The sequence below is a fragment of the Erigeron canadensis genome, chromosome 4, assembly GCF_010389155.1.
Source record: "Erigeron canadensis isolate Cc75 chromosome 4, C_canadensis_v1, whole genome shotgun sequence".
In the NCBI taxonomy this organism is placed as follows: domain Eukaryota; kingdom Viridiplantae; phylum Streptophyta; class Magnoliopsida; order Asterales; family Asteraceae; genus Erigeron; species Erigeron canadensis.
Window position 1 is genome coordinate 3,393,644 of NC_057764.1, and position 103,384 is coordinate 3,497,027.

General features: G+C 34.3%; 11 protein-coding genes across 11 annotated transcripts; 6 read left to right on the top strand and 5 right to left on the bottom strand.

Annotated features, from left to right (window-relative positions):
* Nucleotides 1-1,579: 1,579 nt before the first annotated feature.
* LOC122596823 (interleukin-1 receptor-associated kinase-like 2) lies at nucleotides 1,580-7,223 on the bottom strand. Its single transcript, XM_043769473.1, is given in 6 exon segments — nucleotides 1,580-1,820; nucleotides 3,965-4,193; nucleotides 4,972-5,185; nucleotides 5,290-5,402; nucleotides 5,941-6,572; nucleotides 6,574-7,223. Coding segments are annotated over 6 exon segments (2,079 nt in total).
* Nucleotides 7,224-16,075: 8,852 nt separating this feature from the next.
* Nucleotides 16,076-16,960, bottom strand: LOC122596824 (ATP-dependent DNA helicase PIF1-like). The gene has a single exon (XM_043769474.1). It carries the CDS (start codon nucleotides 16,958-16,960, stop codon nucleotides 16,076-16,078), a length of 885 nt encoding a protein of 294 aa, XP_043625409.1.
* Nucleotides 16,961-19,898: 2,938 nt separating this feature from the next.
* Nucleotides 19,899-25,387, top strand: LOC122596120 (F-box protein CPR1-like). The gene is made up of 2 exons (XM_043768641.1): nucleotides 19,899-21,326; nucleotides 25,045-25,387. Exon 1 carries the CDS (start codon nucleotides 20,131-20,133, stop codon nucleotides 21,316-21,318), a length of 1,188 nt encoding a protein of 395 aa, XP_043624576.1. The 5' UTR covers nucleotides 19,899-20,130; the 3' UTR covers nucleotides 21,319-21,326; nucleotides 25,045-25,387.
* Nucleotides 25,388-52,603: 27,216 nt separating this feature from the next.
* Nucleotides 52,604-53,395, bottom strand: LOC122596825 (protein FAR1-RELATED SEQUENCE 5-like). Its single transcript, XM_043769475.1, has one exon. The coding sequence runs from the start codon at nucleotides 53,393-53,395 to the stop codon at nucleotides 52,604-52,606; it is 792 nt and encodes a 263-aa protein (XP_043625410.1).
* Nucleotides 53,396-54,184: 789 nt separating this feature from the next.
* Nucleotides 54,185-60,038, top strand: LOC122595850 (F-actin-capping protein subunit alpha). Its single transcript, XM_043768308.1, has 9 exons — nucleotides 54,185-54,456; nucleotides 54,543-54,658; nucleotides 54,862-54,951; nucleotides 56,168-56,232; nucleotides 56,505-56,666; nucleotides 56,794-56,950; nucleotides 59,254-59,328; nucleotides 59,430-59,465; nucleotides 59,738-60,038. Exons 1-9 carry the CDS (start codon nucleotides 54,300-54,302, stop codon nucleotides 59,843-59,845), a joined length of 966 nt encoding a protein of 321 aa, XP_043624243.1. The 5' UTR covers nucleotides 54,185-54,299; the 3' UTR covers nucleotides 59,846-60,038.
* Nucleotides 60,039-61,275: 1,237 nt separating this feature from the next.
* Nucleotides 61,276-66,352, top strand: LOC122595007. Its single transcript, XM_043767285.1, has 3 exons — nucleotides 61,276-61,765; nucleotides 62,684-64,205; nucleotides 65,211-66,352. Exons 1-3 carry the CDS (start codon nucleotides 61,387-61,389, stop codon nucleotides 66,121-66,123), a joined length of 2,814 nt encoding a protein of 937 aa, XP_043623220.1. The 5' UTR covers nucleotides 61,276-61,386; the 3' UTR covers nucleotides 66,124-66,352.
* Nucleotides 66,353-66,862: 510 nt separating this feature from the next.
* LOC122596826 lies at nucleotides 66,863-72,814 on the top strand. The gene is made up of 6 exons (XM_043769476.1): nucleotides 66,863-66,919; nucleotides 69,528-69,614; nucleotides 70,834-70,995; nucleotides 71,071-71,124; nucleotides 71,220-71,351; nucleotides 72,382-72,814. The coding sequence occupies exons 1-6, from the start codon at nucleotides 66,863-66,865 to the stop codon at nucleotides 72,763-72,765; spliced, it is 876 nt and encodes a 291-aa protein (XP_043625411.1). The 3' UTR covers nucleotides 72,766-72,814.
* Nucleotides 72,815-74,918: 2,104 nt separating this feature from the next.
* Nucleotides 74,919-79,684, top strand: LOC122595320 (endoglucanase 25-like). The gene is made up of 6 exons (XM_043767664.1): nucleotides 74,919-75,432; nucleotides 76,138-76,451; nucleotides 77,118-77,579; nucleotides 77,687-77,822; nucleotides 78,318-78,490; nucleotides 78,988-79,684. Exons 1-6 carry the CDS (start codon nucleotides 75,051-75,053, stop codon nucleotides 79,387-79,389), a joined length of 1,869 nt encoding a protein of 622 aa, XP_043623599.1. The 5' UTR covers nucleotides 74,919-75,050; the 3' UTR covers nucleotides 79,390-79,684.
* A 1,104-nt stretch (nucleotides 79,685-80,788) lies between these two features.
* On the bottom strand, nucleotides 80,789-81,670 carry LOC122596827. Its single transcript, XM_043769477.1, has one exon. The coding sequence runs from the start codon at nucleotides 81,668-81,670 to the stop codon at nucleotides 80,789-80,791; it is 882 nt and encodes a 293-aa protein (XP_043625412.1).
* Nucleotides 81,671-84,715: 3,045 nt separating this feature from the next.
* LOC122596828 (F-box/FBD/LRR-repeat protein At1g16930-like) lies at nucleotides 84,716-88,135 on the top strand. Its single transcript, XM_043769478.1, has 4 exons — nucleotides 84,716-85,654; nucleotides 86,107-86,298; nucleotides 86,937-87,317; nucleotides 87,986-88,135. The coding sequence occupies exons 1-4, from the start codon at nucleotides 84,716-84,718 to the stop codon at nucleotides 88,133-88,135; spliced, it is 1,662 nt and encodes a 553-aa protein (XP_043625413.1).
* A 5,840-nt stretch (nucleotides 88,136-93,975) lies between these two features.
* LOC122598366 (glutamate receptor 2.8-like) lies at nucleotides 93,976-97,092 on the bottom strand. The gene is made up of 4 exons (XM_043770957.1): nucleotides 95,656-97,092; nucleotides 95,256-95,565; nucleotides 94,774-95,177; nucleotides 93,976-94,691 (listed from the first exon to the last, which is right to left on the bottom strand). Exons 1-4 carry the CDS (start codon nucleotides 97,075-97,077, stop codon nucleotides 94,128-94,130), a joined length of 2,700 nt encoding a protein of 899 aa, XP_043626892.1. The 5' UTR covers nucleotides 97,078-97,092; the 3' UTR covers nucleotides 93,976-94,127.
* Between the last annotated feature and the right edge of the window lie 6,292 nt (nucleotides 97,093-103,384).

Sequence of the window (103,384 nt, forward strand, 5' to 3'; positions counted from 1 at the left end):
TGGTTCTTCAAAGGGTGGGGTATTGATATGATCCCACATCGGCCAAGTATGGGATTGGTTGGTGGTTTACAAGCCTAGGTGTCCCCTCCTCCTTTGAGCTAGCTTTTGGGAGTGAGTTTTACACCTAGGTTATGGCATGATACGAATCTATTATGGGATGGGTTCGTATCAGAATCATCTGTAGTAATACCCTACTAATCCCAAAAATCCCCTGAGTTGTTTGACTATGGCTAATCTTGGATGATTGAAATCTTGGCAGGAACTGTGGAGACTCCTTGTCTTGTAATCACATTTCCCAAATACTCAACTTGTTCCCTAGCAAAAGTACACTTTGACTTCTTCGCTTTGAGAGAATTTTGTCTCATAATTTGCAATGCAACCTCCAAATCTTGTAAATGTTACTCTCCATTGTTGTTGTAAACTAATATGTCATCAAAGAATACAAGTGCACACTTTCTCAAAACTTCTTTAAAGGTAGAATTCATCAAGGGCTGAAAAGTGACAGGTGCATTGGTTAGACCAAATGGAAGCACCAAAAACTCAAATAGACCTTGATGGGTTTTAAATGCAGTTTTATGGACATCTGGCTCAAATATCCTCACTTGATGATAGCCTGATCCAGCTAGGAGAACACTTCTGCCCCTTGTAATTCATCCAAAAGCTCCTCAAAGGTATAGGAAAGACATATTTGACTGTGGCTTCATTCAACCTTCTATAGTCTATACACATTCTTCAAGTTCCATATTTCTTCTTCACAAGAACTACTGGTGCTGCAAATGTCTACCTTATCACTCCAGTGTCTATTAGTTCTTGAGTTAACTGTTCTATAATGTCTTTCTGTGCTCTTGGATATCTATAAGGTTTGAGGTTTAAATCAAAATTCTTATCTTTGAGAACAATCTTGTGATCTACTGCTCTGGTTGGTGGCAGTCCTTTTGGTGTCTCAAACACATCAACATACTTAAGTAGTATCTAATGCTGTATTTTCCACTAAAATTCCTACTTGTGGCTTATACATCTTCCTTTCTTCTCCTACTTCTTGAATGGTAAACAATTGTGCTTGCACAATATTACTCTGATCTTTTCCATTGAACAAGTTGTCAAGGCAGGTTTCCTATTTCCCTTTGATACAAAATCTTACCCATTAACCCTAAATTTCATAGTGAGGTCCTTAAAGTTCCATATGATATCATTCAAAGTTTCTAACCATTGAACCCCAAGCACTATATCATAGTTATTCAAGCTTATGACTAACATATCTGCCTCAAAGTAAACCCCCTGCATCATCCATTGGAAGGCTTTACACATATCAATACAATCCACATTATTGCCATCTGCCACTGTGACTTTCACACTTGGAAGATACATAAGGCATCTAAGTCTGGCAGCCACATTTTTACTAATGAAATTGTGGGTAGAACTGTCCACCAAAATATGCAGACATACCTACAGACCCTCAAAACTTGCATTGTGGAGTATGATGGGATTCCCATCCATCATAGCATTCAAAGATAGTTTAGGCTCACCTTGTATAACAGGCACAAATTCTCTCCCCTCAGGACTATCATTAATCAGTTCTTTATCTCCCCGATGGCCAATCCTCTACTTCAACTACAAATAATTGCATTTTTCCCTTACACACTCTAGTATGCCCAAAGGTAAATTTCTCATCACAGTAAAAGCATTTACCCTTAGCTCTTTTCTCTTCTAAAAATCTATTATTCACTTTCTTAGGAATAGGAACAATAGCATTAGCAAGTGTAGGTAAAAGTGCTGGCTTACCTATGGCAGTGTAGGTACTATTTTTCAAGTTGTTAGACCTGCATCCAGTAGTATTATATCCTTATAGGCTTAGCTAAAGCTTTATTGGCTTGATTTTGCAATTTTGCCAATGAAATAGTCTCTCTTAACAGTCAGGCCTAAACATTCTCAATTTACATTTAATTTCTAGTTTCAAACCTTCAATAAATAAACTGGCAACATATTCTTTGCATATACTAACCTTATTCAGCAGTAAGTCAAACTGATCGCAATAGTCATCAAGTTCATCCAACTAAGTCAATGCTTTCAATGCTCCTATGGCATCCTCCATCGTCGTTCCAATTCTAGCTGTAGCAGATCTAGAATACTCCTTCCATGTGATTTCCTCCATAGTTTTACCACTAGAACTTAAATAAGCTCAATGCCATTGCAGTGCTCTGGTTTCCATATGTAAGGCAGCATATCAGACTTTTGATTCCTCTGGCATATCATCAATCGTGAAATAATGTTCACACTAATAGATACAGGACTCTACATCATCACCGTCAAATTTAGGAAAATGTAATTTCGTTAATCTGCAATGATTTGAGTGATATCCTTCACCACGCGCTTCGCCACGCACCGCCGTTGGTCGTTGTTGCAATTTCTCCATGTCGCGACTCAGCGCTTCCATCGCCGTATTCAATGAAATGATTATTTGATTCTGATCTTGAATCTCCTTCTGTTGAGCCGGCTAATCCTTTTGTAACTTCTTCAATTCTTGAGAGCGAGTAGAGGTTATGGATTAGTATACATTAGGATTCAATCGGAATACTCGCCAGAAGAGATAACCGGAATCGGAGCTTGGCCGGAGGTCGGTTAGCTCTATTACCAATTGATAAAGAAAAAAACTGAATTTAGGAGGAGAAATGATTAACACACACAAACTTATTGTATTATTGATTATTATCCCCCTTTATACAAGCCATAGCTGATAACCGCTCTCAACAACCATTTGAATATATATTACAGACTTGACACAATTGACCCTAGACTTATCACACATTGACACATATGTAACAACAAAACATAGACAAATTAGGAAACCAACTAAAGTGTACCTAATAGTACATGATTGAACCATATTAATAAACAGATTTCTCTAACACCCTACAAGTTGTAGCCTTGTAGGTTCAATCCAATGATGCTTAACTTAACCCTAAATCAACAAGAGAAGCATATCTATATTCTCTCTTTAATCAAGCTTATAAAGACTTCTGTAACTAAAGAAAAAAAAAAGAGAATTGTCATATTTACTAAGGGAAATAGCATAAATTTGATATCCTTCAGGCCTATTGAGTTTTCCCACATAAATTTGTCATCCTCGTTTCAACAGTCGTATTTCTTAAGTTATCTTTAAAGCATTGCCCCCAATTTATTGCAAAGTAATCATTCCCTTTGGTTCCATTAGGCACAAAATGAAACTTTCCATATCTATTTGCTTGGGTCTATTACTAGAACATATATTTGTCCTCCTTTGGGTTGATGCCACACCCCATGTTCATTTCCCCACATCAAACACTTCCACTTTGTTTCAATGGTTGGTCCCAAAAGTACTCGACCACATTGAAATGGCCTAAATGATAAATAAAATAAAATAAAATAAAAATTCCAAATAAGAAACATACATACCTACTACAACAAACATAGTCTCTCAAGAGGCAAATTCTATAACCCCATCTATAAGCTATAATCTATAATATTATAGAACACATTTACCAACCTCATTTCAAAATTCAGCACTAACAATATTCTCCCACATCCAATAACAATGTCACATTCTTTTTCCACCCTATAGCAATGTGGCATATCGTCCTCTTTTCCCCGTCTTACACCACCACTGCGAGAAACCCCAAAAAGACAAAATCCAAGAACCCTCCCTCCCTCCCCCCCCCCCCCCCCCTCTTTCTCTCTCTCTCTCTCTCTTAGATTTTACACCTGGTGATTAAAATGAACTGTTTTTAGCGAACTTCAAGAAAGCACGGACTCATGTAAAAACCTATCCAGAAAATCATTGTTAAATTACGATTTGGTTCTCTCGACTACTGTAAGTGCGATGATAGTTTTAGAATCTAGTGGAAAAGTCATGACGACTTTATTTGAAAATGCAATATGGATAACTAATATAGACATTAGTACCTAGTTGATGTATTGATGGACTTACATGATCTCCTGAATGAGATATGTTTGGGAATCATACGAAGATAAAAGCCCTGCCACAGCCCAGCTTGGTATTTTTGGATTGAAGTGTTCATCTAACAGAATGTTTTCTCTACTAAGATTAAGAGGTACGGTAAGAGGTAATTCGGTTTCAAGGTACAGAAGAGCATGAGCAAGGCCTACTATGATGTTGTAACGAGTGAACCATCCCATCAGAGACTCTCTAAATCCATCTGCGTAGAAATACATACTCGTAAAACTTACAGCTATATGAAAAAGATAAAAAAAAAATTATGATTCAAGTTTTCTGCTCATTCCATACTCAAAAATGAATGATTAATTTAATCTACAGATGCATGTAGTTTGCATAGTAGAATTTTACCTGCTGATTATTTCAGTGCTTACCTGAGAGAAATCATCCAATAATCTATACTAACGTTACAAAAGAGATGGCATATGTCTCACTTTTTGAATTTTGTAACAACTTTCTACATATAGAAATTAATTAATCTAACAACTATTTGTTTGGCAACGTAACTAACATAAAATAAACTAAATTCTTAACAAAAATAATAAAATATTTTTTGAACAATACCAACGACTCTCTATATTACACCACCACCATCTATTGGGTGATCGACTGAGCTGGCTGCCATTTTTAACCGATTATAAAAAATTTGAAATTTATTTCTAAAATTTCAATTTTGACCTAAATTTGAATTTAAATATTCTAGAAACCATCTAAAGTTGCATAAAGCGCAGGTGGATTTCTAGTTAACGATACAGACAGTCTTTCTCTCTCTGATTGAGAGCATATCTTAGCAAGTGATTCAAAGTAAACCAGAATAACTGAGCCGCAACTAATAATCTAGGACTTCAACTAATAATAGATTTCGCCTGATTTGAGGTCAATACGATGACATCTAGCTTTAAAACTGATAAACTCTTCACATCTAACTTCTGAAACATTAAAAATGATATGATGAGTGATGAGATACAAGATTGGCTTACCAAAGACTAGTTCATCCTTCAGAATTCCACGGGGCATGAATTCCTGTATAAGATACATCTTTTTACCCTCCACACAAAAACCCATGAACCGGGTCACATTCCTATGCTGAAGTTTTATCAACCTCCATAGTAACTGGTTTATAGGCCCAATGTCAGTGTATTCACACCGAGTAAGCCTTTTGACAGCTATCTGTTGGCCATTTTGTAGTATGCCCTAAAGATGTCATGTAACATAGACTTAAACTTGAGCCAATCTACATGCTAACCAGCATACAAGCTTAGAATGTCTATTTATGAAATTATGCATATACAATGTACCTTATAGATAGAGATATAATCTCCACTTGTAAGCGCATTAGCATTAGAGAAGTTACCAGTTGCAACCTTTATTGTGTTAAAGGCAAATCTCCAGGCTTCCAAACTTTTACGTCCTGCAACTTCAAGCAACGCTTTTTTTTAAGCTTCATTTACTCTATTTTGCTAAAGGAAAAGAATAGTACAGTTTAAAATCAAGATGAAATCTTATAGGCTTATATTAAGAATTCACAAATAATTATATATAAATTAAGATTTCACACATGATTAAATCACCAATGATGAATGATCCTCGGGCCAAGTGATTGAGGTGAGGCACCGAGTGACTTCAATAATGGGGAGGTCATGGGTTCAACTCCCACACGGAACAAAATATTGGGGTTTTCCATGTTGGGCCAGTGACCCGTCAGTGATCCAAATTTGTCGTTAAAAATAACCCGATTAAATATAAATTAACATGAACTTTTTTCCATTTTGAGAAAAGGGAAGAATTGTATCCTTACAAGTTACAAACACTAATCGAATATTAAGTTATATACTGATATTAGACCTCTTACTTTGTAGGGATGGAGTGGTGAATTTATACTCCGTATTTTGGTATATCAGAATATTGAATGTGATATAAATAGAAACTAACACATTCAAATACGTTACCAGTATTGGCTGGAGTTAGGGTAGAGAACAATGACCATGCTTTCTTAATAAATGGCACTCTTCCACCATGCCTGATAGAAGATGTTGCCGGGCGTTTATCGGCATGAACTTTTATCTGCTCTGTAGAAACAATAACAGCGTCACTCAGAGAACTAACACGGCCTTCATTGATGCTTCCAACATCTTCTTCATCATCTTCTCTGCTAGTGGTGACAAGCTTTGCCTGCAACTTAAGAGTTGATGCTTCTTGTAAACTCAATGCTAACTCGAGCCTCGCTACTACCTCTGCCATTGTAGGACGCTCCTTTGGACGATTCAGAAGGCATTTGTAGGCAATTTCTCTGAATTCCTTTAAGCAATCAGGCACGATTTGCTCTCCTAAACAGGGATCGAGAATTTGATCCAATTTTCCTTTTTTAATGTTTTTGGCCCATCCAGCAAGACTACGTTGCTCCTCGACCAGTCTGAGGTCTACAGCAGGTCTCCCACACAGAACTTCAAATAACACAATACCAAATGCATACACATCAGACCTTCTTGTCAGCCTGTGAGTTAAGAAGTACTCGGCATCCATATAGCCAAATGTGCCTCTAATCCGATTGGTATAAACATTTGTGGTACATGAATGATTTGCTGGACCCATTCCTGGACAAACCAAAGTCAGAAACCTTAGCCTCCCAGTTATCATCCAATAGGATGTTTGAACTTTTGATGTCACGATGGATGACTCTGTGTCGAACACCAGTAACAGTGTGCAGGTAGTCCAAACCACGTGCTGCACCAATGCATATTTTGAGACGTTCAATCCATGTTAACTGAGGACCACTTCTCCCATCTCGTCTTTCACGCAGATGATCCTGAAGGCTTCCATGGGGCATATATTCGTAAACAAGGATCTTTTCTTGACTGGATTCACAATATCCTATTAAAGAGACTATGTGACTATGCCGAAACAATGAAAGCATCTCGATTTCTGCCCAAAACTCAGCAGATCCTTGGTTGGAATCAAAATTTAACCGTTTGATGGCAACAGTTGTTGATCCATGGTCAATGGTACCTTTGTATACTTTTCCAAACCCTCCTTTTCCGATAACCAGTGCCGCATCAAAAATGTGGGTCGCCAGTTTGATTTGCCAAAGTGAAAAGCGACGGCATAGGTGATCAGAGGACAAACAAGATGATGATACCTTCCTCTCACCATGCCCTTCTTCCTGATGTTTCCGCAAGTAATGAACAACGATATTCAAAACAGTTAAGATAAATAAAAGCCCAGTAGATAACATCTTGCACATGAAAATGGTCTTTAGAGATATGCTCCTAAAGATGCCATTATGCATAAAGGGTCAACTGTACTGGGGTTGACTTGACTAGTTGACTCACTAACCAAAAACTATACATCAGGAATGCATTTGGAATAACCAAGAGATTTCCAACAAAGCACTTTTCATACAATTAACTAAGGGAAACAGTCAACACACAACAACCACAGGTTGGACCTTTCCTTGCTTGTTTACAAAATATTGAAATTACATTATAAATAATAGCAAATCAGCTTGTTTTATTTATACACAAATGTTCTGATTGAGCATTCACCCTTCTTTTGTTCAAATTTGGTCATTAAGAGTATGCTTCAAGTTATATCTGGACTTTTGGGCTGCTTCAAGAAAGGAGGTTTGAACTGCGGTTCTTTTGAGACCTTCACGCCCTCTTTTGAATACCACAGCTTCTTAACAATGGCTTCTTTAAATCAGATTTCTAGTCTAAAAGGCCATAAGGCGTTTGAGTAAAGCAGAGATTTTAGCTTATTTTAGGCGTTTATTGGCTTGTCGAATTTTCAAAAAGCTAATAAGTTTACATATAAACGTGTGTCCTTAAGCAAGTAAAGTAAATAATCTCGTTAGCTGAGGACGAAAAAATGAGTACATAGAGGGAGTTTTCTCTGTTCAATCTATCCGGTTAGGTGAATCTTGAACTCGGATGTACACGACCTAACCGGGAATTCCATGACCATTTCCAAAACTATCTTTTGCCACCCCCAACAAGTTTATTTGGGAAGTTTCAAACACTTGTTGTGAGGACATAATATTAGTGGTATTAATGTGGAGGACTTTTCAAGAAAATGGTCATGAGTCCGATTCCGTGCCGCTCGACATGATGGCACAACCAACTATTTGAGTCTGGTCAGAATGTTAGTCCAGAGGACCACGGGGTTAGAGCTTCTTTGTCGTTTTAAACCCTAATCCAAACACCCCCCGACAAAAACCTATCAAATAATGTAAATAAACTCACAACACCCCCTAAATTCCACTAATAATGCAAATGTAGAAGAAAATAAACACAAAAAGCTAACAACGCCATCGGTGGACTCAGTTGAGCGCCAAATGCTTGGAAGAAAAATAACAGGAGGAATCTTTCCAAAACTCAAATGAGAGTATCTATGATCCGGTTAGTTACGTGTTTGTTTGTATATTAGCAGGTCTCTTTTGCGAATTCTTTGGCCCACAAACTCAATTATTAATCTCAGGTTAGCACTGTTTGAACAGGTGATCTCGACATCACCTCATCTCCAATTATTAAAATCCAATTAAAAAATAAAAGATTCACACACATTCCATACTCTCTCTCTCTCTTTACACACATAATCATACAATGGACCCGAGGCCGGTCATCAGATGCTACGATATGCCCGTACTAAAATTTTATAGCTAAAAAAAAGTAAGTAACTGCGTGCCGTCTTTCGTGGGTTTTGAGCCTTAATAACTCGACGGTGTATGGGGAAGGTTAAGATGTAGGCAGACCTTACCTCTACCAAAATAGAGAGGCTGCTTCCAGTTTTTACCTAAATGGTAGAAAAGGCCCTCCAACATTTGCGTGGGATGAGGATCGAACTCATGACCTCTGTCTCCAGAGGCAAGGGTGTATAAAGTTTTGAGCTCATTTAAACAATTCTTATAAAATGAAAAATACAACTTATGTAACATCCGTCAATTTTGACCGTTTGACTTTTCACGAAATTTGACTAATAACTTAAATCATTATTGAAGATGTTTTTGTTTCGAGACATTATGAATAGTGATATGCTTGACGGGTCAAACTATCAACTATTTATGTGACATGATAACTAACGATGATGTAAGGGGTTAGAAATGTAAACGGGTCAACCCGTGGGTCAAACCCACAATCCATGATCCAAGAACTTACCCAAACCCTATCCCCTTTCCCCACCCTATCCATTTATTCCACCATTCATTCACACTCTTAAACACATATCTCTTTCTCTAAATTTCTTCTTCATTAAATGTTGTTTGAATTAAATTAGTGCAAGAAATCTTATCATCATCATTATATCTCAATCATATCAAAATTTGGGTTTCAAAATGCAAGAAAACACCACTTTCGAGTCAAATTTGGGTTTGAGTACTTGGTGAAGATTTTGGTAAGTTAAACTCATCCCATAATCATCATCTATGTTTGTTAACTTGTTTACAATTGATTCAAAGTAAATTCGGGTCATAAATCAGGTCAAAACGCAATTAGGGTTTTCCTAGGGTTTCAAATGGGTCAAAAACGATTTATAGTCTTGATTTGAAGTTATGGGTCGAATTTATGAAGTGGGTTGTATATAAATATGTTTATGTATGTGTATTTATGTTCAAAAACGAGTTGGAAAGGTCCCATGGTCCCATCGAAGGTCAGAGAAAATTTTCGCACCGCGAGATCTGGTCACCGTGCCGCTAGTAACTTGTTCTACTTGTGCCGCGAGCCAAGTCCCTTGTGTCATGAGTTTGTGCATGTTTTCATGATAAACCTTCGAACGCTTTATAACTTTTGATTCGTAAGTCCAATCGAGACATATGACCTATCGTTGGAATCATGAGAGAATCTACCTTCTTGTGGTAACATTCATTTGGGATGAATCCTCTTCCATTTCTAAAAATGTCGAATTAAAGTATCTTGTTCATACTCGGGAAAGTCGTTGAAGCGTTATGGGTTTGTGACTCGACTTAAACTTGTTAGACCGATTTGTTTAGGGTTTTAAAGTTGACATTGATGATATTGTGATAAACTTTGATAGGTTTTGGACACGCAGCGGTTGTTAAACGTTTATAACTCTTTGTTAACTCGTTATTGTTGCTTGGAAGCCGAGGTGAGTTTCGTAGCTCCCTACTCAATTGAGGTCCGGGCTGGAAAGTGCACACATACTTGTTTGATTGATTTGTGTTTTAGTGATTTGCATGCATTATACTTTGACGTTCTCAACACGTATGAAATCTTATTACTCGTATTTCCATTTATAGTGTAATCTTGATTGATGGTTGGCTTATTGATTTCAGTTGACTGCTTACTTGGTTGATTTTGCATTCGATTATGATTGTATCTGGTTTTTAGTTAGTTGTGCGTACATGGAAGTCGATTATGTTTTCAAAGAGTTATAAATGTGGTGGGAAGGCTGTGGGTGACCCTATATATAAGCATCTATGATTCGATGAAATTAGAATCCTCCGAAGTGTATATATGTAACATCCTAAACTTTTTGATCTTTGACCTTGACTTTGTCGTTAGTCAATCGACAACTTCTATCGTTTGACCGTTAGTGATCTTTGACGACGTTAGTCTCTTTAATTGCTAGGTGATTAATTGGTTGTTAAATGATAATTAAGGTTCCTTATATGTGGATATATAATTGAGTTATGTGATGCTAAAATGGTGTGTCGGTTCACATTATGTGCTTAAGACGTTAATTAGTCATCCGTTAGTGTACGTATTAGCTTCGGGCCTTAGTTTTTAGGCTAAAATGACTTTTTGGGCTAGTTTGAGTAGGCTTTAGCTAGGCCCAATCCTCTTGAACGAATTTGGAAGATAAAATCAGGTTTATTAGGGTTTGAAAACCCTTACTAACTTATTGTTAACTCACCATAATCACATATTTAAGCCACCACATCTCATAGCCTCCATTTCCCTTATCTTTTCATTATTTTCTCACTTATTTCTTCATCTTTTCTCTCAAAATTCGTGGGTCCTTTCCTGGAAATCAGTAGGTAACATATTCTTGTTCATTATGTGTTCTTTATAATGATCCTTGCTTATGTCTAGAGATTTTCATACCGAAAATTAACGTTTTCGAGGTTATTTTGGGATCTCAATGATGACGGTTTTACAAGAAGGGTTAAGTACAGTAAAATCATTCTCTTTTGATGTATTTTAATGTTATGTAGTTATTTGAAAGGTATTTTGATTCATACATATGGATTTCAAATCGATTTGTAAACGTGTTTAACGTCTTTTTTCATTAGATCCGAAGAAAGAAACTTTTCAAATGGGATTTTCTTCTGGAATTAGATTCTCTATTGAAAATCATGAGTTTTGCAAAAAGAATCACTTGATTTGGTTGAATAACGAACCGGGAATCTTGTTTTAAAGATTTATAAAGATGTTGTAACGTTTTTGTTGTTTATTATAAAAAAAAAGAAATTAAATTGAATGATTTTCTGGAGTTATATTATTTAATGAAAACCGAAGATTATGCAAAAAGAATCATTTAAATTCATCAAGTAACGAAGTAGAAATTTCGATTTGAAGCTGTTAAAGCACTTAGCAATTATTTGTGAAAGCAAAATAAGGAACAAGAAAAGAGCAGTAGCCCCGTCGATCTCCATTTTCCATCTGCTTGCATCATGATGATGTCGGCATGGTGACATCATGCTTATGTCAAAGTCAACCAGAATTTACACTTTTAGTCTCTGCAGTTTTAGTTTTGTATTTTTTGGTCCCTGTAGTTTCAGACTTGCCGTTTTCAGTCCCTGAAGTTTTTGAATTGACATAAAAGGTCCCTGAAGTTTCTGATTTGACATAAACGGTCCCTGTAGTTTTGAAAATGACAGTTTTGATCCCTGTAGTTTTGAAAGTGACAATTTTGATCCCTATAGTTTGAAAAATGATAGTTTTGATCCCTACAGTTTTAAAATTGACAGTTTTGATCCCTGCAGTTTCGAATTGACATATTTGGTCCTTGCAAGATTGAAATTGTGTTTTGAATCTTGTGAGATTGAAATTGTAACTTTTAATCTTTATGGTTCAAGATTGAAATTGTCATTTTTGAATCTTGTGGTTCGAGATTGAAATTGTCATTATTGAACCAAATGTTATTGAATATTTAACACCTTAAATTAAACGCATGATGTTGAGTCCTCATTAAAAGACAATGATAGTGAGTAATTAGCAATTAACTGGACTCTTTTGTACATCGTAGGTTCTGAAGGTTTGAGCATTCACTGTTGAGTCTTAATTGGTGTGACACTTTGTTATTGCATTCTTATTGAGGTAAGATAACATTTTTCGTCACCTTAGGGTACAACAAAATATAGTTTTTATTAGTTAAAACCCCCAAATGAATATAATTGCATACTAGTATGATTATGGGATTATATGGGAGACTTTATGGGATATGTATGATTATCATTGATGATGTATGGTAAGATATGAATGATTTAAAGGTATGATGTTATGGATGTGAAATGAAATGATGAAATGTTTTTATGAATGTTTGCATAGCTTGAACACCTAGTCACTAGACATATGAATAGGATTGCCATGACACGTGCACGATTAAGGGCCCTAAAGTAAATGATGGTGTATGTGATTAGTTTAGGTGAAAGTGTAGCCTAAGCTAATATAATTAAGAAGTCTCAAGCATATTTAAGATGTTGTGTTAAGCTTAACCCGTGCTAGTTCTCCGGAGCTAGGGCGTACGTGGTCACGTGGTTTGGGAATCATGATACCTCCTGTGGCATAGTTACGTTTGAGTATTCCGGGGTGGAGTAACTAACCACCATTGCGTAAAGGCATAAACGGTTTATTGAGTTGGAAATGACTTTGTCAATTCCTTAACGACGCCGATGGACCACCGAAAGGTTTACCCATCATGTCGGGTGTGAGGACTCCATGTATGGTCTACGACCGCCTGCACACAAACCCCACATCCCTATGTAAGTGGCGTAAGTCACTTAGCCTACGTCTAGGCAAAGAAACAAAGTAAAGAAAGAAAGATAAGAAAGAAATGCTAGGCACATTAGGAATATGATGATCCTATTGTGTTATGTTTTATCTTGTGATGTGATATGTATGTGATATTAACATTTATAACATGTTTTGTTAATATATTATGAATCGGCAAATGTTTTCAAATTATGTTATCTTACTTAGCTAATTTATTAGCTAACACTTGTTCTTTGAAAATGTTGTGCCTTCAGGATAAGCAAGCTTGAGCTAGGAAAGGATTAGCTCGGTGAGATGGGTAGAAGTAATAAAGAAGACTAGCATAGATTGTTGAATGCTTAGACTTCCCTTGGCTAAGTTTTGGCTACTTTCATTTATGATTTATGAACATGTAATAATGATGGCATTTATGTTGGTGCCATAACTTGGATTTCATTTATATTGTTTTGATGATGCACGTTAGTAACACCATTTTATAAAGGTACCATCCGGTTGATGGGGCAGTTTTAAAGTGATCCTTTTCCGCTACTTTTTAAACGCCGTTTGGCAAAGTTTTTTGAAATCCAGATTTTTAAATGACGGGTGTTACAATATACATGTTGATTTGGTTATCGGTTGAATGTTGACTTATGGTTGGACTTGGGGAAACCGATCTATGGGGGACGGTTGGATGTTTGGTTTGGGGAGACCGACTTATGGGAGTCGGTTGGTTGGACAATTTGTGCGGTAAACTCGCAAGCATACTTTATTTGTACGGTAGACTCGCAAGCATACGCTATTTGTGCGGTAGACTCGCAAGCATAACCTTTTTGTGCGGTAGACTCGCAAGCATACCCTATTTTTGTGGTAGACTCGCAAGTATACGCTATTTGTGAGGTAGACTCGCAAGCATACCCTATTTATGCGGTAGACTCGCAAGCATACCTTATTTGTGTGGTAGACTCGCAAGCATACTCTATTTGTGCGGTAGACTCACTAGCATACTCTATTTGTGCGGTAGACTCGCAAGCGTACCCTATTTGCGCGGTAGACTCGCAAGCGTACCCTATTTGTACGGTACACTCGCAAGCATACTCCATTTGTGCGGTTCACTCCCAAGCATACACTATTTGTTGCATTGATGACGTGGTTGACTCACATATGATATACATTATGACGTTTGCATACATTCGGCACATAAGTTAATAATGATATCACTTGTGCTCATATATTACATGTGCTTATTATACATTGTATGCTCTTGTTGTGATTGATATGTGACGCTTAAATGCTATTTGCAAGTTGCGATTCTCCTTTACCTTAAGCTTATATGTTATTTGGCGATGGTTACTTGTGAACCATTATTACGAACTCACCAACCTACTGTTGACTTTGTTTAGTGCACTTTTCAGGTATTCGTGTGAAATTGGAGACTTGAATACTTGATGACTACTTGTTGATCATGCTAGGGCTTTGACTGGGACTTTCATGGATCCGTGATCCGTTGCCCCCTTAGAGTTATGCTTAGAACCTTTCGGGGTTTAGTTGTATTATCTTGTCTTGTTTTCCGTTAATGACTCCTTGTTTACTTGCATCTTGTACCTTAATTTTTGGTTTAGGTTCACTGAATCCTTTTACTTTATGTAGTTTATGTCCTATGATAATTATACTGTGTGCTATATCACTTCCGTGATATTCCGAGCTCTTGCTTTGGGTGTTACTACTTAATAACAAAATCTCCTTACAAGTTTCACCTCACAAGTGACCTAAAATGATGTTTTTGTATTCATTTTAAAATAGGAAAGAAAGAAAGAAACTCCTTAGTGCCGTCTTCTATGTGTTTTGAGTCCCAATATCTAGACGGTGTATGGCGGAGGTTAAGATGTAGGCAGACCTTACATTTACCTATGTAGAGAGGTTGCTTTCATTTTCTACCTAAATTGTAGAAAAGACTCTCTAACATTTGCATGGGATGTGATCAAACCCATAACCTCTGTCTCTAGAGGCCAGGGTGATTACCACTGATCCAATATTTTTTTTAGATAGAGTGTTACCTGGGTTGAAGTATTATCTTGTAATATTCAATAATAGAAAAAAACTCCTCTCAATTTATACGAATCGTAATAATACGGTTTCGCAAGACTCATTATATCTTGTAAATAAGTTCAATGAAAACAAATACATTATCGACCTCTTACAAAAGCTTATTTTATATACAAAATAAAAATCATTATTTTGTATCTCTCCTACAATATATGAATACGAGAAAAAGATTACATAATTTTATGCAAAAATGATTCTTTTTCGGAGGTAGAGCCATCTAGCCTTTAAAATGCAATAAGATCATATAAAATTATATGGATCCTATTATGAGCTTTTACTATAATTGAAGTTATATACTAGATGGGTATGAAAAAACGTTTATAATAACATGAGATAAATATATTATATAAATGGGTCTATTACAAACTTTCATATAGTAAAAAATTGATGCCCACTCATAATTTGGTGTTATGGGTTGTAGCCCTCCTGCCCAGTAGCAGGACCGGGCCTATGGACCCCACCCACAACTCATCGAATTCTTTTTTAGGCTTGACAAGAAATGACAATGACCAAGTAAGGACGAGATGGTGCTTATAGTATCCACTCACGATGACCATGACATACATAAAGACGACATGCATAGAGAATAGAGAGAAATAACGGAATATGTAATTATCATTTCATTTACTTATTTAGTTGTTTTTCAAAATGAAATCAAATAATTAAATAAAATATCTAAAGACCCTTATAACACAAACTAATTTTTACCTAAATATAAATATATAAAACATATGTGTCAAACCTAAATATAATTTATTACTAGTTAATCAATTCGGGTTCAACCCGGGTCTTCTAATTATAATTCTAAAACGGTATATAATATGTACAAATCCTAAAAAGGGTAACATTATTTGATTGTTTAAATCCATAGAAGTAGAAAATAGACAAATGCAAATCTGTTATATATAATAATAGCAAGCGTATTACAGATCCAATGGAAAAGTCAACATTGAATGATTATTAAAGTATGAAAAGTAGAAGACTAAGTTTAAAATGAAGAAATTCAAAGGTAACAAACATTTATGAAAACATTACCAGCCTTGATTTTGTGAAATCGTCAAATCTTTTGTAGCACTTCTTTATAGACGACATTGGTTGTTTTGCTTGAATTTTTTCCACCTTTATTGACAATAAGGATCTTCAAACCAGATTTGATCGTAACCCTTGAAAGTGTGACATATAGTTGACCATGCGTGAAAACCGGACGTTGTAAAAACAATCCCACTTGAGCTAATGACTGTCCTTGGCTTTTATTTATGGTCATGGCAAAGCAAACAACCAAAGGAAATTGACGCCTTTGAAACTTAAATGGTATGCGTTTGTCTGATGGTGTAATCTTCATCCTTGGTATGTAGACTACATCGTTCACATTTGAACCTGAGATGATTTTTGCTTCTATGACATGGGGAGCCATACGCACAACTTGCAATCTTGTTCCAATACACAAACCTTTAGACTGATCTATATTTCGAAGGAGCATAACAGGAACACTTGGTTTTAAAAGCAGCTTATGGTTTGGTGTACCGGAGATCTTAAATCCATTTAGAACATCTGGTGAATATAAAGATTGTTGAAAGGCGTCAAGTGATTCGGTTTCACATGGACGATCTGAACTGAAGTATGTCCTCTCTTCGGCTTTTATCAGGGACAAAACATGGTCATTGATGCGATCAACCTCGTCATTAGTTGGAACTAATATAGCCTTGTCACAAAAATATCCAGGTTCATGGAGGTGATCGTTAATATCGGGATAAATTGCATCAATAATGGCCTTAATATGATCACCATCATATTTGATAAGCACATCATCCAGGAATTGAACATTAGCTTCTCCACCTTTATTGTTATCTCCAATAGTTCCTTCACCAATTTGTATGAGCCAATCTGAAAAAGCCTTGACTTCAGTGAGTGATGATTGTGGGCTCCCTAACTTTAAGCGCATGTTTTCAATTAGCCTCAAAACAGTACAGTGACGCCATATGTCAGAAGAATTTATTGATGCATTAACAATTTGTGCACGAGTGCCTCGTTGAATAACTGGAAGAATCTGACGGAAGTCACCCCCAAAAAGAATTACTTTACCTCCGAAAGGTTTATCACCTAAAGCACGAGATGATGGTTTTCACAGAGCCTTTACCTCCAAAAGGTTTGATATGGTTTTCACAGAGCCTTCTTAAAGCAGCATATCAAACATACTTACGAGATTTCTCTTAATGGTAGCCTGGACCTTATTTGACTCTAGTTGTTGAGAGAAAAAAGGTAACATAAGTTTTTGTAACAATAGTAATTTGGAATTAACCTAAAAGTTGTATAGAACGTATAAAATAAGGCATGCAAACACGCATTTAAACTTGTTCATCCATGAGTAGCATTTCGATGCTCGCAGTATTTAATGGATTGTTTGAATAGGACTGCTTCCAGAGGCGGATGATCTTCACCTTAATTGTGCAGCCTTCTATTTTTGCGTTAATGGTATTGATGAAAGTAATGTCATTATTATTAGCCATTTGGAACTGGTATTGTTTTTTGAGAGAATGTAAATGAAAAAGTGGATGTGTGTGAATACCAATTCTCGTAATGTATTCTTTATATAGGGATGATACATATTTTTTTTTTTGTAAAAAGATCTGTTAAATTGTTAAAGTTTTACACAATATATATTTTTTGATAGCTACGAATCTGTGTTAGAAATAGATATAATAATTTATTGAATTGTTTCCAGAATCCTTTGTATGTATATAGATTGTTTCCAAAAAATAATGTACATATATATACTATATCATATAAGTTAATATATATTGTTTCTAAAATAATGTACATCCCTCATATTATATAAATATAACTTAAGAAAATAAAAGATCTGCTAATGAATTATTTTGGAAGTTCGGAATATTTGATTATGATAGTACGTAAGTAATATAAGATAAAAAGTTCTAGCAATAAATTGCGTCTTACTTGGATCATAAAAGCTGGCCCAAAATTTTGTGATACTCCATGTATGATGTTATTGTGACTGACCTTGCAACCAGGCTGAAAGATGGGCCAAAATGTTTCTGAAGAATGAAGTAGACAAAAGCTCATCATAGGACCTAATATATCAAGTCGATAAAATTTAGATGATGATCCTCTTTTGGCTTATAAAATTTTAAAACAATGTTTTTTCGAGTAAAATAGAAAAATACCCACCTAAAGGCGAGATATGTCACACTATCATCCAGCTTATACAAAAACCTCTGTATCTTTTAAACCTAAATCTGTGTAAATATAAGTCTCTTTAGATGAAAAATATTATGTAAGTAGAATTCAATTGATATTATCAACATTCGGTTAATAGAAACCTTGAACAGAAGCATTTTCTGGAATCGCTGGCTGTACCCCTTCCATTGCCAGCCAATTACAGAAAAGGGGAAGCAACATTTTTTGTATTAAAAAGCTGATGCTTAAGGTTCAAAAATAACCTGCTAATATAATCCCTTATAAGAAAGCTATTGATTCACCTCAACATTTCGCATGCTGACGGCACTATCTATATCATCCGAGGTCAATGTAGTCCTTCTTGAATGGTGCATGCATTTAATCGCCTCCTGCATTTTTAACAAAAAACTAAAAAACTACAACTAATTTTACCAAAGAAAAAGCTGATGCTTAAGGTTCAAAAATAACCTGCTAATATAATATAGAGAAAATTTTATTACATACCCCTGTGGTATACCATATTATTAAGTTTCACCCCTATCGTTTTTTTTATCATTACATATCCTTATGGTGATTTTTTGTATCATTACCTATCCCTTACCCTAACGGACGTTAATCATGCTCAGTTAAATCCCTCATATTCAATGCACATAAGGGTATTTTTGTCCTTATAACTCTAAAACATTATTTTCATCCCTTTCCTTTCTTTTCCAAGATCTAGCAAACCTAAAATCAAGTTATTCTTTTTCAGATCTAAAACCTTAAAACTACAGTAATATAAATACTAAAATCAATAGATACATTCATCTATATCTAACACCATATATCTATATTATTCCCAAAAAGAGACGTATATGCTCTCTGCTCTGTACCACACATAGATACTTTCAATATAATTTATTATTATTTTCATACCTTTTGAGTTTTGACGACACAAATTTTCAAATATTTGGTTTGGAAATTACATACACATATTTATAAAAACAAAAGAAATTAAAATTAAAAATGTTAAACTAATGAAAAGCCACATAAACCCATATGAAAGTGATATTCTTTCCATTGGAGTACAATACCATTGTTTATAAAGTTATGATCATTTAGAAACTAAAATTTTCGTAAAAACTAGAAAATGACAAAAAAAACACTTGATGCATCTGTCGCCACCAACGGCCACCACCGTCATCACCATCCGTCGATGCCACCACATTAGGGATGAGCAAAAGACCCGTTGACCCGCGCCCGACCCGGAACCGACCCGCCCGCAACCATAACGGGCCGGGTCACGGGTCACGTTTTTGGTGCATTCGCGGGTCACGGGTTGGACGGGTCGGGTGAAGGGAAAAACCGAAAAATTATGAAGGAAACCCGCGACCCACCCAAAACCGACCCGAACCTCCACGGGCTGGGTCACGGGTCACATTTCATGCTCTCGCGGGTCGCGGGTCAGGCCGGGTTTCGACCCGTGCACATCCCTACACCACATCACTATCACTTCCATCGTCGCCTCATTTCGCGGATAGCATGCTCCTTATTTCACATGATTAATACATATATCGTCTCAAAACATTACTCAAATTAAATCTAACGGGCTATCATTTTCATTTCTCACCCAAACTTCACGGGTCCATTTGCGAATCCAAATGCAAGTATCATCTTATCCCCACACCAACAAAAGTTAGTTGAGTTTCTATTTACAGTACTTTTTACTCACCACTCACTGTATGACACATTTCCATAAAGTGATTGATCGTCCAAAATCCATATATACCAACCAACCAACTTCAGTCCATACCCTCCGTCCCAAGAAAATTAAATTATTTTTTTTTTTGAAAAGTAAAATTTTATATATCATCAACAACTCCTGCAGAAAATTAAATAAATAAAAAAGTTACCTGTATTGAAATCCATGAAACAAAGATGTCGGATGTACCTATGTTGCCGGATGTACTTTCCCAAATCCTATGTTGGCTGCCAGTGAAATCTTTACTTCGATTAAGGTCTGTTTCCAAAACATTTCGTAACCTAATTGATAGTAATTATCTTATTAATCTTCATCTTAATCTTTCCATTAAAACAAGACAGAATATTAATATCCTTTTCGGTGGTGACAGAACCCTTTGTTATTTTAACTTAGATTCGTCGAATAACGCAGTTAATAAGATAGATAATCCTTTATACTTTGCTATATTTGAAACCGTTGTGTTGGGTAGTTGTAACGGTGTGGTTTGTTTGTGTACTACTGAACCCGATACCGAGATTGCGGTGTGGAACCCCGTGGTTCGTAAGTTTAAGAAGACGAGGTTAGGGCCCGCAAAAAGTTTGAAAGGAGTCGGGAGAGGGTTTTGTATTAAAGGGTTTGGGTATGATTGTGTTGGTGATGATTATAAAGTTGTTAGGTTGGTTCAGTATTTTAGTAGTAATTTGAGGAGTGAAGTTGTGTATTCGACGATTGAGGTTTTTAGTTTGAAAGCCGACGCGTGGAGAGAAGTTGGGGGGTTTCCTTATTTCATATGTTATTTCAAGAATTTTAATGCTTTTGCGAATGGTGCGTTGCATTGGTTGGTTAGTGAGAGTCCTGAGACGAGACTTGATGTTTTGATTGTTGCGTTTGATCTTACGACGGATGAGTTGAGGATGGTTCCTCGGCCTGATATTGGAAACGATAGGGTTAAAGTCAGTTTGGCGATATTGGGCGGGTGTCTTTCGTTGGTTTGTAATTATCCTAAGAAGAATGTTGATATATGGGTTATGGAAAGTTATGGGGTAAAGGATACGTGGAGTAAGTTGATTTCGAGTACAGATGTTAAGCTTGTTATGGATTTGGATTGTTTGAGGCCGGTTGTGTATTCTAAGAGTGGTGATGAAGTCCTTTTGGAGAAGAATTTTGAGAGACTTTATTGGTATAATCTCGAGAATAAGACGGTGAAACGATTTAAGGTTGCTGGTATGCCTAGGTTGTTTGTAACTGAAGTTTTTACAGGAAGCCTTTTTCAGGTGAACATCGGTTGTGCTTCTGAAGCTCGTAAAAAGAAAGAGAAAATCGAGAACCAGAATGAGAAAAAGAAGGATGACTTCTTATCAAAGGGGTTCAGACTTGTGCTTTAAGGAAAAAAGTAAGTTGAATCTTTCTGCAAATGTTTCATATTATTCCTTGAATGCCCTTTGTTTTTTTCATTATTGAGATATCTTACATATTAAAATTACAGCTAATCACATCTAATAAACCATAAGCTCAGTGAGATATTTTGTAAATTATGCGGAGGATGTTCACCCAAAATAAATTTGTGGAACTGGTAAATTTCCAAAAAGTTAAAAAGTTGAATAAAATGAATGGCTTGAAACATGGGTGGGGATTCCCTCAAGTTATCCCAACTTGAGGGGTAAAGTTGGGAGACTTTTGACCATTGGATCAAAATTAATGGTCAAAATTCATTGGTCAATTTTGAATCTTGTCCCTTGATTTTAATCCAACGGCCAACATCGCTTTAACTTTACCCTTCAAGTTAAGGATAACTTGAGGGGATCTCTACCCCCTGAAACATGGGTTTGCATTTGTTCCATAAAGACCTAAAAGCGTAAATCAGTGCATTCATGCTCATGGATGCATAATTTGCTGAAAAAAACTTTGTTTTTGTAGATTTTGTGATAGATTTATCATTTTATTGTCCTACTCTAAGCCTTCAAATACATAAACCCCTAGTTAGCTAGTGCATTTTCAATTTTCAATCTTTCTTGATGCTCTAGGGTATGTTTGGCATGGGGTTTTTAGCTATGTTGTTAATACTCACAAATCAATTTTTATGGCCGAGTACTATATCGGTTATAGCGGTGGTATAACTGTGATATAGAGGTGATTATAATATTATGCAATATATATATATATATATATATATATATAGGGTTGGGTACTGTAAAACAAGTATTAAAGTAAAACAAATAAGACAAGATCCTGACCCTTAGATCATGGTTAAATTGATGCACGGAGATTCATGAACCAATTGATGCATGACGATTTTCATGATGCACGGTGATTTTCAGTAAAAAGAAACCTATTGTTTTATTTTCGACCGGCCAACCCGCCAACCTGAATTTTTTCGACCGGCCAACCCGCCAACCTGAATTTTTTCGGGTTGGGTCTGGGTTGGGTTGTTGGGATGTTAGGTCGACCAGCCAACCTGATATCTTAAAAATATTTGCTTCATATATATAATATCTTATACTCCACAATCTACTTATTCATACGCCCCATTCTCATTTTCTATATATCTAATCTAACCTAACTTCACATCTAAAATAAGAGAATAATTCAAAATTTTGTGTGAGATGTTAACTGATGTTGGGCGAGACATTAAGTTTATTAACTTTGTGCCAAGTTCTAATAATACCCTCGAATTTCGTTTTTTGGTACTTTTTGTTTTTAGCGTGTACACATCAATGATAGACCTTTATATAGGTTGATTTATTCAATTATATATTTATATATATTTGCTTATCAGGTTATATGGGTTGGGTCATGGGTTGGCGGGTTGTGGGTCAGGGTTGAAATTTCTGACCTGAAATTTTTAGTGGCTTGGGTTAGGGTCAGAGTTTTTCAACCCACCAACCTGCCAACCCGAACCCGCCAACCCATGACCCAACCCATTGACAACCCTAGTTATTATCGTATATTTTAAATAAATAAAAAAATCATATAAAAATTATGTTAGGTATTTTATGTTATACTTTTTAGTTTTTTATGGTTATTGCCTTATTTTGTAGAGATATTGTTAATATATATCTTTTAAAAAAGAAATTATTATATAATTTATAATCTTCGTTATAACACACCGATATATCTCCGCGAAGAGATTTATCCTTAAAGGCGGTCGGTCGCCGAGTGACCGCCGACCATTATTGACAACCTTGATCATCATCCTTATAATTAGGGTTGGGTTATTAGAATCAGGTTTAAGGATTGGTGGTTTTTATGAATTTGGGCTTTTATTTAATTAGGGTGGTGTTTTTAGTTTTGGGCCACAAAAAGAAAAGCCGTTATTACCGAGAAGCACAAAATAATATATCGGTAAAGACTGATAACCATTATACCACCGTTATACCGTCGTTATTAACAACCATAGTTGTCAAAGGTGAAAATGTACCCAAAGCGTAATGACCCCAAATTGGGCCTAGGCGAGAGGCGCAAAATAAAACGCGGGCTCGGAAAAAAAAAGCGTAGAAGAGTATATAAAAGTTTAGTGTCTCTAACAAATGATAATGAAGAAAATTTCAGCCAAAAGGGTATATAAAATAGCATAAGTCTTAATAATATAAAAATAAAAGAAAACTTACCTTTTAGTTAAATGAAGAATAGTATGATGAATGGAGATATTAATGATAATGATATATCATATATACCAAGTGATTTTTGGAACAAAGATTCTGTTGTAATATCCCTATACATGTGATTTTTTATGTGGAACAAAGGTTTTGTATATATGGAAAAAGTAGACGGGTGCTTCATACAGTTAGTGAGCCTTGGGCTTATGGTTTCAGGCGTTAAGGTTGGGCCTTGCTTGCCTTTTGTGCCTAGGCGCAAGAGGGGCTCACCTTTGACAACTATGTTAACAACATAGGTTTTTGGAAGCTTAAAGACCCAAGGTTTTAAAAACGAGCTCCTTTTAAAAATAGTCTTGTTGGATATGCTATTGAGAAAAAAGCTTTAGCCCTGAAAAGCTCCTAAAAACCCTTAAAGGTTTATAATAATAGCTTCTGTAAGAAGAGTTGGAAAAAAAAACTCGAGCTCCGATCATCTTTACTAAACCCCACCCAAACTCCCAACCCCCAGAGGTATAGCTCTAGCCTCCAGCCCCAACCCAAGGCCCCAGCTCCAAGCCTCCAATTATCTTCACAAAACACACCCTTAATTTTTTTCAGTGATGAATGTTTGTTTCAGTTCAATATATGATTTGCTGGCCATCTCGCTATGCCTTGTAAAACCTTTTCATAACGGTGCTGCAACCTCTGTTGTAGTAATTGTCCTTCCTCTATCTCTGTTTCAGTTTAGTATATGATTTGCTGGCAATCTCACTATGCCTTGTAAAACCTTTTCATAACAGTGTTGCAACCTCTGTTGTAGTAATTGTCCTTCCTTTAGCTCGAGATATGCAAGAGGCTCTGATCTCGTTTTCGGTTACAATTGTCCATGCACAAACTGTGTTTTCATTTTTTCATTTTTTTCCCCATATTCCAAGGGATGCAACTTGTACCAGGTGACCTCAAAATGCTATTTCCCTTATGCTTTAATCCATATCATTGTATCATTGTATGGACTCAAAATGGCAGTAGGATCCCTGGAGTGTTATTCAAACAACGTCCACATTCCTTTATGTGCTTATTGGTCATTATATTTGTCATACATCATGGCTTGCAATTTATGTTTACATATTGTTGATTTTATAATTGGTCCAAGTTAGTGGATGCATGTGACATAAGCAGGAGAAAGGTTTGGTTTCTGTGCTTTTTCTGTTACATTGTAACCAGTCTCTCGTGTTTAGGGCTATGTTTTTCCCATGTAAAATTCAGTTTTTCTGTTAGCACCTAAATTTCAAAAAATAAACTCTACATTTAAAGTCAAATGTGGACTTTTTTACATGACAATCTTCCATCTTTGTATCTTCATCAATCAAAATCAGTAATACCTGATTTCTAATATCCATTTAGTTTTCAAATGCTTTTGTACTTAATTTTCTATCTGTATTCCCCAATTGTCTTGTTACCGACATAGGCCAACACATATCATTATGTAAGAATGATACATTCTAACCAGTTTTGCGACCTATTCTTTTGTTGCAGGATTCACAACTTAAAGGAAATATTTGAAAGCTTGTCTTCAAAGATATCACTGCTCAAGATCATGTTGTAGGAGTTTAACATAGAATAAAGTTTGAATTAGGTGTCTTCGAATACTGTTAAAAAGTTTGATCGTTGGAACAGGCAAATTTGAGCGATGGTATGGGTTGCTATCCTCTTTTTTTTCGCTTTACTTATTGGCATCAAAGGATCAGCTGCATGACTAAACAACTTCTTAGTGAAGTTCTGCTCGACTACATAATAATACACTTCCAGTTTGTATTATTGTATATATGGAATGGTACAGTTCATATAGCAAATACATAAAGGTGGCAGGTTGGGTACTTATCTGCAAGTCAAAAACTGTCTAGCTGGGTTAACTTGCTTACGCTAGTATAGCGCCCTATGCATCGTCAATAAAGAGGTATAAGACGACAGTGGTGCAGTGGCAGTGCTACGTGTTAGAATATGATTACGTAACATGAGCGTATGTCCGAAAAATATTTAAGCCTACGGGGTCACACGTTCAACACGAATGTAACTATAATTAATTAATATATTAAATGTAATTTATTAATTAATTAGGTCACGAAAAACTAACTATTGTCCGTTAAAAGGTTAATAGTTAACGGTACTTAGTTAACGGACTTAACGAAGGAGAGTTGTAATTAAGAAACAATTAGGAAACCCTCTAGAATATTCTTGGGGGGGGGGGGGGGGTCGAACTAGGAGAAGGAGGGGGTTTCACAAACCCTAAACTTGGTCATCAAGTAAACATAATCCTATAAATAGAGGTCTAAGTTAATTGCATTCAATATACAAATCATAAGGTTTTCTAAAACCCTAAAAATATCTCCTTCTCCCTCTCTCTTGTCTTCGGCCGATTCTACCAAACAAAAGGGTTTTGGGTTTTTGGTTAGTTTGAATAAAAGGGTATTAACAAAGGGTTGTTCGGTTCGTGATCAAGTACTAGCATACATACATTCTAACGTTGTGTGTGCGATCGTAGAGAGGTTTTACTTTAAACCTTTCCATAAAGTTTCTTGCTTTATTCTCTTCAATTTAAGGTACACGTTTCTTATATTGGTCAATTAATTAACTACATAAATTTTATTCCGCTGCGTGCTTTGTGATTTGATTTGATAAACAGTTATATAACCCAACAGTGGTATCAGAGCCTACTATGTATGTTTTTTGATTACTAATAAATCAAAACTTGAAGAGGGGTTAGGGTTCTTGATTTTTAAAATTTTTGGCTATATATACATATTTAAATTGATTTTGTAATTTAATTACATTATTTAAATAAGAAAAATGTTTTATTTAATATATATATATATATGGTTCGAAATTTTTCCAGAAAAAATTTTTAAAAAAATTGTTTTTTTTAGGGTCCTAATCCAAGTTTTGATTAATTGCATGTTTATGTGATAAATTGCATGTATTTATATGGTGTACCTTTATTTTTAATGGTTAAAAAGAAGTAAAAATCATAAATTTTTCATGCAAATCATTCATGATTCTTACTTAGATATATTGATATTAAATCTTGATCATTAAGGTTAATTATGCTAGATAATTGAATAATTAATTGTGTGACTATGTGAATTTTTCGTGTGAATTTTTCTGTTTTGCGACAGTTCACTAAAAAATTCATACATTTTAATCCGTAATGAGTTAGAGGTCGTGCTTTGAACTGTAGATGCTCAACACATAGGGCTAAAACTTCGTAGTTCTGGTCAAAGTCCGAATCGGACCAGAAACAGGTCTAAAAAGGTTGTAAAGCTACTGGAAATTTCCAGTGAACAACTATGTGCTTATGTGATAATTGATTGTTTTATATATGTTTAAGGCTTACGCAATCAAGGCAACTTGATGCATGTGGTCCTCTTCTTTGAAGGGGGAGCTGACTTAGACATAATTAAACCATAGTGACATGTTTAAATAACCTACTATAACTCGTTGCATGCTTCATACTTAATAGTTTATTGTTTTGCACATTTATTGTGATATAAATTGTGATGCAAAATTGTTTTTGAGAAAATATAAACTTGACTAAGCAATATCGAAATAGAGATTTTTTAATAAAATTGGAGTCTTACAACCTTGAGATACACCGGTTCACCCATTTGAACAAACTCTAAGATAGGTATAAGTCGGGGTGCATTAGCCTTCTAAAAGGGCGGGTTTTTAATTGCGTCCATCGCAAACCTTTGCCCTTGCGCTTCTTTGTGCGTTCAAATGGAGCTACCGAGCTCTCTTGTATTTTTAAGACTATAAAAATGATTTTATTAAATATTATGTTTAGAAGATATGCATGAATCTTCGAAACATAACTTTTTGATCATACATCAAATTGAATGACCCAATAAACTTAAGTCATTTGCCATCCAATTTGTTAAGGACACATGTGGCTGTTGTTTTACTCACTGGTACACTATGAAATGACAGTTCCATGGCAAAACCCATTCACTGGTACACAGTGGTGGACAATTTTGCGCGTTCTTAGTTGGACGACTTAAAGCGAGTTAAGCGGTGAGACCTTGACCCGTGGCAAAAGATGAGACAAAACATGACTACAAGGGATCACTTGATGAATCAAGTGTCATACGTAGGTCCCATACTTACTAGGAATTGCACTAGTAATGCAATTACTACTCGTCACTTACCTTTTGAGTGCAATCATTTATAGCAGATCAACTGATGAAATGGTTGCATGTCAATTGGATCCTAGCCTTAATAAAATTAATTGTTTATTTTGTAAACGTTGGGTAATTAATTTCCTTAAGGATTTATTATCGAAAATACCGATAATTGAACTTGAATCTGTTTTGTAAAAGGCAACAAATCCTTCACAAAACATACACCAATCGGCTTTCAGGTCGATGCTAGAAAGAGAAAACTTTCTGCAACCAATTTCAATGACTGTTTTGTCAATAAAGAATTGTTCTAAGAGTTGAAAAGAAAACCGATGTCATTTGAAACTCAGATACCGCTATTCCTGATGCGAATGCCACTGCTTTGTAGTTGGAAGCATAAAATACTCGGTACAATAGACATATTGAGGTTGCTTATTTGATGCTAGAAGCATGTCTCGTGTGCTTCAAAAAGCTATTCGAATTGCAAAATCCGTATGATATGATCAAATAACTCAAGTCTATGTACGGAAAACAAGTTGGAGTTGAATTACTTGAGTTAATTGAGTCACTCCATAACTTGAACACGAGTATGGGAAACCGGTAAGTGCTCATGTACTCAAGATGAAGAGTCACTTTGAGCAATTATGGAAAGGTTAAAACTATGCATTTCTTCTGCAGATTCTTATGGGCATAAGAGACAATTACAAATTTGCATAGCATAGTTGGACTTCATATCAAGTTGATTGAGTATGAAGAAAACCTTTCAAGAAATCTGAGATACCCCAAGTTCTTATGATCAAGGGGGGGAATGGTTTAGAAAACAAAACAACCGTAAAGCTAAAGGCAAGAACTTAGGTAAGAGAAAACAAAGTGTTTAGTCTCAAAACCTTAAAAGACCCTTTGGAAAAAGGAGCATACGGCTAAAGACTAGTCTTGTCATCACTATGCTAAGGTGAGACACTGGAAGAGGAATTGTCCTAAGTATCTAGCTGAGTTGAACAAGAAGAAGAAGCAAGTTGGTTTAACCAGTTCTTCAAGTATCTTCTTAACTGAATTATAAGTGTTGATGAGATTCAAATGATAATTCAATAGCAAAAGAGTCAAGTTAATTTGGACTCTATCTTTGACATTGTCATCTTGTTTAATTTTTGTCAAGAAACGCATTTAAAGACTTCCATGTGAAGATATCTTACAAATCAAATGATGAATCATTTGATAAATGTTTGTCTTCGGCATTATCATTAGCAAGAAACGCATTAAAAGTCTTCAATGTGAAGAGATCTTACAAATCAAATGATGAATCGTTTGATAAATGCGTGTCTTTCGAATTACCGTTAGCAAGAAAAGCATTGAAAAACTTCAACGCGAAGGGATCTTACAATCAAATGATGAATCATTTGACAAATGCATGTCTTGTGTTTTCGGTAAGATGACAAGAATACCCTTTCCGCATAAAACCGGAGAGGGCTAAGGAACTACTTGGACTAATACATATCGATGTATGTAGCCCTTTTAGACATATGTCAAGGAAAAATGCTAGTTACTTCATTATTCTATGAATAATTTCAGTCGTTATGGTTATGTTTACTTGCTTAAACATAAACATGAAGTGTTTGAAACATTCAAAGAGTTTAAAAATGAAGTAGAAAATCAACTCGGCAAAACCATCAAGATTCTTCGTTCGGATCGAGGTGGTGAATACTTAAGCCAAGAGTTTAAGGATTATCTTAAAGCATATGGAATTGTCCAACAACTTACTCCTCCATACACTCCTCAGCATAATAGTGTCTGAAAGGAGAAATCGAACCTTGCTAGACATGGTAAGATCAATGATGACCCGTACAACTCTCCCATTTTCGTTTTGGGATTATGCTCTTGAGACTGCTGTACGCATTCCTAATATGGTTCCAACTAAGAAGGTTGACAAGACGTCGTATGAATTATGGCATGGAGATGTCCCTAATTTGTCTTATGAGTCTGGGGATGTGAGGCACTTGTGAAGCGTGATACGCCTGACAAACTTGAACCCAGAACTACTAAGTGCATCTTTGTCGGATACCCTAAGGAAACGATGGGTTACGACTTCTATGATCCGTCAAAAACACTGTTCGCGTTGCTCGATATGCTGAATTCTTTGAAAAGAAATCAGCTCAAGAGAACAGTGGGAGGGTTGTAAAACTTGATGAGACTCAAGAGGAAGATGTGTCACCTTCTGAAGTTCCTAGCAATCATCAACTTGGGTGGGGGGTGGGATGTTCAAAGTGATGAACCTCAAGTCGATGATGATGAAGCGATTCCACTTCGTAGGTCCGAAAGGACAAGACGTCCTACTGAAAGACTATGTCTGATGGTAGAAGAAGACGTTGTTGGAGATCTCGATGAGCCTCCGAAATTTCAAAGCTGCATTATCAGATCCGGAATCTGACAAATGGCTTGAAGCTACGAAGGTGGAAATGAAATCCATGAAATACAATTAAGTCTGGAGGTTGGTTGATCTTCCACAAAATGCTCAAACTGTTGGGTGTAAGTGGATCTTCAAAAAAAAAAAGGACATTGATGGAAATATACACACCTATAAAGCTCGTCTCGTGGCTAAAGGTTATACTCAACGTTTCAGTGTTGACTATGATGAGACCTTTTCTCCAGTCGCGGACATTAGAGCTATTAGGATTCTCTTAGCTATAGTTGTGTACTATGACTTTGAGATATGGCAAATGGATGTTAAGACTGCCTTCTTAAATGGTTACTTGGATGAAGAAGTCTATATGGATCAACCTGAAGGTTTTATTGATCCTAAACATCCCAACAAAGTATGCGAGCTTCAAAGGTCCATTTATGGACTAAAGCAAGCATCAAGAAGTTGGAATAAGCGATTTAATGAAGAAATCAAAAAGTTTGGTTTCATTCAAAATCCCGATGAGCCATGTGTATATCGCAAAGCTAGTGGGAGTTATGTTACTTTCCTTGTCTTGTATGTTGATGACATATTAATCATAGGAAAACACATTCCAATGTTGCAAGATGTTAAATCCCATATTGGAAAGTGTTTTGCCATGAAAGATTTAGGAGAAGCGACATTTATTCTTGGAATCAAGATCTACCGAGATAGATCAAAGCGGTTGTTTAGATTAAGTCAAAGTGCTTACATTGATAAGATCTTGAAGCATTTCAAGATTGAGAATTCTGAGCGTCGTTTGGTTCCCATGCAAGAAAGACTTAATTTGTCTAGCAAGAACAGTGCTTCTACACCTAATGAGGTGGAGCGTATGCGACAAATCCCATATGCTTCGGTTGTGGAATCTATTATGTATGCGGTAAGATGCACTAGACCTGATATTGCGTTCGCGCGAAATATAGTTAGCCACTATCAGCAAAATCCTGGATAGGATCATTGAATTGCTGTAAAGAATATTCTTAAGTACATGTGTGCTACTAAAGAATTATTCTTGGTGTATGGTTAAAATCCTGATCAAAAATTCAAATGGTAATAGAATTTGTGATGTTGGATTTCAGACTGATAAATATGATTCAAATCATCAGTCGGGATACGTCTTCATTATTTAAATGAAGGCACGGTGGAATGCTATGAGCTATAAACCACAGTTGCCATATCTGCAACAGAGTCTGAGTACATTGCTGCCTCAGAAGCCGCGATGGATGCAATTTGGATAAGGAAGTTCATTAGCGGGCTAAACGTGATCCCCTCAAATGACTTACCCACTGATATGTACTGTGATAATACTGGTGCATTAATCATTGCCAACAAACCCAGAGTTTAGAAAGGTGTCAGACATTATGCTAGACGATATCACTATGTTCGTGAGCAAATCGAACTAAGGGAGATCAGTTTACTCAAAGTTCACACAGATTTTAACTTAGCTGATCCTATCACAAAAGCTTTGTCTAGGCCCAAGCTTGAATGGCATGCCGAGGGCATAGGACTTAAATTAGCTAGTTATTTCATGTAAATCTGTTGTTTCGGTATTTGGATAAGGAATGTTGAACAATTTATATTTTCCATAATGAAATAAAGTACTTGATATGTTTGATTTCATTTAATATTAAATTGTGTCCTATATTTGCATGTTTAATCCTTGAATATTTTATTAAATATTAAATATTTTATTAAATATTCTAAATTGTCCATTGTCGATTAATTATATGGGAATATAATTAAATTAATACAAATCTGAGTGATTGGTTATATTCTTGTAATATATAATGGATGGTCCCACCAAACTCACATGATATCCATAGTTGATGCATATCGGACTACCCCACTAACGAATTATCACTTTATGGATCGACGTCATTAAGTAAAATTCGTAAATGGTTATTTTATTGATCCTTTGACTTGAGATACAAACAGGTTAGCATGTATGAATCGCACTTACTAGATATAATTCTAACTCTCCTGAATAAGGGAGTACATAAAGGGCTATTTTCAGAAAGTGTAGTGAAGTATGATGACTGACACGTGTAGTCAATACAGGATTTGTTCCTTCAACTTAAAAGTTGAAGTATAATACCATTGGCGCCCTCATTAGGACTAATTAAGATGTTTGCATAGCCGTGCCCAAATAAATGTAGATGGTTATCGATTATATTTGGTAATCATTAATTAGTTATTGAATGAGAAACATAATCGTTAAATTATGAAATGACCTTAATCCATATTCATATTTAACAAGGTATCAGAATAAAGGGATAATAAAAGCCTCAACCATTTAAATATACTTTAAGAAACTTTACTTAAATTTTTTAGGGAGCATTGGCGTGTTGCTAGACGCTAACCAATGTTATTACCTTCATTCATTACGAGCCCAAGTGTGAGCTGTTAGAATATGATCACGTAAATGGAGCGTATGTCCGAAAAGTATTTAAGCCTACGGGGTCACACGTTCAACACGAATGTAACTTTAATTAATTAATATATTAAATGTAATTTATTAATTAATTAGATCACGAAAAACTAACGATTGTCCGTTAAAAGGTTAATAGTTGTAGAAGCAATTTCTGATAGGCTTTTGTTGTCCGTTGCAATACAATTCAAAGGGCTGATTATGATGAAAAGAAGACATCATCAAGGTCATGATGACGTCATCATCACTTCGTAACGACGTCAGCACGAGGCAGCAGTTCGTGCGAAGGAGCTCGAAGCCCACGAACATGATAGAAGCCCAGCCCATTCGATAGCCTATATATACACGACTTAGGTTACAATTTACGGTTAATGGTTTTAGACTAGTTAGAAAGCTATTCATAGGATCGGTGTAGAGATCTATACACCGCACCGCCATGTAATTCATTATTATTGTCGTCTCTTTGATTGTAATCCGTAATCAGTGAGATGTTTTCTATACGGATTTATCATTGTATTGTAATCGAGATGACTGATTAATAAAGGAATTCGTTTTATATCTCTTGTTTTTTGTTAAATAGAGGCATAAGTTAATTGTTTTCAATATACAAATCATAAGGATTTCTAAAACCCTAAAAATCTATCCTTCTCCCTCTCTCTTGGCTTCGGCCGATTCTACCAAACAAAAGGGTTTTGGGTTTTTGGTTAGTTCGAATAAAAGGGTATTAACAAAGGGTTGTTCGGTTCGTGATCAAGTACTAGCATACATACATTCTAACGTTGTGTGTGATCATAGAGAGGTTGTACTTTAAACCTTTTCATTAAGTTTCTTGCATTATTCTCTTCAATTTAAGGTACACGTTTCTTATCTTAGTTAATTAATTAACTACATAGATTTTATTCCGCTGCGTGCTTTGTGATTTGATTTGATAAATAGTTATATAACCCAACACTACGTTGGTTCAGCGACGAAGATTATCTAATTTGTTGGCAAGAGAGCTTGTGTGGTTTGTTTAACACGATATGAAGTCTTCTTTTTTTTTTCTTTTCGTTGAAGCTAGAAATTTATGTATTACATATATAATTATATAAATTTAACAACTTTTTCTCTTAATAAAGGGATTTAGGAGGTATGGTGCATGTGATTATGGATGAAATTCGTCATTTTGGTCCATTTGAAATCATACTAAAATTATACGACATAACTATTTGATCGTTTGAAATTAAACAGGGCTCATAGTATTCAATGTATTTATACTTGAGTCGTAATTGCGCACGATGTTCAAATTATCGGACACTAGTCATGAGCTGCGTGATGCGGCAGTTTGGTAGTGGTGACGGTGGTGACAGGCATTGGTGGTGGTGTAGTAGTCATGTGGTTATTAATGTAAAAGTAGTTAATGTAAACGAGGTGATGTAGTTATTTTAACTTTTTAATGGTTGAGGATGTGTTGTAAAAAATTATTAAGGGTATATAGGTTTATTAGGTAGTAATATTTAAATTACTGAATAAATGAGAAGAGTATCTACCAATGTAAGTCCCAAATGGATGGGTAACCCGAGTGACAAGCAATTCTAATCTGGAGACCAGTTCAGAACGACGATCTAGATATGGATTAAAAATATAAGTAAATAACTGAAAGTAAATTGCAAGAAACTAAAAGTGTTGAAACTATATAAATAATATATATAAGTCAAGTATGTGACATTAAGACACGATATACTTTTCAATGTATTTTATTCAATTCATTGATATAAACAAAATACAAAGGTTGTGGAACAAAGATAATCACCCTAGTGAAGTATCTAAACAACCTTGAAATACAAGTGATCTAAATAACTTGGAAATACTCTTAAGAATTATTTAGAGTTTATCTAATAAGTTGCAATGTCAAAGTTTCGAGCATTTTGCAAGTTGTGAGAAGCCTTGTATTTATAGGCAAAGTCCATGATAACGTGGACTAGGCTGTACAATACATAGTTGGGAATATTTAAGGAATCTAAATCTATTCCTTAATATGTGCATTTTAAGGTTAAGTGTGAAAGTCATTTGATGTGACATTTCACCCTTTATTCCCAACCTTTTACTCAACCATATACTTTATCAGAGACAATGTAATTATCCGGGTAAAGGTTGGTATAGTTAGAAAGGCTTTCTCGTAATCAGTGTAAAAGTGTTGTAAGTACTTTTATACTGAGATGCTTAAGTCTTCGATCAAGTAAAATCTTCTCTTTGCTCTGCTTCTGAGATGATTCTCTTTCTTCAGTCTTTAGTCTTTGACTTCAGCTGAATGCTTTAGTTTGGGCTGATCTGAACTGAAGTGAAACTTTCAGTGAAGCATTCTAAAGTGCTTCAGAATCTTGTACAAGTATTCTTCACTGGACTTCAACTATTTCCTGTGCAAATTATACTTGGTCGATTTTTGACCCAACAACCAATGAACTAAAATAGGATTGAGATATTCTGGAAACGACACGTGGCGTAATCTTTGATCGACATGTGTCCTTTTAATTTATCTATCTTGTTAAATTACTTTTTTTAATTGTATATAAATTCAATTACCTTATTATACTTATAATTAAACTCTAACTCTTAACTTATAGTAAACACATTATATAACCTTATTCGATTCATCATTTTCTTATTAATAAAGTTGTCTCTTTTTCTTTCTCAAATTTTCAACTTCTATTACTTATAATAAGTTAATAACATAAAAACTTAAAATAATTGAGTTTAAAATCCTAAATCACAAAGCTATTTACCGTCATCCTCTATGCATACAATTTCCAATTTTGATGTGATTTTAAAATTTTAAGGTAAATCCTAACTTTAACTAAACATATATTATATTTATCATTACTTTTTATTATAACTTAGCTTCAATCATCGGTTTACTTTAACCACAATTTATATCATACTCACAAACATACATGAGAGATATTCGAATTTCTTTATGATACAACCTATATAGTTATCGTACATCGTACGAATATTAATACTAGTTTTGGATATATATATATATACATATATGGTAATTGTTCATTTAAATCCTTAATTTTTCATGAATCCCAAGGACCAAATCCTAGCCATTTGATCATCTCAATCAATGGCTAGGATTGAAACTTATGCCTTAATTAAAAAAAATATGGAGGGGCATATATGTAAATTTGCTTAACAAATTTTTTTTTCCCCTTTCCTCCTCCGGATAGAAACACACACACACTCTCTCCCTCTCTTCTCCTCCTTGGACGGTGACCACCACCACCACCACCACCACCATATCAGACCGCCGCCACCACCACCACAATCTGGATCTTCATCTCAAACACTAGCAACAACAACAACAACAAGTGGAAGATGATGTTTAAGATGTTATTAGAGTGATATTTTATGTAGTTTATGTTTTTTATTTAAAAAATGGATAAACAAACCATTTTTATCTATGATTTGTAGTTTTTTTCTCTTATTTTTGTTTTTTATATGATAAGAAGTTGTATCTTTGGTTGTTGTTGTTTAAAATTTTATAATAAGTTTTGCCCACAAAGTGTTTGATGAAATGTCTAAACCAAAATGTATGTACTAAATCAAATTTGATTATATACGTATTTATTGATTGTACAGCCAATCATACTTGATTGTACATTATTCTAAATTTTGAATTTGTTAAATTTGTGTTTTGTAACTTTGTTTGTGCAATCAAATTTGATTATGTATTGAGTTTTTAGTTACCTGTGTGTTTGTGACTATATTTCTATAATCAAATTTGATTATGTGTTGATATTTTAGTGATTTCTATTTTTGCAACTTAATGTCTAGAATCAAATTTGATTATGTATAAAGATTTTAGAGATTTTGATTTTGTAACTTTGTTTGTACAATCAGATTTGATTTTGTATTGAGTTTATAGTTACTTGTGTGTTTGTGACTATATGCCTACAATCAAATTTGATTATGTATTTGTGTGTTGATATTTTTAGTGATTCCAGTTTTTATAACTTTATGTATAGAATCAAAGTTGATTATGTATAAAGAATTTAGACAAAACAAATGAGTTCCATATCAAAAAACTATTCAAAATCAAATTTGATTTTATGCATATGGTGTCAAACTTATACAAAATCAAATTTGATTTTGTGCACACATTAAATGAGTAAAAATCAATAATGATACACATTGAGACAAAACAAATGAGTAAATACAGTGTAAAAAGTTATACAAAATCAAATTTGATTTTATGCATACATTTTGACAAAACAAATGAGTTTCATACCAAGAAACCTACACAAAATCAAATTTGATTTTACCCATACGGTTTCAAAAACCTATACAAAATCATATTTGATTATGTACAAATTCATTCATTTATGATTTTGTGTAGCACATTAGGTCAAACCAAATGGCTTCCATATAAAGAAATTTATTCAAAATCATTTTTGATTTTACTCATAAAGTATGAAAACCTATTCAAAATCAACTATTCAAAATCAAAAATAATTTTACGCATACATTGGGGAAAAGCTATACAAAATCATATATGATTTTTTATAGCACATTGAGACAAAACCAAATGAAAGAAACCATTTAAAATCAAAAAATGATTTTATGAATATAGGGTAAAAAAGCTATACAAAATCATATATGATTTTATTCTTATATCTAGACAAAAAAAAAGTGAGTTCGATATCTATAAGCCTATTCAAAATCATACATGATTTAATATCAAATCACATTTGATTGAGTATTGCATAAGGTGTTTGATGAAATGTCTAAATCAATGTTTGATAATATGATTTAATCAACTTTATGCTTCTGAATTAAATTTTTTGGTGTATAGGTTTGTGGATATAAACTCCATTTGTTTTGTGGAAATGTATGAGTTACATCAAATTCGATTTGTTATCTGTTATTGTTTACTTTTATGTTCATCATCCCATTTGATTATGTATAGAGATTATAGAGATTTCTATTTTTCAAACTGTATGTGTAAAATCATATTTGATTTGTATATAGATTCTATAAATTTGTGTTTTGTAACTTTGTTTTGTACAATCAAGTTTGATTTTGTATTAAGGTTTTAGTTACTTGTGTTCTTATACCTAGAATCATATTTGATTTTACTCTTACAGTGTGAAAATCCTATATATAATGAAATATTCAAAATCAAAAATGATTTTACGCATACATTGTGAAAAACCTATTCAAAATCAAAAATGATTTTACGCATACATTGTGAAAAACCTATTCAAAATCAAAAATGATTTTACGCATACATTGAGGAAAACCTATATAAAATCATATATGATTTTTTATAACACATTGAGACAAAACCAAATGAGTTCCATACAAAGAAAACCATTTAAAATCAAAAATGATTTTGCATAGATTTTTCGGGGTTTGAAGTTGTAGGGTTAGCCGCCTACGACTTCAAACCCTAAACCCTTAAGCGTACCGTATACATCCATTCCCCCACTGTTCGCTTTAGCATTTTAGGGTTTAGATTTTATGGTTTAGATTTTCCCGGGTTTTTACATGGTAGCTTAGGGTTTAGGGTTTGAAATTGTAGGGTAGGCTAACCCTACGACTTCAAACCCTAAACCCTAAGCGTACCGTATACATCCATCCCCCAACTGTAGGCTTTAGCATTTTAGGGTTTAGCATTTAGGTTTTAGAATGCAACTTTTCTAAAATGTATGCATAAAATCAAAAATGATTTTGCATAGATTTTCCCAGGATTTTACATGGTAGCTTAGGGTTTAGGGTTTGAAGTCATAGGGTTAGCCTAACGGCTAACCCAACAACTTCAAACCCTAAACCCTTAAGCGTACCGTATACATCGGTCCCCCCACTGTAGGCTTTAGCATTTTAGAGTTTAGCATTTAGGGTTTCAGGAATGCAACCTTTCTAAAATGCAACCTCTATGATTTTGAATAAATTTTTCATGGTGTATGCTTAAAATCGATTTTGATTTTGAATAAGTTTATTTGTACGGAAGCATATACAAAATCATATATGATTTTAAATGGTTTACTTTGTATGAAACTCATTTGGTTTTGTCTCAATGTGTTATAAAAAAACATATATAATTTTGTACAGGTTTTCCCCAATATATGCGTAAAATCATTTTTGATTTTGAATAGTTCATTATATATAGGATTTTCACACCGTAAGAGTTAAATCAAATATGATTCTAGGCATAAGAACACAAGTAACTAAAACCTCAATACAAAATCAAATTTGATTGTACAAAACAAAGTTACAAAACACAAATCTATAGAATCTATATACAAAATCAAATATGATTTTACACATACAGTTACAAAAACAGAAATCTCTATAACCTCAATCAGATGTGATTTTACACATACAGTTACAAACAAGTGGGTTTTATATCAATAAACCTATACACCATCAAATTTGATTCAGAATCATAGAGGTTATCAAACTTTGGTTTAGACATTTCATCAAACACCTTATATACAATACTCAATCAGATGTGATTTGATATTAAATCATATATAACAAACTTTGGTTTAGACATTTTATAAAACACCTTGTAGGCAATATTATATCAAACAACAAAGTCAATTGAATAACTAATAAAGTTTAACAAGTTCAAATGTTTGAATAGATCTAATCACATATTATCAAATTACATTTGATTATCACCTGAGAAAATTTGAATTTACATAACAAAAAGTCGTAATATTCATATTCAATACATCCTTCATTGTTATTAACATCTTCAAAATCTATTGATGATGAATGATGGAGATGATGACGAAGACAAAGGCAATATGGCTGTGCCATTGAAGGTGATGGTGGTGGCCGCAGGACGCGAAGGGGAGAGAGAGAGAGAGAGAGAGAGAGAGAGAGAATTGATGTGTGTATTTTATTTTGTGTGTGTGTGTGTATGTGTGTGTGTTTTGGATCTGAGAAGACGAAGAGTGAGAGTGAGGAGTGGTTTCTTTTTATGTGCAATTTTACTAGAATACTCTTCCTTATGTATTTTTTCATATTAATTTTGACCATAGATGATAGTTGATCCAAGGGCTAAGATGTAGCCCTTGGAGTTCACCACTTTTTAAAGATTCTCATGAATACAACTCATACATATATATATCAAGTTCTCTTGAATGAATGAACAGTGAAAAGAAATTCTCCAATGTCCAATATTTACAGAGGTGGGGCTAAGGCCTAGTCCCCCCAGCCCCCACTATTCATGTTTTCCTTTATAAGTTTTAGTCCGGTCGAAGTGAAGCTACGTATATATAGTTGCAGTTTGATATTTTTGAAGAGCAAAAAAGTTGCAGGTTGGTTTTACAAGGAAGAAGATGATAACTATTAAAATCTTTATCTTTAATTCCTTTATATATGTTGAAAGTATCAATTTTACCCCCTGAACTTCTAAAGTTATTGTTTATGTTACTAGAAATATAAACTATTGTCATGAAGGGAGGATTCATCTTTTTGACTTTTATATCTTTGTATTTTTGTTTATTCTATATATTAGTTTTCATATATAATTTACATTATTAACAAGTTAGGATATATATTTAGAACAAATTCAGTCACACTTTACATATAAGTTTACACCCTGATTACAAAAGTTAATGAAATTTAATGTTTTTTAATTCTAACTATTTTATAATAAGTCGACTTTCTATAATCACAAACCAATTTCGTTAAAATTAACATGACAATATCTTTGGTCACTCGGCCCCCGTCAATCTAAAATCCTGGCTCCGCCATTGAAAGTGCACAAGCTTGAGACATACATGCGTTGTTGGAGAGATTCCAAAAACATAAGCCAAGTTCCGTCAGCTCTCCTGAAACTCCGATTGATACCGAGAATTGGATATCTCATATGGAGAAAATTTTTGATTTTCTCGAATGCACTCACAACCATAAGGTGAGACCGACAACATACAAATTGGAAGATGATGCACAAAGATGGCACAATACTATAAAGCAAGCTAGAGGTGGAGATGCTTTTTTTGGATACACTTACTTGGAATGCTTTTCGTGATCTATTCTGCAAGCAATACTTTTCCAAGGCTGAAAAGGATGCTTATGTTCTTGAGTATGCAAACATTGAGCAAAAGGAAGATGAATGCATCACACATTTTCAAACAAGGTTCGTGCTCTTCAGTTGTTCAATTTAAAGCTCTTATGAACCCAACGAGTCTAACAAACCTTGCTAGAAATCTATGATGCTTTCATCTTCCTTTTGCTCAATGTTTGCATACTCCCGAACATAAGCATCCTTTTAAGCCTTGGAAAAGTATTGAATGTAGAATCAATCACAAAAATCATTTCATGTAAGTTTTTCCAAAAAAGCATCTCCACGTGTAGCATGCTTTATAGTTTTCCACCATCTTTGTGCATCATCTTATAATTTGTATAATGCGAGCCTCACCTTATGATTTTCAGTGAATCTAAGCATTTCATGTAAGTTTTTCCAAAAAAGCATCTCCACGTGTAGCATGCTTTATAGTTTTCCACCATCTTTGTGCATCATCTTATAATTTGTATTATGCGAGCCTCACCTTATGATTTTCAGTGAATCTGAGAACATCAAAAATTTTCTCCATGGGAGATATCCAATTCTCAGCAGATGTATGTCTCCATCTTATGCACATCCACCTGTGCGACCGCACCGACACCTGCAACTGCACTGGCACCTGCACCCATACCCACTTGTTGATGAAATGCTTCGGCCGTCTTAACCACAAGAGTAGGCAATAAGGTTGTCAAGGACTGGAAAACGGATACAACATTGGGAGTCACTTCATTATTAGGATGAGGAGGCATCTAAAAGAAAACACAAGCGAATCAGAAACGATTCAAATGAAGGTCAATGGAAACAAATTGGAACTCAGGAAATGATAGAATCATAATCGAGTTTCTACCCCAGGCTCATAGGTTAAAATCTAGATAGGTTTACTACAAGAAGTATCTAGAGTTATAATACTATATTTGTAACACCCCATTACCAAACCAAATTATGGAATATCACCGATCGAATCTAAACACTATCACAAAGGTGGTAACGAAAGATTTGTTATAATATCTATACAACTTCTATTCATAAACAATGTGATCTTAAATCTTGATCTTCAATAAAATTTTTGCGCAAAAGCAAGCCAAAATTTAGTCTCCATTATCTCTTCTAATATATATGTGTCACATAGAAAGAAAATGTGATTGAGCTTAATGTCTACTTCGCAAGTAGAAGAGAAGGAAATGCAAATGTATAAAATATATATGAATAATAAGTTATAAGGTACTAATTAAATAAGTATATGAGATGGATATGTGCAATTTTAGAAGAGTTGAAATGAACTAAAATGCCAAATCCCAACAATTGCATATGAAACATGTTAATTACAACAAGTATTACCTAAAAGGTGTCATAGGACTACAGATCCATATGTACCAAAGGTGAATGATGAGTTGGCACACAATCTTATTAACAATCCATGGACAAAACAAAAAATAGGGTCACCCCTTATGCCCCCTAAATCCCTTATACCGCCAACAAAGAGCAGCCGCCATAGCCGCCATAACTGATCACAATCCTACAAAAGGGTCACGCCATCTATGCCACATTAATGTGCTTATTGTATCACCATAGGTGGTCAATAACCTGTATACCCATAGTAAATAATCAAAGAGATAACCAATGGGGTTGGTGACCTATAGGTAATGTCTTTGACCTTGTGAGTATCCACCTGAGTTCGAGTCTCATTTCTCACATTTGTGAGGGTGGATTAATAGGGGTTTTTTGGGAGTCCTGATTTTCAGGCATACGTGTAATTTAAAAGTAGGTGTAAAATAAAATGTCGTTCAAAAAAAATAATAATAATCAAAAAGATAATTTGAAGTCAATAACAAAAAAAAAACAATTATTTAGTTTATCATACTTATAATCAAAGGCACATAATTGAAATATACTGAATAAGAATCACCATGAAACAATGACAACAAATAAGCAAGGATAATGCTATTCTATGATGAAATAACAAGAAACATATCAAACAGGATTATATCGTAGAATAAAATGATGAATAAAATCTAATAAAGCCAAGCTATGTAAGAAATATTTGTTGACAAAAGTTATGTCAAAGCTATGTAAGAAATATTTGTTGACAAAAGTTATGTCAAAGCTATGTAAGAAATATTTGTTGACAAAAGTTATGTCAAGAATCAAATGAAACTTTAAAAGTAAACTATGAAATTCATACAATTATAAAACATGAGTACAAGGAAATAGAATCATAATTTTAACAATTTTTAATAAAACAAGAATCCGTATTTAAGTTATTAAACTCTTAAAGCCCAAAATATTCCACCAATCCTCAAATCAATCTACATTAAATAATCTAACCATTAAGGCTCTCTTTACTACAATTGTTATCATTTATTCCACTATACGAATACCCGCACAATGCGGCAGTGTGGGTGGCGGCGTGTCGGTGGTGGCGGTGACGACTTGTAGTTGCAACGGCGGCGAGTAAGATAGATAATTGATGTAAAATAACTCATGTGATTTAAGGAGTTAATGTAGATAATTTAGTAAATAAAAATTGTATGCTATAAATGTTTTACGTAATTAAAAGATTCCAAAAATAGAATACTAGTCTGCTTTATAAGTAGTTATAGATAATCCCAAGTCTTAGGATTTCACCTCGGTCTAAGACCTTACCAATGGGCCCAATACTAATTAAGAATTACTGCAAATGAAAAAGGAAGAGTTTTTTTTTCTTTTGTGGAGAGAGTATTTTAAACAAATCTCATGTATAAATTTCAACAGGGGTGTGTTTTTTTTTATTTAGTATCTAATCTTAATACCTGTACGATGTACGGTAACTATTGTAACACCCGAACAAAGGCGAAGTCATGAGGGTTAAATACTAAGCACATGAATATTGGATCCATAAAAAGTAACGGACCATACATATGCATAAGGAGCACAACATCATCGTACGTTCATAAAATATAGTTCAAAAGAAGGCCAACGATCCTAAGCATAACCCATGAGCGGGATCAAATGAATATTGGATCCATAAAAAGTCCAAGTCCAATCCTAACAATGCAATCAATCAACCAACACGTCTCTGATTAACAAGTTCGCCTGGAAAGTGTACTAAAACGTGTCCACATAAAGTTGGTGAGTTCGTAGGTTTAAGTAATGAAAATCAAGTGTCGGGATTTCAACCGTTACCGATAAGCGAGGATTGGAATACCTAATCACGCCAAAGGAACCCTAAAAGGTTCCACGTCAACAAAGGCAATACAATAAACGTCAACGTCTCAATAATCGTCAATATACATATAATAATATCATAATATGGGTTCAACAACCCGTATCCCGAGTATGCTCATGCAGGTGTGGATTCGTCAATCCACTGTCACGTCTTACATAATAATATATAATATACGTCATACGTCATAAGTATAATATCGTAATAAAGTGGCCATAATCATATCGGGTGTGGATTCGTCAATCCGCTGTCACGTCTTACCATAAATATAATATACGCCTTACGTCACAATATATAATAAATGTCTTAATATAATACTGCATAATATGTAAAGTGGATTAAACAATCCATACGTCTTTAGTCAAGCATAAACATAACATGAATACAATGATTTCATAACGTCTTTCGTCCATTTAAACACACGTATAGCATAAAGAAGTCACAATAGTCCATAATCGTCTTTCGTCAAACACAAACGCATGCAAAGACGTAAACACAAGCAAACAAGTAGGCGTCTAAACGTCTCGTTCCATATCATAACAAAGTGTATCAACCGACAACCGTTTAATCACAAGTACACTTTTCACACCAAAATAAAGGAAACGCAGGGGCTACGAAACTCACCTAATGCGATCACGTAATTGTTACCACTTCCGAAGGTAAGAAATGAGTCACAAGGCTCAACGATGATCACAACCTACTTCACAAGTATAAAATCAACACAAAATACCCCCAAACGACAAGGCCTAGCTAGTTTAAGTCATGCCATAACCCCACAATCTCTTTAAAAGCTTCCCCGACCAAGAACAATGATTTTTGCATATGACACCGAATTTGCATATAGGCTTTCTGAAATTTGCATATAAAAATGAAATATGCATGTGAGAATGCAGATATGCATATGAAGCTCAACATATGCATTTATGGCTCCTTGAGTCCTTCACACGAAATTGACCATTTTAGACACCAAATCAAAGCCCGGTTCTTTTACGCAACTTACTACGAGCATAACTAAGCCAAAATATCAACTCGTTAAATAACCCACTTTTAAAATCGCAAAAATCCCTTTTTTTCAAATCCTAAATCCCAACTAGCTCCAACAAAACTCAAGGATTTGCCCAAGCTAGACACCAATTAAACATCATTTTTTATTCCACAACATAAAACAAGTAAAATCATGTCCATTTTACAATCATACACTTGCCAAAGAGAAATCCCTATTTTGATTTGAAGCATTTAACCCTAACCCTAGATTTTGGGGATTTTGAAGCAATTAAGGCATACAATAACATAAATCGAGTATTTTAAGAGTAAAAACACTTACCAAAAGATCCTTAAAGCAAGAAACCCGAAATTGAAGCAAGAAGAAGAGTTGAACACTTTAGATGAAAGAAAACCTTGAACTTTTTATGATTATTATTATTATTAAACAAAATACTAATGATTTATTGACCACCATGATGATTAAATCCGAAAATAATGAAGAAAACTAAGAAGAAGATGGAGATGGAGATGGAGATGGTGTTCTTGGATTTCTAGAGAAGAAGAAATAGATAAGGGAGTGTGTAAGAGAGAAAAGGAGGATAAGAAATGGGTGGGAGGGAAAGAGAGACAAGATCCATAAAAGGGGGAGGGGGTGGGGCCGGTTTGGAGATAGGAAAATAGGTGGGTTTTTATCCACTAATGTCACACAAATAACTAGTTACCTGGACACGGGTATAATGCAAATGCCTAAAAGCATAAATTACACTAGCATTCTCAAACATTTATTTTTGAAACATAGATTCGTACAAGTTCAACAAAAAATAATTATATAAGTCAACGGGTCAAAAAGCATAAGTCAAACTAGTCAAATATTGCGAATGTTACATGTTTCTAGTCAAATTATAAACCGTCTTACGTCACACAATCGACGATCAAGTCTCGTCTAGCCTTTAACACGTTATTAAATCGTCAAACAGTAAACGGGGTAAAGTAGATAAAATTTCACTAAATCGTGAAACTTAAATTGCATTTAATCTCGTTTAAGCACGTCAAGTTACAAGTCGATCGAGCCAAATTACGCTAATGTTACATCTGTATAGATTTTATCATAAAGAAATTCGAATATCCCTCATACATGATTCGAGTATGAAATAAATTGTGGTTAAAGTAAATCGATGATTAAAACTAAATTATAATAAACAATAAATAAATAGAATATATGTTTAGTTAGAGTTTTAGGTTTACATTAAATTTTTTGAATCACATCAAAATCGGAACTTGTAAGTATAGTGGATGACGACAAATAGTCTTGTGATTTCGGATCGTAAACTCAAATTTTTGAAGCATGTTAATAACTTATTATAAGTGATATAAGTAATTAGGAGTTGAAGAATTGAGAAAGAAAAATAAATAATTTATTAATGAGAAAACGATAAATTAAATAAGGTTATAATGTCTTTTATATTAATAAGCCAAGAGTTAGAGTTTATTTATAAGTCTAATAAGTAAATTTTGAATCTATATACAATTAAAAAACCTAATTTAATAAAAGGACACGTGTCGATCAAGGATTACGCCACATGTCATTTCAAGAATATTTAAATCTTGTTTTGGTTTATTGGTAGATATAGATATATTAACAAAAGAAAAGTAATTACCAAACCTATTAAAGTTTATCCATGACCTATTTTTGAACCATCATAAACCTCTATTTGTATCCAAACCAACCTCATTTATTTGAATGTAAATAAAATTAAGTATTAAATAATTAATAAAATAAAAACTGTATAAATAAAAGGTTAGAATAACAAATTACGGGTATTAAAATATCTATGTATAGTAAAACCTCTATAAATTAATAATGTTTGGTACCGAAATATTTTATTAATTTAGCAAGATATTATTATATCGATAAATTAATACATTATTAATTTAAAGAGGTTGACGAACTTGAGGATGAATCGATACCTTTGGAACTAGGCACTCGGAAAGAAACATAGTAAGCAACAACAACCTTTCACAACTATTTGCTGCAATATAAGAAGACAATGCCCCACTCTTAACTGCGATGAAAAGTTTAAAGATTAACACAATATAGTTTTTAAGTTCAAAGAAAAAAAGTGATTATACATTCATTTTTGGTTAGAAAATCTTTAAACATTGAATTATTTTTGGAATTATAAATTTTTATTCTGTTGGACCAACATATTTATACTGAGATTTTCAAAAAATTAATTATCTTATTATATTATCGATTGAAGTCGAATTTTGTACTGGTCTTAAATTGGAATGAGTCAAGTTATTAATTATATCGAGTTTATTAATTTACTAGCTTAGTAACCCGCGTATTACGCAGACACATAATTAAAAACAAACATTAATTTACCGAAAAATATTTGTATATGTCATGTAGTCCAATAATAAAAAAATATATAAAACTTAATAGAAAGTAGGTAACCCATTACATGTAGCAAACTAAAACATTTAAAAGTGAAGATTTTTAATGGAGAAATAGAAAATCATAATTTAATTAGATATGATGTCATAAATTAAATAAATATAAATAAATAATTAGTAAGAAAATATCTATTATTGACAAGTAGATTTTTTTTTTAATAAAAATGACATCATCACAATTTTCTTTTATTTATATAAGAGATTGAGTATAATCATGGCAAAGATTTACTTTTATGTGATTATATGGATCTTGCTATTTAAATAACTAGATGGGTACCCGGGTAAATAAAAAGCGTCGATTAAATGGTATCTTTTTGCTAGAAGGATCTACGAACAAACTGATAGGTTGTATATAGTAGAATATTTGAAAGATGCAAGGGAAATTTTACTAAAACAAATTCAAAAGTAGATCATAGTATTTAATAATGATAGCAAACAATTATACGTACTTAGTGAAAACAGATCGATATCAAACATAACAATATGAATGTTTATTATGCATAACAATCGATAAAAAAAATTAAAATTTTATTTATCCATCATCATTGTCAACATTGTATACAATGCACATCAATTTCAAGATTAAATGGGAAAGTGGGAGAATGACGTTCATATACATTGCGACTCAACACATAGTTGGACCCCGGATTAAATCATTCTATGGTCATATTATGCTTGTTTAAGCAACAATTCATCCAAGACTTCCCATTTACACGAGCATAATATTTATGATGTCTAACATTTGGTAATAGCAGAGCTTTTGGTGTATGTGAAACAAAAAAATGAACGAATAAATTATAAAATCATTGCATTTAGTTCAAAATATAGAACTCATGGTGTATATAGTAGAATGTATGAAAGATGCAAGGGAAATCTTACTAAAACAAATTCAAAAGTAGATCATAGTATTTAATAATGATAGCAAACAATTATACGTACTTAGTGAAAACAGATCGATATCAAACATAACAATATGAATGTTTATTATGCATAACAATCGATAAAAAAAATTAAAATTTTATTTATCCATCATCATTGTCAACATTGTATACAATGCACATCAATTTCAAGATTAAATGGGAAAGTGGGAGAATGACGTTCATATACATTGCGACTCAACACATAGTTGGACCCCGGATTAAATCATTCTATGGTCATATTATGCTTGTTTAAGCAACAATTCATCCAAGACTTCCCATTTACACGAGCATAATATTTATGATGTCTAACATTTGGTAATAGCAGAGCTTTTGGTGTATGTGAACAAAAAAATGAACGAATAAATTATAAAATCATTGCATTTAGTTCAAAATATAGAACTCATGGTGTATATAGTAGAATGTATGAAAGATGCAAGGGAAATCTTACTAAAACAAATTCAAAAGTAGATCATAGTATTTAATAATGATAGCAAACAATTATACGTACTTAGTGAAAACAGATCGATATCAAACATAACAATCTGAATGTTTATTATGCATAACAATCGATAAAAAAAAATTAAAACTTTATTTATCCATCAACATTGTCAACATTGTATACAATGCACATCATTTTCAAGATTAAATGGGAAAGTGGGAGAATAAGTTCACATACATTGCGACTCAACACATAGTTGGACCCCGGATAAAATCATTCTATGGTCATATTATGCTTGTTTAAGCAGCAATTCATCCAACACTTCCCATTTACCCGAGCATAAGATTTATGATGTCTAACATTTGGTAATAGAAGAGCTTTTGGTGTATGTGAAACAAAAAGAACCAATAAATTATAAAATCATTGCATTTAGTTCAAAATATAGAACTCATGTAGCAACTGAGATAGCAACATAGTTCATAAAGAAAGAACATTTACCACATATTTATCATTTGAAAATAGAAACAAATCAATAGAAGGAGGAAAGTAGGTCATACACTTTCAAGCATCACAAATTTATTTAAACAAAGAGATGATAGATTATGGCAATAGCAATACCCTAATAGTGGTTCCTATATCAGAAAACATAATGAAAAAGATGTAAAAAATAAATTAAAATGAAAAGATTTATACTAATTGAAAAAAATTAATAAATTTATACCAAATTAATGGCGGATTGGCAGTCGTCTTGGTGTCCAGATCTGAGACGTAAAACAAAATAATAAGAACAATTCCAAATAAATTAAAAATAATTAAAATATTTGATGAAACCCCTAAATCTATAAAATTAAAAATAAAAATATTGATTTATATGAATCACGCACTGGCGTCGATTGATGAACCCAAAAGGAAAAATGAATCACCGGAGGTGGAGGTGATGGATGGTGGTCTTGGCTATGGATGGCGGTGACGATGGTGATGGAGATGGTGTCACCAATGAAGGAATATCTGGAACAAAAAGAGAGGGGGATTGGGGAGGGTCGCCAGCGACGGCAAGAGAGGGGGAGCGGGCACAAGTGAGAGAGAGAAGGAAGCGACGGGGTGGTTTGTGTGATTTTGTTGGCTATACGTATGTTTGGGTTAAGAAATTATAAGGGTAGTTTTGGTACTTTAGGTCAGGGTGTATTGTGTGTAGGCTAAATAAAAGTTTAGGGGCATATATGGTATTTCAAAGGTAGATTAGTTGGAAAAAAAAATAGGCAGTTTGCTTTAATATGGAGTATAGATATTTAGATTTAGATTACATGATTATTTTAATCATCTTTTTTTTTTCCGAACATTCAGTCGGTATGCGATATCAGGGAAACTCACTCTATAATGATGAAGCGTTGTACGTACCCTAGACAACGAGATGTTGACCATGAACCGTTAATTTATGATTTGGTTATAATATTTATTGCCGAGTTAATCATTATCTTACATTGTTTCTCGAGTTTTAGAAGATAATATTCTTATTATTCTACAATTTGCTCGAGTTAAAAATAATAAAATATATAATAACACTTGTAAAACACCATCTACCAAAATTATTTAAATATTACATAGTTTTTGTAAATAACAACATTTATTTATCAAATGATAACCGAATAAGATTCATATTCATTTACAAAAATGTATCATTTTGATACGAATCATTCAATTTCTTTTTATTTGTAATTCGTTTGTTAAATTTTTAACCAACTTAAAGTACATACATTAAATTTAAAACTGTTACATACATCGAACTCAAAACTCTTGTGCATCATGCAGGTGACCTAGTATGTGTATATTATCATTATGTTTCAAATAATGATACTGAAAGAAAAAAGACGTTAAATATGTTTTTCATTATTCTTATGTTCTACACACATCAAATAATATTTTTATTTTCTACAATAAGTTTTAAAAGGTATTACATTTTCATTGTTTTTTTCTTATGTTGCACACTTACACATACATAATAACAAAACCTATTGTGCCTAAAATATAACTTGACATCTCGGTCAACGACCAGTTATAACACTAGTAAAAGACTTAACAAAGTGTAATTAACGGCCGTTAATGAAAATGGTGATTAAAAGTGCAACATCTCATAGATGGATCATGGTTGTTGATAAAATGAAATCACAAGGTTAAAAGTTTAAACTGGGAGCATTTGTGAAAGGGAGATGATATATTCACAATACACATTTTCCATCTACAACAACTTTTTTTGACATGACTATTATACCCTTTTCATATATTATATTTTTTACCCTTTCATTTTATATCTTTTCACATGACCAAGAATATATTATTTGTTATTTTTGTTTCTCCACACATACACTAGCATGCTTTTAGCATGATTCTATAATACAACTTGACTCAATATAATAAACATGACTATAAAATATCATACGAGCTGCAATTCATAACCCAACAAAAGACTTTTAACTTCAATAATCCAAGTGCAATAGAAACAGTAGTTCTGAATGGATAATCCCATTTAACAAGATAACAATCGAAATCATGAAAAGAAAATGTCCTTTTAAAAACTAAATACCATGTCAAAAAATATCAAAGATTTTCTAGCAGTACTTCAAATTGTTCCATGTGAACATTCTGATCCTGCACATAAAAACTTTTTGTTAGCTCTAAAGAGAATGATATAATGGGTGCATAATGTTTAAATACATCTTCAGTTGATTACCTCATAGTCATATTACTCTAACGACGACGTAAAACTAAATGGAAAATCTGAAGATACACTTAAATCCATCAAGTTTCCATGATGCTCGTAACCAAACTCCTCGGTAACTTCATTGTTTCTTTGGAACATAGAAGTAGAACTTGAATAATTTTGTGCTTGTGACGATTCTACATACTCAAATCTCGAAGGATCCCTTGTTGTAGAAGTTATTCCTCTTTTCTTTTTTGCTTTTGGCGGTCTTCCTTTTGGTCGTTTAATCACCGGCTCAAAAAATGTATCAGATTCGTTGATAAAGTTACTAATAATTGAAACAGCAAATTCTTTCTTATTCAAGGGCCACAATTGGTACTTCGAATAAAATTCTTTGAGCAACCTAACTACAGTATCATCACCATCATAATCATCTTTCGAATCCAAAGAAAATGAATCAAACCTCCAATGTGGATGAATAAGATGCAATGGAAGGGCCATTTCGTGTTCGACGTAATATTGTATCTTATGAGCACATGGAAGTCCCATAGTAGATGTAAAATGACTGGTACAGGGAGCCATGGTACCTAAAACCACAAAGAAACAGTTTAATGAAAGTACATCTTTAATTGAATAACAATATTGAAATAAAGCAAAGGTTACCTGCTTGTATTTTTTTGTATTGCTCATAGATTTCCTTTAATGCAAAGTGAGACACACGATATAGAAGCTCTCTAAAAATGGGTATGTTGCATTCAAGCAGCACTTTAATTTTCTCACTTGAGAGTGTCACTTTAATCTTATTGAACTCATGCTCAACCGCAAGACAGATCTTATCTTTCACTTCTTGAAAGTCACCCGTAGAAACTTGTAAATACTTTTTTAGTTTCGCATGGGCGCCTTCAACTCTTGATGATGTACGGGTACCAAAATGCAAATACTTTTCGGTCCAAACGCTAACAAATTTTTCTTTCCAAGGCAGCCATACCTTTTTAATGTAATCAATTGGACCTTTCTTATCGTTATAAAACAACTCGAATTCAGCCCAATTATACTCAAACATAGCTTCAGTTGCTGAATATATCACATTTTGCCAACTTCCCATGAAGATATCAAACTCTTTATCACAACCAAAGTATTTCTTGCAATTCGCCAAAACATTCTTTTCAATATGCCAAACACATAAAAGATTCGTTGTAGCTGGAAATTCATTCTTTATGCCATTCATTAAGGCCAACTCCCGGTCTGTCATAATCACTGATGGTAGATTACCCTGTCCAAGAATCTTCTTGAATGCACTTAACGCCCAAACATAATTTTCTTCATCCTCTTTCTCCAAAAATACGAACCCAGAATAAAAGGTGGTGTTGAAGCATGAGATTCCAATGATATCAGTAATGGCATGTTATACTTATTGGTCTTATAAGTGCAATCCATCACAAAAGTACTAGAAAAGTGTTTGGCCAATTTAACTGACAGTGGGTGTGCAATGAACAGGCGAGTTATTCGCCCATCTAGATCATGGACAATATCATATGTAAAACCAGCCTTTTCAAGCTCTTCAAATAAGGCATTAATCATAGGCCGATTTCCTAATTTTTCCCTACGAATTTTTTTCTTCAGGTTGTATATTGTTCTTGAGTTTGCTGGGAGACTCGGGGTTTCTAGACGTAACGAAGAAAGAATTTGTCTAGCAGGTATTCCAGACATTGTCATTTCCTTCACAGTTTTCACTTTATTTGGTGATAGTTGACGAAATGATGAGTGGCCGGACATGTCCTTTGATGGTTCATGGTTATGTGTCAAGTTTTTCACTGTGAATGCCCAAAAACCATCGGCTCCCCTTTTGCCAACAATTTGGAATGGGCAATTGGTCAAACGAGAAGTGGTACTTCTTTTTCTATTAATCTCAGCAGGTTCTTTATGAGAACCTCCCCGGTCACATTGCAAAATGACATGCTTGCCTTTTCTTGAATCACGTATAGAGAGCCCATATCCTTTAGCATAATAAAATGATCGCACACTTCGTAGTAACTCATCATATGTTTCAAATTGGGAGGTTGCTAGGAAAACTTGTTCACTTTGATTCATTGAACTTTTTGTGTCAACTGAGCTCATCTGGTGATTGAAATTATAACACTAAAATGAACCACTTGCTGTTTTTAGATTGTTATTTTATGATATATAACAACTATTAAACATAAAAAATAAAAAAAAACTTTCATTCACATGTACACCATAAATTTTCTTATACAGTGGCCACATGAACCAAGTTATGATAATAAACTAAAGATATTTGGATCCAAATTATAAACTAATTAACGATACCCAAACATCATATAAAAGGACTTTTAAACATGATAACCACAAGGGAGTTTTAATCATGATATTACCCTTATGTTTTAAGCATATGATATTTCTCTTCAGAACCCACAGTCATAGACGATTATACAAATTAAAAAAAAATGCCCTTAAGTTTGAATGGTAATACTATGTGTATAATTTAGGGCTTTTTCAGTTAGTTTAATCAAGTACATGTGATTCCATAGTTGATTAGATTGAGGCTGTGGTTGGTTTCTAGACGATATAACTGATGTGGAGCATGAGAACAATGGAAGCAAAAGATAGTATTGAATAATTAGGGCTGATAGAGAAAAAGAAGAAACTGAAGAGTCGGTAATAGAGAAAATAAATATTTAATTAGTTTTTTTGATTATGTGAAAAGATATAAAATGAAAGGGTAAAAAATGTAAAATATAAAAAGGGTATAATAGTCATGTTAAAGAAAGTTGTTGTAAATGGAAAATGTGTGTTGTGAATATATCGTGTCCCTTTTGTGAAATATATTTTTTTTACTTTTTTATATTTTAGTCTGAGTTCAACTGAAACCACTAAACCAAACACCAAAAAACTGTTTCTGTCTTCACCCTTCCCAAATTTTCAAATCCCATCACACACAAACTCTGTATCTATCTATATCTATAGCTATATTATTATGTCAGATTCAGAAGAACAAGACACCCAACAACTTGAAGAAGAGGAAGATGATGAAGAAGAAACAGTTCCACAACTTAGTAAGGATCAAAAAATCGACATTGCCAAATGGTTCCTTCTTAATTCTCCCCCTGGTGAAATTCAATATGTTGCCAAAGGTCTTTTTTTTTTCTTCCTAATCTTCCCTTTTATATATATATATGTAAATGTGTGTGTATCTAATAATAAATGAACAAATTTCCAGACTTGAGATCGGTTCTGAATGATGAAAATGTGTACGGACTAGCGGCTTCACAAGCATTCCCAATTTACAACAAATCTCATATCGTTTCTCTCCAATTCCCGAATCGTTCCGGTGATGTATGTGTTTCCCTTTTTATTTCATTTTTTTTTTTTTACTAATTAGTTGTTATTTTCGCACATTTGTCCCGTATCATGTGCGGCTTGATCGGTTGGAAACTAAAATTATCTTGGTGTTTTTCATGTTGATCTAGTCATTCAAGAACTCGGTTTCATGTTTTCATTTTGGTTTCATGTATGTATATCCGGGTTTGTTTATGCAGGTACTGATATCTTCATTTAGTGAAGTTAGCCAGGATGAATATCTTGATCCCAGGACTGCACAAGTAGGGAAAGTTGATCACGTTCGACAGGTAAGCTCATTTAGGCTAGCTACTGAATGGTTTCTCACGGTTTCGTGTCTTAAACTAGAATTCTCAAAGTTAAACCAAATTTAGCTACTGCCATCAATATAAAAACATACATCATAGATCAACAGTTAGTTTATTACTCGTAAATGGATGAGGTTTTGTCTTTTAAGGTTACCAGCCTAACTTGGATATCCTGTGATTGTTTTCGAACCTTTCTTTGGCCACCCCCAAGATTGTACCTAGTGAGATTCAACCCGAGACCTTTTGTAAAGAAGTCTCAATGTTATCTACTAGACCACCTTCGAGATTGTATTAGTTTATTACTTGTCATTTCACTAATAAGCAAAGCAAGTGACTAATTGAAGTTTAGATTTAATATTCGGCCTTTACTTTACATATTTTGTAGCTGAACTAATTCTTATACAAAATTGGTCCTTTTTCAAATCATTCAAACATAAGTATTTGCTATATGGGTTATATATCAAAAGTTTTAAAGTTGACAATCTATGTTTGAAAATCAAGATCTTGTGTATAACGAGAAACACATTGTGAAATAAGGAGTTTGGTAAGTTATTGAATTTAAGTGGCTATATTTTAAAGAATAATCACGGCCAATTCCAAGGTATGTACCAAAAGACCAAATTTGTTGTTTTGGTGTAAAAAAATCCATCTCTACCAAGTCACTAAATTTGGTGTAAATGTTAGCGCAACACTAACTTTTGGGCTGTTCACTCGATATTTGGTACAACACTAAATTTAGTTTAATCATTTTATCCAATATTTTGGTCTTATTTTATACCCTAATGATCTATTGACTAATCCATATAGTTCATAAATGTTAATTAATCTAAAATAAATTTTGTTTTATGCAAAATATTGGAAAGAAGCTCAAATTGGGGGAAGTATTTTTAGTGTATAAGTTATGGTAAAAGCAAACTTCAGTGTAGAAAGATTTTTTTTTACACCAAATATGATTGCACTATTTGGTTCCATACATTGGAGATGCCCTTAGCTTCAATGTTTGAAGTCATTATTGCTAAGATAGTGTTTACCATGTTTTACCCTGAATCCATGAATATCGTAAGATCCTACATCTTGTGGCATGGCACTATAAGCTATTAATTTACACATGTGACATGTGTAGTGCTTTGTTATCTTTATCAGTTTGAGTTTTACTATTATAGGATAAAGAACTAATATTTATGCTATATGGGTTCAGATTTGTACGCAAATGAGACCAGCTAGAGATGACGAGCTTCCATCCCAATATGTAGAAGAGTACCGGTAAACTTCTTGTCTAAATATTGTTTAACTTTTAACTATCTTTTAAGCATGTGAGTTTCCACAGCTGACTAACAGTTTACAGTTGTGCTATTAACTTAGGCTGCATAATTAAATAAATCCAGATCTGAAACCTTTTCATTAGTTTACAAACATGTGACGATAATCATTGCACAGCTAAATGACCATCTTAAGATATAACAATATAAGTTTGAATACTATATAATATTTACTATAAGGGATATGTACTTATTGATAGCAATTTGTATGTACAGTTGTGCCTTGGACGCTGAAATTTCTAAGTATGTTGGAGAGGCTTATTCAAAAGGTGTTTTCTCAGTCTATTGTATCAGTGGAAGAGAAGTTGAAGAACCTGGGTCAGATTTTGAGCTTGTTGTGGTGATTACAGCTACTCGACATAGCCCACAAAACTTTTGGTTTGTGAACTTAGCTTAATTGACTTTTTAGGGTATACTGTGAAGTATATACTATTCCCTTAATTTATTTCGCAATGCTTGGTATGTCACATTAACGAATTGTGTATCATCCCTACATATTTATCAGTAATGGAAATTGGATCTCAATATGGAACATTGAATTCAAGGATGAACTGCAAACTGTGGAAATCAGAGGAAAAATGCAGGTGGGTGCTCACTATTTTGAAGAAGGGAACGTTCAACTAGATGCAAAGAATGAATGCAGGGATTCAACTATCTTCCAGGTGACTAAACTCACTTCTCAGTATATGACTACTGATACCTTTGGGTAATCATAAAAATGTTGACTTGTTCAGTTGATGATGCTTTTATAGTTGTAAAAATGATTTCTTTGGTAGCATTTCAAGTGGGTAATTTTTAATTTGGAATGGGCTAATGAAAGCAATTTTCTGTGCTTTATATAATCAAATTGTATAAATAGTTAAATTTTCTTATGTTCCAAAAAACCACATATTCTTATGAATTTATGAAGATAATCTTACTTTTTGAATTAAAGGACGGAGGGAGTTTTTATCTTTATTTTCGATAAGTATGGGCTACTTTGTCACTGCTTTCCATTTTAACCAATGTGGAAAATCTTACCCATTTGACCTGCCATAAAGAAAATATAGCGGAAACCTACTTGTTCACCAATAAAAGTGGTAAATAGTTCCACCTCTAACTGTGTGGTTCAGGCGCATAGCTAACCAATCTTACTTATGATATATCATATTGTTCCTCAGTTTTCTCAAGCTATATCATCTTAAGATCGTACACTGATCTAGTTAGGGTATGACTGTTGCTTAACACCTTTTGCACAAACCATATGGATGCTAAAGCAACCATAGAACTCAGAATAACAATCTAGATCTGTCGAGGTTCTCAGTTAGGGTTTTAAGTTATTGGTTAAGGTCAAACTGGTAAATCTAGTTGAAAATGTTTGTAAATGTGTTTTGGGTAAAGGGTTACCCCTCTGATTGAATGATTTTATGTGAAAAAGAGGTGGTCACTATTATAAAGAATCAAATCCCGTTATAGTTAGGAGATCAAGTGCCATCCGAGAGTCTTCTTCGTCTTTTTCTGGAACTCTTTTCTCTAAGGGTATTGAAGTGAGCCGAGGAGAGGCTGGATGGAATTAAGCTCGACAGGAAGCATGACCAATCTGATCTTGTTTCGGAAGCTGGTAGAGAATAGAATAGGCTGTGAGAGATATTTTTTCTCTTGAGAGTTGAGAGGTTAATTGTATTGAACATAACAAAATGCTCAAAAGCTGTTCATATAATGAATAATAATCAATTAAAATACATTAGCTAATTTAAAATATAATTTCCTGGCAATAGTAAAAGTTCGAGGTGGCTCAACCTGACCAACACAGAATTACTCGATTTGACCTGATATCCAACATGACCTACCCACTCATCTCTACACCTTTACAGAGCAACATAATACTTGGTGTGATGTTTATTTTAAGTGATTAAGGTGGCATGGTTGTAAATGGAAAGTTATATCCTTACAATATTTGATACATATGCCACAGGTATGCAATACTGAGTTGTACAGTTTGCTATATAAATCGTACATTGTGGTAACTTAATTAAAAAGAGTTGCAGTAGGGTAGCACTTTCCTTTGTAAATGGGTTGGAAATGACCATAGGTTTGAAAGAAAAGTGAGACTACCCAGCTCTCATGTGTGGTTTGAAGAAACCTATGTATGTATATTGGTTTTCTCAAACCCATCTTCTGGACATCTGAAACTAAACATAAAGTACGAGTTCCTTTCCATTTCTTCATTTTATACCCACTGACCAAACACACCCTGAATAAGTGTAGTTATTTTGCGGTTGTTGATGCATAAGACGTATTGTCGAAGTCACTGTTTGTTTTGCAAATCTGAACGTGTTCTGAACTGAATTCATATGAAAGTTGAGTTTAACTGAATATAAAATCGAACAGTTGGCTAATAAAGGCAATTGTATTAACTCATACATAGATACAGTTAATGTAAAAAAGCCATACTAACTAAATTAAGGAAGACTAAACACTGAGCGTACTAGAGATAATGGTACATGCACCATAGTCTAACTCATATGTCCACTAGACTAGGGACTTACTAGCAAGTCACTGAGTAAGTCAATTTCGAGGTTGATTATCACGTATCCAAATAGTATTATTGTAGTTGGAATTAAATAATTTATTTCAAGAAAATTTCATTAGTTTTAGTTTGAATATGTCAAACTTATGATTTTCAGACTAATTGTCCTTTTCATTTAAACATTTGATGTTATATTTAGTTGAGTTTCTTTTATAAGTTCAAAACTTTAATATCATAGATAGCAAAACGGTAGTACATCTATACTAGTTCACAAAACAATCCTTATGTTTCTGCTTCAGACTTCAAGGATATCTCTTAATGATTAGAACTGTAAAAAGGCTTCAGGCATATAATTAATCCCTAAAAAACAATTCACCTTAGCCTGACAGAATATTGGAGCTTGATATTATCGAATGATATCCTGTAACATAGCTTATCTTTGTTACCTACTTCCAGTCACCAGATGATTCTGCTATCTCATTGATGGAGATTATTCGGCACCATGAGAGTGAATACCTGACTTCCCTTCAGGTTTGTTGTTTCATTTAATGTCTTACTTCTATTTCCTAGGTTAGTTGTAAAGTCTAAATATATAACTTTGGAGTTATATGCTGACATTTACACAATGACAGGCATCTTATTCCAATTTGCCGGATTCTACATTTAAGGTACTTTGTTTAGTCTCTTTAATAAATGATCACAAGACCCATTTTATTTCCATTAAAGGTCTGTATCCAAATTTGAGGTGGCAATTTTGACCTATTTACTTAAAAGTGGGTCTATGTTGGTTTATGTTGTTTTCTGAAAGCTCACATTGGTTTAGTTAAAAGCTTTAACCAAGACAAAATGGGTCAAACGGGTTGTAAGTCTTTAAGTGCATAGGGGGTTATCATAAGATGGATATGATAACCTTGTAACATAATTGGATATGTGAATGCAGGAGCTGCGAAGGAAGCTTCCTGTTACTCGTACATTGTTTCCATGGCACAATACCATGCAATTTAGCCTTACAAGAGACCTCACTAAAGAACTTGGAATTGGAAAATAGACATGTAAAGGAACTGTTTTTCAAACTCGAGCATATGACTACATTTTTTGAACCTGAATCTCATAGTGTGTGTCGGGATAGCTGCTAAATGGTCCAGAATGTAATGCTGGTTGTCCCCTGAAACCGACATTACTATCATCTATTGCTGGATGAGTACATGTTATGTGATATGTTATTCAAGTGCCTTTTTTCATATCTTTTTGCTCCACCTATCTTGGTATCTCTAAACTGTAGAGTAATAATGATGATGTGTCGTTGTGCATGTTCCACCTATCTTGGTAACTCTAAACTGTAGAGTAAAAAGATAGTTAGTCCATGCACCGATAAGGTTTTGTGGATTATTTTCCCCAAATAAATTTTGATGACCTTTATTAAAAAAGTTTAATGAGTTTTTTCTTTTTATTGGCACAAACTATTATCATAGTCGATTGTTGTCCACCCTCCTTGGTGTACAATAATTCTTTGTAGTTTTTCATTTGAAAGAAATAAAATAAATCTATTCATTAACTTTTGAGTTTATTAAGTTGTCAATAAAACAACACTATAATAAAATTATGTACTATGTATTCTAAGATAATAATGAATATTCAAATAGTTATTTGATATAAACATTGGGATTTATTTCTTAAAGCTGATTTCAACTTAATCGATTATACTGAGTATTTTGTTAAAAAAAAATAATTATGGATCTTTATTATATTCAACTAAAATATGTCTGACAAAATTAACTTGAGTTGGAGTTAGTTAAAGTTTCAAACTGTTTTTTTTTCCATACATAATGACTTTTATGAGCTTTTCTAAAATTTCATTTTAAGAGTTATAATTAAGTTGCTTATGGTTCACATATTCAGAATTTGTTTGGAATTGAATTTCATTTAATAGTGTGTTTGGTCGGATTATCATTCGGTTAGAATGTTGACATTTTATCATTTGAACAAATCTTCATTTTTAAAAGAGTCATATAGATTTCAATTCATTCATAATCTCAAATCTAAAAAAAAAAAAAAAGAAGAGTTCAATCAAAGAACTTGGTCTCCATTCTTAGATCAAGTGGCCACCTAGGGCCCTTTAAGAGGATTCTAGGGAGGCGATGTTGGCTTGAATACTAGTGATCGAATCTCAATTTCTCATGGTCTAGAACATTTACCTTTTCAGATGTCTGCGGGCCGTGTTATCACACCCTTGATCTCCAAGGTGTCCGTATAGATTTTACTAGAATTCAAACCAATAACTAACTAGTCGTTCTAAAAAAAAAATTCATTATTTAAAATTTAAATTCTTTCACGTATTTCATTTCATGCCACCCAAAATTCTCTTTTTTATTATAAGTTTTAAAAACACCTTGGCAAACGTACCCGTATAAACTTGCGGAAAAAGGGCCTAATTCTGATCGAACCAATCACGTGCTAATCACGTGACTTAGGGTTTTAAGCCGTCAAGCAAAAGGGTTTTATGCTCCCCAAAAACATCCATTTTCACAGAATCATGAACATCTGAATACACCCTTACACACACTAAATAACACACACACAGAAACCGCCATGAAACAACTCAATTCCATCACAATCTCCCTCTATTCTCACCGTCTCCTCCGCCGTAAACCGGCACCACGGTTCATCGGAATCACACATTTCTCAACAACATCATCATCATCAACACCACAAGATTCCTCATATCATAGAAGAAACCAAGATGAAATGAGGAATGTTAGGGTTTCAGTTTGGTGGGATTTTGAAAATTGTCAGGTTCCATGTAATGTAAATGTGTTTAAAGTTACTCAATATATAACTTCTGCTGTCAGAAATGTTGGGATCAAAGGACCTCTTCATATTACTGCTTTTGGTGATGTTGTTCAGTTGTCGAGATCGAATCAGGAAGCGTTGTCGTCTACCGGGATTAATCTTACTCACATTCCTAATGGTTCGTGGTGTTTTTTTTTTTTTTTTTTTCAAATGAATGTGATTGTTTGCCGGTTGATCAATGTGTATGTTTTTACGCGTTTCTTGTTGATTTGTTACTCGAGCTTGAAAACATAGAGGGAAACCGATGGATTAGTATGATAGACAGTATTTGCAACCAGTTTAATGAGAATTTGCAACCAGTTTTTTTTTCTAAAAAATTTAACTAAACTCCTTTGAAAGTTCAGTGATTCATGGAATTTTTTTTTTGGGTGGTTTCTTGCCTAGACCGGGACAAAACTGTAAGTATGTTGCCATTTGATAGGTTATACTGTATATTTTAATGATGACAAATAGCTATTATGTGCTTTCACAAATGTTTTCATATTTTGGTCTTTCAATAACCTAGAGACACGATAAATAAGTTGAGTGTTGTTTTCTTTCATTCTTAAATTTTGAATAAAGGTAGGTTTTGTGTTTTAATTCTTGTAAGTTTGTCAACGAAATGACCAAGTGACCAACATGGAACCCAAGACCTACTTTTTATGAGTAGACTAGAGAAAAACAAATTACAGGGAATATTAATGTAAGTTGTTAGAATCTTCAGCTTGCCCTAGGGTTCTATGCTTGAAATTTCTTTCTTGTTTGACAAAATCGACATATCATGAAAGTTGAGCAGGACAGCAGGGTATGACTTATGTTTTCACGGTAGCAGATTCAACTCTATAATTCGAACATGTTTTCTATGTTGGTTTATGATTAATGCAGCATGTAACAGAGTATTAGTAACTGTTTATTGCTGGACGAACTGGTTGCAGAAATTAGTATTATATTTCCATATTGGCTGTAAAACAAATATCGTGCCTGTCTACTCAAGACACTATTATAGTCTTTTTTTTAGCTGTTCACAGTAAGTAATCATGTCGTTTTTTCAATGCAGGGGGGAAGAACAGTGCTGACAGATCTCTTCTAGTGGACCTCATGTATTGGGTTTCTCAAAATCCTCCACCTGCACATCTTTTTCTAATCTCCGGGGACAGAGATTTTGCTAGCACTTTACACCGATTAAGAATGAGCAATTATAACATATTGCTTGCTAGTCCAGATAATGCACCTGCAGTTCTTTGTAGTGCTGCAAGTATAATGTGGCAGTGGACTTCATTGGTCAAAGGGGAAAATCTTAACGGAAAGTATTTTAACCAACCTCCAGATGGTCCTTATGCTTCATGGTATGGTCATTACAGAGTTGCTCTTGAGGACCCATTTGTGGTTTGTAACCAAGTTTCGAACCAAACTCCATCTGTGCAATCAGAGGGGATTTCTGACTCAAATTCAGATATTAAGCCTCGTGCAATTCCAAAGGTTGTTCTGAGTGCGATTCGTAATGTATTGAATTCTTATCCTAAAGGCCTCTCAATTACAGAGCTTCGAGCTGAGTTGATGAACAATAATGTCACCATTGAGAAGGATTTTTATGGTCATAAGAAGTTCTCTCAGTTTCTCTTGGCTATGCCAAGTTTGTTGAGACTTCAATCTATGAAAGATGGTCAACATATGATACATGGAATTAGCCCAAAAAGTCGTGAATCATGTTTGCCTACTCTTGATAAAGCTTCGGTAACGTGTGCGTCTACTACGGATAAGGCTTCTGTAACGTCTGTACCTTCTCCCGGTAATGCTTCTGGGACATGTCTGCTTACTCTTGATAAGACTTCTGTTCCTAATGAGACGACAAAAGATACACAAGATTCGGCTCCGGTTGCTACTCTTAACGAAGCTGGAGACCACAATGCTTATGTGCCTCCTATGGAGAGTATGTCGTCACAACCCTCCAACTTAAATGAAGCAAAGCTTTCTAGAGAGTCACAGAAACTTCCAGGGAAACACGAAGAGCCACTGCAAGTTCAGGGGCAGCCTCACATTATTGAGAAGACTGAAGTAGATGATGGTCAATTGATCCGATTAAAGACTAATGGACCTATACCTAAAGTGGAAACTTTCAAGTCTACATTGAGGAGATGGTTGTGGGGTGAAAATGCTTATCAAGAAAATATCTCTCATACCGATACTGACTTCTCCACATCCCAAAAAAGCACTGATAAAGTAAATCTTAATGGAAATTCCATGAAGTCAAAAGAGCAGTTGCCTGACCCGGGAAAGGTTTCCCTATCTTTATTGTCCACAAATGAAGTTCGAGATGCGGAAATTGATCGGGCGTCTGCAGAAAATGTTGATAAAGTTCAGAAGCCTTTAGGTATCTTTGGTCAGATTTTTAGATGGTTCAAGTTCAAGAGAACTGATAAGAATTCTGATGACCTGAATACAGAATTGAGTAAAAGTGATAAAGGTTTATCTAGTTATTCAGAGATGCAGGAAATCCTTACAGAATCTTTTTGGAACAACTTGTTGAATTTCTTGGAAACCTCCAAAGGGTCATCCTCAGTTTTGAACTCCAAGACCAGGTGAATGGCTGTCTTATGTTGATATAGTTGTTTCACTTTTTGTGGGTATACCTTTCATATGGGTAATAATAAAATACAAAATTAGATTGCTCATATGAAAGATAGAATGAGATTCAAAATGCATGCAATATTGATACTATAGGCTTACTACAATTTAAGTTACTGTATATAATCTGAGATGTCTGATGGTTCGAGAAAGGTTCAACTCAAGCTGTCTAAGAAATTTTAGTTCTGATGATAGTTTGGTTTTAGTCTAGTAAATGTAAGAAAAGTTTCTATATGTGAGACTCATACGATTTTGATCAGTTGCTCTATGAAGATAAAAACAATTCATCTGGATCCTTGTAATATTAAGTCCCAAATGCCATCTAAGTGACTTTATCTTTGGAATAGGTGTTATTGAGTCTGCCGAGAGAACATAATGGCTTGTTGCCCGTTTGCCTTCTATTTCTATGTTAAATGTGATTTGAAAAGTTTTTTAAAATATATAATTTGAAGGTTAAAAAAAACTCATTTGGTATAGTATTGTTAATTAATGTTATTAGCAAATATATATATCTATACATCTTAGTGTTACATTTTCTGATTATTTTATACACCAGATCTTGGATGGATATGACATGAGTCATCACATAATTGATTTCAAGTATCATCCACATCGGTTGCGTATGTGTCGTCGCTCCAATACAATTATCATTATTATTACCCATTGTCATATATAACTCTACTGGTAGAATAATCAGATAGGTTGTTGGTAAAATATGTTTTCTTCCCTTTGTGTGTGACCTACTACAACTTAATCAGTTATCTTGGATATTTCAGAGGCAGGAAAATAAGGAGACAGCACAAATGTTTGGCTGTAACCTTTATAGACACATCTAGGTTATAATTTAGTAGAAAGTCTCATATATAAACTACTGTAACCAAGTTATTCTCATTGTTCAATCTCGTGGAGTTGCATAAGTACTAATTTTATTATTCTGTGTGCTTGTTGGATTCAACTAGGCATGAGATGGTGCAAAATTTCCAGCAATTTGGACCTTCTCAACTCCGATCTCTAAGTGTAAGTCATGCTTTGCACCTTGTGGACTTGCTAATATCAGAGAAAAAATGGTTGGTAGAAACTCCATCACAGACCTTTCCTTTCAGACCTTCCAGCAAAATATCAATTTCAAAACGGTCAGATAGCAAACCGCAAGGGGTAAAAGGACAAATTGGAGGTTCTATGCTTCCCATCACGTCCAAAGTTGCACCAAAAAACCGTAGTCAAATATTAAATCACTGTCAGAAGCTTGTGAACCAGGTTGTTAAGGAGAATCCAGATGGTTTCAAAATTAGTAGCTTTAAAAAGTTGTTTCTTGAGAAGTATGGATATAATTTGGAAGTTCAACAACTTGGTTACCCGAAGCTGGCATCTCTGATTCAGATAATGCCTGGGGTTAAGCTAGAATCTAATTGTATTTTTCCATCTGGGGAACACTCAAGAAATCTTCGTTCTGACAATGATAATGATACTTTATGGGAAGAATTGGGCCCCGTTGCCCAAATGGAAAGTATTAAAGAAGATGATTTTGAAACGGTATCTGATAATGATCTGTCTGATTCAGAAGACGAGAATTCTCCAACAAGATTTCAAATGCATTCTAGTAGGAAAGAACAAGAAAGTTCGTTACTGCAGATACTCGATACATGGTACGGCAAGAACCAGGATAGCGATAACAAGATAACATCGTACGAGTCTGCTGAGAAAATTGATTTCTTGAACAATAACAAATACGAACAAAAGCAGAAACATGCAAAAAGTTACTCGTTTGTGAAAGAAAAATCCGGAGATGACCAAAATGGCGTGATTAATGGCATATTGGGTAGCTTGAAGAAATCGGAATATGATTCACCAAGGTCTAAAATTGAGGGTTGAAAGGTTACAATACATTGGTGAACACATTCCTTATCTTACCCACCATTATTAGTTCAATCTACTGTAGGATATGGAGATCAGATTACTGATATTTAGGCCTTAAATATAAAGTCGAGGTTATGCATTAAGAAACCTATCCCTGAAAGGAGTTTGTGGCAGGCAGGTCATTTTACTGTAAAAGCCCTCAGCCAGAACAATTTCCTTGACAATAATAATTATTTATTTATTATTTTATGTTTTGAATTGTGGCCACTCATTTGCTGTCTGTTGTTTGGTATATAGTTTTGAGTCTTTTGGCAGTTTCCTTATGCTAAATACGATTACGTATAATTGGTCAATCTTGCTCATAATACGTTAATTGGTCAGTCGAAACTAAGTTGGCAATTAGAGTTGGAAGTGAAGCTTTTATGTGTATGGTGATTGGTATGGTAATTCCATAGTTGTAAGTTGCAACTATAGGTAATATAAAATGACAGAATGATTTTTTTTTTTTTCTCATTTATTTCAATTTAAAAAGTAGGACTAAGTGCGTCGAAATGCAGTTAACTAATCTCAAAAAGTTATTGTGTGCTCGAACTGTTTGTTTTATTGTATTCAGAAAACTTGAAAAGATGGTTATAGGAAACATGAAAGCGGTTTCCTAGTTATGAGCACAAGTTCTCTCCACCATCATCATCTCAACCCATCTCTCTCTTTCTCCCTCTCTAAGACCATTTGTAAAGGTAGGTGATAGAGATAGATGAAGGGTAAAGGTGAAAAGGGCGAATGGTTAAGGGGTGTAGGTGAAAGAAAAAAGGTGATTGTGATCACCTAGGTAAAAAGACAAAATGTAGGGTCTTTTTTTTAAAATTATTTATATATACCTTTTCTTGTTTTCTTTTATTTTGATTGGATATAAAGTGAAAGATTATAGGGTATTGTGTTTTTAATTAAATAATAGTGGGGACCAAATGATAAGTGAATGATTAAGGGAAAAAGTAGAAGGTGATGTTAATGTGGCAGGAAAAAGTGTAGGTGAAAGGGTGAATGGTTACGAATGGTCTAACAAACCAACCCCCTTTTCTTTCTTTTTCTTTTTATTATTAATTGATTAGTGGGTATGTGTTTTGATGTGTATTTGCTAAAGAAAAATGATCGAGATGATGTTGGGTCTGACCTGGACGATGATGATGAATTGATGATGTTGTTTGTCTAGGAATTGGGTGGCTAGAAGTGGTGGTGGTGGTGATGAGAAGTGACGGCGGCGGATGAGCGATAACAATGAATTAGCACCGCCATCTACTGCTATTGCGATAACGTAGGAACCAACTACTCTCGATCATCATAAATCAAAAACCAACTACCACCACCATCTGCTGCTATTGCTATTTCTCGATCATCAAATCCAAACAACTAATTTCGAGATGTTGTTAGATAAATCGGTATGATTTATGATCCCCGTACAGTATTGGTTGTTGTTGAAGATGATAAGCACCAGGGCCTAAGATGATTGGATTTATAGGTGGTCGGAACAAATCTCGTTGGAAACCTTGGCCGGAAAAAACGAAACACAACCAAAACTCACCTAATCGATATGGTAAGGTTATATATATACCATTGTATGTAGTGAATCTCCCTTTTTTTTTAAAAATAAATAAATAAAATAAACCCAATGGGTTTTTCGGTGGAAGGTTGAATCTGTTTGTAGTTTGTGGTTGAATCTGTTTGTGGGTACGGTTATTGCATATACAAAAAAATTGTATGTAAATTATTATTTTTATTGTGTGTATAAACAAATCCCAAAAAGTTAATGTGTGCATGCCACGTAAGCGGTCAACGTGAAAGTTGTGACCTACTAACTTCTTACCCGGTAACTTTTGTTTACTATGAAACTCGAGAACAAGTATTCTGAATACAATAAAACAAACCTATAGTTCGTGCACACAATAACTTTGTTGAAAATGAGCACAACTATAATTATAAAACTAATTTGTTGATTACGTATAATTATAGAAACGAGCAACCATAATTCTTCTATCAAAGATGCTAACCATTATAAAATAATTATGGATATATATTAACTATGATCGATATCAAAAATTAACAATTAAAACTTTCAATCGTGGGATAGTGTTGAAAACTTTTGTACCTCAAATTTCAATATTAAAGCAACGACCAATTAACAAGAAGAGATCGAAGAACTTTGACCAGAAAAATTAATCGTTTTGGATGGAATAATGTTAAGCTCCAAAATTTTGTTTGACCAAATTTTGTTTTTATTTAGGGTTTTAAAGCGTGTTGATAACGTGTTGTAAAACTAAAAAAATAAAACAATAAAGAAGAGAAGAGAAATAGAGACAATAGAGAACTGTATTTTATTAATCTCATAAACAACTATTTATATACATACAATATTGGAGTACTTTAAAAAAAACAATCTACTAATATAATAATAAGATCTTTAATAAATATGGACATCCATACCATAATTATTCACAATATTAGAGTATTTGTTTGGAACTTAAGTGACTTAATGAGTATTTGTCTTAATACAGTAAGTCATCAAGGTGTATTTTTCGAAACTTCTTTTGTAATGATGATTTAGCTAATAAGCTACAAAGTATTGCTTTATCAAATTTTTTACCTATTATGTTGCTACATTTTGTTCAGCAAATCGAGCAAACAATTTTGTTTAATTTATACGGATAATACTTAACTAGATAAACATTTAATTCTCATAACAAAATAATGAATAAAAAAACAAGGGAGTAATTACTGTGTCAAAATACATTTCAAAAAGTCTTATTCAAATTCGGGAAATCTGATTTTCATTGGTTTGCCTATATATATGTCACCATCTCTCATGTCCATCGACAATTTCAAGTCAATTCATAACATGGCGTTCAAGTTAATTAGAATATTTTTTCTATTGTTCATAGCGTCCATTGTCACATCACAAAAACCAAAATTTCACAAAATAAATCCAATAAAAACTATTCGGGTTTGTGTTCTCCAAATTTATATATCATGCTAAGTTTCTATGTTTGGCTTTAACTTGCATATAATTAAACTTTCGTTACCCTTAAGTTTTTAATGAGTTATCATCCGTACATTATTTTTTAAGTCGTACAAAAATATATAAACAAGTTTTCGAGTGTTGTGTTGTATTGTACAATAATTTGAAACATATTTAGTTAATATACGGGTAAAAAAGATAGTGTACGAATCACTTCTTGTTTTTCAATATACATATAGTAATTCATATATATGTGATTCATAAATTAAATTGTATATATCATCTGGATTTCTTTTATACCGAAAGGCATACACATTATTCGAAATCAAATGATGGTCTTTTTCAACAAAATAGAAAATATTCATCACCATTTTTTTTATAAATAAATAATTGACGTGTGTTTACATAGGTCAAAGATGGAGATATAATCGATTGCGTTGATATTTACAAGCAACCGGCTTTTAACCACCCAGCTCTTAGAAATCATACAATTCAGGTATTTGTTTATTCATACTTTCTCAACTAATTTAATTCATACCGAGTAAACTATAAGTTTAACTAGTGTGTGTGGTCATTAGGATTGTTAAAATGTAGAAAACAAAGTTAATTATATTTTGTTGTGACTCAACACTATAGGTGATTAACATATAACTTTTGCCCATATACCATCGTTTAATTATACTTCATGATTATTTTATTTTTCTTTCGAAAATGCAATGGAACGTACATATCATATGTCAAAATTGATAATAATGTTAAGAAAAGAAAGAAAGAAAAAGACCTCTGTCCGTCCTTTTTAGTGGAATGAAGAGTGAACCCATAATCTATGTCTACAAAAGTCAATGTGTTTACCACTAAACAAAATTACGCTGCTTGGTTTTTTTAGTGTGTCAAACCAATTTTAATTTTGACCTACAACCAATTATCCAAACAACTTATGACCAATAATGCAGACGTGGCATCTAAGTTTTTCAATATATGTAAAAGTAAATCAATATTTATTGCACATGTATTAACTACATGTTAAAAAGTATCATTGAGTTTTTTTTTTTTTTTGTTATATCTTTTTATAACAAATATGGCTATAAGTCAAAGATTTTACGGGTATAAGCTTGATACATACATTGAAAAGTTTATGTTACATAGGAAATGCATTAAAATTCTAGCTATATATAGTTTTGTATTAAATTGTGTTTGAAATGAGATGTAGACCAAAATACAATTACATACATAATGCACTATAAATATGCATATAAATAAATTTATATCAGATGAGGTCAAGCCATCTTCATCCTTCAAGCAATCAAACCTCCAAGGCACCTTCACAAGTATGGCAAAAATATGGAAGATGCCCAAAGGGAACAATCCCGATCCGAAGATCAACAAGCAGTAACCATCATCCCATTATGGATTCTAGCAAGGTTGTCGTAACCCAACATCACTCGGTAATCCTATGATCACTGTCTATCTAGCTAGTTAATTACAACTTTTCTTTTAAAGATGATGGTGATCTTTACCCACTTTTTTTTTAGCCGCATCAACGTATTTTAGGATGTTGTACTGTACAGATGTACAATAATATGAAACAAGTTTGGTGGCCGGTGTACAATGAAAAAAAGATGGTGTACAGATCGCGTCTGTTTTATATATCAATCCCATTTATAAGTATGCATCCATATTTTTCAGAATAATAACCAATATCCATGTATGTATAGTTTTCAGTGGTGCTCACTGAAGGATTCAGTTACTCAGGAGCCAAAGCCAACATCAAAGTATGGAACCCATTCGTCGAGTCAAATGATGACTATAGTTCTTCTGAAGTTATGCTCAGGAACGGCCCTTTGCAAACATTTGATGCAATACACGCTGGATGGGCGGTTCGTGACATAATTCATGTTACTATGCATATATACTTAAAAATTTTGGAGATGACATTCTTTTTGTGATTTTAGGTAAACCCGGGAGTCTACAATGACAATAACACCCATTTGTTTGGATACTGGACGGTGAGTTACAAAACGTACACATTGATATTTTAATTAATTAATCAACTTGTGTCGATCGAGACATATAACTTGCACATGTAACATTTTATACGCAGGCTGATGGTATGCAAAATTCAGGCTGCTTTGATCTTACTTGTCCTGGTTTTGTTCAAACATCCGGTGATATCGCTCTAGGTGCATATATTGGTGACTTATATGGATCTGAAATTACGGTTCAAATCTCCAAGGTCAGTAAATTAAGAGGATATTACTAAATATAGTTTTCGAGTTTTGCTCTGATATCCAGGATCGAGTTTAGTCTTGGTCCGACGATTGATTAAATATTTTGTGAATTATGTAACGGATAGTTTATTTTTTTTTTTTCTTTCTCGATCTAATAATGGTCTCGAGCCTCAACCACTCGGCTAAAGCTGAAATGGCGCACAATTCATGAATTTGTTTTTAAACAGACATATTTGGCGGGTATTTTAATTGATAAGTTTTTAGGAAAAATTTTCAAACCATTAAAACCGGGTTTGAGAGACCCGGTTTTGGCCATGTACCAAACCGGGTTCCCCAAACAATATCAAAATCGAAATTGGGCTTGACATCCTCGGTGCAGAGTGATGATGTGACAAGTTACAGTATACCCAACGAATTAAGATCCTCTAAAGTTGTGGATTAAGATCCTCTAAAGTTGTTTTCAACTTTAGAGCATGTTTGGTATTGCATTATAAAATGATTGGTTTATATGAAAAAGTTTGAAAACGCAATTATTCTATATATAATGTCTTCATCCTTTAGAGTATGTACTTGCATGCTTTTTTCAAAACGCAATTTTAAAAACGCATAATCTAAATTGAAAATGCAGATCTTGTTTTGTAATCGCAATACCAAACACCCCTTTAAACATCTTTTAAAATCAATTGTCAATATTCAATAGATTTTAATGTAAAGGTCAAAAACCTTAACTTTACTAATAAGTTAGTTTTAACTTCAAATGATCCCAACCTACAATAACGGGTATTCAAGAATCAGTACATGAAATTTTAATTGATTTGAACACCCAGAACTATAGAATAGTAAACTTTGTAGCTGCAGTATACCCTAGCTTGTAGCTTTAAATTAAATTGATAAACAATAAACTAATAAAATACTTGCAAGTTTTTAATGTGTTATAGACTTATACATGACCTTTATCATTATTCGATCTTGTCTATATATACTTTTAATGTGTTATGCATAACCTTATCATAATTTTTGTCTAAATATATATAGGATCCAAATACACAAAACTGGTGGTTCAAATACAACGATAAGGAGGTCGGGTACTGGCCCGGTGACCTTTTTCAAGTATTGAGACATCAAGCAGTCTTGGTCCAGTGGGGAGGTGAAGTCCACAGCCCAAAAGTGGGAACTCGACCGCATACACAAACAGAAATGGCGAGTGGAAAGTTTGCTGATTTCGTATTTGGGAGCTCGGGAACAATCAAAGGGATGTTAATAGAAGAGAATTCAAACGACCTAAAGGAACCCGAAACACTTTTCGTTAGCTCTGATGAGTGGGACTGTTACGACGCCTATCTACAGTCGGAGCGTTGGTCTGAACAAGTGTTCTTTTATGGCGGTCCGGGTAGTCATGATAATCCAAGGTGTTCATGATTTGGTAATACTTGTTAGGTGTGTGGATGAAAGTTTTTGAATTCTAATGTTATGATGTACTTTGGTTATTGAATTCTAATATAGTTAATATGTATCTAGTAAAATAGCTAATAAATATCCTATTAGTATTATCTATTCCAAATACAAAATTAATTAATTAAAATAAATAAATTGAATGTAAATATATTAAGATTTTAAATGTATGTGCTAATTTTTTTTGAAGTTTTTTTAGTTATAGTCTGCCACACATATTAAAAAAACAAAACACGTAAAAATGTTATATTTATAAGAAACACCTATTGTTATAAACTAATTAATGAAATATTTAAGATATGTTTAATCTAAAATATAAAGATCAATTTTTTATCAATAAAAAATAGTAAGCTATATTTTAAATTATAATAATAAAAAATCTAATATTAATAATGTCGTAACACCCGTGTATTAGATACTAATTTAAAAATGTCAAGGTCTCGGGTTCGAGTCTTGAATTTTTCATCTCAAGGTATTTTACTATTTCTATGAGGGGTTTGGAGGTCCAACATAGTTAAAATTGCTTTTAACACATTTGAATCGAAACTAACTTAAAAAAAAAAAGATACGGGCTTAAAATCTAGTGTGTTGGACTAAAGTAATGCAGTATATTATCGCATTAGCTTCTTGATTTGTGACTTAAACCAATATCTAAATTATATATGGGCCAAACGTTTAATCCCTTAATGGACTATCATCGGAGCTATAACAACGGTAGAAAGAAGTTTTCTAAAACTTGGATAGTAACATGTATTAAAAAATGACTTGGCTGATCTATTAATAGTGTCTATTATAAAAAGTTGCATCAAGAATTTTACTTCAAAATATATTGTTCAACGAAAAACTCAAAAAGGATAGCTTTTTTCTATTTATAACAATTTTTTCTAATCAACTTTCTATTGTGAGAATCTGAATGAAATCATGAATACAAGTCATAAATTCTTATAGCAACTATTGACTATTGTAACTTGTTCGTTATATGGGTCCCATTTTATGATCTCATACATGGCCTTTAAAAATCATTTGTCGGTCCTTTGAGAACTTATAAACCAAACGTGAAACTCCACTTAAACCGTTAAAACTAATGGAGTAAGTGGATTAGGTTATGGAATTTATGAAGATTGATGATATTATCAATTTGAAAATACGTGTTCTTGAACATTATTGGAGGAGGAAACAACCTGGCTAATGGTTTAATCAATTAATCAATAGTGTCAAGTCAATAATAGAAAGCAACGGGCATATTGTTTGATGGATTACAAAGCAAAGCATTTATGTGGGTTGGGTCCATAATTGGGCAAAGGATAAATGGGATGATCCTTAATGCACAAGTTTAACCACCTTATCACAAAATGGTTGAAAATATTCATATATGTTCTTTAAATTGTCACAATATTTTTTTCTATTAAAAGATTTTAAGTGTAAACTAACACGTTACCCGTGCGATATGACGATGATCGTGGCAACGATGATATGGTGATATAGGAAACTGGTGGTGGTAGATGAGGTGTAGAGAGGTGTAAATAATTGATGTAATAGGTTAATTAAGATATTTTAAAAGATAAAACATTGATAATATATATAATCATTAATGACTTAATGTTAATGGACTAGTGTAGGTGAAAATATTTAAGGGGTGTTAAGTAAAAATATTATATTTTTAGGGGTGACAAGTCTATAAGTTTTTCCTCTGAATTATCTGCAACGGCTATATTCTAGAGTACATGCATGACTTCACCATTATACGTTGAAATGTTCTCTAATGTCGAATACCCACTTATATATATATAATTTATATGTATATATATTTAAAATTTATTAGATGGAATAACTAATTTTAAAGAACTTGGGTATAAAAGGGTATAAGTATTTATTTAAACAAATGAATGGTTAGAATTTGCTACATTTAAAAATATTAAAATTTGTAAAAGCTAAACCTAAGACATGAAAACTGCTGGATAAGCCCAAAACACACCATGAATATAATTAAGTTATAAACAAAAAAGAAAAAGACAATTATACTATCACTGTCCAAGACAGAAGTGCAAGTATAAGTATTTATATTATTTTTATATATTATTAAATAAAGGAAAAAGGGAATAAAAACAGCAAAACCCCATACAGACACTCCATTAAATCACCACTTCACTTTACTCTCTCTATCTCTATCTACCTTCACTTCCATTCCCAATCCAATCAAAACCAAATCAAATCACAAACCCTTACCCAACCCACCCATTTTGCCCCAAAAAATGAGTATGTACGGCAGAGATCCATGGGGCGGCCCATTAGAAATACACACAGCAGATTCAGCAACAACAGATGATGACAGAAGCAGACACATGAATGATTTCGACAAGGCTGCTCTGTCTCAAAGATTAGACGAGACACAACAGAGCTGGCTGTTGGGTCCAAGGGAACAGAAAAAGAAAAGATATGTGGATCTTGGTTGTATTGTTGTTTCTAGAAAGATCTTTGTTTGGACTGTTGGCATCCTTTTGGCTGCTGGTTTTATTGCTGGTCTTGTTACTTTGATTGTCAAAACTGTCCCCAAAGATCATAAACATACGCCGAAACCCGATAATTATACCCAGGCTCTTCAGAAAGCTCTCTTGTTTTTTAATGCCCAAAAATGTAAGCTTTTTGATGTTTCTTATATATCTTTCTTTCTTTTGTTTACTTACCATTATGTATATGTATATGTATATTTATATATTTATACTTATGTATGTGTGTGTAAATTGATAACTGATCAATTATCGGTCCCCATTAGTCCCAAGGCCAATATGAGAGAGGGTAAATTTTGTAATATTATTGTTAAAGGCTCTATTGCGGAAGACGGCATTGAGAGTTACTTTTTTTTTTGCTCTATTGCGGATATTTATTAGATAGTTTTACACCTTGATAGTGTATCAAAGCGTAAAAAAAGGGCATTAGAGACATGTTAGCACAAAAATTGTTTGCACTCTTTTCTTTATAAGGTCGATCCTTGCAGAATAAATGTGATATGCTGAGGTTTTGGATGTAAAGAATTCATTTTTTTGTTGATGTTCCTAATAATTTATGTGAATTGTAAATTGTTAATGTTTTCTTGGTATTTTTTGCGAAAATGTGTAAAAGATGAGTGCTTTTTGAAGTTTATCTACTTCCAAATTACTACAGTACATCTTCTTAGAAGTATTGTTACGTTGAAAGGGCGTGTTTGGATTTTGTAGTTCACTGGTTTGTAACTAATAAAAGAAATAAACAGATTCTGCTAGTTCATTGATTATCCTCAAATTAGATGGTATATAATTATATGTTTGGGCTATCTTGCTTTACAAATTTGTGCTTGTGCAGCTGGAAGGCTCCCGAAGCATAATAATATTTCATGGAGGGGTAACTCTTGTTTGAATGATGGAAAGGCAGACAAATCTGGAGCCGTATTGAAAGATCTAGTGGGCGGATATTATGATGCTGGAGATGCAATAAAGTTCCATTTCCCTAAAGCTTTTGCCATGACAATGTTGAGTTGGAGTGTGATTGAATACAGTGCTAAATATGAAGCGGCAGGAGAGCTCAATCATGTTAAAGAGATTATTAAATGGGGAACTGATTACTTCCTCAAGACCTTCAATTCTACCGCAGATACCATAAACCAGATTGTAGCTCAGGTAGATAACTAGACTTATTGTCATTTCAAAATTTTTGCCCTTTGGATAGATATTAAGAATCTGCTATTATGACGGATCTGTTTAACAGAACAGTTATGAATCTGAGGCCTCAACTATTCAAATAAGTAGACCTGGTAACACATCTTTCAACTTTTTATATGGGTGGTGATTCGTACACCATCAACTTTTTGCCGTACACCACTAAAGTGGTTAATTTGACATTTTGACCTATTTACCCTTCACCAAAGGAGAAGAAAGTTCAATAGAGTAAAAGTAATTGAGTAAAATCAACCATTTTAGTGGTGGGCGGGAAAAATGTTGTTCGTTTATGGATTACGGCCCTTTTCTGTAAGTATCATGGATTTGTTGACAGTATGATTTACAACTAATAAATTAAAGGCCTGAATGTATCTAATTGGAGGTTTCCTTTCAAGTTTTTATATGCTTTAATGGTGAAACTATGATTTAGCGCTTAATAAAGTATGATCTAGGGCTGAATTAGTCGACGACTGGAATGATTTAAATTCTCTTACAGTCTTACCGGACTTGATAAACAATGAAACACTCTGTACGGACTTAATTTTGGATAATCGTTACTGTTGACAGGTGTTAAATGACAGGAAAGTACCATTTTAAGCATGTGGTTTTGTTTTTTGCCATTGACAGGTTGGAAAAGGTGATACTTCAGGTGGAACAGGTGATCCCAATGATCATACTTGTTGGATGCGACCTGAGGACATTGATTACCCTCGCCCTGTAACTGAATGCTCTAGTTGCTCAGACCTTGCTGCAGAGATGGCTGCTGCTTTAGCTTCCGCATCCATTGTTTTCAAGGACAATAAGGTTTATTCCAAGAAACTTGTGCATGGTGCTGCAACTCTTTGGAAGTTTGCTAGGGATCAACGTGGATCATATAGTGCTGGTGGATCAGATGCTGCAACATTTTATAACTCCACTATGTATTGGGACGAGTTTGTCTGGGGTGGAGCTTGGATGTATTATGCAACGGGTAACCAGTCTTATCTTTACCTTGCTAGTCACCCCAAACTCGCTAAACATGCCGGTGCTTTCTGGGGTGGGCCTGACTACGGTGTTCTTAGCTGGGACAATAAGCTTACTGGAGCTCAAGTAAGTTGATCAGTTTTTTAATTAGATAGGAAATAAAGTTATAATATTAGACACTTTTGATACTCTTTCGAGTATCTTCTTATATTAATATCGTTATTCTGTTTTAGGTACTACTCACAAGATTGAGATTGTTTCTTAGCCCTGGTTATCCATATGAAGAAACATTGAAAACATTTCACAACCAAACAAGCATCATCATGTGCTCCTACCTTCCATACTTCAATAGTTTCAACAGAACAAGAGGTAACAAACTGTTCCGTATTCTTACCAACCCCCGTCTCCCACAGCCCCACATATACACCGTCACCACCTACTAGAGGTGGCAATTTCAAACCTTTTACTTATGATTTGGGTCTTTTTTCCCCTTTTATTATTATTATTCTTATTTTATTTTATCTTTAATGGATAAACACAATTTTTCTAAAAAGAATCTAGGCGGAAGTCTACCAAGTTTTTATTTTAATGCATAAAACCTCCTATGTCATTTATATTTAAAAAGTTCTAAAATAATGTTGATCCTGTAATCATATTTGATGCACTAGTTATTATTAAATATATATATATATATATTCTTTGGGCCAACTCGACGCGACGAAACTTACCCATTTTAACCCAAATCCACTTGTACCTTCTGATCTGTTCATTTTGCCATGTCTATCTCAACCGTGCACCTTTCTTGAGTTTCTGAACCCTTCTTTTTTTTGATGAATGTATAATGTTAAAGCTCTTCTGTTGCAGGTGGATTGATCCAATTAAACCACGGTAGACCCCAGCCTCTGCAGTATGTTGTCAATGCAGCATTCTTGGCTACCCTTTATAGTGACTATCTTGATGCTGCTGACACTCCCGGGTGGTATTGTGGACCCAATTTCTATTCGACCAACGAGCTGCGTAAATTTGCAGAAACTCAGGTATAGTTTTTCTAATAAGTCAATTTCTACCGGTTAACTTTTACTTGGGTCAATATGGGTTGTGTTTATTTCAAACGGGTCAAAACAAGGGCAAGGGTCCATGGGTCAAAGTTTGCACAAATCTGTTCCCAGATAGTTTACTATTAAGATTTGGATTATTGACATATGTTCTCTTTTTGTAGACATATTAACATATTATTTTATACATAAATATCAGCACAACCCAGCCTGGCATGGCCTGTTTTTGTTGGCTCTGAAGTTTGACATTTATTTCATTAAACATGAACACATTGAGTGTTTATATTAAAATTTAGTGTATCGCAAGTATACATGAGCCAACCCATTCAACCCTATTAGTTAAAAGTGTCGTGTTTCAGCTAAAACCCATTTTGAGCATTACCAAATCCGTCCCACCTATAGAACCATTTAACTTTCTTGTAATTACAATCATTGCTCCAGAGTAAAGCTATCAATAGACGTGCTTGTTTATCATGCAGATTGACTACATTCTTGGTAAGAACCCAAGAAAGATGAGTTATGTTGTGGGTTATGGTGATCACTACCCAAAGCATGTCCACCATAGAGGTGCATCAATACCCAAGAATAAAATCAGGTATAACTGTAAAGGAGGGTATAAATGGAGGGACTCCAAAAAACCAAACCCCCACGTTATCACCGGGGCAATGGTTGCAGGGCCAGACAGGCGTGATGGTTTCCATGATGTGCGCACAAACTACAATTATACAGAGCCAACTTTAGCTGGAAATGCTGGTTTAGTTGCAGCCCTGGTTGCCCTTTCAGGTGACAGAACGACAAAGATTGATAAAAACACGATTTTTTCGGCAGTGCCACCAATGTTTCCCACTCCACCACCACCACCAGCTCCATGGAAACCTTAAGATTTTGAATGCTTCTATAGATTATACTACTATCCCGGTGGTTCTAAAAAGCAGAACGGTAAATTAACACAAAAATGGGATATATCTTTGATGGATAAAGAGTTAGTGCCTTAGTGGCGATTGGAATGACGTTATAACTATAGATGATCTGCACGTATCGTATGTATGTAAACTTAAACAGTTCAAATATCTTTCGAAACTATGAATGAAATTCTTTGATCTGTCCGTATCTTATGTATGTAAACTTAAACAGGTCAAATATCTTTCGAAACTATGAATGAAATTCTTTTGTTTTTTTTTTCTTGTTTTGTTTTTATCTGCATTGAATTCCTGTAATTCATATCTTACATGAAAGGCATGTAAATTGTATGGATTTGACACCTTAATGCAAAATCAATCCAACTATAATTACGGTAAGATGTGTACCCAAGATGCAATAGGACAATAAGTTTTTTAGTACGAAATTGACAAGAATCCAGCATTGGTACTTTGTTAAAAATATTTTTAGAGATTAGGAAAAAATGGAGGAGGTATTGCAAAGAAAACTTATGCATATTAACCCTCGCTTGTGGCGCTCACTCACACATAAATTTTGGTTGCCTAGTATCTGATTTTTGTGGTCAGGGATTAGCAATGATTGTCATACACGCACACTGAATTATTATATCTGAATGCATACTTATACTTATAATGTTGTCATGTTGAGCACTTGTACTTGCAATGTTAAGCATTTATACTCTAATATTTGGTCATGATATATTTGTATGCATCTGTGTACTAACATATATATTATTTGGAGATACTTAGGCCTTGTATGGGCATGGGTTAAGTGAGTACTCTTTTTTGATACCCAATTTTACCCAAATCATCTTCCAATCAAAACCTTTCAACTCATAACTACCTAATTCTACCCAATTCTTACCCAAATCACTGACAACACATACCCAATTCTTACCTAAATTCAATTTCTTTTCAATTTTTTTTTCCTACATAAATATATTATTAACTTAAAACATTTTATTTAAAACTTAAACAAACATTACACAACACATAAAAAAACAATACATAATAAACGGAAAAAAAAACATACATAAAAATAAAAAGACTACAATTATTAAGGGAAAAAACTAATCGTCGAGAAATGCCAAGTCTTGAGCCCACACATGTTCGGTGAGGTCATAACGAAGACGATGATGGATGTCTTCGTTTAGTAGCTCACCTAAGACGCTATCGTCGAACACCGGTTGGACCGGCGGGTCCATTATGTGAACCGGTGAGATTGCTCTGCCATCGCCTTTTATAATCATGTTGTGTAAAATACAAGCCGCGTAAACATACTGCGCGATCTTGTCTTTGATCATGGGTCGAAGAGGACGCCTAAGAATTTTCCATTTCCCTTTTAGAATCCCAAATTCACGCTCCACGTCTTTCCTCGCCGCCTCTTGTAGCTCTTGAATCTTTTCTCCTTCGGGTCAGTAGGATATGGGTATGCTTTTACAAACGTCGAGTACTTGCTGTAGATGCCGTCGGTTAGATAATAACCGCGTTTGTACTCTCGACCATTAACGACGAATGAAGTATCCGGGGCCGTGCCATTTCGCTCTGTGAGATACAAGTCGGATTGGTTCAACACGTTTATGTCGTTGTTTGAACCGGCAGCACCAAAATAAGCATGCCAAATCCACGTATCTTGAGAAGCGGTGATCTCAAGCATAATAGTGGGAACGCCATGGTCGCCTCTCGTATATTGTCCTCTCAAGTGTCTAGGACAATTTAACCACTCGACGTGTGTACAATCGATGCTACCAAGCAACCCCGGCATGTGATGGTGTTGTTCGTGTGCCTCGAAAATGCGAGCAACGTCGTGTTGAGTAGGCCTACGTAAGTACTCTCGACCATACAACTTAATGATGGCGGCACAAAAATGGTCAAGAGACTCGCGCCCGGTTCGAGCGGCCATATGCAAGTACTCATCGTACTCGTCGGGCGGATTGCTCGTAGCGAATTGACGTACCGCCGTGCACACTTTTTGGATCGTCCTAAAGCTTCTTCTCCTACGCGCATCAAACCCCTCTTGAAAATATGGAAAATTTGCATGGATGTCGTCGACAATTTTTAAAAACATGGTTTTCTCCATACGATACTTTTTTCGAAAGTAAGCATCGTCGTATTTTGGTTTTTTAACAAACCAATCATTTAGTAGTATTTGATGACCGACTTCACGTTCTCGATTGACGTATCTATGGTGTTGAACGTCGTTAGAGTTTGCCGTGTCGTCCATCTATTGAACCGCGTTTTGCAAAAAGTGAACATCTGTCTCGGATGACGAACCCGATTCCACAACGACAGCCCGCGATTCGGAAGATATGAAAGACATTTTCAAGGTGGGGTGGTGATTATTTAGGTGAATGGAAGAAATATGGAAGATGGTGATTATATGTGTTTTATGTATATATGTATATATAGATGTGGAAGGTTTTTTTTTTATAAAAAATCTGGTCAACTAGCCGTTGGGGGGGACCCACGTGTTTGTAACGTTCGAAAAGCTTACCCGCCGATCCGTTAGTTAAGCCGATTTCATGCCCGATTGATCGTAGCCGAACGATACCCGAAAGCAAGGGGTGGTGTAGCCGATTGGGTTCCATGTACCCGATGTCTTACCCGACGTGTACTCCTTCCTACCTAAGCATACTTATTTATCATACGTTGTTTGATACACTAATACTATATACATTTACAAATATATACACTATCTGTAATACTCTATCTGGTCATGATTTACATGTATCTATCTGTTATTATGATATCTACTTGAGATGTTTTATTAACTATAGGCCTATTTATTTTGATATCACTTAAATTTCCTGATTGAGATTATCATGGACTAAGGTTATCCGAGTAGAATGTATCTCAGTATTGTCGCATATCCGTATAAATACATCTCCAAATATCCGGTTAGGTATTTTAATTGAGATGATAATTATATATGAAGTATTAATAGACATTCACATGACTCCCTATTTCTATTCATAGAATGGACCGTTTTTGTAAGAACGTTTACACATATTCTCTTTCATCAAAGTAGCTACGGAACAAGGTAGGCAAGCTAAAAGCTTAAGTTGTCAAATGTACGACAACAATGGAATGTTGACAAGCTTCTGCGCATCAACATCCAAGACCGTGAAGATTGTTGCTAGTGTGTTTATAAAAGGCAATGGTTAGTGAAGACCACAGGTTCTCTCATCCGTCCTTTTGTGTGTTGATTCCTTGAGCAGATTTGTAATACACGAAGTCATAATAAGTTTCAATTGAAGTTTGTTCTTCCATTTTGTTAACTGTTAGTGTATTTTTTGTGGTTAGCATTTTGTTAGTTCTAATAACAAGTTAAGTCTATTTAATCATTCAGTCAGGTTTCATGTTTCTCTTTTGACTTAATATATAAAAATAACTGTCAATTATTTATATTTTACTTAATACATACAAACATCCTTAATAAATTCAGCCACTTAATATATTCAACACTAACACTAATGACAAAAAATAAAAATAAAAACGGACCCTTAGGCTTGTTAGGCTAAACGGAGCAAAGCGTTTCTTTTCCACTTTTCAGCTCCGAAACGCCTTGAAAAGCTATGGTACGCCATGAATATTGGCCCAAGGGGCGTTATTGGTAAAAAAATTATGGGATGGCGTGAAATTTAAGACGGAGCAAAATAGGTGTGCCTTACCCCCAGGTAGGACCCACAAATTGACAACTTGATTCAAGAGACACGCGTTGAATAGAGAATCACTGCAAAAAGCTTTTAGTTCACGTGATGACATATTTATTGTCCACTAGGGATATGACAACACAACAATTAAAGTTTTATTTAATTAAAAATATAGAATTATATAAATTGTGGGTCCCTTGAGGGGCTTTAATATACTCCTACAAAAATTATGGAACGCCCTCTAATAACTAGGCTGCCACGTGTCGCGAGACGCCCTTAGGAGAGACTTCAAAAAAAAGCCTTGCTTCGGATAGTCTTATAAAGTATTCTTATTTTATCCAAGATAGTTCATACTAACTTTTACCTTGTGAAACTCTTGCTTAAATATAATAGAGTTCTAACATTTAACTTCTTTGTCTTTGTCTTTGTATCACTTATATTTTACTTTTTACCAACAACTTTTAACTTCTTTCCTTTGTTCCTTGGTCATTGTAAGAAAAAGAGAGTAAGATGTCTTAGACAAATTGTGCATTCCAAATATGGACATTTCATGTCATTAGTTGACTTGTCCTTTTATGGTGGTAAACATGTGACACTTTGTATGAATGGCTTTTTTTTAACTTACAACTTTGGAAATTGACTTTTTTTTTAACATGTGACACGTATTAAATAAGTATTTGTCAGACTTATTAATTCTTGCAAAAGTACGTATTTAAAACATGGTCGCTGATGAATGATCACTGGTGGCCATTGGATCAACACACTTAATGTTGACTCATGTTTTTATTGATCATTGATGAAATATTCTAGCGATCAAGTCTTTTCAACAAATCCATCAGACTAACATTTTGCATTCCTGTTTGTGACCGTAGATCATTTAGTGAGGAAATTTGACGCTCATGTATTTGAAAAAAACTATGGGTAGGATTGTGCAAAGTGACCTGAAACCCGCTCTTTGAATTTGAAAAAAACAATTGTCAAGTGACCCAAATTGCGGTATGGGCCTTCGGGTTTGAATTTTATGAAATTCGAGTTTAGGGCTTGCCGGCCCGTATTTCTTTTTTTTTGGTTCTGGCCTGGGTAAGAAAAACAAAAACTACACGCTTCTTCTACTCGTATTTCTATCTGAGTAAAAATTACTAGAAACTAAAACTCTCTAATGTTACAGTTCAAAAATAAAATAAGTTCTCTAATATACCCTCAACTCTACATCTTCAATTCTACGAGTATATCACAATTCTCCATATATTTATTATAACCATCAGGTACCCTATTTCTTGGTTATATCTGTATTAATTTATATTCAATTCCATCTATCTAACTCACGAATCACTTTCGATTTATTTTAATACTTACATTGAGGTGCGATTTCTCTGTGTATGTGTGTGTGTGCGATTTATTTTAATCATTCTAAGGATCCATGTCGTATGCATCATTATTATTATTATTATTTTTATCTAGAATTAAACAACAGGATTTACCGTACTAAAAAAAGTCCCTTTATTAATTATTGAATCTTTGTTATTGGAAACTAACTAGTTTGTGTTTACGTTTTCTTGCACTCTACTAATTAAGTTGGTTGCAGTTTAGCTAACGAGATGAACAAAAGAAAAGGAATGGATTGTAGACATCGTAAACTAATACGAGTAAGAAGGAAGGATGATGCAGAAGGTGATGATAGACTAAGTAGCTTGCCGGATGAGCTTATCCATAAAATTCTCTCTTTTGTTAGCATCAAGCATTCTATCCGAGTCAGTGCTTTGTCATCGAGATGGAGGTATATCTGGACTTCGTTGCCCTATCTCAGTTTCTCAACGGAGTATTTTCATACTTTGTCTGACTTCTCAAAATTCGTTACCCAGGTTCTGACACGGCGGGGTAATCAAAGTGAAGTTTATTCCGTCAAGCTCAGTTTTTCAGGAAGTGTTGAGGATGTGTCTTTTAAAAACATTATTCATTATGCATTCTCACATAATGTCCAAGAACTAAATGTTAGATGTTTGCTTGAGAATAAGGATATTGAACCCCCTCTTTCTCTCTTTACTTCCAAGTCTCTTAAACATCTTTCTCTAATTGGATCTCGCCATTTCGTTACATCAACTTGGGAGCTCCCAGAAATAACAACCTTGCATCTTCAGTGTGTCACATTTTCTCAGAATATTGATCATTTCTCAAAGTGCGTGAACTTGAGGAACCTCAGCCTAATTTGTTGCGAAGTGATGGGATCAGATTGTTTCAGTATTTTTCATCGTGGACTTTCTAATCTCACAATTGACAATAATGCTTTCAAGAAAGTCCACTTGGTTGTGCCTCAACTCAGAAATCTATCAGTTACCGATTATAATGGAACCTATACGATATCCGCACCTGAGCTTAACTCACTGAGTTATGCAGGTTATTCTCCATTAATATTTTTCAAAGATAACATTCTTTCTTTGGAAAAGGTTGATATCCTTGTCCACCATCCAGAGATGTTACATCCTGGGAGTATTGTTGGCCTGCTTCAAAAGCTGCACGGCGTCAAATCTATTACGCTTAATTTGGAAATCATGGAGGTATATTGGTCTTCTTCTTTATTCCTTAATGTTTAAATTGTGCATTACATAAATTTTACTGTCCACATTCTTATATGGGCATATCATATACATATATATATACGCTGTCAACCATTCCTGAAAAACTGTTGGTAAGTAGGTATAATCATGCAACTTTAAATGAAGGTCTCAAAATACATATTTCTACTTAATAAACCAAAAATAATTAATTGTATCGACTTAATCTATACCGACATTATATATTCATTCAGTCACTAAATCAATTTGGTTAAATAAATAAACAGACCTGAGCTAATTTATATGTACCCAAAAGACAAACTTAATGCAAATAATATAACACTTTTAAAACTTGTTTACGCAGATTTGATATTTAGGTTGTTTATATAGGAAATTGCCACATAAATGTTCTCTATAAATGATCTTTTTCTTTTCTTTCATAATATTGTCTCCAGCATCTTTCCTCATTTGTGAAAATAAGTTCACATCAAGCTTCTTCACTTGCCAGCTTAAGGAATTTGAAAGTCTATCCATTAGATTCGTACAAGTCGGAGCATCAAAACCAAGTAATTACTTTGCCAACGGAAGTAAGTAACTATTTCCTGAATAGCTCTCCGAGTGCCACCTTGACAATGGTCTCTCGCAAGGTATGTTTTACTAGGACACTATATTGTTATCTTGAGGCACATCATAAATGTGTTTTAATTTATAAGAAAGGGTTTGCTTTGGGTTTGTAATAACACCGAAATTAACACTTCATAAGTGGATCCTCATCCCCACTTAGGGTAAGGTTCTTCTAAAACAAGCAGAAAAGGGACGATTGATGCACGTATATTCAAAGAGCGCGTGGATATAAAACTAACCGATGCATAAAGGTTCATAGATCGTATATAAAACTCTAATGTATCATAGATAAAACAAAATGAATTAATTCATGGTTCATTAGTAACGAAACATAATGCACAATGGTTAAAAAGGGATGATTGTTTTATTTGTTTTACTTGAATAGTTATTATACTTTAACAAATACCAACACATATATATATATATATAGGGGAAGAAAATATGAGGCTGTCAGACATTTAAGTTAGGTGAAAAACCCCTCACAAACTTTTTTTCAAAAACATAAAAAACATGGGGGCCCAAATATATATTTAAAATATTAAAAAATTAGTATGTGAGAGGTTTTTCACCTAAGTTGGATGCATAACAGCCTCATATTCACTTTTCCTATATATATATATATATAGTTATTTATTTATTATATGATTTATGAACACGACAGGAAATGACAGCCATAAGGAATGCCGTATCAGCAGAAAAACTCATGGGAGAGTTACAAGAGCTGCTAGAGCAATGGCAAGCGAAAAGTGAGACCAGGTTGGCTCGAGTGGAGAGAGTGAAGTTTAAGAGCAACAATGCAAAGTTCCATGAACAGGAGAAGGCGTTTGTTGAGATGAATAGGCCATGGTACTTTAGGGAAAGGATGGCACACATCGAAAGTTATTGGAAAGATTTGAATGTGGAGTTGAAGGAAGGGAATACAAAGACTTGTCGCATTATTTCAAAGCTGCGAGAGATTGAGGAATTACTCACAAAGCTGCCCCCACTAAAAAGGTCAAATATCCAATCAAGATTTTCTAGACTTTGTGCAGAATCAGACATTGTCATGAAAGATATAATAAAATTGATGATGATATACTTTGATAGGAAGCCAAACCCCTTAAACTCACTACAACATCAGTACAGCCTTCTTAGGGAATCATAAGCTCCTGTTTTCCTATATAGGTGCAGGTAATAACTATAATTTTGATAACATTATTTTTATTTTCTTTTTGGGTTCGTGTGTCCTTTGTTGTAACCAACGATCTAATTAAATTTACATCTGTTTGCGCAATTTGTTGGATGGTTTATGTTATTTTATAGTTGATGTATGCATAAGTACTATCTGCAGCTCAAGTTATGTTTATCTCCAAAAATAGATATTCTTGACCTTGGATGTCTTGTATAGCGCTAGCCATTGTCTACCCATACATGAACAGTTCACCTAACTCATGTTGTAAACACTAAACCCTAAAAGGGACATGGTTGGATAGACAGACAGAAGTTGTTCCAATTAGAAGTATTCAAATCAAGACATAGATCTAATGATTTTTCAGTATTTAATTTTGCCGTTCAAAAAAAAAAAAAGTTTTTCAGTATTAGAAGACAATAATGTGGATGAATTGAAGCTATGTTGGATCAAGTTGATGAGGAAGGAGAAGAAAACTGGGATAATGAATTTATGATTCATGTGTTCCAAAAGGAACATGTTATGGCTTTTATTTCTCAAAGTGCGAGGATTTTGGTTTGGATCCTGCTAAAGAGAAAGAGGAATTACGATCTAATCTTGGAGAGACAGGACAATTTATGGTGTTGGATGATGGAAGTAATGAGAAGGTGCCAATAGTGGTTGAAGGTACCCCTGTATCCCAAATTCTTTAAAATGCCATTAAAAAAGCTTGTTTGGAATATTAGGGGGTTAACCTTACTAACCAGGATTAGTGTTTGTTTATTTATTGAAACAGATTTATATACAAATAAATTGGCTAGAGTTGCTAATAAATTAAATTTGGTCAATGAAACTGGGTTTCAAATAGTTTTGAATGTAAAGGTGGTACTAGAATTATGATAGGTTGGAGTGTAAATGGTCAGAACTCAGAAAGGATTTCGTTGCTCTTTCATTTACAAAATCAAAGAATGGTTCCTACAAGAGAATCATGGAGTAAACTGGTGTTGCACATGAACTCTGTTAAAGATCAACCATTGGTTTTGGTGAATGATTTTAATGCTACACTTGATCCTAAACTAATGATGACAATATTAGGGATGTGCACGGGTCGAAACCCGGCCCGACCCGCGAAAGCATGAAAAGTGGAACCGTGACCCGGCCCGTGAAGGTCCGTGTAACATCCGTCAATTTTGACCATTTGACTTTCCACGTGACTTGACTAATAACTTAAATTATTAATGAAAATATTTTTGTTTTGGGACATTATGACCGGTGAGATGCTTAACGGATCAAATTATCGACTTATTATGTGACACCATAACGATGAATTTATGGACTAGGTGTGTAGATGGGTCAACCCATGGTTATGACCCAAGACCCATGACCCAACTCTCACACCCTATCCTCCCTCCTATCCATTCATTCACCCACTCTTCTATTTCTCTCTACCTCCCTCCCAAGAACACACACACACTAACACTCATCTCCTTCTCCTTAAATTACTGCATCGAAAATGGTTGTTTTAAGCTAAATTTCACAAGAATAATTATCCTTATCATCTTCTAAACAACATATCAAAATTTTGGTTCTTCAAACTTAAGAAATCTTCCATTTAGGGTCAAATTTGGGTTTGAGCACTTGGTGAAGATTTTGGTAAGTTAAACTCAACCCATAGTCATCATTTTATGTTTATTAACTTGTTTCTAGTTGATTTCAAGCAAATTTGGGTCACAAATCGGGTAAAAACGAATTAGGGTTCAATTAGGGTTTGAAATGGGTCAAAATGGATTTGAGCAAGGATTTGATATTATGAACCGAAACTAAGATGTGGGTTATGTTTCTTTATGTTTAATTATGTCCAACAATGCACAAAAACGAGTTTTGGATCATCACAGGTCATCTTGGAAATCAAAAATGGGGTTTTGGGGGTGTTTGGATCGTTTTTGGCTTGCTGAACTCGTGCAGATCTGGGCACATTGCGGGGCAACAACTAGTTGCGGCGCAACTAGACTTTCTGCACTTTTTAATGCGGCGCAATCATGTAGTTGCGGCGCAACACCTGCATGTTTCTTCCTTGGCAGTTTTCAAACGGTTATAACTTTTGATCCGTAAGTCCAATCGAGTCATATGACCTATCGTTGGAATTGAGAGAGAATCTACTTTCTCATGGTAAAATCCTTTTAGGCAGAATCTTCATACATTTCTAAAAATGTCGAGTCAAGTGTCTTGTTCATACCCGGGAAAGGCATTGAAGCGTTTGTGGGTTTGTGACTTGACTTGAACTTACTAGACCAACTCGTTTAGGGTTGTTAAAGTTAAAATTGATTGTATTGTGATGTACATTGTTAGGTTGTGGACACGTGGCAATCGTTGAACAATTATAGCTCGATATTAACTTGTCGTTTTGCTTGGAAATCAAGGTGAGTTCCGTAGCTCCCTACTCAATTGAGATTCAGGCTGAAAAGTGTACACATACGTGCTTGTTTGATTGTTTGGTTGATTTGATCGACGTCTTATTGATTGTTTGATTTTTTTTGTTTGATTTATTGATTGTCTGATTGATGGATGGCTTTGATTGATTGTTCGATGGTTTACACATATGATTGTGATATCCTGATTATTTAGGATAGTCATAAATACATGGAAGTCGGTTATGCCTTCAAAGGGTTTGAGATGTGGTGGGAAGGTTGCGGGTGACCCTATATATAAGCATCAAGAACCCGTTGAAAGTAGAATCCTCCTAAGTGTATGTACATATCGTTTGGTTGGTTTGGATGGTTGATGGACTTGAGATTGAGACATACATGCAAGCATACTTTTCAAACTTTTCAAACTTGACTTATTGACTTGACCGTTAGTCAACGTTAGATTCAAGTTTATGTGCGCTATATAGTATTACGTGATTAAAAGCTTGTGTGTTTAATATTAAATGATAAAGATATGTTAAATGATCTTAACTTAAAGTAAAGTTTGAAAGTTAAGTTCTTGTTAGATCATTAAGACTCTCAATAGGAAAGTTAAGCTAAGAAAGTAACGTTTAGAAGTTAAGGGACCTAAAATGGAATTTTAGGAGAGGATGGTCAGGGGTACGTTAAGGAGCAATTAGGCGTCCCTAATTGTCACAAATCAGTTCTATACGTGTGTAAGAAACCCCAAGCCACTCCCTTCCCTTTTCCATAGCAATTCTTCATCAAATCTCTTCGTTCATTGGTGTTTCGGGCAAGTTTTACTAAGAATTCTCATCCTCTTGATCATCTACAGGTAATATAGATGATTTTCCTTTGATTTTGGATGTCATGAGTCAATTAATTAGATTCAAATCTGGTCTTAGGGTTTGGGTTGGTTTAATTGCAATCCGTTAATCGATTTCGAGTCATTTGTGTGATTAATCGATTGTATGATGATGGTAAATGATTCAAGGATCAATTGGTGTTTTCAATGAGTGATTTTGGTCTTATTTTAAGAGTATTTGATGTTCATAAGGCCTGGAGTTGTGTTAAAGTCGAATGAGAGTCGAATTAGGTTAAATATGGAAATTGTTGATTTGGTCATGAGTCTCGGCGAGGGCACTTTTCCCCTTTGGCGAGATCAATATGGCTAGTATGGGTCTGTAGTTCAATCACGACGAGATCACTTTTCTCCTCGACGAGATCAAACATGAGAAAGGTCTAAGGTGTGTTTAAGTGTCTAGTTGACTTATATTTCAGTTATTATTGTATCATAGGTTGTCGGGAACACTTGTCAACCACGGTAAACTCGATTGTGATTTTTGAGTACTCCATTGAGGTAAGATACATGACTTTTCTCACGCTAGAGGCACACCAAAATGTAGTTTTCTATAGTTAACTTCTTAATCGGATTATCTTATATGTGTTGGATTTTCCGGGTTATGCGGGAGGTTATATGGGAATGTATATATGTTGAAATGACTTATGTTGATATGATGACGTTTAAAGTTGAAGTAAGTATATGCATATATCGTATGATGAATAAAATGACGTTGCTATGATATTTTTAAGATGTGTTGTGATGTTGATAATGTTGTTGATATGCCTTAATGTTAACATGTGATGGCTTATATGTGTGACTTAAGTATGTTATGTCTAGTTCACTAGATACACGTAGGAATTGCTATGTGTTGTGCACGTTAGTGGGATTAAATGCAAAAGTAGACATGGAACTAATTAGGTAACGATTGTACCTAATGTTAAAGTAAATGTGTGATGTGGGAAACCGTTCTAGCCTTAGTGTTAGTGTGTAAAAAGTAAGAAAGATATAAATACGTGGGAAATGCTATAGCTAAATATGTGAGATTGACGTGGGAAGTGTTAAGCTTAACCCATGCTAGTTTATGCCAAGCTAGTACGTACGTGGTCGCTTGAGTGGCTCCTTGTGGCATAGTTACGTGGGACTAGTATTTTTGGTGGAGTTACTAAACCACCAATGTTAAAAGTATAACGGGATACTATGGAAACGGCATTGCCTTTCCTAAAAGTTAAGACATGGGAAATCGTACTAGTTGTAAAGCTAGTGCGTAATATGTAAAATGATTAAAGATGTAAGATGTGGGAATAAGTTGATTAAGATAACTATAAGAATATGTTAGAAAGATGTACATGTAATTTAAGACGTGGGATTACAATGTGACGTGAGATTTAAGTAAGATATGTTGATATGTGTGATATAATCGTTGATAGGCACAATTAAAAGTAATTACTCTCCATGTGCTAATATGAATACGTGTGACAAGTTTATGTGTTATATGTCAAGATATGATATGAAGTTACGTCTAAGTGGTAAGTCTATGTTGATATGATATAAGATATTAATTAAGATGTGAGTATATGATGATATGATGTATATGTTGGTATGAAATGAAATGTGATGCAATGTGGGAATAGGGAAGTATGGGTTGATCTATGATTGTTGTGGATGATATGTGATGTGATTATGTTTTGATAAGTAAAATATGTCGAAGTTTCATGAAAGTAAAATGAAGAATGTTTTATCTAAATGCGTGTATCTTACTTAGCTAATACTTGCTTTTATGAAAATGTTGTGTCCTTCATGATAAGCAGGTATGAGCTAGAGATGCGTGTAGCTCGTGAGATGGGTAGAAAATAAAGGAGGATTAGCATAGACTGTCGAATGCTTAGACTTCCCATAGCCTATGTTTCGGCTACATTATCTACGTTTATGATACATGTAACAATGAATGGCATTTATGTTTGTGCCAAGACTTAGATTTCATTTATATTGTTTTGATGATGCACTTTAGTAACACCATTTTATGAAAGACACCATCCGTTACGGATAGGAAGGTTTTTAAGTGATCATTTTCCGCTACGTTTTAAACGCTGTTTAGCAAAACTTTTTTGAAATTCATGTTTTAAAATGACGGGTGTTACAAGGGTGGTGATTGGGTATTGGATAGGATTGGGTCATGGATCAAATGTGGTGATTCATGGGTCATGGGTCGACCCAGGGATCACCCATTTACATTTCTATTTAAATTAAACGTCACATTACGTCTTAAAACCGATAAATACGTTCACGTAGCTTCGACTAAAATATATACACGTTTCTAGTTCACAATAAATAAATAAATTATTTAAACTAACTTGAACAATAAATCATATAACACGTTCGGGTCAATGGTCCAATAATCAAATAAGCACGTTTAATTCATGTTTATTAGAAGTCAAACGAGTCAAAATTTACGAATGTTACATATCAATTACTTCGTGAATCTTTGTGCATCAATTTAACCATGATCTAAGGATCAAGATCTTGTCTTATTTGTTCTACTTTAATACTTGTTTTACAATACCTAAGCCCTTTATGTACTTATGTATTGTGTCGTTTACTGCAGTGTAAATCTTTCACGAATAAACTAGCTAGCTGATGACACATATAGCTAAATGGCATTTTAAACAAAATATAATAGGTTAGCATCTTTGTAACAATCTCAACACATTATAGAACGATATAAAGCTTCTGTAGAACAGTAACAATTTTCGTAATTTTGTAAACTTCATCTCTAGTCCTTGCTAGAGATTTTAAACGAAAGTTAAAACTGTTTGAAAAAAAAAAAAAAAAATTGTTCCACATACATCCTAGAGTTAGTAGAGTTATTGTAGAATTAGCTACTTTATACTTGACACTAGACTTAAACCGCTTATCATTTGCTACAAGAATAGGATATCGTACCACTGCAGTCAAAATCCGTTTACATACAGCGATACTTATCTTAGACATGTTTTGGTTTTTTCATAGCAACAAATAAAAATCACTTGATAAGAAGACGGAACTGAAACCTGACATGTTAAGATTTCTATTAGTTGTAATTGTTACTAAAAGGTGTAAGAAATAAAATCCATTTTTAATGAAAGATTTTATATAAAGAATCAGAATATACTTTTTATTATTTGTGTTTTTTTTCAATCATGAAACGTTAATATAATTAGATCATCCCCTGCAGATATACCTTAATAAGTCAGATATATAGGCAGGTGCACTGTACTCTTAAAGTCTAGACATATGGTATGGACCAATTTAACTCTGTTTAGATTAATATTAACAAGCTAAGATGAGAAAAACAAATATTAAGTTTCTTATGATAGAAGCTTGTACTATGTAAATGATGATGAAGAATACTAATGAGGGTTGTCTGGAAATAGTATCACCATCATCATGAGTAGGACATTAGATATAAGAGGTTGTTTCTACAACGTGGATGCCATTGGTGTCTGGAGCCTGAGTCGTAGAGAACTCTTGTATTGTATCATGAATTGGAGTCCCTGGTTCAGTAGTGGAAGTATCTTCACCAGGAGAGAAAGATCCTACTTCTTGATGGTGTACACTTACTGTTGGACTATTGTTATAGCTCTCTGCACTAACTGGTTGAGTTACTGCTGCCTCTACGCTTGTCTTTTTGGATTTTTCGTCCTTAAACTCATTGAATGTTTTAGCAATAGCAACAATCTTTTGGGTTATTGAATGTTGAGAAGCTATTATTTCTCTGTTTTGATACAAGAACCTGTGAAAGAAAAACAAGAGGGCGGCGGTTGATGATGCTGCAGTAATGCAAAAAAGACCCTTAAAGCTATCCAGTGATAGCCTATCGGAGGTCAAGGTGGCCTTATTTTGCTGATCACAACTGGATGAGTCTCCAAACCATTGTTTGGATATGTTCGCTATTTGGTTTTCTGTCACTTGCAGGACTGCTCTAGAAACATCATGGACAAGCGGTGATCCTTTTGGAAATGCCTGTATTGGCAGTAGAGTCATTGTCAAATGGCATGAAATGGAATAGAAATGAAACAAATGAAATCAAATAAATGAAACTTACAAAACCAAAGCCTGCAGTTTTATAGATGGGACCGGTCATGGTATACTTGGTACAGTATTTAGCCAAGAAAACTCTGATATAAGGGATCTCATCCATAATCGCAGTAACTCCTCCGTTTTGACTTCCTGTTTGGAGGGCGTTGTCATATTGCTCAAAGCTCAAGTTTCTCAAATTGCTATCCTCGAAACCCATCTTTTTCAACGTATCAACGACAAACGAACCATCTTGGTACCCTATTAAATCACCTCTTTTCATGATCTCATAGATATCAGTATAAGCAGGCTGAAGTTGTTGTACGGTTAACATGGATGTCAAACTTGCTGTATAGCTGGAAGTCAGCACGAGCACCACAAACACCCACACGATCACCACAAATCTTGATAAGTTGCTTATCAACTTCTCCCCTGCATAATTCATTTTCTAGTTCTTTAACAACCAAATTAGTAATTTGAAGTGGTGTGTTTATGATGATACATACTTACTGTGGGCAAAAACGAGAGTGGAGAAAGAAAACCACAATGTCGTTCCAATTTGTTCACCAGGGGGCCCTCGGAATTCCATGTTTATATGATGCTCGAGAACCCATATGACTAATCCTGTGTACAAGAAAAACCATCCTGTTGTTACCCAAAGCTTATCATCTAAGGGTCTGAGAAAGATCCATGGACTCTTTCTCTCATCTTTGATTTGAACAACCAGTGAAATGCCTGCCTCAGTGTATGGCAATGTGAAATCAACATAATCTGCACGCTTTGCAAGGATTGTAACATCTCCAGCCACCGCATCGAACTTCTGTTGCATTAATTAGGATCAATGTGAGAAACCAATTCTAATGTGTATAATAAATTCTCAAAAACCTGTGCAAAGTATCCATTTGATTACCCCAACAGAAAGATTGCGAACAAGATCGTTATAACTTCCTGCTAGTCTCTTGCCATCTGGAGTAACAAAAGGTATGAATTCGCGTTTGACTGCATAAGGTAATGCATCCATAACTGCATTAAAAACATCCACGCAGAAACCTGTGACTATAACTTGTCCGGTTTTGGGGTCAGTGTTAGCATCAACGAACTGAACAGGCCCACCTTTTGCTGGAACCCCGACTCTTAACTTGTTTACGTTGCTAGTTGGCATCTCCCAGCCTTTTGGGAGGACATGAGTGTCTCCGGGCCATGTGATAGCCCTGAGACCCTTTGTTTGATTATCCAGCTTCTTTGAGAGGCCAAATTCAGATGTCCAAAACCCAATATGTTTTTCACCGGTCCCAAATATGTTCACTATTTGGTACACCGAGGATTGTAGCTGTCCATCAACAACATTAAAGTCGCCACTGATCCCATCAAATCTAAAGTCTCGGATAAATGGAAGAAGCCTTGATCCCATATCTGAAGTACCAATGGCATCTAAATCCGTAGCTGATTCCCGCCCTCCTTGTTCAAAAGTAAGATTCGTAACCCCATTCCCGACCTTCTCCAACGCCCTTGCTAGACCATAAACAGAATCGTATCCCCATATCCCAAACATATCTAATTTTGTCACTTCATCTTGTGGGTTCCTTCTCTGGAATTCCCTTTTCCATCTTTTCTCAAAGTCGATCAACTCCTTTGACCTGGGAATATACGACTTCACACCTAGTACTCCTTGCATCGAGTCTATATCTGTTGAATCCAACGTATGCAATTGGATCATCAGCACTTCGGTTATGATCCAAACGTATCCTTCTTCCATCATTCCTGCTTCATTCACTTTCTTGAAAAACCGTGAAGCCAAGGCTGGCAAGGCATGAATAACAAAAACCCGAGTCTGCATTGTCTTTAGCTTATAAAGCTCTTGAAGGATCCAGTCATCTGAAACCAAAGGATGTATGATAGATCGATACATAATCCTCACGTTAATATCAAGCATGGCATCAGATAAATACGGATCAAGGCCTCTTCCATATTCACCGTCTTCATAAACAAACACAACTTGCCTCCAACTAAAGTTATTAATCAATTCTGCTATCGCTTTGAGTTGTGACGAAGAATTGTGAGCTGAACGTATAAAGTAAATGTTGTCTTTTGGGGAAAGAGAAGGGCTTGTGGCAGGCGAGATAATAGGAACCTTAGACGTGCTGCCAATATCGATCACAAAATCTGCTTGTGAGGATGTCTGGGGTCCAAGAATCGCCACGACTTGGACATTTTTCAAGAGGTCAATGGCTGCAGACGTAGCTCGGACGTTGTCTTGTTTGGAATCACGAAAGTAAGGCTGAATCATGGTGGTGTAGTTGTCGTGTTTCTCATAGAAATCGTGTATGGCCATTGAAATGCAAGTGCTGCCCATTTTACCAACGCTGGTTTCCATATCTAGAATCACTCCTACTGGTATGCTTCTTTTTCCATTTACTAATAAACAGATGACCAAACTTATGAATACAACAAAAAGTAGCATATAATCACACTTATTCTCCATTTGCTACCAACTTAGAAATGTGTTTGCTTCTTTCTTTCTTTCTTTTTTTTTCTTTCTTTTTGGATGAACAAAGAGAGACTAAAGCCTGATGGGTGCTAATTTATTAAAGATTAATTTGTTGAATATTCATTATTTGATCGGGTCAACCCTTTTGTGAGTTGTATCTTTGATATGCCAACGACCCATTTGATGTAGTTTTTATGCACTTTCTATTATTGTATGATTTATAAGCAAGATTGATAAGTAATTATTATTTTATGATTAGAATATAATACTAAGAGTTAGTCATACCATTAGACTGAAAAAATATGTTACATTAACGTCATACTAACTAACACAATAAAGTTTTATATTGCAGATGATGGATGACATTTGCATTTGCTAGTTAAGGAAGTAGTTTTTTTTATTGAACCTGTATTTTCATAATAATTAAACTGAGAATCTTGACTTGAAAAGGTCTAGTAGCTAGAAATTGTACTTTCATTAGATAATTTTGTGATTGATACTAAAGTTAAATATGGATTGAATAAGGTGGTTAATTATGCTAATATTCTTGCTGATGTTCTTGGTTAAACTACTATAGTTTTGAATAAGACTGTTAAACCTACTAAAGATAATAAGTGCAGTGAATGAAGAAATGGAAGCCTTATATAAAAGTCATACTCGAGTGATTACTGATTTACCGATTGATGGGAAAAAAATACAATTAACTGATGTATGGGATCTCACATACACGATAACCACAAATCTGAATAAGTTGCTCATTAACTTCTCCCTTGCCAAAAGCCAAATTTCTTAGTAATCGAATCAGGGTTTATAGTTTATATAGTAAGTAAATAGGTTAACTTACTGTCAGAAAAAAAAATTGCGTGGAGAAGGAAAACCAAAAGATCATTCAGACTTGTTTATGAGGTGGGCCTCGGAATTCTTGGTTTATATGAAGCTCCAAAATCCATACCACAAAGCCCTTTGTATATGAAAAATGCTCCAATTGTTCTCCAAAGCTCATCCTTGATCCGAACAATCATTGCAGTACCAGAAATGTGAAGTCAACATAACTCGAACGATTTGCCAGTAATGTAATGACCACGCCCACTATGTCATATGCCTGTTCCATTATCAAGGACAAGCTAGCATTACTAAACAAACTTTTAAAAACCAGTTTCTAAAAGAAGGGTAATTTAGAGAAATGAAGTTATATATATCGGATTAGCCCATATGAGAGACTGTGAAGAAGGTCACTGTAGGTTCCTGCAGGTCTCATTCCATCTGGAGTAACATTAACAAACGGTATGAATTCGTGTTTGACAGCATAAGGCAGAGCACTAATGACTGATTTAAAAACGTCCGTGCAGAAACCAGTCACAACAACTTGATTGGTTTGAGAGGGTCCGTGCCCTGCCTTTGCTGAAACCAGAACTCTTAACTTGGGATGTTCTGTATTTGTTATAATCCATCCACCTGCTGGTTCTGAGGTTAAAACCATAATTGATACTTTGTAAATAAATTCGAATTTTGTACCGAGTTTAGTTGTGTTTCAAAAATAAAAAAAAATTTTAAAAAAATAATCGTTGATTGGCTTGGGTCCCAACCCAATTAAAAGATACAGATAACAATCACTTTGAGATTACACAAACACAGTATGGCCGGCCAGTTACATTCTTGAACTCATCATAATTAGAAAGTCCAATCGATAAGGATGATTAGCTACTTCGGGTGAAAATCGAGCCAAGCTGTTTTCGAGCTACTCGAACTCGGGCTCGTTTAAACTCAGGTTCGTATTTAACTATTTCGAGCTCGATCCGAGATTGAACTCGAGTTGTTAAACGACCGAGTAAAAAAAATAACTTTCTAAAAATACTTATTAGTATCATGTTAATATCATTTAACTGGAGTCGAACGAGCTTAATGAGCTACTCGAGCCTTCCATGACATAATTAAAATTACTTATTAAGTTATTATATATCATGTTAATAAAAAGCATATTAAAATCGAAAAATCATCAAATTATATGAAATACACTTTTAACAAAAGGTAACAAACTTAAAGATAAATTTGAAAAAATATTATAAATGCAATATACGGATATGTTTGGAAAACAAATCGGCGGGGTATTCGTTAACAAAACTCATATTATGCGGAGGAGTATTATAATATTCTAGTAATTAGTAGTTGTATATCCAGTCGAAGTTGTTGTATCTAAAAAGTAAAAACCAAAACCAACCATGGAATCCGATTCAAGCAGTACTATAGTTGTGGATGCCGTAAGAGCCGAACAAGAAAATCAAGCAACGCCCGCTGATCATCCACAGCTAGTGAGTTTCGAAACGATTACCTTTTTTTTTAATTTTTTTCGTCTTTTCTTTTTCCGTTTTTGTTTAAAAGTTATAGGTTTTGTTTTTCTTGGTATTTCAGGTTGGGATGTTACTTTTGTTGGAGTGTGATCATGTTGATTATAAATTGTATGTTCGGAAATAATTTAAGCCTACGGGGTCACACGAAATGACACAGTAACTCTATATTATTAATTAGTATATTAAAGTAATATATTAATTAAAATGTAGTCACAAACGATTAATTAAACTAATTAAAAGATTAATTGGATTTAATTAATTAAAGAGGAGGTGTTTGATTAAAATTAGGAATTAGAGTTGTTTCCTAATTTTAAACCATAGGGGCCGAAAATTTGAAGGGTTCTAGAACCTTTTAGATTGTTTGTCCACCAAAGTAAAAACCCTTACATATTAGCCTATAAATAGAGGGCTAATTCCAATGGTTTTATACACACAATTTGCAAAGCAAAATTCTCTTCTCTCCCTATTTTGGTTCGACCGAAACACCCCTTCACAAAGGGTTTTCGGTTTTAGCTAGGAAAACAATTAGGTTTTCGGGTTTAGCTAGGTTATCGGTTTTGAGGGTCTAAGCAAAGGGTTGTTTGGTTTGTGATTCAGGTACTAGCATACAATATATGGGGTGTCTAGTGTGCGATCGTAGAGGGGTTTTACTTTAAACCCTAACTCATCATAATAATACTATAATTATTATTTGAAAGCTTTGTTAAAAGGTACACGTCTCAATTCTCTTCTTTGTTAGTTAATTTGATTACATATTTGTTTTGATTCTTCCGTTGCGTACTCGTGATTAGATGCATACATTCTAACAGTGGTATCACGAGCCACATATATGATCTATTAGTTACAAAGATCAAAACTTGAAGGGGGTTAAGGGTTGGTTTATATTTAATTAATTGTTAAATTATTAAAAGAGTTTTCTTATTTTTTTTATTAATTAAATCGTTTTTAATTAAATAAAATCTAGGGTTTTGTTTGATTAATTTGACCTAATTCATAGATAGATTGAAACCCTCAAGCAAGTTTTGAATTATGTGAATTGACATGATTTATATGTGATAAATTGCATGTTATGTGTATAGTTTTATTTAAATTGTTAAATAAAGGGTATAATCACAAGTAATTCATGCAAGGTTACTTGTGATTATCACTATTATATAAAGATATAATTAGCAAAGCATGATGATAAATAATTAGGGTTAATTATTAGATGAATTGTGTGACTATATGAATTTTCGTTTGATTTTTCTGATTTGCGACAGTTCACTAAAAAATTCATATCTTTTAATCGGTAATGAGTTAGAAGTCTATTTTCGGACTGTAGATAGTCGACTCATAGGGCTACAACTTTGTAGTTTCGGTCGAAATCTGATTCGGACCAGAAACAGTCGTAAACTGGTTGTCAAGCTACTAGAAATTTCCAGTCAGCATACCTAATGTGTTTATGTGATATTACTTGCTAAATTAAATGGTTTAAAGGCTTACGGAATCAAGGTAACTTGATGTATGTGGTCCTTTTCTTCGGAAAGGGGAGCCAAAATTAAACATATGCATGAACCATAGTGACCATGTTTAGGTGACCCACCTTAACTTGTTGCTTGATTGAAGTAGTTCGGTAATTAGTAAGTTTATTAATTTTGTATTGTTATAAGTTCTATAAAGGTGATGTAAAATTGTTTTCTTTTTACAAATATAAACTTGACTAAGAACTATCGAAATAAGAGATTTCATTTAATAAAATTGGAGTCTTACAACCTTGAGATACACCGGCTCACCCATTTGAACAAACTCTAAGAGAGGTATAAGCCGGAGTGCGTCAGCCTTCTAAAAGGGCGGGTTTTAATTGCGTCCATCGCAAACCTTTGCCCTTGTGCTTCTTTGTGGGTTCAAATGGAGCTACCGAGCTCTCTTGTGTTGTTAAGACTATAAAAATGATTTTATTAAATCTTATGTTATGAAGATTTGCATGAGTCTTCATACATAAACTTTTGATTCACATCAAATGCATTACCCTTCTAAAGTTAAGTCAATGCCACCCACTTTGATTAAAACACTCGCCAGTGCTTTTTGCTCTACGTGAGACCGTAGGTGAATTGTATCTCTTCGAGGTAGATTACCACTCGTTGTGAGACGGCGGTGGACTGTCTACATGTTTTTAATTGGGTGACTTAAAACGAATTAAGAGGTGAGATCCTTGACCCGTGACATAAGATGGGACGAAACATGTTTACAAAACACTTAATACCCCTTTAAAGTGTTGATGTAAGTCCCATAACTCTAGGAGTTGCATGAATGCAATTATCGTTTTCACGATTACCTTTTGAATACCATCATTTCTAGCTGATCAACAGATGAAATGATTGTATGTCAAGTTGGATCCTAGCCTTAGTGAAAGTAATTTGTTAGATGAATTTAACAAGGGTAAATTACATTTCTTAAGGATAATTATCGAAAATACCGATAATTGAACTTTTTGTCTGTTTTTTGTAGATGACAACAACAAATCCTAATCAAAACATGCATCAAGCGGGTTTTAGGTCGATGCTAGAAAGGGAAAAACTTTCTAGACCTAACTTCAATGATTGGTATCGTCAGCCTAGGATTGTTTTAAGAGCTGAGGGGAAGTACCATATCCTTGAAGAGCAGAGACCCGTTGTTCCGGGTGCCAATGCTACTACTGAGCAATTGGCGGAATATGCTACGGCATATGATAGACATAATGAGATTGCTTGTTTAGTGTTGGGAAGCATGAACACCGGTCAGCCCTCATATCCTCAAGATGAAGAGGTATTTTGAGGAATTGGAAAGGTTAAACTATGCTTATCCACAGCCTGTTGCAATTGACATGATTCTCAAGTCTTTATCTAAGGACTTTGAAGATTTTGTGCGCAACTACACTTTGCATAGTTTGGATAAAACCATTGCTGAACTTCATGCTCTTGCAAATGAGTATGAAAAGAAGCTTCCAAAGAAGTCTGCTATACCCTAAGTTCTCATGATCAAGGGGGGAAAGGTCCAAAAAGGTAAACAACCGAAGGGAAAGGGCAAAAAGGATAAAGGAAAGCAAGTTGCTACTCCTAAACCTAAGAAGACCCCTCCGGCGAAAAAGGAACATCCAGCCAAGAACCAAACTTGCTATCATTGCAATGAAGTGGGACATTGGAAGCGGAATTGTTCAAAGTATCTAGCTGAGTTGAAGAAGAAGCAAACTGGTTTGGCCAGTACTTCAGGTATCTTCACTATTGAATTATATTCATTTTCTAAGCGTACTTCATGGGTTTACGATACCGGGTGTGGTACTCATATCTGTAAGTCTTTACAGGGGCTTAGAAGAAGAAGGAAACTGAAGCCGGGATCTTTGCAACTGTTCGTGGGAAATGGCCTACAGGCAGCTGTAGAAGAAATTGGCGAATATCATTTGGTTTTACCTAGTGGTTTAATAATTGTTTTAGACAATTGTCATTATGCACCTTCTATTACTAGAGGTGTTATTCCAGTTTCTTTGTTGAAAAACAACGGATTCATTAATGTTTTTAATGATTATGGAATTTCAGTTTCTCGTAATAATGTTCATTATTTTGATGTTGTTGATTGTGATGGTATTTATGAAATTGAAATGCATGGTTATGATTCAAAGGATAATTCAATGTATAATGTTAGCAAACGAGTCCAGCCAAATTCGGACTCGACTTATCTTTGGCATTGTCGACTTGTTCATATTGGCAAGAAACACATTGAAAGACTTCAAAGGGATGGTGTCTTACAAACAGATGATGAATCATTTGAAAAATGTGTATCTTGTGTTT

What these genes read in the sequence shown, in the direction of transcription:
- LOC122596824 (XM_043769474.1), bottom strand. Translation starts at nt 16,960, where the DNA reads ATGCGCTTAAAGTTAGGGAGCCCACAATCATCACTCACTGAAGTCAAG.
- LOC122598366 (XM_043770957.1), bottom strand. Translation starts at nt 97,077, where the DNA reads ATGGCCATACACGATTTCTATGAGAAACACGACAACTACACCACCATG. An exon ending in CACTCTCGTTTTTGCCCACA is followed by an intron (nt 95,178 to 95,255) that starts GTAAGTATGTAT and finishes TGAATTATGCAG; the next exon opens with GGGAGAAGTTGATAAGCAAC. An exon ending in AAACTGCAGGCTTTGGTTTT is followed by an intron (nt 94,692 to 94,773) that starts GTAAGTTTCATT and finishes CTGCCAATACAG; the next exon opens with GCATTTCCAAAAGGATCACC.
- LOC122596120 (XM_043768641.1), top strand. Translation starts at nt 20,131, where the DNA reads ATGTCGGATGTACCTATGTTGCCGGATGTACTTTCCCAAATCCTATGT.
- LOC122596827 (XM_043769477.1), bottom strand. Translation starts at nt 81,670, where the DNA reads ATGGACGACACGGCAAACTCTAACGACGTTCAACACCATAGATACGTC.
- LOC122595850 (XM_043768308.1), top strand. Translation starts at nt 54,300, where the DNA reads ATGTCAGATTCAGAAGAACAAGACACCCAACAACTTGAAGAAGAGGAA. An exon ending in AATTCAATATGTTGCCAAAG is followed by an intron (nt 54,457 to 54,542) that starts GTCTTTTTTTTT and finishes ACAAATTTCCAG; the next exon opens with ACTTGAGATCGGTTCTGAAT. An exon ending in TGCCGGATTCTACATTTAAG is followed by an intron (nt 59,466 to 59,737) that starts GTACTTTGTTTA and finishes ATGTGAATGCAG; the next exon opens with GAGCTGCGAAGGAAGCTTCC.
- LOC122595320 (XM_043767664.1), top strand. Translation starts at nt 75,051, where the DNA reads ATGAGTATGTACGGCAGAGATCCATGGGGCGGCCCATTAGAAATACAC. An exon ending in GTTTTTTAATGCCCAAAAAT is followed by an intron (nt 75,433 to 76,137) that starts GTAAGCTTTTTG and finishes GTGCTTGTGCAG; the next exon opens with CTGGAAGGCTCCCGAAGCAT. An exon ending in TAGTTTCAACAGAACAAGAG is followed by an intron (nt 77,823 to 78,317) that starts GTAACAAACTGT and finishes CTTCTGTTGCAG; the next exon opens with GTGGATTGATCCAATTAAAC.
- LOC122596828 (XM_043769478.1), top strand. Translation starts at nt 84,716, where the DNA reads ATGGATTGTAGACATCGTAAACTAATACGAGTAAGAAGGAAGGATGAT. An exon ending in TGACAATGGTCTCTCGCAAG is followed by an intron (nt 86,299 to 86,936) that starts GTATGTTTTACT and finishes TGAACACGACAG; the next exon opens with GAAATGACAGCCATAAGGAA. An exon ending in TTTGTGCAGAATCAGACATT is followed by an intron (nt 87,318 to 87,985) that starts GTCATGAAAGAT and finishes TATTTCTCAAAG; the next exon opens with TGCGAGGATTTTGGTTTGGA.
- LOC122596825 (XM_043769475.1), bottom strand. Translation starts at nt 53,395, where the DNA reads ATGAATCAAAGTGAACAAGTTTTCCTAGCAACCTCCCAATTTGAAACA.
- LOC122595007 (XM_043767285.1), top strand. Translation starts at nt 61,387, where the DNA reads ATGAAACAACTCAATTCCATCACAATCTCCCTCTATTCTCACCGTCTC. An exon ending in TCTTACTCACATTCCTAATG is followed by an intron (nt 61,766 to 62,683) that starts GTTCGTGGTGTT and finishes TTTTCAATGCAG; the next exon opens with GGGGGAAGAACAGTGCTGAC. An exon ending in GTTTTGAACTCCAAGACCAG is followed by an intron (nt 64,206 to 65,210) that starts GTGAATGGCTGT and finishes GGATTCAACTAG; the next exon opens with GCATGAGATGGTGCAAAATT.
- LOC122596826 (XM_043769476.1), top strand. Translation starts at nt 66,863, where the DNA reads ATGAAGGGTAAAGGTGAAAAGGGCGAATGGTTAAGGGGTGTAGGTGAA. An exon ending in TTAGAAATCATACAATTCAG is followed by an intron (nt 69,615 to 70,833) that starts GTATTTGTTTAT and finishes ATGTATGTATAG; the next exon opens with TTTTCAGTGGTGCTCACTGA. An exon ending in ATTTGTTTGGATACTGGACG is followed by an intron (nt 71,125 to 71,219) that starts GTGAGTTACAAA and finishes TTTTATACGCAG; the next exon opens with GCTGATGGTATGCAAAATTC.